Raw genomic sequence first — 144,179 nt, forward strand, 5'->3', positions numbered from 1 at the left:
GGCAGTGGAAGGGAGGGGGCTCCCCACGTCTGCCTGGAGCCACAAGTTGCACAGTTGCTGAAGTGACCCCGAGCACAGGGACTTGCCTCGTGGCCTCACCTCTCTGGCCTGGGCCCCAAATGTGACTCCTGGTGTCGAGAGGTGCATACAAGGCCTGCCCTCCCTGGGCACTGCCAGGGCACTCATGGCCGCTCAGAGGGAGGTTCCCGAATGCACGCTCCCATCTAAAGCCCAACCTCTGCTGGAACAGCTGAGAGGGAAATGACACTGCGCTGAATCTGTTCCAGGGTGTACGATCCTGGCGCCAAAAGTCTTCTTTCCTCAGACTCCGTTAACCCCATTCCTTCCCTCTAGACAGACTTACGCAGGCCTTCAAGGAGGGCTTTCAACCCAAGACTCCAAAATTTGTTGTTGGAAAGAAGGAGGGAATCAGGAAATCGTTTGTTCTGTAAAAACCCCAGGGCTCCGGGACTAGAGCTCATTTAATGATCAAATCCTCATGTGGCTGCTCTGGCAGTGGGACCTGGAGATGGGGGTGGGCAGCAGGAGTGAGCCCAGTGCAGGAGCCAGGAGTCCTCGGTTCTAGTCACCCCACTGGTGTCACAGTGCCTGCCTTCCAGGCTTAAAAAGAGATCTACTAATTCCACAAATGCTTCCCTAGTGCCCAAGATGAAAGTCAGAGTAGGCTGGCTGCCGCCCTGGGGGGCAAGTGCAAGGGCAAGCTGGGCAGGTTTCAGCCAGCCTCGCAGGCCGGGCTTCATGGGGGAGACTGGCCAATCCTGCAGTTTCCTCATGCCAGACACATAGGCACACACATATGTACAAATTCTGGTGCTTCCACGTTGTCCCCTTGGAGGGGCTCGCCCCTGCCGGCCTCATCCACAAAATGGGGACAATGACATACATGGTAAAGGTTTGGGGTAAAGATGAAATAAGGATGCAGGAAAGTATGGAGCACTCAATAGTAGGCATTCAGTTAAAGGTGACCCTAATTCGATCAACAGCTAACTTTTCTCTGGCGCCCTCCTTACCAAACACTTTCACACCTTCATTATGAAATGAATACGCAAACGACAGAATGAGGACAGGGAGAACAGGTCTGATGTCCGCTTGACACAGGATGTCAAGACTTGGAAGCAAAGTGACTCGCCTGAGATTACGTGGTAAATTAGTGGCAGAGCAGAGACCAATCCCAGGGCTCGACTTCATCCAAAGCTGGGTGCAGTGCGATGTGTGCACTATCACCCAAGTGAAATATGATGAGAAAATGGCGACAGGACCCAAGCTTAGGACAAGGGCCCTTGTCAATCAGGATTTATAGCGAGTTAGCCTTGCCAGTTACCTGTGACAGGCAAGTCACCACAACTCATGGTCAGGTGCTTCCCCCAGAGGTCACTGACACCTATTCAACAAGGGAGTCCATAAGCACCTCCCTTGACAGCCTCTTTGTTATCTAGGGTACTATCAGGCATACTACAGAGTCCCAGCTGGGGCCATGAAGGCACAAAATCCACATTATCACAGATCATGAACATTACTTACAGGTGAGACCCTTACTCAGTGCCAAAAACTGTCTTAGAAATAATTCGAGCAAATCTGTCTAGTTTCTTAGTACTGCTGGAGAAAAGTGCCAATTAGAACTGAACTGAAAAGCCACTTGCTACGCCTAGGCCCACTTTTGGCTGCCATCAGACAGGGATAGAAGAGGAGAAAGAGAAACCAGAATTCCAAATGTACCACCATGGGGGCACCAGGCCCAAGGATAAAGTATGCTCAGAGCTCAATAAACCCAGGAGACAAATGCCATAACCTAACTTGGTGACAGCTGTGAGGACCCTGGCATCCAGAGATTAAACTATGCCTAGTATTCTTTTGTTAATAAAGTAAGGGAAATAAATATTTCAGAGTCCTGCCCAAAGTAAGAATACTTGTGGGGGTAATATGGATTCTTAGCTTACTGAAAAAAACCTGGCTACCAAGGATATTTCATTGTCAAGGGATTTCAGAATCCAAAATTCTCCTTCAATAAACGATTCCTATATAAAGTTATCCAAAATTCAAGCTCTTCATTAATTCTTTCCAGGCTCCTCTCTTTTCTTATCCCTCTCCCCAACAATCTGGGTTAATGAGGTTTTATTGGAACCCACCACGAGCCACAGGTAGAGACTTAAACCAGCCCCACCCTCCCCAAGGAACCAAAGCCAGGAGTGACATCACCTCAAGAAGGCTCTGAGCCCAGGCGGACGGAGGCAGTTAGAGCCTTCCCCAGCCCCCACCCACTCTGCCAGGCCGTCGGGAAATGTCTCTACTAGCCCCCATAATTAAGGCAAAAAGGGATTTTATGCCTTTCAAGAAAGAGAAGAGAGGAAGAAAGGAAAACAGCAAATAACTTCCCAGAACAAGCAATTTTTCTTGCATGGCAGAAACAAAAGACCACGGGAATCTCTCATATACACACAACCACACACAGAAAGCTTTTTAGACAAACTTGTTCTCGTCTCTTGGGAGTGGTTTTGAGCAACCTCCTGCCGGAGCAGCCTTCCCTTGTCCAAATCAGGCACCCAGGATCATACCCTACCTCACTGGTCCCCAGGGGGTTCTGACCTGCTTCCCACTGAGGCCAAAGTGAAACCTGGGAGAGGCCAGGTCTCTGCAACCAGTGGACATCTCCTATTTCGACAAATCCCGCTGCCTTATTTCTTTTAGGAAGAATGCAGAAGAGGGCTCTGGGAAGGTACTTTATGCCCCTACTGTTAACCAAATACGGACATCCACTGTAAAAGGGAGAAGATAGAGCTGGGAAAGAGAAAACAAACTAAACTTTATAAAAGAAGACTTAAGCTCTGAGCCAAAGTCTGATCCCAAAGTTTAGTGTTTTCAGGCTCAGCTCAACCACCTCCTCCAGGAAGCCTCCCACCACTGCAGCTCTAATGAGCCTCCCCTGCCCCAGACTTGAAACTCAACTGTCTCTCAGCCCTGTATCTCCATAATGGATCAAAGTTTCTAGGCCCGGGGTGGGGGAGGGGGTGACAAATGCAGCATCTGCTCCTTCCCAGCACAGAAAAAGTCTGGGAAACATGGTCCCATCTGCCTCTCCACGTTAAGGGTGCTCTGGGATCCCAGCTCAGAGGATTGCCAGCCTACCTAGGGCAGGCAAAAGAACCAACACCACTCCTCGCGATTCTGGCTAGAAAAAGGTGGAGTACCGCTGAGGCCCCATCTTGAGCCTGGAGAGAGTAGGGCAGCCAGTTAATGCCAGGTGGGCCAGGGAGGTAAGCCAAACTCCTCCACCTCCTTCTCCAGAGTATTAATTATTGATTCAAGGGGCAGTCTGAATCCCACAGAAGCCACGACCTTCAAGAGTGAAGGAGAAGCCAGATGCCAACTTCTGGGACCTGAAAGCCAGAAGTGCTCTGGAGACCCAGCTCAGAAATCCTGTCTGTCCCCATGGCTTAGGGGAGCCATGGGCACCCCATATGCACACACTCCCAACTCATCAGCAGTTCAAGAGCAGGAGGGACTCTTTCCTGGACTCCAAAATTCTTCCAAGCACAACAGTCACCTGGTAAGCATGGAGTGCACTTTACAGATCAGCCTGGAAAGCACCTCGCCTGAGCCAGACCCTGTGAAATACCGCAAGGCTCTCAATAACTGGGAGCTACTATTATTACGGAAGGACCCGCTGGGAGGGTTGGCGCTGCTGAGAGATAATACATTGTAAGTGTTGGACTGGGATACCCACCCCCGGCAGACGTTCCTTCCCCTCCCACGTGCCTCCTTTTGCCAGAGCTAGGGAAGTCCAGCTGTCCAGATGTTGTGGCGAGAGACCGCCACTTCCGGAAGGGGAAGAGCCCCTCGGTCCGCATCTCCCCTTTCCATCCCTGGGGATGGCCGACCCGCCCGCAGGGAGGACCCCGGTACTCTAGCACTGGGCGTAGGGGCTGGACGGTGGACGTGGGCACCCAGCGGCCAGCGCTGACACCTGGCGGCAGCCCAGGCCCCAGCCCACGTCAGGGCCGGCGCTGCGGGGCGGTTCCCAGGAAAGCGTTACAGGGGCCGAGAACAAAGCGCCCCCTTTGGGGAAGGCGGGCCAGCCGACGGCGGCTGGGGCGGGAGATCACTTTCTGGGGACCCTCGGGATGCTCTTTGTCGGGTAGGTCCCTCTTTAGAGGGGACCCACCCCTCGCCAAAGGTGGATGCTGGAGTCCTACCCAAAGGCCTCCCCACAGCCTCGGGCTCCACATTTGTCCCCCTTTTCCTCCAGCTCCACTGCGCGGGCCAAGTGACCCGCCTTCCCTCCGCGCGGCTCCAGCACAAAGCCAGGCCGGGGGAGGGGAAGAGCCATTCCCGGGTCCACTCGCGTGGAAGCCGCCTGGGCGCCCGGGCCGTGCCCAGCGCCGGCTCGCGCCCCTCTGCGGGCAGCACAACTTCAGCAGCCCAGAAGTTGGGTTACAGCGGGTCTTTAGCGTTCCAGAGCCAACTTCCCAGAACCTCACGCTACCAGCTCGGCCCGGCTCCTCTAGGGCAGTCAGCGGACAGCCTAGGACCCCACCTCCACCGGCCCGCCCCGTCCCCTCGCAGTCCTGGCTGGGGCTCCTTGGCGAATACGCCCGCCTGCTCCCGCGCCGACTCCGCTGCGCCCAAACTTGCCTCCGCCAGAGGGGCCAGGCGCCCCGGCTCGGCTGGTCTGGTTTGAATTAGGGTTCGCGGGCGGGGCGTAGTTGCCGTGATCACAGCATCCACCCGGGTTACCGGCGGGAACCCGGCCGCCGCGGTGCAGGGGGTGGCCGGATGATAGCCGGTGACCCCAGGCGCAGCCGCAGGCTGGCGGGCCCCTTCTCATGTGGAGCCGTTTTATATAATTGAGCGCGGGACCCCGGCACAGGCTCCGCTCCGCTGGGCGCCCCAGGCCCCGGCCCGGAGCAGCAAAAGCTGCACGGCGCCCCCCGACGGCGGAGGCAATTGGGGTGGGAGCCCTGATTTCCGGGCTCCAGGTCCCTGGGCCCGCTGGGCTAGCGCGGGAAGAAGGGAAGTCCCCGCTTCCCCTCCCCCTCCACGTGCCGCCGCCGGCATCGGCGGGTCTGCCAGCCCCAGCTTCCCGCCGCCTCCCAGCCCTGTCCCGGGCTACACTCACCGGGAGGGCTGGCTGCAGGCGCAGCGCCAGCGCGCAAAGACAGAGCCAGAGCGCCGCGTGCCTCATGCTGCCCGGACCGGTGGTGCAAGAGCGGCGGACTGCGCGGGTCGGAGCTGCGCGGCGCTGCGCGGACTGAGCGGAGCTCTGGGTCGGCTCCACGGTTTGCGCTCGAGTGATGCCCAGTGCTCGGCTGTCCTAGGCGAGAGCTGTGGGTTCCGCCGGCTACAGTCCGCTCTCTACTGCTGGATTCCTCTCTGGTCAGCTCGGCTCGCGCCTGCACCTCTCCCGCCGAGCTCCGCCTTTTAATAAACCCGCAGGCCCTTAGCCGTTGCAAAAACTAGCCCCCCACCCCCAGCTCGCCAGGTCCCGGGGCCAGCCCCAGTCCCCACCCCCTAGGACCCCGCCCCCTGAGCCACCCAGCCCGGCCCCAAGGAACGCTCCACCCTCGGAGCCCCAGCCCCGCCCCTGTCCCACACCGCGGTGGCAGAGCCTTGCCTATCTCCAGAGCCAAGGTCCCCGAAAGCCGTGGTTCCCGGAGTTTCACCTTCGCTGCTCCCAGATTCCCAGGTTGTGGGGGCCAGACGCACCCACTTCCCCCCTTGGCCCAGGGTGTTGAGGCTCTGCCCGGCGGAGGGGCGGGAGGGGCAGTAGTTGGTCCTTGACTGTCGGCACCAGTCTGCAGCGCCCTCTGGGCGTGGACACGGAGCGGCCTCCAGGTGCACTGGACTCCCAGATGCGGGCAGGAAACACTTTCTGAGCCTTTGCAGGGCCCCCTAGGGATGGGGCCTTAAACAGATGGACCCTTCCCTGGCTGCAGATGGGGTTCTCTGCGCCCTCCCTCTCTCCCCACTTCCCAGCACAGGTTCCTACTTGCGCTCGCCTTCTGCCTATGCTGGAAACTCGGGGCCTTACTTTAAACAGCAGGCCATGCTCAGGAAGGGCTGTTAAAAAATTAAAAAGTTTAAAAAGGACCTCTCAGTGTCTTTCTACAGAGAACAATGCCCTCTCTCTTCATCCTCTGAGTTAAAAGGAAAAATAAACGGCTCTGTGCCCAGGTGACCTAGCCTGCAGATCTGAGAACCACCACTGACGTTTCTGCTCCTACATGATTCCCTGAGAAGCTTCAATATTCCCATCATCAATCCGGAACCTCGGTGCAAAAAACTATGAAAGGCCTGAGGGTGTAGTGCAAACGGCCTTGAAAGAGAAGGGGAAGAACCGGCCTGCAATCTGGTAGGCAGGAGAGATGGTGCCAAATGACCTTGGACCTGGAGACCAAAGATGGCATCTCCCCCCCCCCCCATCCTCCTCAGGCAGAGGACAAGTCCCGCCCCAGTGGCCAAAACTGGGAACCAAATAGATCTCCTGAGGCTTCTTGGCCTCTCAGTCAGTCTCCCGTGTTTCTCTTTAAATGGATTAAACATTCCCAGGTCCTGTGTTACGTAGGCAGGGACAATTGGCTGCAGTCCCTCTGATTCTCCTCTACCAACTCTGCAGGTTTGCTCTGAGCTAAGCAGCCTCCTGGTCCCCATCTTAGCCATGCCCCTCCACCAGACACTTAAAGTTGTTGCCCCTCCCTCCCCAACAGCACTCAGGCCTAGTTTTGCCCCTGTTCCTGTATACCTGTTTGAACTCAGGCAGCTCCCCATTTTGGGGTCTCAGTGTCCCCTGGTCTATCTATAGTGGATAACAAATTCTCATCCGGGTTCTCAGGGCCTGATGTGGGATTCCCTTAGTGCCTTGGTTTCGAGGATCATCCAACAGCATGACACCAGGCAGGGCCCCTCCAAGGAGCTCAGGAAGTGCTGGTGGGTTAAAAGGCCTTTTCAGTAGAAGGCCATGAGTGGGTCAGCCAGGGACTGGCTCACGATCTGAGGTCAGCTCTCTAGCCCTTAAAAGTAGATTCGTTTGGAACCTTGCCTTTCTCTACGACACAAAATAAAGACAATTGGGGTCAGGGAGCATTTGATCGAGTCTTTTTATGTGATAAAAAAAATGACCAATTTCGTGTTTCTTTCAAACAGAATAAATTTGCCCCAGATCAATGTATATTTCTTTGGACAGGTTAGGAAGAGGAGTCACCCTAAGGTGGGCTGTATACATATACAGAGAAAGGAAGTAAAGGGTCAGGGCTTACCTTGACCTCCTGATCCCTGACTTGCTTGCTTTTCCTCCCAGTCCAAATTCTGCAAGAAAGTCTCTTCTTCCCAGAAGCTTTCTTGGTATCCCATAGGACCTGGGCCCTCTCAGATACTCTGTGGCCCCTTGGAATGCCATGGGATGTCAGCTCATATACACTGGTATGACCACCCTGTCTGCACTCATCAGCCCCTTCCTTGGGATCCTCCAGACCTTAGTACATCTGACAACTAAAGGGTTAATGTCTGGCTGAGCAGGGAGCTTATAGCCTCCCATCAGGAGGTAGTAAGGCAAGACCTCTGTCCTAATTTGCGTTCCTAACATAAGTTTTAAATATTTTTAATATCATCCCTGTTGAATCATTAACTGCCTTGATTGTTGCTTCCTTTACCCGTAAGACAAAGAAAGTTCCTGGAAGGCAAGGCCAGTGTCTCCTCCCCTCATTTCTCTCATTCTTCCCTTGGACTTGGGGCTTCACTCTGGGAGAAAAGCATGCTGTTGCCACTGGGGTGGCAGCTGGAGGAGACTGGGTTGGAAGAGGCCAGCAGCTGTGGGGAGGGGGACCCTTGGCACCGGGCTGCCCTTTGATGCATTAGGCGCCTAAACTCCCAAACTGTCACATGCACTCTCTGGGCAAGCCGACATCAAAACTGAAAGTGCACTTATCCATTGACTCCGGAATTCTGCTTCAGTGAATTTACTCTTCATAAGTATTTTCACCAGCACCCAAAGAGGCATGTCTAAATGTTCACTAATAAAGGGAAAGTGAAATAGATGTGAGTATTCCCACACCATGGAATAGAACACAACATTTTTTAAATGAAGTAGATGGTTAAGTCCTGGCATGGAACATTTTTCAAAACCCATTTGTAGGTAAAAAGAGCAATTTAAAGAATGATCTGTATATAGTATGACCAGAATTTTCTTAAAACAAAAACATGTGTGTAATGTAAGTAGACTGTACATGTATGCAATAAAAAAAAAAGTCTAAGGGAGAGAAAGGGGATGGGGAAAGTGAAGGAGAACTTTTAAGTTTACTTTGTATTCTTAAGTGTCTGTAATGAGAATATATGACTTGTTTAATTTTTTTAAATTAGAAATTATTAACGTAATCAGTGAAGATGCTTTCAGCCTTCACGAATAGCTTCCCCTCAAGCAGCTTGAATAATAGGGTATTTATTGAATCTACCTGGACCTGCGCTACCCACCCAACAACAACAAACTCCGCATCACTGGAACGTAAGCCCTTGCCACCCTCTGGTTCTGTCGCCTCCGCTGTGGCTCCACCACAAGATGGTGGCAAGATGGAGGCATTGTTTCTAGCCATCGATACTAATACAGCCACACCCAGGAACAAGGCCACCTTCTCCTGTTGTCTTTCTTAGGAGTAAGGAATTGGTTCTTTGAAGTTCCTCTCACTCCCCCAACACACGCATCCTTCTTTTTCCATCTCACTGGCTGGAAGTGTGTCCCATGCCTTCATGAAGCCATCACTGGCAAGGGGAGCTTGAGTACCAGTGTGGATATAGATTAACCTTCTAGGGGCTTGGATTTGGGGAAGCTAATGCCAAGTCCACTAAATATTTTGACTTCTTAAAGAGTATCAGATGTATGTAAGGGCATTCTTACTTCAATACTATATAACATTTTTTACAGTAATTTCTACCCACCATGAAGCATTTTAAAAGACCTTTAATTATTTTATTGTGAAGCATTTCAAACACATAATAAAAATAATGTTCCTAAGAAAAGTAAAAATAGAATTATCATGTGATCTAGCAATTCCACTTCTGAATGTATACCCAGAAGAATTAAAAGCACAGACTCGAACTGCTTTTTGAACACAAATTTGAAGGTATTTGTATACATGTATTCATGGCAGCATTATTCACAATAGCCAAAAGGTGGAAGGAAGAAGCCCAAGTGTCCATTGACAGATGAATGGACAAACAAAATGTGGCACAAGCATACAATGGGATATCATTCGGCCCTAAAAGGGAAGGAGATTCTGACACATGCTAGGACACTGATGAACCTTGAAGACTTTCTGCTCAGTTAAATAAACCAGTCACAAAAGGAGAAACATTGCATGATTCCACTTATATGAGGTTCCTAGACTAGCCAAACTCACAGAGACAGAAAGTAGAATGGTGGTTGCTAAGGATGGAGGGAGGGGACAATGAGGCATTATTGTTTAATGGATACAGACTTTTATCTTGGGGAGACGAAAGAAGTTCTGTAGATGGATGGTGATAATTGTTGCAAAACAGTGTGAATGGACTCAATGCCAGTGAACTGTACACTTAAAATGATTAAAATGGTAAATTTTGTTATGGATATTTTACAATTAAAAAAGTGCAAAAAAAAAAAAAAAACAACCCTTCAGTGGCAATCCTGAAAAAAAAGAATAATATAATGAACACCTATGCAAATACCACCCCGTTTATCAAATCTTCACATCTTTTTTCTTTTCTTTTTTCTATGAAATGAAACATTACAGATTCAACCGAGTCTCCTCAGTTTATGTTTTGAGATTTATCCATGTTGATACACTTGGCTTTGGGTCATTTATCTTAATTGCTGTATTATAATTCGTTGGCGTACTTATGCCACAATTTATTTATCCACGGACGTTTGGTTGTTTCCGGTTTTTCAATATTACACACAATACTACAGTCAGTTCGAGTAACTGTGTCCTCAAGTGTGTGCGAGTCTTCCTCTAGAAGTAGATACAGCTCCTGGGTTATAGGTATAAATATTTTTAGCTTTCTTAGGAATAGCTCTAAGCAATTTCTCTAAACAAATTGCTCTCCAAGGGGCTTACAGCAATTTACACTTTCAGCAGCAATTATGAGAGTTCAAATTTTTCTACAATCTATATGACTTGGCATTTGTTGGACCTTTTGTGCTGTGCTAGTCTGATGCAGGTAAAACGATATCTCATTGTCATTTTGATTTTGAATGGCCCTCCAGTTATGAAACATTGTACTGAAGCCTTTTGTTACTGGATGCTTGGGCAGATGCTACTGGTTGCTTTCCACATCTGTTTTCCTCTGCTTTTTCAGTAAAAGAACCCCTAGATTTCAGCTGGGCTCACGGCCACTTGAACGTGGGAACGAAAGTATGCACCGCAGAGGAATAGGTTAGAAGGAGTGTGGGTATCTGACCCATGAAGTACCATACCAGCCCTGGACTGCCACCCCGACGTACTCATGATGGAGAAATAGACTTCTGCTTTGCTTCAGACACTCATATTTTTTATATATGCCTCACCAACAAATCTAATCCTAAAAATGCACTGATCAATTCCGTCTTCTACACCTGACCCAAGGGAGTGTGGGGAGGACAGTTGTTCCTGGGGAGGATGGAGATAGGAATGGCTCTGAAGATGCTGCTAATAAGCACCTATAAGCACCAACCAGTGTCCTGGTCCTGCACTGTGCATTAAATTCTGAATTTGACTCAAGTTACCTAACAACCTCTGTCCCAAAAAGAAGTACAGAAAAGAAAGGTCTTAACCTGAGTGAGGGCATGTTTTCAGTTTGAAGCCCAGGCAGGCCCTTTGCCTCTCTCGAGCTCCTGGGGGCTGCTCTCACGGGCTGGTAGGCAGGCATGCCCCCAATCTCCACGCGAACTCTGCAAGAAGCCCCTCTCCCTCACCTTCTAAGTTGCCTCTAATATTTGATAGAATGTCAGCAGGGGAGAGAGAATAAACACATCCTTCGTAAATATCATTAGAATTTACCTGTCCAAAGCAGAGTGTTACTTCCCCAAAGTGGTCCCCTTGGGGGACCGTGCTTATCACCTAATGCCTCTGCCATCACCCTAGGGAGGCCTAAGGACACTTTGTGTATGAGAGTAGTTTCTTTCTTTCTTTCTTTCTTTCTTTCTTTCTTTCTTTCTTTCTTTCTTTCTTTCTTTCTTTCTTTCTTTCTTTCTTTCTTTCTTTCTTTCTTCCTTCCTTCCTTCCTTCCTTCCTTCCTTCCTTCCTTCCTTCCTCCCTTCCTTCTTTTTCTTTCTCCCTCCCTCCCTCTTCCTTCCTTCCTTTCTTTTCTTCCTTCCTTCCTTCCTTTTCTTTCTCTTTCTTTCTTTCTTTCTTTCTTTCTTTCTTTCTTTCTTTCTTTCTTTCTTTCTTTCTTTCTTTCTTTCTTTCTTTCTTTCCTTCTTTCCTTCCTTCCTTCCTTCCTTCCTTCCTTCCTTCCTTCCTTCCTTCCTTCCTTCCTTCATGGAGTATAGTAGTTCATTCATTTGACAAATGTGTCCAAAGCTGCCCAGCTCCTGGAAGCACCATCTCCAGCACCTTCCAGCTGAAGATCTCTTGGAATTCTACTCTTAAGGATTCACATCCCACAGCACTCAGCCTGAATGCGCCCCTGGATTTGGGCAATGCTGCAGTGACAGCTGCAGTAGTAGCTGCTGGGATCAGCCCCCGACTGGATGCTAGAGGTACAAAATAAAAACAGAAGGTTCTCAGGTTCGAGGAGCTCACAGTTTGAAGAGAGAAACAGATGTAAACAATCCTTATAAAACAAAGAAGTGCCTGTCACATCAGCCTGTTTCTTGATAGCTGGACGGAACAATGGATTCAGAATGCAGAGAAAAGTTTCCCAAAAGTTTCATTGATGAGGCCATGGCTCTGGGTTGGAGGAGCCATTAGAGTCTTTTCTTAGATGAAAAGAGGGTTTTGCAGTGTATCCGTTTCCTGCGGCTGGTGTAACAAATTACGACAAATTTGGCTGCTTAAAATAACACATATTTTTTCCTTTACATTTCTGGGAGCCAGAAGCCCCAAATCAGTTTCACTGGGCTGAAATTATGGTGCTGGCAAGCCCGCACTCCCTGCAGAGGCTCTGGGGGAGAATGTCCCTTCTGACTGGTGGTTGCCAGCATTGCTTGGCTTGTGTCTGCCGCACTCCAATATTCCAGTCTCTCTGCTCTGTCTTCACATTTCATCTTTGTGTCATAAAATCTCCCTCTGCCTTCCTCTTATAAGGATGTAGGTGATTGATTTCCTCTAGAAGCCACCTGGATAATCCAAGATAATCTCCCCATCTCAAAATGCTTAACTGAATCATATCTGCATATCTACAAAAGACCCCTCCCTCTGATGGTCCCCCCAAAGTAAAGTAACTTTTACCAGATCCAGGGATTAGGACATGGCTATTTGGGGATCATTATTCAGCCAACTATAGGCAGGGAGAGTGGTGAAAGGCTATTCCCCACCAGGTTCCAGATGGGGAATCCTGCACAGAACAGGCAGGGAAGCAAGAAATAGCTCAGAATGTCCTGGAACTGGAAGGAGTCTGCATTGGCCTGGATTGGCCAGAGCACAAGAGGCCTCTGGAGAGCTGGATCAGAGAGAGCGAGCCTCCACTGCCGGGCCACGCCCTGGGCAGAAGCACCACTGAGCAGAGGAGGGACTCGATTGGGGTTTTGTGATAGAAAGATACTTCAGCCACTGGGTGGAGGACAGGCTGCAGGGATGGAGACCACCGGTGGGGACACAGAGAAAGCCAGCAGAGAGAGCGGACCAGCTTGCCTAGAGGGGATGGCAGTGAAGATGGGGGAGGGGGCAGGATGGAAGACTGTGGAGGAGGTAGAATGTGATGAGGCTTGGAGTTGGATGAGGGAGAGGAAGCATGCAATTCTGAAAATCAGTGGTGGCATCTTTCCACCTGGTTTATGTAAATAGCTCACATCAGTGTGTGAAGTGGCCGCCCAGGCTGGGGCATCGCTGGGCGCTGAAGTCATGAGGCGAACCCTTCTGTGGCCCGTGACTCAGTTCTCGGGAGCAGCCTTTGTTGGAAACTTGGACAGGAAGCTCTCCCGCAGGCAGGTGTGCCGATGCCAGCCACACCTGCCCAGGTGCAGCCAGGCCCATTCATCCTGAGCCACTTCCTGGGGTGGGGCCCGCTTGCCCCTGGCCCACACCAGCCCGTCCCCACGTGGCTATCACCAATGACCTGGTGTCTGAGAAGCCGCCTGGCTCTCTGACTCAGCCCGGTATTGGGAAGGGGCACTGATGCTGCTGTGCATAGGGCCGGGGAGCAGAGAAGCTGGAGGCCAAGGCTGTCCCCTCCCCTCCCCGACCCTCCCAGCTGACAACTATATGCAATTTCCTCCCACAAATTCTTAGCACTACTTTAGCTGTGTGACCTTGAGCAAGGAATTTAACCTCTCTGTGCTTTAATATGCTCCTCTGTGAACTGAGGAAATACTAGTACCTACCTCAGAGTTGTTGAGATGATTAAATGAGATAAGCACTGTGCAGGAGTCTGCAGGTTGCCTGGCACACACATAAGTGCTCCCTGCAGGTTAGTGATGCTGGAGATGTGACAGTGGGACTGGGGGAGGCAGAGAGACTGGAGTTTGAACTTGAGCTTTACTGCCTGCTCCCCATGTGACCTGAGGCAGGTTCCTTAAGCATTCTGAACTCCAACTGTTGTGAAGATTGAATGAGAAAACACATATACACCACTTAGCACCTTCGTTGGCACCAGGCCAGATAAATAGAAACAATAGAGAAGTTAAGCTTTCTAAAGCCCCCCAGGGGAGATCCTGAGCTGGCTCCAGTTGGGCTGTAGAAGCCAAGGTGTTATGGGGGTGCAGATTCCTGTGTACACACACACACACACACACACACACACACACACACACACACACACACACACACACACACGAGCCTCAACGTCTAGCCCCAGGATACATATGCAGATTCCACAGACTCCACAGAAAGTAACTTTGAATTCAATTTGTCAACTGGGAAAAAAAAAGAAAAAGCACAACCTGAAACTCGTGAGTTCATTCATTCAGCAGAGTTACTGAGGACTTAAACCCGGGACAAGATGGCTCTGAGGGACTGTTCCTAAGAGGCAAGGGAAGAGTCAGGATAGTTTTTGCTGGAAAAAAAAATGTAGTTGGAAATCAAAAGATTACCGCTAATCACAAAAAACAGACATCTCAAGTTAACACATTTAGTGTTTTTCTATGTTTGCGAAGATGCAAGAATCTGGGTTCACTGAGATTATTCCTTTGATATGCACCTTAACTACCTAGGGCCTGAGTTCCCCTCAGGGCACTGTGGGGGCTGGGGGGCTGCAGTGGCTGATGGCTTGGTGGCCACATCTTTTGTTTACTGAGATGGCAGGCAACATTCTTTGTCCACACACTACAGAGGCTGTGTTAGGCAAAAGTTATAAACTGATAGCTCCTAAGATAGTGTTTTGCCCTCACAGTGTTTTTAAAAAGGAGATTTCCATGACGTGAGTGCACATGAGAATGCAGATTTCTATGTTCTAGAAGAATCAGAAGAGCTAGTAATGCCGGACCCACATCTCTTCATGGCAAAGACCAGCTGAAGCTACGAGTCGTGAAGTGTGCGCAATTCTAGCTCATCCACCAGCTCCTGGGCCCGGCGAGGGTCCAGTTCCAAACTCTGGCATCAGACTGGATTTGAACTCTCGCCCTGCCTCCCTGGACAAGTCCTACAACCTTTCTAAGTCTCAGTTTCTTCATCTGTAAGATGGGTATAATAATAGTACCTTCCTGATACGGTTGTGATGAGGGTGAAATGAGATGGTATATGTAAAGCATTTAGCCCCGGGCCCTTTAGTAACTATTCTATACTTTGCAGCTATTGATGTTAAGGTTGCTTCTGGAACCAGCCCATGATTTCAGGATCAAAGCTGACTTCTACGGAGACTAGAAGGCAATGTCTTTAATTTGGACAGCTTGTTTTCCCAGGTCTAACCCCTGCCAACTGATAATCCCTGGGGACCAGAACTCTTTCCCCAGACCTGATGTTTCCACATGTTACTTGTTGACCCCACCCCCTCCCTTGACCATACTTTTGAGGCCTAATCAGGACAGAACCCCCACGAGCTCTCATGGATACCATATTTATCTCCACACCCACCTCTTATAATCCCGTGGAATGGAGCGTTGGTGAAGCTGGAAAGGAATTCCTTTAAGTAAGTGTCAGGACTAAGCTGTGGGGTCACTGGAGAAGGAGATGGTGTTTGCTCTCAGACACATGGAAATACAGGCAGACAGACAGATAACTCATCCGATAGGAGCCAGGCAGTCAGGCCAGGTGAGTTCAGAGGAGGCCCCTGAGAAGGTGGGAGCTTCTAATGACAAGTAGGACTTGTCTCACAGAGCAGAAAGGGAAGGGCCCCCCAGGCAGAGGGCACTGCATGAGCAAAGTGGCCCCGGACCACGGGGGAGGGAGCGGCAGGCGGGGGTGCCAAGGTAGGGACTGTGAATGTGGCCTGAGGCTGCCACGGAGGGTGTTAGGCAGGGATTGACTTTTCTCTCTCTCTCTCTCTCTCACACACACACACACACACACACACACACACACACACACACACACACACACACACACACACACACACACACAGTGACCGTCTGATCCAGGGAGAAGGGAAGGAGGACAGGCGCCCTCGGGCAGAGGCAGGGAACTCCCGTCTGCTAAGAGCCCACCATGAAGCAGGCCTTCTGTGAAGAGGGATTTTCTTTTGCCCCCTCCCTTCTGTCCTGCCCTCCTTCCTTTGTTCTTTCTAATTAACAGACTTTTTAAGAGCAGCTTTTGGTTTACAGAGAAACTGAGAGGAAAGCACAGAGAGTTCCCATGTACTAGCCCCCACCCAGGTTCCCCATCATTAACATCTTGCGTTGGAGGAGGGGGTGCATCTGTTGCAACTGATGAACCAAGGCCAATACAGGATTATTACTAAAGCCCGCAGTTTACGTTAGGGTTCTCTGCGGCGTTGTGCATTCTGTGAGCCCTGACAAGCGTATACTGTCATATGTCCACCCTGTAACATCACACAGAGTTTCACCGCCCTAAAAATCCCCTCTGCCCCACCTATTCATGACTCTGACCTCTGGTAACCCTTGGCTTTATAGTTTCTCCACAGGTTTGCCTTTTCCAGAATGCCCCATAGTTTGAGTTGCACAGCATGTGGCCTTTCCAGATTTTGGCTTCTTTCACTTAATAACGTGGTTTTCAGGTTCTCCGTGTCTTTTCATAACTCGACAGCTCATTTCTTTTTTTATCTCTGAATAATATTCCTGTGTCTGGATGCAGCAATTTCTTTATCCACTCACCTACTGAAGGACATCTTGGTTGCCTCCAAGTTTTGGCAATTATGAGTAACGCCGCTATCAACATGTGTGTGCAGTTTTTCGCATGGACATAAGATTTCAACCCATTTGGGTAAATACCTAGGAGCACAACTGCTGGGTCATCTGGTAAGACTCTCTTTCAGTTTCATGATAGATGAATACAATCACATCATAAAAATACCAAATGATGCTGTATAAAACACCAAGGTTGCACCTTGGCCCTGGTCCTCATCTTGTGCTTCCCTTTTTTATTTTCTTCACAAATGAGGAAAGCGTGTCCCTGAGATGTGACTTGTAGAATTCACACCAGGCAGCTGTGGAACACTTGCCTTAGAGGTCCTTGGAAGAGAGTCAAGGGTACTGTGCCTGGCTGCAAGTGTGAGGGTGATTGGTAGTGGTGGTGGGGGAGGCTGACCCCGCCCACCTCCCTTCCCCTCCCCCTGCCCTCGATGCTCCCTTTAGAACCCAGTCATCACAAAGTGAGAGAACCCAGGCTACAGGGAGAGGCCGTGTGTGGGTGTCCTGGCTGACAGCTGATAGCCACATCAACTGCTAGACATGTGAGTGAACTCAGCGTCAGATGACTGGCCCCCAGCCTTCAAGCTGCCCCAGCTGACCCCGAATGGAGCTGCCTGGATCCTTGCCCACATCGCTAATCTACCGAGTTCAAAAAAAAAAAAAAGAAAAGAAATTGCTGTTGTTATAAGTCCTTGGATGGCGGGTAGTTGATTTCATAGCAAAAGATAAGTAAAACACATTAGAATATGACAAAATGTTCCAGGCCCATCTTGTACATTTCCTACCCTAAACCTTTAATTAGCCAATGAGAAATGACACTTGAAGACCACAGTTTGAACTCTTTGGGTGAACAGACTTTACAGATTAATTTAGGGAGAAAGAATAAAATTACTGAATCTTCCTATCCTAGAATATGTGGTCACTATTTAATCTGTTCTTTTCCATCTTTCAGTGAAAATTATTTTCTTCACATTGCAAATTGCTTATTTGCTTTTTCTTTATGGTTGTTTATTTCAAAGCTTTTGTTACTATCATGAATTAAAAAAATGTTGCTGTAACTATTACTAGTTTTTGTATATTAATCATATATCTTGAACTCTTAGTTCTAAAACTTTGGGTTGATTCTCTCAGATTTTTTAGGTAAACCATCCTATCATTTTTTCCCCTTTCTAATACTCATACGTCTCTGCTTTTCCTAGCGCATGTCCTCCTGCTAAATGCTGAATAGTGGTGGCGACTGTGAACCTTCTTATTTGCTTCTGTCTTTAATGGGATTGCTTCTAATGTTTCAACATTAAGTTTGCTGTTTGCTCTAAGTTTTTGATAGGTACAGTTTTTTAGATTAAGGAAGTTTCTCAACATTGTTAGCTTGTACGAGTTTTTATCAGAAAAGGGTATTGAAATGTATTCATTGCTTGTCTTACTATTCAGTATGGTTAGTTTTCCTTGTTTATGCATTAATGCAATAAATTATATTAATAAAATTTCTAGTGTTCCACTACCCTGAATTCCTGCGATAAATTCTGCTTGGTCATGAACTATCACTCCTCTGGATTTGATTGGTTATGTGTTACTTAGGAGTTTTGTATCTATACACATAAATGAAAATAGCCCATGGTGACTTGTGTGTGAGCTATCATTCTGTTTAGCTTCCAAAGTTATCATAGTTTTGTAGAATAACTTGGGAAACCTTTCATTGTTTTCCATGCTCTGCAAAATTTTGTATAAACTATGAATTATATGCTCCTTGAAGATTTATTGTGGAACTTGCCCAGTCTGGGCTTGTGCCTTTATTTTAAGGGTGTATTTTTGATAGCTTCTTTTTTCTTCCTTCCTTCCTTCCTTCATTCATTCCTTCCTCCCTCCATCCATCCCTTCCTTCCTTCCTTACCCATTTTAAGTGTACAGTTCAGCAGTGTTAAGTATACTCACATTGCTGTGCAACGAGATCTCTAGAATTTTTTCATCTTGCAAACTAAAACTCTAAATCCATTAAAGAGTAACTGTCCATTTCCCTCTACCCCTTGTCCCTGCAACCACCATTCTGTTTCTATGAATTTAACTATTTTAAATTTATTTTATAAGTGAAATAATACAGTATGTCTTTTTGTGACTAGCTTATCTCACTTAGTATAATATCCTCAAGGTTTATTCATGTTGTAGCATGTGTCAGGTTTTCCTTTTCTAAGGCTGAATAATATTCCATTGTATATAGATACCACATTTTAAAAAATCTATTCATTCATTGATGGACACCGATTGTCCACCTTTTGGCTATTGTGAAAAATGCTGCTATAAACATAGGTATGCAAATATCTCTTTGAGATCCTACTTTCAATTCTTTTAGGTATATACCCAGAAGTGGGAAGTGGGATTTTAGGATCATACGGTAGTTCTTTTTTTCATTTTTTGAGGAACTGCCACAGCGTTTTCCATAGCAGCTATACCCCTTTACATTACCAATAACAGTGCACAGGGCTCTGGTTTCTGTACATCCTGACACTTGCTATTTTCTGTTTGATAGTAGCCATCCTCATGGGCAAGAGGTACAAATCTCATTGTGGTTTTGATTTCCAGCTAACATAACAGTTAGTGATGTTGAGCATCTTTTCATATGCTTGTTGGCCATTCTTTTGTCATCTTTGGAGAAATGTCTCTTTATGTCCTTCACCCATTTTTTAATAGGATTGTATTTTTTCTTCTTCTTGAGTTGTAATTCTTTATATATTCTGGATATTAATCCCTTATCAGATACATAGTTTGAAAATATTTTCTCACATTCTGTAGGTTGCCTTTTCACTCTGCTGATTGTTCCCTTTGATGCATAGACATTTTAAAGTTTGATATATAGTCCCATTTCTCTATTTTTACTTTTGTTGCATGTGCTTTAGGTGTTATGTGCAAGAAATCAATGCCAATGTCATGAAGTTTTTCCCATATATTTCCTTCTAGGAGTTCTATGGTTGTAGGTCTTGCATTCGGGTCTTTAATCCATTTTGAGTTAATTTTTATATATGCTGTAAGGGAAGTGTCCAACTTCATTATTTAGCATGAGGATATCCTGTTTCCCCAACACCATTTGTTGAAAAGATTGTTCTTTCCCCCACTGAATGTTCTTGGCACTTGTGTTGAAGATAATTTGCCATATACGCGATGGTTTATTTCTGGACTCTCTACTCTATTCTGCTGGTTCATATGTTTGTCTTTATCCTTGTCCCACATTGTTTTTATTATTCCTGTTTTGGCTTTTTCTTGAGGTATAATTGACATATAACATATTAGTTTCAGGTGTACAACATATGATTCACTATTTGTATATAATGCAAAATGATCACCACATTACGTCTAGCTAACACCCACACTGTTTTGACTACTGTAGCTTTGTAAAAAGTTTTGAAATCAGGACATGTGAGACCTTTCTTTACTTTGTTCTTTTGACCACCTTCTTAACTTCTTGTATGGTTATTGGTCTATTTAAGCTTTCTGTTCTTCTTGAATCAGTTCTTTTGTTGTTATCGTTATTGTTGAGTAAAGGAAGATTTATTCAGAGAGAGATACATACTCCATAGACAAGAGTGCAGGCTGTTGCAGAAAGCCAGAGAAAGGCCACGAGGTGTAGGGGTTGGGTGCTCAGTTTAAAGTAAAAGTAGATATACACTCCATAGAGTGCTGTCTCACTCAGAAGGGGGAGTGGCCGAATCAGGTCTTTTTTTTTAAGTGAAGTATAGCTGATTTACAATATTGTGTTAGGAAAGCAATTTGGTTATATAGATGTATTTTTTCCTATTGTTTTCCATTACAAGTTATTATAACATATGGAATATAGTTTCCTGTGCTATACAGGTAAATTCATGTTATTTATCTATTTTATGCATAGTAGTTTGTATCTGTTAATACCATACTCCTAATTTATGCCCTCCCTCCTCCTTTTTCCCTTTGGTAACCATCAGTTTGTTTCTCTATCTGAGTTTGCCTGTTTTGAATCTAGATTCATTTGCATTATTTTTAGATTCCACATCTAATTGATATCATGTGATATTTGTCTTTCTCTTGAATAAATTCTTCATACTTTCCTAGAAAATTATACATTTCACTTGATTTTTAAGTTACAGGTAGGCTTTTTATATAATGGTCTCCTGTAATTAAAAAAGTCATTTTACATCCCCTTACTGATGTTTGTATCTTCCATCTTTTTTCAAAATTCAGATTTGCCAAAAGCATGTCTAATTCATTGTTGTTTCTAACTGGATTGAGTTTGTTCTTTCTGTGAAGTTTATTAATTCCTTCTACTTTTTTTTTTTTGTAATTACTTTGTTATTTTACTAAATAAATTATTAAATTATCTTCAGATTTTCTTGGCTAACCATTTTTCTACGAACAGCCTTTGGCTCAAATCCCCCAGGTTTCGCATAGCACTCACTGTAATTAATTTTGAAGGCAGCCCACGCAGTTTATTCCAGGTTACAATTGTTCTTTTACCTAGGAGTTATTAAGAATGGTATTTTAAAGATTTCTAAGATATATTTCTAGTAATAGATAATATTTCTAAGACAAATTTTTGGCTTTATGCTGTGAATCCTATTGTATTCAGTTCAATGAATGTGCCCTGTATAGTTTCAGAACTGATTTTCAAAGAAGTAGGGTGGGGGGGGGGGCTCCCAAACATCCCTCCTCCCCTCTGGGTGATCCTCCTAACCTTTGGTGTAAGATGGGCCCACCAGGTGTTCAGAGTTCCTGACTTTTCAAGGCTCCTTCCCATGAAAGTCCTGGGCGAGACCGAGGTGAGATGGGAGTTGGCAGCTCTAACAGGGATTTCTTAACTCTGTAACTCTCAGGGCTGCCTTCGCCTCCCTCCAGTTTCTCTTTACTTCTGCTGCTTTGCCCACCATGTAGGAGGGTCCTTTACAGCACCGTACTTGTCACTCCCTGCTCAAGAATTTATGATGACTCTCTATTGTTAACCACCGCATTTCTCCAAGGACCTCATTCTTTGGCGGTAATTCTTAGAGGTGCTCATTAAATACAACTGTAAGAAAACATAGTGACTGATGCCATGGCCTCAACCCCAACCTCCCAGGTCCTCCTGCCCACCCGTAGTGCAAGCCTGTTCATTTCTCCTTTCCCTTTCCAGCCCAAGGCACTGCATCCAGTGCCATGCTTCTCACTAGTAGTTATTTTTGAAATCTTGATTTCTGTGTAGATTTAGAGCTTTTGAGGTAGAAACTACTTTTTTTCAGGCTCTTTCCAAACATAAATGGGACATAATGCTTTCTCAGCACAATCTTATTTGATCATGGAATGATTTGTGGTGGACTTTTCTTCACTCTTAACCATTCTTTCCATAAACTCTTGTCTGGCCACAGCCTAGGTCCTGGGTACACAGTAAAGACTTGGTCCTGAACTTGAAGGAACCGTTCTATCCAACTGCATGGGTACCAGCACTGCTCCTAAAATGTCTGCTGAGGTGGGAAAATCAATCTTCTCAAGCAGCCCTTGACTTGCCTACAAGTCAGGTGGTCATGTCTGTTAGGAGTTATTGGGGAGACTCTGAAGGCTGAATCCTGTGATTGGTATGGAGTTGGGTGAGACCCTCTGGGTTTCTGATTTCTAAATACCTCCTGCGTAGGGGAGACTTCAACTGGTCTTAACTTTGCTGTCCAGGCAGATGCTGGGGGGGACGGTTCATAGGGCCAGCAGGCATAGTTTTCTCAATTCAATGCTTTGTTTGTTATAGTAAGTCTAACTGGCAGAAATTACTAAGGAGTGTTACTGTGGCTTCCTCCTTTCAGGTCACATCAGTTGCATGGACACTTACAAAAGGCTCTTCCTCACTTGACCATCACTGGCTTAAGTCTCAAAGCACAGATACTTATAAATTATCCAAAATGACTCAGAGGTACTCAGCAAAACAACAATATATTGGCAGACCTCTCCTTCTATTGAAGCATACTCAAACTGCTCAGTGAAAATGATGCAACGGATGTGTGTGAGGAATGGCCGAGACCAAAAACCTGTTTGAGTCTCATATGCTTTCCAAGGGTGTGTGTGTGAGGAGGGACGGAGGCAGGAGAGAGGAAGGATAGAGATTTCTCCAGCACATTGCCTTTGATTTCCTCCCCTTGTCTCCATCCTGGCAGCCATACACTTCAGGGCAAAGCTACTATTACTTGTACCAAGAGAAAAAAAAAAAAAAAGATTAAAGCAAGAACAAGAATTAAAATGTTGTAAAGTTCCTTAATCACATCATCAACAGTTTTCCCGCTAACTTAGTTATTTATCTGCAACTTGAATCAAGAACTCCTTTGCAGAAACATGAGCTCCAAGAGAAATGTTCTGAGCTCCTGTATGTAGGCAAACTGGAAAACAACAAAGAATAAAACCTTAACTCTAACAGGAGGCACTGAGTACTCACTGTCCCTGCACGTTACATATTCTCATTTAATCCTCACGATTTTAAAAGGTGGGAAACTAAGGCTTAAAAGATTAAACTGCTGTCCTAACAGGGAAAAACTAAAGGGTTTGGAACCTGGGCAATGTAGTTCCAGAGCCTAAACTCTGAACCATAACCCTCGGAAGCCCAAGAAAATTTGGTTCTTAATGTAACCAATTTCTTTCTTAAATTATCAAATACAATACAGGATTATTTAAGTTCCTGGTAAATACTTAGAAAAAAAAGGTTATGACTAGAATATTACACAAGTATCTACAGGATGTGGAGGTAAGAAAGTTAAATATTCCACCTAATTTTGAGCTCCCTATAGGACCCAGCCTGTGGTTGTTAGGTTCTTAGTATCAAGTACCCTTAGATCTGAGGTTCTGTGGGCAGGCAGGATATTATTCCTACTTTACAGATAGATAACTTAGAGGCCTAGAGGGTTACTACACAGCCTACACGCCTCTGCCCAGCCTAGGCCTGACTCCCCTTCCCTCTGCAGGGCCCTTCCAGAGGCACACTGCTGCCTCTGCCAAGTGAGCACCATTACTTCTCACCTGTGTCCAGAGATGAATTTACTGAGTCTGCAGCATTCAAATTCCATCAGATGCTACTCTGGTCCTTTCAAGTTAAGCGGGGCAAAGTACAGTGAATACTGTTCCCTGAGCGGTTTCTCTGCCTTCCCCCACTCGCCCACCTCCTTCAAACCAGAGACACCACTGTCAGTAGGGCAGATACTACCAGGTCACCTTAGGAAACTGCTTTTCTGAAGTTGATAAGCAATGGTGGGAGGATATGATACTTCCTTTTTAGGATCTTCAATTTCATTACTCTAAGTGGGGGAGGTCAACAATTCCAGAAGGGCTGTTTTCAGTTTGGAATAGAACCAAACAATGATCAAATTAAAATGGAGGCTAAACAATGTGTGTGATAAAAATCCCCTTTCCTATTTAGCTTTATGTAGATCTCCATTTTGGATTCTATCAAATTATCTTACAGATTAAAAAAAAATACAGGTATAGAAGGGACAGGAAATGGAAATAGCATTAGCACTGGTTGAGAATTAGGTTCAAGGTTATCTTTATATATATATATATATTCTCAATTCTTAAAACCAATGAGGATTTAATAGTTCCATGTCTTTAAAGATGAAGGCACTGAGGCTGAGATGAGTTAACACATCCAAATTCACAAGGTTTCTAAACAAAGAGGTTAACTTTAAATCCATGCCTGAACTCAAACTATACTTTTGGATAACAGTCTCCTTAAGTGCATGTGGAAAGTAAACAAACACCTGTGGGTGTTTCAATATGTGATTTAATTTAATCCTCAAAAACAACTCTGAAGAAGCATCATTGCATCAGTAAGGAAACAGGCTTAAAGTTTCATCATATGAGGTGTGTAATCACTCTATGTAATTAGACAGATCATGACTATTAAAAAGATAAGATAAACACCATCAGCATAATCAGTGGCCCCAGACTAGCATCCATGTGATAGACATTTTTGTTTTCCTTAAATCAGAGAAAACTTGAATGATCAATGTAAATTGTAATTGAGGTACAGAGGGGTATTTTATCTAGAGAAAAACACGAGACGAGGTTTATTTCATACAATGTTATTCACACATTTTTCATTTCCTAATTTATACATAATATACAAAGAAGTGAAGATAACATTATTTCATATGAACCAATAAGAGCCAGGACTTAGACAAACTGGTCCAGAAACAATCCATATCAAAAGGAGACACCCAAGAGTAAAGCCCAAGTGGCTCCGCCTAATTGTTTCTTTATTCTTAAATGTTATTTTCAGATTTTACCAAAACTCCACGCCAACATACTAAAAGGTGGAATCAGAGAGATGGGCACCAAAAATGGCAGACCATAAAGTTTCTAGAACAAACATTCTTCTAGAACAGGCCCCAAAGCATTGAGAAGATTGGGTTGTCAACATTGGGATACATGGGAAGATCAGAACCCCAAGACGATGGTTCCGTTTCCCAAGGTGCTGATCTCTAGGACTTCCTAATTTGCAGAAATAACTGCCTGTGTGAACAGACAACAGGGATAAAGGAAAACCCGGAATTCAACTGTGCAAATCCAGGAAAGTCACTACCAATCTCCAAGAAGGACAACTTTGATCCTGAAACCATGAGCTGATACTGGGAACAAAAGTTCAACACAGGGCTAAGACACTCTGAGGCTGGTGACACAAAGTGGGAAAGCGTGAAAGGGAGCAGCTCTGTATGGAGAGAAAAAAGCACTGTCACTGTGACTGGGACATGCTGATGAACCAGCGTGACTATGAGAAGGGATAGTGACAAGTGGTTGAATTTAATGGCCTCAACATGGAATGTTGGGTTAGAAAACTAGAATAACTCAACATCAAACATGAAAAACTATGCCTGGCACCCCAAACTTCATGCCGTTATTTTTAGGTTCATGATATGAACAGCTAAGTGAAAAAAACCTTTATATTCAATATTGTGCTCAGAAGATTGCTTTTCTTCTGCAGACTTCTAATAAAAATTCCCTTACATGTTCAATTGAGAGAGACAGCATGGTTCATTAGTTTTCAGCACTAAACATAAGTGGGTCAACATAAATGTTTTATACAAAATACTGACTTCAACAAAATACAAAGCACTTTCTTTATCTTTCAGAAACTGAATATACAAAGCAAGTTTTTTTCCAAAATATTTTCATAGGCAAAGGATTAAAAACGATTTTAATTATACACATATGGTCACAATTTTGCCTTAAAAAGATTGTTGGGAAATGTACATAAGGCCGCTTGTAAATGTACATCATGTTACTGTTATGTCTTATGTCCAGAGAAAAAAATGTTATCATACAGATTTGCTATTACTTGGGAGTAGGCTATTCAAAAATACAGTACTCTTCTGTACAAAGAAAAAAGTTACATCACATTTAATAAGATGGAAAAAGCATTGGCCTCCATGGTAACCAAATATCTCAGTCCAATACTTTCTATTATGCACAATACCCTGACTTCTTGAAAGTGATCCAAATCCTAGCATGTCCATATTAACAGAGTCAACAACTATGTTATAAAACAAAATTTTTCACAATAATAAAAAGAAAGCTGGTTCATACTTCTGAAACCATATAAAGATAAAAAATTTTTTAAAAAATCACTCTCAATTTGGAGAAATAAATTTACATTATACAACACTTTATGCCAGGTCAGAGGGCAGGGACATAAATGTACACTAAAATGCAAATGTTTCCCAAAGAGATAAAACAAATTTCATTTACAGCATGAAGGTTTACAAATGTACACCTGTACAACCAAAGAAAGCATCACTACTAAATTAGCAAAGCTTTTATAATAAACATTGAAACAGATTTGCTTTCAAAGTGTAAACTTACATCTATCACTACACACACAATGCATATATTTATAGGAAGCAAAAAAAGCTATCTGAATATGTAATCATGCTTAAATGTTGAGCTATCAAATTCACTTTTCAGTGGCCCCCTTTCACCTCTATCTGGTTCCTACTTACTGAATCTACTATGAAAAAGCAAAATAAAGCTCAACACTTCCTCAACACGTCCTTGTAATTCTATAAGCAAAAACAATACACAAATCTCCACTCTTTCTCACCACAAACCAAACCGAAAAGTTAAAATAGGACTTAACTTTTCGTTTAGTGCACTTAACTGGATGGAAGTGTCACCATGATTCTGTTTTTTCGACCTCTTACAACAATTACATGTGTAGATATATACAATAATTCTGTACATTGCCAGAGACGTTTTAGGGCAGTATTTGTATTAAAACCACATCCAATGTAAGTAATGTTAAGTTCTTTTCATCTCAAATCATTTGTCTTACTTGTCGAGTTTTTATTTGCATGATAATTTGTGAATTACCAAAATACAACTTAACTTTCTTTTTAAAATATTAATAATATTTATGCAGTTGATTGTTAATCTGTTATAAAAGGCTTCACACAAAGGACAAAAAAAAAATAAGGACTATATTTCTATGTACATCTCTATAAACCTGTTGTGCTATGGGGTCCGTAGACCTACCAGACTGCAAGCCAGTTTATTAAAAGAATACTGTACTTTTTCCTTTAAAAACTATTTTTGTGACTTTACAAGGTAAAAATTTACAAAATATGTGACAGCATTTTTTGATACAGTTACATCATATACAGGCATTCTGTGCTTTGCCAGCAATCCAATCTGATAGGTCTCCACTCAGGGTTGAATATAATTTATAACTCACCACCCCCACCCCCCAAATATACACAAGAACCTTAAAAAATTTACAAATGGATGAATAAAGTCAATAAATAGTTTTGCTTTAAAAAAAATTTGAAGATTCATAGCTGAGTTGTGTTTTGATAATTCACAAAAGAAACGTTCTTCTCACATGGCTACATCATCTTCTCTTCTTTTTCCTTTACAGCATTCCATTTGGTGGTCCTCCAATAGGCCCTAGATCTGGGCTATTTTTCAAATAATATTTTTCCAACTTGGCCAATATATGCTTTCCATATGTGTATTTGCGCAAAGTAGTAATGTGAGGTCGAATCTGAAAAACAAACAACCTGCTTAGAAAATCTAAGTTTAATTTTAGTTTCTGATTTCTTAAAAAAGTGCCTCGAAATCTGGGCGATTTAGGAGAATAATTGGAATTTTAAAATTCAAGTCCAAAGAAAGTTGTTTGCATAAGCAGTTCTGATCCACTCAATCTCTCCAAACTTCTACTCTCAAATTTGTTCAATGAATAAACAAACCACCACTTCTATAAGCTATTACACATGCAAATAGCAGAGGGACTCTAAACATAGGAGAGAAGTATCACCAGTGAGCATTCTTATAAAGTTTAGGAGGGCAGGATTCTATAACTCTGGACAAAAACTCAATACAAAATGGAGCAAAAGACATGAACAAGCAACCAGATGTGTGACAGCTAATATATTTAAGATGTTCAATATTTTACTAAAAGTTTTAAAAATGCAAATGAGAAGAATCATATCATTATCTTTCCATCCAGACTGGCAAAGATTTTATAAATAATAATAACTGGTATTGATGAGATAATGGTGAAACAGGCACTCTTCTAAAATACTGGATAGATAGATGTGCAAACCTGTATAAGATTTTTTGAAAGTAACTTGGCAGAATCTATTTAAATGTAACACGTTCACATACTTTGTGCCAGCAATTCCACATCTAGGGATTTATCCTACAAAACAATTATGCAAAGATACTCATATAAAGCACTGCTTATAATAGTTATTAAAAATAAATAATCCAAATGTCATAAATAATACTGGTTAAGTAAATAATGTAGTTGTTAAAAATAACACTGAAAAAATGTCATATATATTTTTAAGCAGAAATATTAAATTTTGAACAACACAGAAAATAAGGAGGCCAAAAATTCTTTTGTGATCTTGAAATTATCCTCTTCTCTATATGAAGAGAGGTCTACAGAGGTTATGTACTTAGTCCCCCGTTTCTTAAGTGAATAAATTTAGAGAAATATTAAGAATGAGAAACAAAAAGATTAAGAGTAAAGATTTCTTCCAGTGTTCTTTTTAAAATATGGAACGCTTTACGAATTTGCATGTCATCCTTGCACAGGGCTATGCTAATCTCTGTATCGTTCCAATTTTAGTATATGTGCTGCCGAAGCGAGCACCCAGTGTTCTTTTTAACAGTAAATTTTCCTATGGAAATTAATCATTTCTTAATCAATAGATTCTAGGAGGCTAGAGAGAGAAAACAGCTAAACTGATTTAAAAAAAAAAAAAAACCCAATCAAGTCAACATAAATTTTCTCTTTATTAGGTTAGTCAGAAAATCTAATTAGATTTTAAAATCAATGTTCAACCAATGTAACAATGTATTATGGCAAATCAAATATACCTAAATAATATAGTGAAGGGAAAAACAATGCTAAAGGTAGGTAAACAGATGAGATACTAATGTGACTTTACTGAGTACATTACCTTAAGAATTTAATAAAAGGGTATACTGTATCTATATATCTGCCAAAGGTTTTCCACTGATTTTAGACTTTTTTCTCCAGTTGTAACATATATGAGGAAATTAAAGCCTAGGGAAGTTAAGCAGCCTAAAGTCACACAAATTGAATCATTAATTTTAACTACTATAAACTGTATTACCTTGTGCATGATTATCTTTCTCTGAGCAGGTTCAGCCATGTCGATCATCTTCTGAACTACATAATTGGCATACTGGTCCTTCATCATGGTGTATAAGGCACTGTGAGGACCATCATTCTGGCAGCAAACTTCATCAATCAATAAAGCTCTCTCAGCACGGGAGGCATGAGTAACACACTTTTCTACTACATTGCTAAAAAATTGAAGTACATACATAAAAATATTTTTTGTTATTTTTTACAGCAAAATTTCCTTGGCTTTTAAAAGAACTTGATCAATGAGTAAGACAGAAGAGTCAAAATAGCATTCTCTTTAAAAATTACTTTGAAAACAGAAATTAGTATCATGGAAGAACTCATATTGGACATCTACAAGTTTAATTATAGGCCTCTTAAAATTATAATTAAAACTAAACTATAATTCAAAAGGGGAAACTAAGTCACTAATAAGGCCTGAGGTTTTCATGAACATGAAATAAGTAAATTACATTTGCATTTACTCACAGATCTTGGGGACAAATAATTTTCCAAATACAGATTTCAAAATTTATGTGGGCAAACCAGTTTGTCATGTAGATTCTTTAAGAACAAAAGCAAAATTTTTTATGTACTTTCTGCCTTTACTAAAAAAGAAAAAGACCAATTATATTCCAGTGCTGTATTGTATTCATTTCTGTGCTAATAAAAGCCAGACATTTAAAAGAACTGACCCTTGGAATTAGAAAATAATGCAATACCTGGCAAATTTGTGTTGACTCAGGGCTAGGACCTTTCCTCTGATTTCAGAAACAATTTTGCTCTTGTCTTCAGGTCGACCGTGTTCCAATACATGCTGAATAACATAATTGCCATACTGATCCTAAGTGTAGATATTTAAAAATTATTTTCCTTAAGTCATTCCTTAAGAATAATAATTCTTTAAGATGTTAATCATTTTTCTAAAAATCCAACAGTAGAGTCAGGAGAATATAACAGGCTTTTGTTTCACTGTGTTTCTATAGTGTGTTAATAATAAACTGTATTTCCTTGAAAAAAACAGAACCATTTTCAAAAATATATAAACATTTAAAAATATTAGGGAGTTTATACCTGTACCAACTGCTCTGTATGTTGGTGAAGTTCTTCTAAGATAGGTAAGGTCTGTTCTGCAGTGCAATGCTCTAGGATGCGCTGGATTACTCTACAGCCATAAGGATGTGTTGAAAGTACAAACACCTTAAAACAATTAGAAGAAATAAATTTCCATTCTGTGACATTTCTGGAATATTCTAAGAAGCAGACAGGTTTTTGATAACATATTGAATTAATTTAAAATAGAAGTAGAAGGATGAAGAATTCACATTTAATATGACAACCATCATGTTGGAAAGACTGGGAAGTATTCAATTTAGAAGCTAACAGATATTTGATCAAAAGGAACCTAATCAGAACGTGAGGGCATGTAATAATGGGAAGGAATGGACTGCGGGGTAGTACATGATGTAATCAGAAGCTATTAATTATTATGTAGTAGTTATTAATTGATATTTACTTTCTGTCTTTTATTATACAGTCTTAAGTCTTCCCTCTTCTCCCTCTCCCAGGAAGTTTGGAAAACACCGTTGAGTTTACAATTCTAATAGTGGTTATCTTTTCTTCTTAAAGTAATATAATTAAACTCATATTTTTACATCTTTTCAGCTGCAAAAAATGAAGCTATCTATTGACTCACTCTACGAAAACAACAGATATTTAATGCACATTATTTTGTCTCCTATTTTTGCATAAGACTATTAATTATCTTGTGACTTATGAATTTTAATAAGAAGACAAAAACCAGTCTTACTTGTCCTTTGAAAGCATCAATGATGAACTGGAGAGACTGTGGCTGAACACATTCAATACATTTTTGTACAACATGGTTTCCATTCTGATCTTTCACACATTTGAGTACATGACCATCTAGCTCCTTTACCATTTCACTCTGCAAAGAAGAAGACATTTAAACTACCTCACCAAACAACATAAAAGAAAAATCCTCAGATGGGAATGAAAGTATACCCAAAATTTTGTTTGCAATTTTTTATATATCAAAGTTTAAAATTCGCACCCCACCTCTCAATGTAATAAGCAGAAACCACTGAAGGTGAGAATTATTAAAACATTTTACATGCTTATAATGTAAAGGATACCTGCTGAAATATAACCTAGTGATGCTCAATTTGCCATATTTAAACTACTATCTTCATTGTGTACATCTTCCAGGAATCTTTCACAGCTGACAACTAATACAATGATTTCAGAATTCTACATTTTTTCTCTACTTAGCATATTCCTCCCCTCAAATAATCATTTTGGACGGCTGCCTGAATTTATCAAGTGTACGAAAAAGAGTAAGGAATTGAGCACTTATGGACTATGTGATAATATCTCAGTTTTAAGGAGAAATTATTGTTGAGCATTTTTACTTCTTCTTTTTAATAATCTTATGACAAAGTAAAGCTATATTGAATCAAGTTCTTTATCATCTGATAACCTTCTTCAGGGAGATTCTCAGGAGATTTTGCTCACTTGATGGGCAAAAATCACCTTCTTTCAATTTATATTTGATAACTAATAAGGTTAAACTTATTTACAGTAAGGTTTATATACTAACTGCATTTTCTTTTAACTAACAATCTTAGTATTTTATTCTCATAAATTTGTAAGACTTCATTAAATAAATATTTTAGTCTTTAGGGAAAAATATAGGTAACCACACAATAATGTGTGCCTTATCAATGCAATAGGAAATAGAAGAAATGGAGTACACACAGTGTAAAGTCTCTTACAATCTCTTAAAATCTTAAAATCTCTCTCACTCAAAGAACCCACAACTATATTCTGACATAACTGTAGAGGAATCCTTTATGTCAAGATATTGTACAGATGTTTAGTTATAAACTAAATATGGACTAAATTACAAAATCAAATGTACTTAAGAGTCTAAACAGAGAATGTAATACTGTTATCCATGAACTGGTTCATCTAAAACTTACTCCCAATGCTTTATATTTTCAAATATTAAAGACATTTAAAATATCTTTAAAGTGTTTACACCGGTTTGAGACTTCAGAGCAGAGAAGTTCTAAGCATCTATATAATCAAATTGTTGATCTTTCTCCACTGTGACATATCTTCAATTACTCTAAAACCCAGAGGAATAATGCAATTTTCTCACAGATGTCCACTGCTGTGATTAATGCATACACATACACACATAAATATCCATCCATCCATATACATTGTTTTTAATTCTGGAATTTATTTTATTGAATGTATATAGGGTGAGAGTCAAAACCATTCTCTTTCCAAACTTACTAATTACCAACACATTTTAAGAAATAATTATTTTCTTTACTGTTATTATATTTCATTGTAATACATAAACCAGTTATATACAAAATAGTATCTATTTGGGGTTAAGAATTTCATTTTGAGAGACTTTTTATCTCATACATGAACCATACTAACTAATCAGTGATACTTCACAGTTCATTATAAAAAAATCTAGTGGATTAGCATTTATCCTCATGCCCTACTCTCCTTAATATTCTTCTCTATTCAAAATACTTAAAAAAATCTATTTTGATCATTTACAAGAATACTCTCATCATAACTGGAATTGCATTAATCCTTTTAAAATTTAAAATATTTAGAACTTTCCATCCAGGAACATGGTCTATTTCCCATTTAATTTATATGTACTCTCTTTCCTCTTAGAATTGTAAATCTTGTTAAGAGGATTTTTAGGCTACTTTACCTGTTGACTGAAAATTTTAAAACTTTATATACATTTTTAAGTGACACACAGGAATACAATTCATTTTTAAAATTTCATTCTCAGAACAGAACTGTAAGTACAATCAAAATAAACACTGGAAATAGTAAAGTATATTCCTGATACTACAGAAAATCAAGTAAGTAAAAGTGACAGCAGAAACACTCACCATCGAGTACTACTCTGCTTGACACACAGTAGGTACTCAAATATTTTCATGTAAAGATAAAAAGTTGAAGAAAATGAATAGAGGACAGATCAAAGATCTGGTGTATAACTTTCAATTAACAATATACGGTTTAAGACACCTAAAAAAAATTTCAGTCTAACTGTGGAAGCATTTAACATTTTACTCCAAGATTATTACTGTAAGATAAAGTAATAATTCAAAAACTGAATAAAATAATACAAAAATTTTGTCTTAACTTACAATTACCTGCTGGTCAGATGAAATAGACTCAAGTGCTTTCTGAATCACTCGGCAACCATACATCTGCAACGCTAAGGGCAGAACATGACCACGAATGCGAGTAGCCAGGGCTAATTTTTGATCCAAACTCCCAAACTGACAGAAAAAAAATTAATAAAAAGTGACCATAACATTACTTTGTTAAACCTGAATAACCCACTGTTTGCAGTCTACTGAATCTATTTTTAAAATACCACATCTGGCAAGCATGTAGGAAGGAGGCATTTAGGTAAAAGCTGATTAAGACAGACGACCCAGAGATGCTTGAAATAACTGCATTACTTTTTTGGGGGTAAGTCATTCTACCTACTATTTCCTATTTGCTAATATATTAACCACTTGTTACTCTTCTAAAGTAAACATCTTCATTTCAAACAACCCCCCCTTCATCTTTGATACAATGAATTTCTGAGCCATACATTCAGACCAGATAATTCTCAGCTATGCTCTGATTGTGGAATAAACCTTCGTTAAGTCAAGCTACAAAACAGATGTTTAGCTATAAACAATTGGCTAAATTATAAAACAAATGACACCTAAACAAATCCAAATGACTGTACTACTATTCATTAATTGCTTCACATAAGATGTACCTCCAAAGTTTTATATTTTCAAATATATTTCAAATATTAATCAGGATTAACATTAAACTTCTCATTTAAAGAAGGCCCATATATTAAAAAATATAATAAAATATGTCATTTTAATCATGTCAATTAACCATTTTTTTTCAGTGACACTCACTATATTCACATGATGTGCAATTATCACCACAATCTGATTCCAAATCTTTTCCACTGTCCCAAAGAGAAACACTATATGCATTAAGCAATAACTAACTCCCTATTCCTTCTCTTACCCTAACCAGTCTACTGTAAGCCCTAGTCTACTTATGTCCCTATGAATTTGCCTATTCTAGACATTTCATATAAATGGAACTCTATAATGTTCATCCTTTTGTATCTGGCTTATTTCACTTCGCTTCATCCATGTGCAGCATGCATCAAAGCTTCATTCTTTCTTATGGCTGAACAATATCTATTTTACGTATATACCACATTTTGTTTATCCATTCATCTATTGAGTATTTGGGTGGTTTCCCCCTTTTGGCTATTGTGAATAACGCTGAAACAAACATAATGTATAAGTCCTTGTCTTCAATCTTTTTGGGTACATACCTAGAGTGGAACTGTTAGATTATACAGTAATTTTGTTTAGTTTTTTGAGGAACTACCAAACGTTTTCCACAGTGGTTGCATTTTACACTCCCACCAACAATGTACAAGGGTTCCAATTTCTCCAACCCTCCATCTTTATTTTCTATTTTAAAAATTATAGCCATCCTAATAGATGTAAAGTAGAATCTCATTGTGGTTTTGATTTGCATTCCCTAATGACTGAGGGTGTTGACCTTTCTGTGTGCTTACTGCACATTTGGATATCTTGTATGGAGAAATGTCTACTTGAGTCCTTTGTCCATTTTTTCTTTGACATTTTGTTGTTGAGTTTTAGGAGTTCTTCATATATTCTGGATATAAAAATCTTTTATCAGATATATAATCTGTAAATATTTTCTTCCAAGCTCATACATTTTTATACAAAAATTACTCACTCAAGTTTCATAGCTTTTTCTAAGCAATTAAGCATATAGTTGAATGAATATACAAACATGTCCGTGTGCTTACCTCAAAAAACTTCTGTATAACATAGTTGCCAAAAACATCCGTCATTAATTGATAGGCTGCTTGTAGAATTTCATTAAATACCATCTGTCGCTCAGCTGGAGTAGCTCTCTCTAACTTCTGCTGTATAAATCTATGTGGGAAAAATTGTAATGCCATGACAATATATTCAAAACAAGCTCCTGCAAAATCTGTATCTGACTTGAGTATTAGACACCTTTACATATAGACACACAGATAAAATCATTTCCAGAAATAGTACTAACACATTTTATACTATAAACAGCCAATTTAAAATAAAAAGAACAAAAGTTATGAAGTATTTCTTTGTTAACACCTTAATTTAAAATAACTCCTAGTTAGACTGGCAAAAAAATCTGGATATAAAGACGGCTTAACCCTTTTTAAGTTAGTTCTGGTTGCACTAACTTAAAAAAACCTACAAAGATATTACTGGTTATTTATTTTCCTAATTACATTATTATTAAGTATATATTTTTAGAACATAAAAGAAATCCTTAGAAATAAAATTCATCAAACACAACTTAATTCTTAGCTATGCTAGTCACTGTAAATGATAAAAAGTTTCATTTGCTACCCTTAAGGAACTTGCAACTATAGGGAGATAAAATTTGTACATAGCTATCTAATAAAAAACTATTAAAAAAAATTTTAAATTTACCTTAAAACTATAAAAAGGCACCTCAAATTTAATAAATGTGTTAGAATTTTACTATTTTCCTTTCAGTGCTATCTTGAAAACATCAATTCACATGTACCTCAAGAAGTATTACAGTACACATAATTATGTTTAATGTAAAAAGGCACTAAATTCTCCTATAACAAAAGTCAAACGTTTTAAGTCAAGTCACACTGAATATAAATCTACAGAGAATACAAAGCATTTAACTTTGTATAAAAATAATCCAGTAAAGAGGCACTGCTACATTTTTGTTACAGAAAACTGAAGAACCATAAAAATAAATCCAAAACCTGTATTTTTATAATTTATCCTAATATGAAAGAAAAGTCCATATTGGGTATTTATTTTTTAAGACTCCAACTCTTACATCGTTTAAATAATTCCAGTCAAGAAAAATTTTAGCTCTTTCAAAGCAAAAATGCAGTGGAAAGTATCATAAATCATAATCACCTACCTAGAACCATGCTGGTCTTGAGAAAACTCAACTATGTGTCCAATCAAGTCTCTAAGTTGAAGGTTTGGGAAGCGGTTGTTTCTGAAATCTTCCAATAATCTACTTCGGCCAGAAGGCATAATATCAGACCTATTATACCGAAGCCGAGAAGGAGGAAAGAGCTGGCTGCTGGAGCTAAATAGACTGGAAGTGCTTGAAGCACTTCGATATTTTGCTTCTGCTCCAGGTGCTGCAGAGATATATCGACCACTACCATTTGTCAGTCCTCCTACAACAAAGCAGCTGTGGTCAGCAAATATTTTTCACAAAGTCATTCTTCAGATTAAAGTCACTTAAAAACTAAAAAGTCAGTCAATAAAGAAATATTCACCCCAATAATTCCTACGTGGTATAACAGGAAATTAAAGTTGAAGAGCAAATCTCACACATTTACTTATTTAATGTGTGTGATTATAATATATGGGGAGCTGAGACAAGAAAATATGAGAAAAATAAACCTGTATTTGTTCCCGACAGTTTAAAAACATCTAATGTCATACACAACCTGTATTTGTTCTTGGAAGCTTAGTTTAAAGCATAATTATAACAACTAATGTCATACATACTAGTATCAATACCAGAATACTTAAACCACCAACAAAATTTTCAGTTACATTAACAAGCAAGTTACAAATAGCTAGCAAACTCAGATTTTAAGTCACTAAATTAAGTCTGACTGAAACATTACTCATAGTGTTAATGAAACATCAAGGGCTAAATCTGTACTTTTTCAGAATATATAAAAATTCATTAAGTCATATATACTTCTATATAAAGAAAAATAATTTCTTAGTTAATCCACTAATTAAATTCCACACTCAAAAACCCCACAATATCAGATAATAAATCCAAATTACACACTATTTTAAAAAAATTTTATTTACAAAATATTCTCCATAAAAATACTGTTTTACAGACATGAAATAGCAGCAGTAAACATTATCTATTACTCCTAGAGCTTTAATATTGATCACTTAAAACAAATAAAAAGTCTCTAACATATCCCATGTCAAAGGAAGAAAACTAAAGGGCAGTTGATAAAAATAAATACGAGTAGGTAATTGTTCTTATTACAAATAACTGTTTAAAAGTACTTGACAGTGTCCTTTTAAAAAAGAAAAAGATATAGAAAACTGTAAATTGCAGATTTAGCAGTTCAGATAAACAAAACCCACCATCAGCTTTATATACTGTATACTGTATATCACATCTATTTAGAGTAGTGCTGTATGTACAGTCCAGGCCACAGGGTAGAGATGATGCCAAGGACACACTGTCAGTGCATAGTTACAGAGAGGCATTAAAGGCCAAAAAGAGATACAGGGACAAAGGCCAAAAAGAGTTACAGGGACAAGGAGCAATAAAAGAGTTATAATCCTGGAGAGTGAAGTGGATTAGAATATTCCTCTTTTACTTTCAGTCCCCACTGCCCTAGCTTTATTTTTCTTCATTGAATTTCCCATCATTCAACTATATTATACATATTTATTATTTATTTGAATCCTCAGCCCCATTTGTAATGTAAGTACCATAAAATTACATTCACCTACATGCTAGATACCTAGTGTCTAAAACAATGTCTGTCTGACAAACTTTGGGTATTCATTAAGTATTCATAAATATTTTATGTAGTATCAACTGCCTAAGGTCCAGTTCTATAAATCTGCCTTAAAAGTGTGTAATTTTAATATGCTATTTTATACACCAAAGTCATGAACATCAAATTTTCATGTTCATTCCAGGTCTACATAACTATCTCTCTTCTCATATGAAAAAATCTAAAAAGTAAACGAATTCAGTATTTTAATACTGTCTCAATCTCATCACTACTATTAACTCTTCTAGTTCCCTATTTTTGTTTGTATTTATAGTTCCATGAACTGTTCACAACAATAATCATTAGCCCATTCCAGTTAACAGTTCTTTAAGCTTTTTGTAGGATAGGGGCGCTCTGCTTATCATTCCAATCTGTTTTTACAAACAATTATAGCTTCCCATTCAAACATCACTTTGATGATGTCACTTTACACTAAAAAAACGATATCCTGCTAGAGTACCGCCTCTATATTCTTCAGCCTAGTTTTCAAGTCATTATTCCAAACCCATTTTTCACACAAATTTCCTAGTAGTATCCTAACTGTTCACTTCTTCCTCTCTTATTACTACCTCTGTACCACTGTTTTATCATTCCCTGAAACACAAGGCCTAATTCTACCTCATTATCCTTAATGCACTAAAAATTTCCACACAAAATTCAAAATACATATTTACCCCAGAAAATGACTATGTCAGTTTTACTTGGTAACTTACAAGTAGTCTTATTAATATCCAACAGGAATTTCTCCCCTGTCTAGGTACTTTTTGATTATATTCTATCAGCTCCTAATACACCAAATTCCTGATGCACTCTGTGACAATTTAAACATGCTAAACTGCCTTGAGTTTTAAAAATCTTGGAATTTCAGTTCTAGAAGACCAATTATAATTAGTGCTTCCATTTATAAAGTTGAAAATTTAATTTCACAAAGGATCAGGATATCTTCATTTTCTTACAAACTAATAAACATTTAACCCAATTTAAAACATACATTAAACATTTTAAATTTGGTTGTTTTTAAATACTGAAAGCATGTCATCCAAAACCTCCCTGGAATTGAGGGATTATTTTTACAAAATTGGCCCATATCCTTCAAAACTGTTGAGGTCATAAAAGACTGAGAAATAGTTTAAAATTAAAGAGTAAAGAGTCATGACAAATCAATGTCACGTTTGAGCCCTCAAATCAATCAGTTTCCTTCCCAATCTCCCTCTCTGCCCACCAGCCTCCCCTGTCCCACCTTTCTTATAAAGGAGGTCAGTGAGACAACTGGCAAAATTTGAATACAGTTGGTTGATTTGATAGTACTGTATCATTGTTAATTTCCTGACTTCACTAATTGCTGCTATATAAAAGAACATCCTTATTTTCAGGAAAAACACACACTGATATATTTTTGAGTAAGAAACATTATGCCTGCAACTTCCTTTTAAAAATATCAAAGAAAAAATGGGTGAGGGGGCAAGCAAATGCAGAGAGGGGGAGGAAGGAGAAAGAATTATAAAGTAAATTCAGTAAAATAATATTTGAAGAATTTGGGTGAGGGATAAGCTGAATTTTTGTTTGTTTTGGTGTTAATGACTTCTTCATAAGTCTGAAATTATTCCAAAATTAGTTAAAAGCAAACATACAGATAGGTCATCTATATTCATACCACTGCTACTGGTTGTCTAAAAGCAGATGTGTTCTGTACCAAATGTGTTAAAGGGATAACAATCCCTTCAATTTATCACTGCCATCCGCCCTACCATTTATCACTTTTTAATCAGCTGAATAAGAATAAATGGGACATGGAGATCTGTACTGTAACTTCACAGATGAAGTCACTATGGTTCAAAAGTGATGTGGCATGCAGCTAGTCAGTCAGGACTATTAGACCACAGCCTATTACACAGTAGCGTGTTGTCCCTTATATGTTATTTGCAATAGTTATCTGTTGTTAAGTTCATTCATGACAACTGAATGAAGGCAAACACCTAGTAATTATCTTAGCAGAAATAATACGATTTTTTGTTTTCATTAATTTCCTTGAGAAGTCTATTGTTTTAGAATCCTTCCCTATTAAATACCAGATATCAAAACAATTTAAAAATAATGGGAAAGACACAGGGGAGAAATAAAAATAACAATCAAAAGTATAAAATAAACCTGGCAAGTTTTCACTTTTCATTATTTTCCACCTCCCTGTGATCTGGAATGGCAGCTCCTCAACCTGTCTATTCTTTCATTTACTTTAAAATACATAAAAGTAATTCTCAAGCCTTTCTCAAGACCTACTGAATTACCCTGAGTGGACAGTTTTTATTAAAACAACAATTATCTGGTTATTCTGATAGAAGTTTGGAGGCTGATGAATTAGAATCAACATCATTTATGGTTTCATTTTAGAGCAGGTTGTCAACTACTAATTTTAAAATTGGTAATCCAAGTAGATTCTGGGTCCTGAAAAGGGTACAACTACATATAGGTTACTAGGCAGAGACTGTTTCAGAAGTCAAGGCTCTGGAAAGTTCAAGAAATAGTAAGATGATAATGAAAGATGACAAGTTACCTAGAGTAGGCAAAGAACCAACGATATAGAATACATAGCTGGAAAAAGTCTAACAGGATGGCCTATTTTACTTTAAGGTATTACCTTTAGTTACTTCCAGCCCATAAACTGATCCACTTAGTACTTAACAGTTGATTATTTTTTTTCTGATTGCTTTTCAAAAGAAGTATATGCAACATTCAGAGTAGACTGTAATAGCCATGGATAATCTGAACTTACTAGTACATTTATCTTCTAGCTTTCAGAACTGCGAGACAATAAATTTGTTTTAAGCCATTTAGCTGTAGTAATTTGTAACAGAAGTCCTACAACTCTAATATACATAAGGCTATCTTAATTACTCTATGAGACGAAGATATTATCTCCATTTTACTTGTGACACAACAGCTTTAGAAAAGCTAAATACCTTATTCAAGGATGCACAGCTAATAACTTGACTGAGTTGGGTTTTAAAAAACTACTACATGTGAATAATTCACTTAAAGCTTTCAGTTATACTCTGCTATACCTCAGTGAAGAACGTTTAATACCATACACTATTCTGAAGTCTGGGATATGCTTGAGGTTACATGGGGAATAAACCATATAAATTTTAAACTACAAAATGTTTTACTATATATTTGCCACATAAAGACACAAAAATTTTACTGGGAAAAGACCAAAGCATCAATAGATGTAAAAACTAATATAATTCAAGTGAAAAGTATAATCTTTGACATCATTTTAACAGGCTAATATAAAAGCAAATGCATAAATATGTCAAGTGTGCTACTTTAAATCTGTACATTTTATGACAATGTGTAAGCAAATATTAGATGAAAGCTACAAACCAAAATAAAAATCTGTTGTTTCCATTTCTATTGCTTGTAAATTTTTTTCTAAAAGCAATTAAGTAATTAACATTAATTTTTAGCATCTAGTGCTTAAACTTTAAAAAGATACAACGGTAAAAGGGAAATCTTCACAGAAGATACATAACAATCTTCCCTCATTCATTACATTACAGTTTTTAAACACACTGAGTTTTTAACATATGAACTATGTAGTTCAGACTAGTATTATATCTCATTCCTGTCTCTACTCATTGTAGAACTTCAATGTCAATTTCCATTATTTCATCAAAAAGGCTTGTTATGATTTCAAAATCTGCATGAATCTTTTATCTTTAGTGCAAAATAACTGTGATTACCGAACACGAGGACACTCTAAAAACCTATCCCTATCCCAAATCAAAACACACACACGCAAAAATAAAAACTCCCCAACTGCCATAAAACTTTCAAAGTGCAGTATTCGACAAAGTATGATCCTAACACATTGATCAGAGAACGCACTGACTGAACACAGCAAAAAAATGCTTTAATGTAGAAATCAATGTAGGATATAAAATAATTTTTTAAACAAGAAAGTAGCCGGTATTCAAAAAGTAGATTCATCAATAAAACAGAAAGAAATAAAACTACTCAAATTCAATTACACAAACTTTCTTTTGAGTTCTGAACACACTTGACCCTTGAACAATGCAGGAGGTTAGGGGCACTGATCCCACCAAAAAGATGTCCAACTTCTGACCCCTCCCCCCAAACTTTACTACTAATAGCCTACTGGTAACATAAATAGTCAATTAATAAATTTTTTTGATTAATACATTTTATATGCTATATGTGTATCTAAATATAATTTTACACATTCATGATATACCTAACTTTTTTCAGTATTTCTACATAATTCGCCCAAGTTTTTTCAAGCTGTCACAAATCTCCAAAATATTTTCCAATTTTTTGAAAACAATACACATATAAATGGAACCCATTCAGTTCAAACCTGAGTTCAAGGGTCAACTCTAAGGTTGTGCAGAAACGTCTGGGCTTTCTTGTTTCTAATCTAGTGGGGAAAATAAACCCAGAAGCAACTCTTAATATAATCCAGTCTGTGGTAAGTTTGGTTAAAAAAAAAAAAGGAAGAAGAAGAAGAAAAAATAATTCTAATCAAATCACTGTTTCGATAAAATCAAATTATTAAATAAAGTGCAATAAAGCAATAGCATTACAATCATTATATTGAAATTGCTGGTTTACTTGTCTGTATTCTCCACAACAATGCAAACTTGATGGTGGTAAGGATGATTTTTTTTCAACAGTGTCTCTCCAGTCAAGAAGAGTCTGATATTAGGTATTTGACATTGGCTGAATAAGTTAGTAAGTAAAAAATCTGGTCAGATCCCCAAATTCTTAAATGGAGGCCAAGAAAACTGTACAGAGATAAGCAAAATAGGGATTAATTTCAGTATAAATTAAGCTTATTACTATTCTTTTTAAAGAATACCCTATCTGATCAGTTATCTGATCAATTTTAATTTAAAAATCAGTAATAAAATATTTTAAGAGTAAGTATTGAAGTAAAAAGTGTTTAATTTAGATTAAAAGTCAAAAGTCAAGTGAAAAATGCCAATATATTAACAACCAACCTCACCTTTCCCACCAAGTCACCAAAGACTACATTATATTTTGCTACAATTTTATGGAAATTCACAAAAATTCTAAACTTAGGGAACAGGAAAAGATTCTCTATTCAGAAAGACAGTACACAGAAATAAAACCACTCTTTGAGAAGCAGTGTGACATCGTGGAATGAACCAGGTAAACCTGCGCTCAAAAGTTTTGTTCCTCACCAACTTCATGACTAAAAGCAAGTTACTTAATTTGACAATGAAATTTTGTGTATGTGTGTGTAGTATGAAAGAGGAGTCAAAGTTCATTTCTCCCCACTTGGATATTTAATTGCTCCAGCCCAACTTAGTTCTGAAAAGACCATCCTTCCCAAATATACCAGAGTGGCACCATGGCCACAAATCAGGTAACCAAAGGAGCAGGTCTATTTCTGGATCCTCTATTCTACCAATCTATTTCTCTATCCCTGTGCTAATACCACAATTTTAGTTATGGTAGTTTTACAGTAAGTTTGACATCTGGCAAAGTTATTAAGTTCTCTAATTTTGTTTTTCAAGATTGTCTCAATTGTTCTTGGCTCTATTTTTCCATTTACATTAAATAAATCGGCTTGTCAATTTCTTTAAGTTTGAAAAGTTCTTACTGAGAGTGTGCTAAGTCTATACAACAATTAGAAGACAGCTGGTATCTTTATAATATTCAGTCTTTCAAACCACAAACATGACATGTACTTACTTTCATTTATTTGCCTTCTTTAACTTTGGTCAGTGCTTTATAGTTTACATACAGCCCTTCTTCCCACAGACTGATTCCTGGTTAAGGAAACAGTGTCATGCAAAAATATTCTCAACATATACTATATAATTCAATTTTCAATGTCACCCATGAGACCCATGCTGCCTTCATTTTTAAAGGTTATTTGGATCTCTCATAAAGCACAGGTCTCTCATGAAGCACATCTGCCTACATTCTAGGAGTTATTTTTTAGATAAAAAATTTCTGCTGTATAGCACAGGGAATTATGTTCAATATCTTGCAATAACCGTTAATGAAAAAGAATATGAAAATGAATATATGTATATATATGCATGACTGGGACATTACGCTGTACACCAGAAACTGACACACTATAACTGACTATACTTCAATTAAAAAAATAAAATAATTTTTAAGGCACATGAAGACTTATTTGCTATCAGTAAGAAGGAAAAGGCAGAAATAATTGGGTGAGGAGATGAAATGTAAATGTAAAGGAAAGGTAGGCCAATGAATAGAAAGGAAAACAAAGAAATGACGGTAAATAATGATATACTGAATTATAGTCAGCAAAATTAAAGACATAAAAGACTCCAAAAAGGGGGGAAGGGACGGAGAGAGGGACAGGGGATAGGAGGGAGGAAGGGCAGGCACCAATTTGCAAAATACATATCAAGGGGAAAAGGCATTTAAAAACATATACAATAAGAGACCAGGCTTTTCTATTTTCTCTCATCCCTTAAGATTTTTTTCAAAAATTTAAAATACGCAATATTTTGATGGAGGTACTGGGGATTGAACCCATGACCTAGTGCATGCTAAGCACGTGCTCTACCACTTGAGCTGAAATATGCGATATTTTAAAGCAGACTTCAGGTCAATGGAAGGAAAGGAGGTAGGTAGTAAAAAATGTTATTAGGGAGATGATAGGGGACAGATGAAAGGTTCATATAACATACTAGGGATCCAGGAATTATGAGTTAAAAATTAGTGTGAACTGGAGTAACACCGTATGTAAAGTATGAATTGTTTCAAGGTGTCTCTCCATCTGAGCGCCACTAGAAATTTTCAGTGGGATAATTGGTTTTTTATTATGAAAAGTTTATCATCTGGCTGCTGGGTACTTAATCTCAAAAGAATCCCCACAATCTTTGTGACAAACAAACTGTTGTCATATATTTCCAAATTATTCACCTCCTCATTCTAGGTATCTTGAACAACCACTCCAAGTAATTCTAACTTGCTGAACCACTGAATCGAATCATCAAGTATTTTCTAGTCTTAAATCTGAGATTATCGTCACTGAATTAACTGGTGAAAACATTCTCAGTCATTAGAACCACAAAGTCACAGATAATGTTATTAAAGGATAATGAATAAAACATAAGGGCAAAAAATTAATCATCGTGACCCCAAATCAGAATGAAGACTAATAAATTTCTATACAGAAATGAAATATAAATAATTCTTCCATAAGTAATCATTTTAGAATTTTGTCACAACATATTTCATACTCATCAACAAATAAATGACTTTAGACACACTAAAAGGTTGAAGCAGTGCTTTCATTTATACCATGCAAACCTGCTAATTACTGTGTTGAGATCTGAATGTTGTTCTTACCTGCCTTATAAGTAATACATATTCTTACTTCATAGAGTAGATAATATATGTGGACTTTAAAAACGTCTAGATAACAGCCTTTCTATAAATCTCACAATTGAGAAAGAAAGGAATCTAGAAGTCTAGTAATCTCATACACACATTTAAAAAAACACATAACCTATACCAGTGTGAGTTAGTTTCTGAAAGGCCGATTAGAACATTGTTATTGATATACTTCATAAAATCGTTCAGTTCATTACAGACTAGCACTAACAGAAAAGGCAAGGATAGTATCAGGAGTGAGAACAGTGCTCTAGCCTCAGTTCTGATTGGTTTGGGCAAGCCTCCTGGGCTCATGCTTTATTTTTCTCACCTTTAATGAGCATATCACCGCCAGTCTATGTTAGCAACTAGGATGAAATGAAACAATGAATATGAAGGTGCTATAAATACTATCAAATGCTACTCAATTATAGGGAACTTACTACTTAAAAGATAATGACACTTTCAATGAAAACCTCGAAATAATTTATATTGTTTTCTGCTTTAAGGACCATATAGAGACTCAGAAAAATTGCACATAGCCTTACAACCATTTTGGCCATGCTTGTTTTAATTCTTAAACATTTCATTCTAAGAGAAGCACATGACCAAATCTGCCAGAGGTCAGCAATTTCAACGGCTGTAGCTATTAAACAGGAAAAATAATCCTAAAAGTGAGTATTACCCAGTCTACATTGCATGTAACATTTTCTACAATTAGGAGAGAGGATAGGTTATAAAATTTTTTAATCCACTGCAAATTAAAGTGCTATTTGATTGCTGAATACATGATATTAATGACTCTTCAAAACTAAGTCAACTATGAATCAACTAAATTCACTGAATTCAAAGCTTACATTAGATTTTTCAGCACCTCTTTCTTAAGAAAAAGTAAAGCCAATTCAAAAATGAAGAGGTACAAGGGAAGAAGCCATTAGTTTGTCAAACTATTAGTTTAATAAAAATGCAAAATACTGCTTTATACCTAAGAAGTTCTGTATCAATCTAATTACCATAAGCGTAAAGATTAGAGTAAATCAGAAGTCACTAACGTATTTTAAAAGTTTACTCAAAGAAGAGAAAGAAAGGAAACAAGGAAGGAAAGAACTAGTTAGACAGTTCCAGGTAGATGAATAAAATAATCCTAAACATACTTAATATTCTTTCACACAGGGAGTGAAGTACCTCAAAATAAGACACTGACTTCTAGCACAGAGAATCATAAAAACAAACAAACAAAAAACATCTTACAACTACAGGTAGAAGATTTTCCCCCATCTCTATAAATCAGTAACATGAGAAAAAAATTCACTTAATATTCAATGCTGAACCTGAAGCCCAGAATTTGACATATAGCTGTTTCCATTTCAACATAAAAACCACTAATAAAGTCATTCTCTTTCCTTATTCTTTTCCACTTGTTTCTCTGATCAGTATTTTAAGCACCACTTTAAAAAAAAAAATCCATCAATTTACAGGTAACAATGAAGATTTAAAAACAAAAGCAAAAAACTCCACGAGTCACCTTTAGAAGCTGCTGGGGCATTAATCAACTCACAAAGTTAGAAAAGAATAGAAAAGAAATCAAGCATTATCCTGACTCCAATAGGAACTACATATCTCAGGGTAATCTCACAATTGATCAAAGTTCTTTTTCACAGAAATATTCCAGCTAATAAATGCAGAAGGAATGACAGAATTAGAGCATCACCATTCTGCAATTTCTGAAGAATTATTTAGGTGATGACTGAAGGCTGCTAAGCTGTTAGGTGGATCTGGCTGACAACCTCACAATGGAAATAACCAGACACATGTTTTCTGATATAGTGCAACAGAAATATAGAACCATATCCTACCAAAAATAAAAAAGCAAACAACCAGATCAAACCCCTAAACTTAATTCCATTTTATAGGAAATTCAGCAAATAGATAAGCATTTTAAATACCACCATAGGGAAGCAATCAGGAAAGTCAGGAATATGGGATATTCAACAGGACAAAATTTCTTCAACAAATAAATGGAAAGGGGTGGGGAAGAGGATGGGAAATGGTTCCACATTAAAAATATGTCTAACAAATGTTGGACCTTATTTGGGCCCTGATTCAAAAAACACAACTGTAAAAATGACATTTAAGTCAATTAGGGAAATTCCAGTAATGAGAAATTATAAATTTTAAAAGTTATGATAATGATATTGTAGCCGTAATTGTTTTTTTAAAGATGACTATTTAATAAAATGAAACATCTTTGCTGGAAAGCCAGAAGCACACAATGTTGTTATTAATTTTTTCTGTGAATCAAGCAGCAAGCATGACCAAAGGCTGAGGTGGTTTAAAAAAAAAAAAAACACAAAACTATCTGCTTCACCCAGTATTTTAAGAATGTAGATATCCAGACTGATCAATAACTATAATGGTTACTTGTCCTAAAAATCTCGTAAGAAAATAATCTGGAACTAATGAATTCCAATGAATTCTAATAAAACTGAGAATTTATCTCTATTTTATGGTATATTCTTAATACGTGAGCTGAGAAAAATTATTTTTAAATGGCTACACAAATTCATTTTCATAGGTATTATAAATCAGCAGCCCTGATAACTTGATTCATGAAGAAATCCTCTGCAAGGATATACAATTTAAAATATTTTTTTTAGACCAGAGAGCATGTAAGTCTTACATTGTAATTCAATTATATGATAGCGAAGCAGAGGTAATTTTCATGAACACTACACAAAGAGGAAATTTATAAAATCTACTGAATTATTTTCAATTTGACAGGGTCTATTCCTTGTTAACATTCCCAGTCATACTACAACTAAAGCTAAAAGAAATGGGGATCACAAAAGAAAAAAATTTACCAATAATTTCAATCAGAGAAGTATTAAAATATCAGATTTCAAACTGAATCTAAACTGAGGAATTTAATTATGGGTACCAAAGCATCAGGCTATATAATGTAGAACTGCTGATCTACGTGATGATTACTTCTCATAACTGACTAGAATTCCTTCTGTAAGCATCTATATGCTGGATTCTTTATAGTCTAAAGAAAAATGTCTAGATTGCTGTTTAATTAGAGACATCTAAAAAGTCACTTTTAATCCAATTTCTAAGCAAACTGTGCAGAGTAATTAATGCCATTTATAGAGGCACTAAAGTACAACATAAGCAGTAACAGCTGACAGAAATCTGATCTGAAACTTACCTATGAAAAAAATGACAGGACATGACAAATATAACCTTAACAAATAAAACACAAAACTATTATGAAAGGTCTACTCTTAGGTTTGTTCTGTTACAATTTTTTGTGTCTATTTCAAAGTCTCAAAGGCATGTTTTATAGAGGGGTGGTAGGAATGGGTCTGAACAGAAATAACAGAAATCAGGAATTGAGTAGCTTCTGTGACTAAGATGATAAATAAAAGAAAGTAGTAGGCTAGAAACTGTTGTGTTTATACAAATAGTGCTGCAAAGTGGATCTTAGGACCTCACCCAAATAAATGAATTGGCTGTATATATTCAATATCCCCAAAAGAGTACGGGCCCAGAATTTTGGGGGGGAGGGAGAACCAGACTTTAATAAAGAAATCTAGCCCACTTTGTAACAACATAAATCTAAATGATGATCACTGTAAAAGATATCTTTGTTAAATGGGCATTATTATTACTGAGCTTTAGGAATAAACAGCTATACCTTTATGATGGGGGGGGTCACACATAATCACTAACTTATAATATACCTGCTTACAAAAGCAATACTGTTTTTAAAATCACAAGCTGATTCAATCTTTCCAAGCATATAAAAATTAGCAATAGAATCCCTCAATTTTAGTGGAAATGACTAGAATCACAAAAACTGAAAATCTAAATTTTAATAAAATACTTTCTTTGGAGTTAGGGATTCATACACAGCCTCTGATATCCAAAAACCCTTTAAAATATACTGTTAACTACATGGATAAATACTTTCTGCAGTGGGAAAATGGTAACCACCAATTCAATAATCTTGGGGTGTGGGTAATTTTAATATACAGATATAAATCAAAGTTCTAAATGTTCCAACTTTGAGGGTACAACAAGCCTAGAACATTTTTTTTCTTAAACAACATATCCAAAGGTAAGAGAAGTAAATGGACCAGACCCATACATAATAAGATTCTCTAACTCACAAACATACTCAATTCATATATTCTGACATAACCCTTTGGAAAAATGGCCAGGCATTCAATGGCCAAAGCAAAAACCATTGTACTAAACTAAATTATTTAAAGTTCAATAACTAAGTGACTAATATTTTTCTTTTGGTGTGCAAAAACTTTTGATTGTGGAATTTTCTTCACTATCACATATAAATAATTGACTCTTCAGATGATCTAAAACACACAAATCAAAAGCACAGACAAGAAAAAACACACCACTGTATTTCATAAAAGGAACATAAGATACAAAGGGGTCTTTACCTTATTGTACATTAGACCCTCACTTTGAATTTTCACAAAAGTAGAACTTTTTCAAAAGGCTAATATCTAAAAGCAAAAGCAATTTGGCATGTTTTATCCAACATTAAATATTTTACACATATTATAAAACACACACACAAACACACTTACATGTATACATACAAATAAAAAGGGTTTTGGTTTTTTTTTTTACCTAAATGCAAACTGGATGAGGATCCATGTGATGAAAGTGATGGCGGTGGCGTAAGTGAATGTCCTGGAGTTTGGCTTGGCAGAGGCATGCCTATTGGACTTGGAGAGGAGGAAAATCCCAGACTATTGTAAAATGGTTGCCCTATGGGTGCTAGGCTGCTACTAGATCTTTTGTACAAGTCAGAGCTAGTAGATAGAGACTCTCTCCTTGTGGCACTACTACTTGCAGAACTGCCAACTGAAGAAGAAATAAAAAAAACCCTAATTACATACAGTGTTAACTGAATAAAACCTATCCCCAACTCTTGCTGGGAAATAACAGAAGTGATCACAATAATTATTTTTAGAAACATTATAGAGAAGATAATTACTGTGATAACTATATATACTAACTTATTAATCATAAAAGGGTATAAATGCACCCCAATAAAGTAACCAAATACTTAACAGAGCAGTCATATGTTCATTATTTCACACATATTTACCACTGACGCGTATGATTATTGTGCTTTAATACCCTGGTATGATTTATAAACCCTGAAATTGTAAGTTGTCTGCTAGGATATGCTAGAGATTAAACTTCAATCAGGTTAAATTTTGCTACTGTCCTAATCTCTGGAACCAGGTTCTTATACTTCAACTCAATGCCAAGAAAAGATTATACTGATAAATAGAATATTAATACATTTCCCTCACCATTCACATTTGATTTGGCTTCCAGCTTGTGTTCAAACCATAGTCCTTTATGTCCATATTGGCCCGAATATTAGTCAGTTGTGAAATACAGATGGCAGCTTACTCCTTGGTACTTTTTACACTACAAATTCTCCCTATCTTTCAACAACTAAATTACAAAATATGTATGAAAACATAAAACTTCCTCTTAGAAAATTAATGGTTCTCATTACCATTATCACACTACAGATATGTATTCACTTACCCTTCAGGATCTTCTATTTCTAAGATTCTACTACTGGCCTCAGGAGCCCCTTACTTAGGTAAAGACTGATCATTTTTCTTTTCTTATATAGCATATAATTATCTTACATCCCTTACTGTACCTTCTTTTTCCTTTGTACTCCTCCACAAAATCATAAAAGAATGGTCGATTCACATTACCATGTAGCGATGCATGCTCATAAGAGCAACCCGAGATATGGTTGTTAATCAACATATATTTGGGTAATCAAATTCTTTACCAAGTATTTATTTTAAAAAGGGCTGTTCAAAACTTCCAATTCATTAAGTCTCACTTAAAGCCCATGTTTTCAAGTACGCTCTTTATTGTTTCTAAGCCTTTTTAAACTGAAGTCTTTTTACATCTAAGGTAATTTCACATTACATTTCTTAAACTTTTTCAAGTTTTTTAAGGATAAGCTCTATATTCGGACCAATATGGTAATTCTTTTCAAGATAAATTTTAAAGTTTCTATTAGGTCTTGGTTTTCTAATTGCAAGTCAATTATATAAACAGGTCATAAGGGTACAGATTAAAGAGAAAAATTAAGTAGAGCACATGATGGGTAGACCAAGTTAAGCTTCTAATACGGATAGGAGACTTAATTACATTGGTTTTTACCAAATTCAAAATTCTATAAAGGAAAAATACCAGGTTCACACTACTGTAAGTAAGCAAAATGTTATATAAACACTATTCAACCTTTTAAATCAGTCGGTGTGGTTTCTGAAAAACTGATCATGTTTTATTAAATTTTTACTTTTTAAGATATCATGTTATAGGGAAATACTAAGTAACTATATGCATTATTTAAGCAAAAAATAAAATAAGCACTATTGTAAGAAATCACTCTTCTTAAGTTTGTTTTGGCAAAATTGTCAATGTATGCTACATTAACTATGCTAATTTAAAAGGACACTGTCAAAGTGATTTTTCTAAAACATGGCTACATTTTAAATTCCTATTTATTTAAGAAAACAATTTAACTGGCAATGAAAAGGACAACAGCTCTCTAATGAGAGAAGCAGTATTATCATTCCCCTGGCAAATAACCAAAGAAACCATAGTTTTGACACATGCAATATCATTTTCCTCTAGAAAGGGAAAGCCAAGCCAAACATTTACAAGTAATTCAGAAATAGCTTTACTTTAAACATAAACAAGCTGGCTCCTTAAATTATACTATTATGCCTAAATTATCTGCAACAGTATGACTATGAAATAGAAAATGAAGTATATCTAAAACATCTAAGAGGCTAGACAGGCAATGGAGTCACTAATCATTTATCAACTGTGTATAAAATGTTAAATTACCAACTTTCAATTGTAACAGAACATTCTATATAATGGGTCATAGGATGATTTAATTACTATGTTACAATGGATAAGTTTTCTGGCAAACTGCATTATATAAGCTGGGGTGTTTAACACTGTTAAGCATGAATAATTTCATCATATAGGTAAAAGAATGACTGTATATGTTTTGTGTGTGCACATAAACATATTATATTTTAGATTTCATTTAGGTATGGAATTGCTGTTATGAAACTGCAATGGGTGGACTTGTACGAGTACATAAGTGTAGCACTTGAAAGAACTCTCAAGAAATGTCCAAGAGGAGGGAGATGGTAAATTATTTACTGTTTTTAGGAGTGGCCATCGTTAATGTCCTCTGAAGCAAGGTAAAACAGAGGTACCCCAGATTGGAAATCAGAAGGGAGTAAGCAATACTTACAAACAAAAGAGGAATGAAGATGATCAGTTTTTGGGAAAGTGGCATTTTGCAGGGGACAACTGTAGAGAACAAAATGCTCATGGCCAACCAGTTCCTGAATGCAGGGGGAAGGGTCTTAACAACTAAGAGACAAATGTGAATTTGGAAGAACCGGATAAGGCAAAGGGGGGGTGTGGCAGGCAGGCTTCAAATCTATACCAGACCGTCAGTGACATTTTTATTAGAAAAGGGAACAAAGATTTATCAAATCCCTTCTCTACTTTTCCTGGATTATTTAGGGCCTACAATTTACTACTTAGAAATTAGTTATTTCCACAAAGCTTTTTTTTAAAAAAAGTTGTATGTTCTTTTATCTTTCTTCAGCAATTTAGGATTATATGGGGAAATTGCTTGTCAGTTGTCAGAAACAAAAAATGAGTTTATGGGAGTGCTTGGGCTGGAGATTAAAATACTAAACTCCAAAAGGAATGAAAAACTCAAACAGGAAGACTGAAAGACTGAATAATCTCCATGTTCACTAGAAGTTCCTGTGCCTATTCTTTAGGTAATTTTTTGTTAGACAAACATGGTATCACCCTATATTTCATTACAACAAAAAAGCATTCTGAACCTAAGTTTACAGCTGTTTTAGACCATCTCTTTTATAAATATGAGTGTTAAAAAATGTTCAGGAGGTATTTCCTTAGAAAATTGGCAAATATAGTTAATATTGATTGGTATGTGTTAGTTTTGCCATTTTTCACACCAGAAAAGAATATAATTTAATGTGGTGGGGAAACAGATAAGGAGTAGGTTTTAAGACTCCAAAATGCTAGACAAATTTTAAAAAGCCTCTTGAGGTCTGAATAAATGGCCCCGCCCCTCATAAAGAAAAGGCTGTCAATTGTACCAAGAGAACTAGGGTAAGCTGTTTTTTCCCAGATGTTTCCTGAATACTCTGGTAACTTGAGACTGGTAATACAATGTGTGTCAACAGGATGGCAATGTGGGCCTCTTCTGATTCAGTTCTTCCTCAGCTACAAAACCGGTTTTTGTGGGTAAATTATTTTGTGAAGCTATTTAAAATTTGCATTTCTTAAGTATTATATATGAAACTAGGATATGAGGGAGGAGTCTTTTAAATGAATTTTTAGTGATAAAGGCTAAGCTGTTTAAAATAAAGAGAAGCATACTAATAGTTTCTTAGGGGCTTCTATTTAGAACATTCCATTATATTTCACTTTTACATATTATACCAAATAAAGACTATAAACAACCACTAGCATTTAATAAGAATAAATCATCTGATGAGCACACAAAGATAACTGGTATTTTAAAACACCATTAACTTAACATAGCAAAATATTTACTTCCTCAGACATTAATATTATACAGGAAAAAAGGAAGCACTAGTAAATAGAATATACTGTCCCAAACAAACCTTACTAAAACAAATTACAGTAATGTAATTCTTAAAGCCAGGGGAAAATGTATTATATTTGAGTAAAGGATGGGCTGCTTGAAATGAGTTAGACATTGATAAATGTTGCAGGGGGGTAGTTTTCTTCTACAAAATTAAATCAATAAAACAGCAACTTATTCCTGTCCTTTCTACACTACAAGCTATTATTGCTTATCTTAATATGAAAACCAAATACATATACCTCATGTCCACTTAGCAGAGTACACTCATCTTAAAAAGAAACTTACCTGACGAACCAAATCCACTGAGGGCGGAGCCTATAGCAGCACCCAAAGAGCTACTGCTTCCAAAGCCAAGAGATGTACTTCCAGGCTGGCCAGGTCCGTGAGAAAATAAAGAACTGCTCTGGGAGCTATTAGTCAAAGAAGTGCTCCCATAAAATGAATTAGACTGTAGATTAGTGCTTGGCTGCTGCTGCTGCTGCTGCGGTGGTGGCTGAGTGCCAATTGGCCGGAATAGACCATTTGTGCTGCCTGTGAGACTATTTGCAGTTCCTCCAGCTGCTGCTGCTGCTGCTGTAAAATAAATTTCAGACACTTCTTAAAACTACCCAGAAACCCATTTTCTATTTTTAAAATATCTCAAACACCACCAGAAAAACATTATCCCTGAAAACATCAGTTATACTTACCAGCTTGTGCTGCTGCTGAACTAATTAAAACAGGTGTTGGAGCCATTAATCGAACTGGAGCTCCAAGGCCAGTTCTTGCTCCAGGGCCAACCACTAAAGCACCAGTCTGATCATAATAGGCAGTTGGAGCTAGTACTTGATAGCCTAGATAATATTAAAATAATGTTCACAATGAAAACATTTACTATAGAAAACATGTATTTATTTCCCCCCCATTTGTGTTTTTAATCAACCAGAAAACACAGCTATTTAAACTTTTAATATAATATCCTTAAATAGTTACCATATAAAAGGCAAACACATCTGAGAAGGTATTACTAAATATATGAAAATGCAATAGAGCATAAGTAAATTTTTTTCTGTAAATTTTAACAGAGATGCCTTTTGCTTATAGACCACAAAATAATGAGGTATATTCCTTGATATAGAAACTACAGGCAATCAAGAGCTGATAGCTGAAAATTATTACCAATTAGTCAGTTCTCCTTGGAGGAGAATGAATAGAAAGACTTGGGGAAGTGAGGAAGAACACTAAGATTTATGATGCAGTTGTAGTAAATTTCTAAACCAAGTGCCTCATTACCAACATTCCCTCAGATTTTCATTTGTAAGCATCTCTTTAAAAACTTAAATCATGATAGAAGCAGATACCTTAAAACTATAAAGTAACAGTCAATTTGTAAAGGTTCTTAAACTAGAGTTTGAATAAAATCATGTAGGCATTAGTTTTCTAACAGCCTTGAGCACAAGGGAGGTGACAATTTGCATTATTCAGAACTGCAGGAGTGACGTTTACCTCTTAGTAGCCTTTCTCAGTAGGAATTCCTCATCTGAACCACAGAACAGAAAACGACCATTTTGAACAGAAAATTGACTATTTTGCCAGTTTTCTCAAGGATGGTCCTAACAAGAATCACTCTAGATGCATGGGAGAACAGTTAACTATACAGTGGACACCACAGGGCAACAGGCTTATTCTCTCCCAGAACTCAGGCTGAGAAAGGCTGTCTTAGTAACAAGGACTCAGGCTCAAAAATCTGATGACTATTTGCAAATATGTACTGGCACCCTCAAATACTTTTAAGTTTAAACTCTATCTTTACCACCAAGACCAAAACTTTCACCTGCAGTTATTTTAATTAAATGCAGCAATTCTCTTTCACAATTACAGTTTTATTATAATGGATATGAATTAGAAGGACCAGCCATGTTGAGATTTTAAGCCCTCACCTCCTGGAAAGAACATGATAAATTTCAGAAGATTATTAGATATCTGACTATAAATGTCCAACAGGATATACAAGTCTAGAATTTAGGAGAGAAGTCCAGGCTAGAGTTATAAATCTGAGAGGTCAACATAAGGATAGCATAAACTAAAAAGGATTAAATCACCAAGAAAATAAAAAAAGGGGCCTAGGGACTGAGGGTATTTCACATAAAGAGGCTGAAGAGATGAGGAACCAGGGAAGAGACTGAGAGGGAATAGCCAGCAAGGAAGAAAGAAAATGGAACAATGTGGTCTGCTGAAGGCCGAACAAAAAAGAATTTGAACGAAGACTGTTCAACTATGTCAAATGTTGCCAAGAGCCATTAAGAGTTGAGAACCTGATCAATGGATTTAGCAACATGGAAGTCATTCTGGTAAGGATGAAAATCAAACTTTGGTGAGTTCAGTAAAGAATGGAAGAACCACAAACAAGTACAGAAATACTTTTGAAGAGTTTTGCTGTAAAAAAGACTGGAAGGGATCTAGAGAAAGGGGGCTGAGAGTAATTTTTTTCTTAACCAGAAAATGTAGTTGATTAGCACAGCATGATACTTAAGTGTTTAAAAATTTGTTATTGTGAAATAAAGCATAAGTACAGCATAATGACTATAACAAGAAAAAGTGTAACCACCATTAAAGTCAAGAATAGAAAACTGCACAGCACCCCACCTCTGGCATGTCCCAGCTCTACCACATCTTCTCTGTCCCTTTGAACTGTACATCATTCTGTTTTCCATAAATGCTTCTAATCATTTGGTTTGAATTATTTAAAAAATTTTATGTATGATTCATCTATGTGGTTACATATAGACTTTCCTAGTTTCCAATTTCACTACTGCATAGCACCTCATTGGGCAAAAAGCACAATGAATTTATCCATTCTGCATTTACACTATTCCTAGTTTAGGGCCACTGCCAAAAGTACTGCCATAAACATTTTTGTACATGTATCCTGGTACATGTATGTATTTCTTTATTCTAAGGTATATATTTAGTAGTAGATACCCTGAGTCACAGGGTATGTATATTTTCAAACTTGTAAATGATGCCAAACTGCCTCCAAAGTGGCTGTGCAAATTTACACTTTTATTACCTTGGTATTAGAGTTCCCACTGCTCTATGACTTTAATGATACTGTCAGACTTTAAAAAACTGGCTAATATGGAAGATATGCAAAAGTATTCTCGTGGTTTTGATCTTTCCCCATTACTAAGGAGGCTGAGCATCTTTTCATATGCTAACTGGGCATCTGGATTTCCTTTTGGGAAACAGCTGTTCAAGTCTTTCACCCATTTTCCAGTTGGGCTGTCTTTTCTTACTGATTCAAAATTTTTTATGTATGCTAAACCCAAGTTTTCCACTGTTTTAATATACTGCATGTATCTGCTTCCATTCCTAGCCTGACCTTCCATTCTCTTTATGATGACTTTTTAATCAGTGGATTTAAATTTATTATTTCCTTTATTTTCATAACTTTTTCCTGTATTACCTTGTAACAGCTTTAAAATTCCACTTTTCCCCATTTACATCTAAAATCCAAATGGAGTCAATTACTGGATATACGGTAAGGCAGGGGTTCAATCTGTTGCCCAAATATATCAATTTTCTTTATTTCATCTTATTTATAAAACAAGTCATTTCTCCCTACAATTTCGTGCTGTTTTCTTTGCTATTAATTAGGTGCCCATTTCTTTCAGGATCTCACTTCTGAGGTATCTATTCTGTTACATTGGTCTGTTTCTCTCTTCATATAATTCAACTATAGCTTTAGAGTAAATCTTACCTTAGGGTGTAAGTCAGAATAGAGTAAGTCCTCCTACTTTTATGTTTTTAAGAGTGTTTTGGTTAATCTTGATTCTTTGCATTTTCATTAAATTTTAATATCAGTTTTCAAAAAGAACCACAGAAAGAATCCATTAGAATTTTTGATTGGGAATACACTGAAACTATAGGTTAATACGGGGAGAACTGGCATGTTTAATAATCTTCAAAATTTTTCATTTCAAAACATTACGTTGTTGACTAACAGAAAAAAAATTTAACTTGGTTTTTATACCCCAAAACCTGAACAAAAAAAATTAATCCTATTACTTTATACGCAGATTCAGTTAATACACAACTATATTTTCTGCAAATGACAGTACTGTTTCTTCCTTTATAGAACTTTTTCATTTTATTAGAATTTCCTTCATGTTATAGCACTGGCTAGGATCTTTAATATAATGTTGAAGAGAAATAACATTAGTAGAAATGCTTGTTTTATTCCTAGTGTTAAAGGGAAAACTTTCAGTATTTCCTATGGAAGCTTGTCATCATTTGTTTGAGGTGGTGGTGAGGGGGGTAATCTCCCCCTAGCATATTTAAGAAGTTCTTCTGGTTCATATTTGTTAAAGAGAGCTTTGTTCAAAAAGTCAACATATAAATTTATTATGCTTTTCTTGCATCTTTTGGTAAGTTCTCATGATTATTCTCTTTTATTTTTTTAATGTAGCAAATTATGCTGTGTGACTTACTAATGTTCACCTTGCGTTCTTGGGATAAAATCAACTTGTATGTTATATATTATCTTGCTTTATATTGCTAGATCTGGTTTGCTAATATTTAACTCAGTATTTCTAAATCCAATTTTCTTTTCTCTCTTTGATGGCTTTTAATATCAAGATTGTGCTTGCAGCATGAAATGACTTGGAGTACACCCTCCTTTTCTATTCTCTAGAATTTTAAAAACTGGAATTGTTAGAATTAGTTCTTTCTTAAATGACCAGTATCATTCACCACTGAAGTTGTGTTAGCGCGGAATTTTCTTAGAAGATTTTTGATTACTCAGTTGATTTAATGGTAATGGACTTCAGATTTTCTAAATATCCCTGAGTCTATTTGGTAACATTTTCCTAGTCATTTTCCACTTTCTTAAAATGAGGCTGGTTCCTAATATCCTATTATGATTATTTTATTTTTTCTGATATTGGTATTTATGTCTTATCCCTTTATCTTTTTTTGGATGAGCCTCTCAGAGGTTTATCAATCTCATTAGCCTTTTCAAAGAAGTAACTTATGGGATAATTTGACCTTTTCACTGTATGTTTGTTGTCTACTTCATCCACATCAGTTCTATCTTTACTATTTGGCTTCTTGCTACAATTCTTTGGGCTTATTATCTTCCTTTTACAGTTCCCATATAGAAACTTATTTTCTAGTGTATGCATTCAAGCTTATGTATTTCTCATCTATGTTTGTTTTAGGTGTAGTCCTCAAGTTTAAATATATAGCATTTTCATAATCATTCAGTTTAAAAGTTTCTAATTTCTATTGTATACTTACTGTATACTTCTACTGTATATCTTTATACTTAGAGAACTTGACAAGATACGAGGGATTAAAAAAGAAGACAGTCCCCACACTCAAGAATTATATAATTTATAGAGAAGGTAATGAAATATATTCTTAATTCTAAGACGCCATTTATTTTTAGACATGACATTAATGTAATAACTTTCCTTAGGGAAAGATACAAAATTCTTCCACTTTAAGATACTTCTCACCTCCAAATATGGTAAAATAAGTAAACTGAGAAAACAAACCAAAAAATTGATAAATGAAATGCAAGGCAGACAAAAGTACTTAAAAAAAAAAAAGTTGCAAATTATGTGCCATAAGAATGGCAGGAGAAATAATTATTAATGAACAAGCAATGGGAAATATTAGGGAAGGCTTCATGGAAAGGATGCTGTGAGAAGGAAAGTTAATCATGAAGTATTTATAAAGCGAGGCCTTAAAAAGGAAAATGTAAAATTATATACCCTAGTTTTGCTGAAAATTTATAAAAAGGTATTCTAAGCTAAAAACATTAGCTAGGGCCAGAGGCATAGAAGTGCAAGTATGTTAGTGGAAAAGTATGTGATCTAGTGTGTTAAAGCACACAACTGCGGGACACTGATTAGATTAAAAGGTAGCTTGGAGCTAGATTAATGAAAATGTTAAGAACTGAAATGGTATAAACTAACCTGTATTTCTGAAAGGCAACTGAAAGGAGAATAAAAAGAGGAAATAAACAAGAGTTTTGAGGCAGACACAGTTGTAGAAGGATATGGGAGAATCTTAACAAGAAAAGCAGAGATGAAAAGAAATGAATAAAAGTTTAAGATGACTCTGAGAGTGAAGCCAAAAATTTCTAGTTCAAGGGGACAGCGGAGTTAATAGTGAAATAGGGTAAATGACAAGATAAGCAAATTTGGGAGAGATGAGTTCATTTTTGGACATTTGCAGTTTAAGGAGTAGCTGGATCATATAAATAATATCCTGTACAAAGGTAGAAATGTGTTAGGTGTTCAGAAAAGAACCCAAGATGCAGATGGAAACTCACTGGTTTACTGGCACAAGGATGATAGGTGAAAAGATCAAAATAGGTAAGACTCTCCCACAGCAAAAGTGTAAAGTACTTCTATTTTTTCCAATATTGCAAGTGAAGTTCAGAGAGGTCACACAACTAAGTGGTAGAGCAATAATGGCAGCTCTGACTCCAAGGCATCTAGTCACTAAGCCACATTTGTCTTTTACGTTAAAATGATATAAAGAAGAAAGGGAGATTGACAAAAAGCAGTAAGATGGGAAAGTGAGGAGAGTAAAATATCACATAAATGGAGCAGAGAGGAGGGGCAGAAAGCTGACATACTCACTATGGTGTAATGCAACAAAGAATTGAGAAAAATAAGGATGGAGGAGAGGAAGTCATACTTTGGCAATTGCTCCTGAGTTACATTAGAGCTACTGAAAAGGAATCATGGAGGCAGGGCTTAAAACAAGTATGGAGAACATAAAATATGAAAGGTAGTCCAGAAGGAGAGTATAAGACAGAGAAAGCTTTTTAGAATGAAGAGGCAGACTAGCACAGTACTTGTAGGAAATGAGGTGGCTGAGGGACAAAGGCTAATAAAAATATGAGACCAAAAAAAACCAGATGGCATATATGATCAAGCAGAAGGACTAAAAGTCTATAATCAATATAGTATGAGGACCAGGGATTTGATGGATGAAAAGTGAAGAAAGACAGAAGGTGGACAAGCAAAAGACCGTATGAGTCTTGAAGAAACAAACATCAATTTTCTTAACTGAGGCTCTTGTATTAGCACACTAAGCTTTATAACTATGTAACTATTTGAATAAGGAATTATTTCGTAATAGTCCTAGGCAGAATTAAGTACAGAAGGTATGAGAGAAAAGTTTTACAATGAGGGAATCATATGAACAGTTAAAAAGTCACTTAGGGATATAAATATTAATACCAGGAAAGCCCCTTTTATGAGAATGATTTTTATATTTATATTTGTAAAGAGACTAGAGTTGTGGCTGAGGTGAGATAAAATAATCCGTTCTTTTTTCCTGAAAGTTTTACCTGTTTTTAATTTTCTCATCACTCCAATGATAGTCAATTGTTTTTAGACAAATATAGTGTAAAAAGTAGTTTTCTTTTAGGATTACCAACATAAAGTTCACTAATGAACAAAACAAACAAAAATAAAGAACTTTCTCAGAGAATGGAGAGACATGAACATAAAAATAAACTTTGAGAAGACCAGAGTTGATAAAAATCAATAGCAAAATACCTCAATATCTTTAGTAAGTAAGAACATGAGCTGAATGTGAAGAAACGACAAGGGCATTTAGGAAATGAGTAACAGAACCAGCGCCAAGAGCCTGGAAAGATAAGTAATAGTGACAGGGAATAGCAAATATATACAGTAGCAATGTCCTACTTAGAATCTAGTGAGACAGGACTGTTATATGCCGTGACTGTTTGCCCTTTTCTGCTTATAGCTAAACCCCAAAAGGGACCCAGAGTAGTCTCAGAGGTGGCTTTCATAAGCTCCCAGCTCAATTCATTTTAGCCCTGTTTCATGTCCCTCCATGTGTCTACAACTTCAACTTTATAGTCCATTTCTCAAAGGGCTGCTTTTGCCAGGGTCTCTAATCTATAGCTGCTGTTGGACTGTAGCTTCCATGAAGCAAGTATATAGCTGGGGTGAAAAAAAAAAAATAATGAGAATGACTCCATCCTACCATCATCCATACTTTGGGGATGGCAATATTAACATCTTTTCATTCAGCAGGCTAGAAAAGATGATAAACCCAGACCTTAGAATTTCAGAGAACAGAATGAGTGTAATTGATAGAGAAATCCTCCAATTAACACACAGAAATATTCAGCAGCATGTAAAGAAACCCTCAGTCATGTAAGTCAGGACCTTTTCTAATACATCAAACAAATTTCCTAAATGATCTGAATAGAAAATTTAACTACAGTACAATTAAGTGGAAACTACAGCACATATTTCATTAATAAGCACAGCCGACTCTGGAACAATGCAGGAGTTAGGGGCACTGACCCTCTGTGCAGTCTACTGAAAATCTGCATATTACTTTACAGTCAACCCTCCATATCCGCTATTCTGCATCTGCCAAATTGAACCAACCACAGATTTTGTTGTATTTACTGAAAAAGATCTGCACGTAAGTGGATCCATGCAGTTCAAATCGGTGGGTCAGCTGTAATCTATATAGTTACAGCAGTAACTACTCATACACTAAAAGTGAAAAAATAGCATATTTAAAAGAAAAGGTGAACCTTCAGGAGTGGAGAGAACTAGGAACAGAATGGGAAGAGATGCATTACCTACTGATATTCAAATGTAGCCTTTAAATCTCACTTTTAAAACATAACAAGTGCTGCTTTATTAGCTTAAGAAAACACCTTCCTTCCACCTTCCACTACTGTTAAAGTAGTAAGTTTGTATTTAGTTTCACACAAATTTACTTCACAAAAAATGTATTCTGTTGGTCTTTTCTAAAAGTTGTAATGTGGCAACGGGCCAAAAATTTTTGTAAACACTGATGCCATTAGGTTACAAACACCAATATCTTAAGATACTATAAATGTGCTAAACAAGACTAAACAATGTTCTAAGTGGAAAATGTTAGCTGCACATTTTTCAGTGTTAATTAAATGACTGTTCTTATATGGCAGAAACGGCAAATAGTTTTTATCCTACAAGCCACCAAGTGGTTTTATTTCTTGAAGCACTGCATTAAGAATTCTGGGGTACATTCCACTGTAAAGATGCTATGATTTATGTCATAAACAGACTAAGAAAAAATGGTTTTGAGAATTCTAATACATATCCGCCATCCCTGTCAAGTCTCACAAACGGATTCCAACTACTGGCATCTGAGTTCTAAACAATTTATTGGAATATATTTTAAAGACATTTCTTGATTTTTCTCCCTCTTCAGTGTGAAAATCTACATTAAACATTGAAGTTTAAAATCTATTCAAATTTCCACAACTAACCAACTGTATACCTGGCATGCCGGTAGCAAGACCCTGACCAAAAGCCAAAGTTGGATTTGCTGCTGCAAGTGATTCAGCTTGCTGCCCTTGCTGGCCCTGACTGGGAGTAAGAGGGCGCTGACCTGCTCCAGCACGGAGAACCTACAAAGAACAAATGATTTCCTTAATGAAATTATAAAATAAAAGATAAATAATTATCTTGGATAACTTTGTATATATCACAAATCGCCTGTGGATATTCTCTGAACATATTTACATCCAACGAAACATCAGTCTAGCATAAAAAAAGACAAAATACTTAACATCAGAAATACAATCACTGGCTCTTGACACCTAGAACAATCTATTCAAACACATGGAGATTCTAAAAGGTCTCTGGAAAAATTTCTAGTATTTGTACTCTTTAACTTTAACTTACCAAAGTAGAATTAAAATGAGAGATTTATTTGAGGGAGAGGGTGGTATTGAAAATCTTAGATGAAGACAACAATTTTTAATTTTATTATTTTCTAAAACTGAAACACGGGGAGCTTAAGGGAGTATATCAAGTATGATTATTTGATTAGTCTGTTATGAGACTGTGATGCAGAATGAAAACTTCAAATTGAACCAAAATTTCAGAATTCAGTAACTTTAATAAAAGTAACTTTAAAAGCTACTCTTTACTGTAAAACCTCAGGGTGAAAAAAGGAACACAAAATTTTATTTAAAAAAAGTGAAAACTCTTACAGGCTGGTCTAATTTTACTTCTTTGTAATACATGGCTATTGTAGTGATTATACACAAGCATGATACACATTAATTTCACAAAGGAAAATATTTAAACAATTCAGGACAAGGGGCATTCATTTTAAGTCCATCTATGTAAGCATCACACAGAGGTATGTGTAATGTTCAGGTAGTGTGCTATTTTTGTTTGCCTAGAAGGTACAGACTAGAAAAGAATTTATTAAATGATGCTGTGGTATAATCTACAAGCACTGAGTCAAAGGACAGCTTTAACAGACATCAGTATAGTTTAGAAGAAAATCAACTGCCAAGTAACAAAACACTATACTTGTCATTAAGTTGCTTCTTTGGTATAAATATGATAAATCTGACAATCAGAATTAATTTTTCTTTTAAATTTATTTTTAAAAATAGTTTCAGGAAAGTGGCTGGAATTTAAAGTATTCAGTAATCTTTTTGGGGGTCAGAAATATATTAATATTTAAAATAGTAATTTAAACACCCAGAAGAAAATGAAGAGACAATTACTGTAACAGGAACATTATTAGCACATTTTAAGAAGTGATGAAAAGAAAGTTAATAATCTGTTAGAGATTTCAGTAACAGAAATGTAGAAGTGGAATACAACCAAATCTTTAAGTTCATATAGCTACAATTAGAAAAATAACCAAACCATGTAAACAATTCTTGTGTACCAACTAAATGACAGGTACTGTATTACATACTGAGGAAAATGAAAACCAAAAACCGAAACCAAAACCAAAACCAAAACCAGCCCACAGATCTTGAATGCAAGGAGCTCACACAATTTCAAAGACTCTCCAGGTATTATTTAATGAAGGCAGGCCTATACCTGTTGCTGTCCAGGCTGAGCTTGTGATGCTGCTTGCTGATTTGCTGTGTTGTTTGCCGCAGCTGCAGCTTGCTGCTGAAATAAATTGGCTGGATACACCCCCCACGGAACACCGTAATACTGAGGTGGAACCACTGCCGGACCTAAACCCCACACCACACCCCACCCCCCCAAAAAAAGAAAAAAGTCACTACATCTTACAGATAAAGTCAGTTACCACTAGATTATAAAAAGGGAAAGACATAAGACTTAGAGCAGATGTCCTTATAATCCTCTATCCACATACAACTGCTTTCCCCTTTCTCTTTGTTTTATTAGGGAGAAAGTTTCATTCATATATATATTATTAAAAGAGAAAGAATTCAGGAATGACAGCAGTGGCCTTAACGGAGAGATGTGAAGCTAAACTCAAGAGGATCAATGAACTGACAGGACACTTAACCATCTACTCAGCACTTACTGAACGCTAGTGTATAGGTTTGATACTGGCAAACAGGAACATAAGACACCATAAAACTGTACGATTTCCTACACTCGATTCATCACTTTCTTTAAAAAGGGTATTTTCTTATTGAAAATGAAACACTTTAAGCTTTTAATCTGTAATCTATATAACATAACTAGGGAACATTCTGGTACCAAGCTTGCTACAACTATTTCTGAATGGTAAACCTTAATTTAAAAATATTCTTCATATCTGAAATAGTTATAATTCTCACATAGCAACTGAGAATCACATGAAAACAAATAACACATCAATGTTTGTGTGGTTAGGAAAATGGGACTAGTGAGTTAAGACAAGAAAAAACTGTAATATAATCACAGAGAGACACAGACATAAAAATGCGAACCAGGAAAAACAGCATGAATTCTTGCTCAATTCCACCTTATTCAAGATAAAGTTTGATTCCTGGACAGTATGTAACATCATGCAAAATAAGCCTCACCATTAAACTAATGATTAAGATGTTATGATTCCAGACTGATATAACAAAAACTTCCTAAATTCCACTTATATGATTTAGTGTATCTAATTTGAAAAATCAAACTCTTTTGGTTTCACTTTGTTTTGGAAGAAAATAAAGGCCAATATAATTGACTAAATGACTAAAATGAAAAGCTCTAAAAAATTGAAAGGTAAAATATATTTCTAAAGACAGTTTAAGTACAATCTACAATGAGGACTGTTAAAATACAGAAAAGGATTTATGACGAAAGAATACACTGTCAAAATAAGACAAAATAAAAGAATCAGACATCTATCTCGTAGTCCTAAACAGTAGCCAGAAGTCACTTGTGGCTAAACAATTAAAAGTTGGACAGCCTGAATTGAGATATGCTGTTATGTATGTAATTCACCCAGAATTCTGAATACTTAGCATTAAAAAAAAATCTAAAATACCAATTAATAATTTAAAAAAAATACTGACTACATTATATACTGGGCTAAATCAAACATAATGTTAAATTAATTTCATCTGTTTTTTTACTTTTATAATGTGGTTACTAGAAAAATCTAAATTACATTATCTGGCTCACGTTCTATTTCTACTGGACAGTGATGATCTTAGAAAGCCTCAGTAAGTCCAGAATGCCTAGAATGCTTATCTCAAAACTAATGACCCCTTAAAGTTGCTTCTTTCAGTTCCAGACGTTAATGACTTTCCATATGCATGTATGGTATATCAGCATTTTACATATTAACATCCAGTTAAACGGTACCAGGAAAGCTCACACCTTATGTAATCACATGCAGATCTATACCAAAAACGACTGAATGTGACAGGTTAGTTTTAGTCTGCTAAGATATCAAATAAGAATTTGAAATTAATGTTTTTTTCACTTCTTAAAATAACGTCTTGAGTACAAAACACACACACACACCCCCACACACAAATGCCTAAGACTAATTCTTCTGCAGTCATGATAATAGTGGATTTAAAATCATCTAATAGATCAGTGATAAATCAGTGAACTTATTTCTGAAAGTAAAAAAATCAATGGAAGCTTAAAGTTATGAAAGTCAATCAGCCATCAATCCAGTGAACATACTTCTGTGATTGACATCTCCCTGTTCCTGCCTTGGTAACCAACATGAACTATGTTTAAGACTAATTCATTCTTGTCTCTGTAACTAACTCAATCTAAAACAACCTTCCCTCAACATCCTATAGAAGATGAGCAAATCACTTCACTCATTACGACTCTGCCTAACCAGTACACAACTCTCCCTTACATAAGAAATAAATACAGCTTTGGTTTAAAAAAAAATTTTTTTTCCAGCTTCACTGTGACACAATTAACATGTGACACTGTATACATTTGGTTTTTATTTCAGATTTTGGATGGTGGTGTCAGGCTTTGACAGTTATTAGTAAGTTCTTTCCAACGCCATCCCACCTTTTTATCCCTCAGCTTGCTTGTACATTTTAACATTGTTAATTAAATTTTACTTTTTAGATACTCATTCTCTCAAGATTTGCTGAATCTCTTTACCTTGTACTATCCCTGGCCTGGGTATTTATAGCACCTACCCCCAGTTTATTTACTGAGAAATAACTTTACTTTGCATTGTCTCTGTGGGTAATGGGATTGATCCCAAGAATAAAGATTTGTGGTTGGTAATGTAAGATTTCTGAAACTACAAAACTGAAATGTAAACCAACTATGTGCAGGAGGGATAAAAGTGTTATCAGACTTAGGTTTTCTCCTGTAGCATTATAGTTAAAAAATAAACTAGCTCTCTGGAAACTTCAGCTCATTCTGGATAAATGTTTCCATTTTCTGTAGGAACTTCAACCTGCCCAATTAGACAAAAATAAAGTTTATCCCCAAACTAAAACTAAATCCATAACAAGCAACAAGGATGAACAGTAAGTTACCTGCTAATGTTGCTGCTGCAGCCAATCCTGCTGCAGTATATGGATCAGTCCCTGGAGGAGCAGCACTAATAATGTATGGATTTGGCACAAATGCAGCTGGAGCAAGGCCTGCTGAGAATACACCAGCTGTGTTTTAAAAGGGGAGAAATAATAAATAAAAACATATGTATGATTTTCTTGATAAGGTTAAAATAAAAAAACCAAAAACATTTATATTCTAAAACTGGGGGTAGGGGAAGGGGAAAGTGTGTATCATGGTTCAAATTCTTATTAACTAACTGACCTGGGGCATGTAACACAACCTGACTCTAAGATTCTTCATTTATGAAACAGGTGTATCACCAATGACTTCTGTTAGAATTAAATGTAAATGACTGTACAGCACTAGCACATAACAGGCACACAATAAATGTTCAGAGCTAGTACTACTATTGTTCAGTAGTAATTTTTCATTCAATCTTTATTGAAGTACACTATGAGCAAGGGATTCAAGTGAGGAAGACAGATATAACCTACCCTCATAAATCATTCCACCTAGTCAGAAAAACAAGTAAAACTGGCAATCAGAATATAGTATAAGGGCTATGAGCACAGAGAGGAGGGGCATCCAACGAGCTTTGGAAGTGGTGGGTAGGATGGAGTGGGGTTGTAGTGTATAAGATAAAATTGGAGCTATAATCAGAATGAAGACTCATGAAGAGCTTCTTGAGTCATGCTAAGTGGTTTGGACTTTACCCTGAAAGTAAAACAATGAAGAGTTTTAAGCAGAAGAGTAAGTCCACTTGTGAGCCTAACATATGACAATATAGATTTAGTAAAGGCTAAGAAATTTTTTTAAATATTCATTTGCAGTACTTATTAAAAAGAGAGGAAAACTGCTAGTATTGAGCAAGAATCAGTATGTATACCTTTTACTCTAAGGTACTAAAAAATTACTTTGAAAGTGTACTGCCAGAATTTCCTCTTCTGGAAAATAACTGTGATAAGTACAATGCAAGGAAATAACTAAAATGTGTTTAAAGTTAAAGGAGCTCAAAAATACTCAGGTTTAAAAGATGATGGTGGGGGGTTTTGGGCATAAAAGCAGGTGGACATACAGCAACTTTTGAAAAAAGTATTCAAAAGGAGCATTTATCTTAAAGTCTAGGCCTTAAAATCAAGACATAGAAACTTATTTCTAACTATATTATGTCGGCTTTCATATTTTTTGACTGTGAGCCACAATGTGAAATGTATTTCATATGAACCTAGTATCCATATACACACATAAGCCACAAACAAAAATCTCAAAATATTTATCCTTACAAAGTTTCAATGCACTCCATTTTCTACTTAATTTTTCTCTTCATTAATTTCTAAATTATTGGGGGGAAGGTGTGGCTCAGAGGTAGAGCACGTGCTTATTTAGCACGCACGAGGTCCTGGGGGTTCAATCCCCAGCACCTCCATTAAAAAATAAATAAACCTAATCACCCCACCACCACCAAAAAAGAAAATAAAAAATTTAAATAAATAAATAAACAAATTTCTGAATTATTCTAAAAAATACTGGCCACAACTCACAACAATGATTTCATGCCCAGGCACAACAAAACCATTGAAAAAATCTGCTTTTTTAATAAAAAAAGTAAGAACTAAAGAGGGTTCCAATAAAATCCTTGCACTACTTAAAAATCCATTTGCGCAAAGCTGCATTCTTAGCTATGCCCTACGTCAAAGGTTTCAAGATTTCCCTCCGTTTCCTCTATCATGATTATCTCTAAGACAAGAATAGAGAAAGATGTATTGATACCCATGTTCTACTCCTATCACTACAAAATCGAAAAGTCAGGACCTAGTTTTATATTCTATATTTTTATGATGAAAAATGACTGCTTTTAAAAACACAAATACTATTGAAGTATATAAAGTGGAAAGCCAAAGTTCTCATATAATCTTTACTGACAGTAGGCTTACATATAACCTTTTAACTTTTTTTCAATTTTAGAAAAGATCTTAACATAGCTCTCTCCATATTTACATTACAAATCAGATAAAACGTAGCAAGGTTTCAAATACTTGAAATACAAGGAATTAGTCTGAGCTAATGGATATATATTAAACCTTCTATCGAAAAAAATGAAGAAAAACTTACTTAAGCCCACGTTTCACTCAGAAATATTTACAACAGATTAGACACCAAACAATATGTTAGTGTGTATATGCATAAATAAGTGTATTTTGCATGTATATACACGTTTGAATTTACATGTTTATATATGTACATATGTATAAATACATCTTCTAAATTAAAAAAATATTTTTTAATATATATACACAAACACACACTCATACATTTTACATTCTAGGGTATAAAGGTACTTTAATATGCTTTTTTCACTTGTCAATTAACCAGAGATTCCTTTCTATGTCAATAGCTACCTATCTAGTTCATTCTTTTTAATAGCTGCACAGTATGCATTCTACTATACAAAAGGAACATGATTTAACCAGTCTACTACAGATACATATTTAGATGATTCACAACCTTTTGCTATAAGTAAATAATGCTATTATTCCTTAAGTACACAGATCCCTGCATTATCATCATACCCTTATGAAAATTCATTTGAGTGACAAATACATACATATAAATTCTTGACCCACATTTCCAGATTACCCTCCAGGAAAAGTTGTACCAATTTATATTCTCATTATGAGTATATGAGAATACCATTCACATTCCTACCAAGGTAGGACATTATCATTTTATATAGTTGTCAATGTGAGGTAAAATAAAGCACTAACAAATTTTTTACTTTAATCTATGGTTTTCTGGCTATCAAAGAGACAAAACATATCAAGTATTTTCTACCTTTATTTTTCTCATTAAAATTTTTAATCCACCAGGAATAGAACCCAATTATCTCCAACCTATTTTCCAAAGATATTCTTTTACAATTAATTTGATTAATCACTAATTTGATCAAGATTAAAATCATCCTACCACTGCACCCCAAGCAATGACCACCCACTTCAGACTGTTTTTGTCTACAGATCTATCTGTATATTTTGACACCAGTGCCACACTATTTTCAGCACTTAAACAGTTGTTTTAAAATACAGTTGGGTAAATCCCTCTCTCACTTTAGTGTTCTGTTTTCTGGTTTCACCTTTCTGAGACAAAGATCAAAAACAAACTTTCAAATTCCACCCCCTCCCAAAAAAATCTGTTGGGATTCTAATCAATACATTAAGTCCATAATGTAATTCAGGAAAAACTTGACATCTTTATAATATTGAGTTTCCCCCAAACCCAAAAGGTATGTGTCCTCATTTACATAAATCTTCAGAAAAAGTTTAGTAGTTTTCTTTATATATGCCTCGCACATCTTTATTAACTCCTTACTCCACAGCTTCTAATACATCCTGATTACTGTGAGTATATTTCTGTGTTACGAGAGTTCCAGTTTTATCTTCCAGTTCATTATATCTAGGTAATAGCTAGTTAATTATGCAGCCCACCTATGTCTTTTTATTTATAAGATTCTGAAATGATCTGTTTTCACACTGTTTTGTTGTTCTAAAACCTCTGATCTTTGATGGCTTTAGTCCTTTATCTGTTAATATTCTAAACATACATTTTAAAGTTCTCAGAGCTTCAAAGTTCTCTTATTTCTACATCTTGAGCATAAACTCTATTTGTTATAAGAATGTCTTTTGATTGCTTTTTGTTTGCACTGTAATTTGTTTAAAACACTATCTTATATGAGAGATTCTCTTACACTTACTCATTACAACTACCACTACACACCATAAGGTCAAGTCTCTAAACCAAGTCTTTATCAGTGGCCTGGGGGTCTAACCCTCCAACCCCAATCCCAGCAATGTGCAGGTCCTCTATTTATCCCTCTTGCAGCCCTCTGCAGGCCACGTGGTTCATTTCTAATTTACTCCTATGGATCACCTCTCAATTTCCCGTGCTACTAAAATTCCCCACCCATCAAAACAATCCTGCCTTTTCCTTTTCTCTCTCTCCCCATTTTGAAAGTGGATGTGTATTTCAAAACACAAATCATAGTATCTGTCTATAATCTCTTTCTGGCCCAGCCCATGGACCAAGTCTAGCCTACTACCTATTTTTGTATGAACTAGCTAAGAACAATTTAAACATTTTAAATGGTTGAAAATAATAATAACTTGTAACAAATGAAAATTATACAAAATTAAATTACAGTGTCCCCCAGTAAAGCTTTATAGGACACAGTCATATCCACGTATGTACTGCCTAAGACCACTGTGTGGTATAACAGCAGGGTTGAATAGTTGTAACTGAAACCATACAGCTTGCAAAAATTTAAAACATTTGCCATTTGGGACTTTACAGAAAAAGTTTGTCAACCCCCATTCCAGAATATGTACTATCCACTATGGTAATTACTACCACATATAACTCCTGAGCATTTAAAATGTGACTAGTCTAAACTGAAATCTGCTGAAAGTGGGAAAATGCACATCTGATTTCAAAGACTTTATATGAACATAATGTAAAATTTCTTATTAGTAAGTTTTATATTGGTTATATTTGAAATGATATTTTGGATATAACTGGTTAAATAAAGTATGTGGCTACTAAAGAATTTAAAATTCTATGCTGCACAATTATATTGCAATTGGACAGTGATCTTCTAACTGAACTATCAGCCAGTCAAGAGGTGACTCGGCAAACTTGGATAAAAGGACTGATAATCAATCATAAGTATGTTTAATTGTGGAACAAAGATGAAAAGATGGGATCAATTTTGGTAAACTGCGCTTTCTAAGAAATACTTTCATTTTATTCAGGTTTTCAAAATTTAGTTGTGTAATTTTCCAGATGGCTTCACAAAGAAGTTCTGAGTTCTGCCAAATCTTTAAAGATCATGTAAGTCCAATGTAATTTAAAATACTTCTAAGGCATTAAAAAAGGGAACATTTCTAAATTATTTTTATGAAGTATATTGGTATCAAAATCTGACAAAAAATGCAAAAATGAACACACACAAACATAAAGACTAATTTCACTTATACGTAGGTGAAAAATCCTAAATAAAACATCAGCAAATTAAGAGCTCATTAAATAATTATACACAATTCTTTTAAATTCTAAGAATGCAAGTATGATTCGATTATTTAGAAAATCATTCATAAAATTTAGTAAATACTAATAAAGGGCTTTCATAGGTACCAATTTAAAGACATAAAGATAGGAAGGCATTTACAATGACTGCAAAAGATAAAATACCAAAGAACAAACTTACCAAGAAATATGCAAACTTACGAGAAAAACTTTAAAGCACTTACAAACAACACAAAGCAGACTTGAACAAAAGTAAAGATACATGAGGTCCTGAATAAGAATACTTAATGTCATAAAGATGTCAATTTTCCTGAGTTAATTTAAAATTTTAACCTGATCTGTGAATAAGAGGATTCTAAAGTTCATATGAAAAAGCAACTAAGAACAAAAGATTTAAAACTCCCAAAAGAAGAGTAATAATGGATATCCTAGTCTTCCACATATAAAACATACCGTAAGAGCTCAAAAAATAAAAGGTATTATACTGGCCCATGGGTAGAGAGATATCTGTACATCTCTAACAATGAGAAAGAAGGACTATGTCTAGGGATAAAGGTTGGGGGAAAGAGGAAAAAAAAGATCCACAGTGCATGCTGCTATTAGAAGTCATCTAGAAATGTTGTGGTCATCTTTGATTAAAACTGAAAATTTGGGACCTAGGAAGCTTCTTGGATTGAGAAAAAACAACACAAAGTTAAAAGAATAGAACCAACTTAGTATATTTTTCCAGTGCCACAATCCCCACCCTGATGTTGAGAGTATTCACAACTTCTCCAACTAGGAAATCAAGGTCAGCCAAAATCAGGTGTAAAAATGGTTACTATGAATTTACACACATGATAAAATGACATAAATCTATACACATTTATCAATGTCACAGACCTGGCTTTAGTACCATACAATAACTATGTAAGATATAGCCACTGAGGGAAAACTGAGCGGGGAAATCTCTTTGTACTCTCCTTGCAACTTCATGTAGTATCAGTATTTTTCAAAATAACAAGTTAAAAAACAAACAAAATACCCCAACCTCGGACACACAGTACTAATGCCTGAGCTCTAGCAGTAACAAATAGGTAATTGTAATAATTCACATTATAGTAAAGACTAAAAGTCAAAGACCAAATAGCTTAATGAAATAAGGAAGAAAATATTTAAATACATTTTCTTGGGATTCCTATTTACAAACCATTTTAAAAATAAACTTCCTGACTTGATAATGAACACCCATAACTACATTTAAATTTCCAAGTGTGTGACTCTCTTAACTTCCTCACAGTGAGGAAAAAAAACTTATGTGCTGACAGCTTTCAAAAAGTTATGGATTTTTATTTCACCAAAGATACAAGAAAAATTAAACAGTTCTTCCCTAGTTAATCTTTACTCTTGCCATGTAATCTACCACTATTTGATCTTAATGAGATGTTTCAAAACGTAATGAAATAACACCATTCAGTAAATGAAAATGAAACATTCTAAATACTGTAACAAGATTTTCTAACAATGTAATTAAAATGGTAACTTATAAAGACTCACCTATATGTGGCTGCTGAGCTGTGGCTAATGCATATTGCTGCTGTTGAGCTGCAGTTAACTGCTGAACTGTTAGTGCATTAGTCCTCTGAAAGAGCTATTAAGAAAAATATTCAACACAAAGATTAGTCTCAAAGCATTTCATTTCTGTTTAGAAAGCTGAGAAAAGAATATTTCAAATATTTATTTCAATCACTTTTCTCAAATACAAGGACGTTTTATTCAATGAAGCAGCAGGTGTTCAAGAATACCCCTATGATTCATGTCAATGCCTTAACAGCACTTTAGGCTAACCAGTACACACTTAAGAGGAACTTCTTTAAAGGATGGACATGCTTTACCTGCTGTTGGGAACTGTAGTCAAAAAGGCCTACAGTAGCTCCTGAAGAGTCCATTGGTACCTGATTACCAGGATAGTCAAACTGTAAGGAATCTAGACCAACTTGTTCCATGGCATCCAGATTCTGAGTTTCCGGATTTGAAAATTCTTCAACAAGTGGTTTATTAGCTGTAGGATTAGGAAGAGGCCCCAATCCTTCTGGGGGATTAGCTGGGCCCAAGCGCTCAACTACTTCAGTTGGAGAGGCTTGACGACTTCCAGGAGTACGACTATATAAAGAAAACAGAAAGGCATGGTGAATAAAAGCACCAAGTCAGTCAAGGTGAAATGGGAAAATAGGAAAATCACGGAAAACAAATGGTTGTAAAATATAAAGGGCAAATCAGGTACCCAAGGTCCCTAATCATTTCACTTTATCATTTTTTTTTCTGTCTAATCTAGCTTCCTCTTAAGAACATAGTTTCACTTTTTAAAAATATTATTAGTGACCACTGCCGCCAATTTGAATAGTATAATTCAATTTTACAGATAAGAAAATTGGTCAATATCACAATTTAGGCTTAGACTACCTGAAACTTTTTTCTCAAATCAGACAATATGAATGGTAGGTATGACTAGCAAAATACCAAGAGACAAATATGGGAAGGCTCAAAATCAAAACCCATCTACCATACTCCCATCTTGCCCACCAGCAAATAATTGCTCTAACATCTTGCTGAATATTTCAGGAAAAAAAGTGACCACGAACAATCATTAAGGGCATAAAATATAGGATGTAACAGAAAAGGGTGGTAAACCAAGATAAAAAGTTGACTCCTGACTCTATCTTTTCAGTGAAAAGTATAATTATACACGTAAAGAAAGCAACTTTCTCTACTGACTAGCCTTCTTAATTTTCCCAAGAAATTTATTAACATTAGACTAAATTTAAACATTCACTCTTCTCTTTTATCAACACCCTTCATGGTCTATATTTTATTTTCACCTTATTTCTAGACATAATTGATCCTCATTTACATTCTCTTTTCTTCTACAGAAATACAAGATCCTTTCCCTTACAAGAAATAAATTTGTTTTGAGGAACCATGAGTTCACAATATACTCAAATATAAGTACATTAAATAAATGGCAATAACTATGTTACCTGGTTTTCAATGCCAGCTGTTACACCTACATAACTCTGCCCGCAACTTCAGGTGCTTCACATAGGGATACATTTGCTAATATGTATAGAGCACTTTACAAAGCAATTACTTAATTATAAAAACTGTTTTCTAGATATTTAGGTGGACTTATATTTTATTTAAAAACCAATCACTGTCTTTGTAAAATCAGAACAAGTTTCAAACTCCTTTCTCCCTTTATCCATACCTAATTTTTCATGTGACTATTCCAAAGGCTTATTTTTCACTTAGAATATATGGGAAGAATAAAACTGAAGGATCTTCTTCAAAATCACCCAATTAAAAACAAAAAAAACAGTCTGATATAATTATTTCATTCCTTTTAGTTCTACTCCAGTAATGCATATATGTTGATAATGTATCAGCTAATATATGTAATAATGGTGTGCTAGCACAGTCAACCTATGACCACAGCTATTAGTTTGAAATGTTTTTATATTGTTGAAGACAACACTGTAACTAAAACAATTTAGAAACAATTTTAAAATATATACTCCAAACTTAACAATAAAATCAGAATGCTATTGAATGTAAAGTTCATATTAATATGCAGAAATACAGCCCTTCATACAAAACAATTCTAATACAGCAAAAAGTAGAGGATATAATAGAAAAGACATTATGCTATCAGTGGTGCTATTTTCTTGCTATAGTTAACGGTGTATTAACACTTCAATTATAAATGTATACACTGAAGGGTTTATAATTAACTCAGTTTTAAATGTATACTCTAAACTAAAACATAGATTAAGTAACAGCACAAAAGCAAAATCAGGATAAGGTTCTGAAACTAACTGAATAGCATTAATTTAACTTTTTTTTTTTTTAACACTCCTTAACGGAGGCACTGGGGATTGAACCCAGGACCTCTGGCACGCCAAGCATGTGCTCTACCACTGAGCTATACTTCCCACTCCCTAAATTTATTTCTTGTCAAGAGGTTTACTGGTTTTGGATGCTTTTTTGCAGTTAAAACAGATACAAATAGCACTGTTTTTTAAGAAGCACTGTTACTCTGCTTTTGATAATTAAAAGCAATAAACGTAAAAATATACTACCCATAGGTGCCTGCAACTCACTTAACTGAGATTCCATGGTTCACAATATCTCAAAGAAACAGCTCATTTTCAGGTATAGGCCCCATATGAAGAAATATGAAGAAACAACTCCCTAATGTTTAGATAAATGTGCACTGCCTAATCTAAGACCAAAGACTAGAAGAAATATGTATTTAATTGCCATAAAGAGACAGTAAAAAATCTACAACTTAAAAATTCTGAACTTAAAGCTACTTTTTGAAGTCTCTAGTATGTTCCCCCCTTTCCTAGTTTCAGGAATATTAATATTAGCACAAACTCATATATTGTAAGAAGAAAGGTCACAGTTTCTAAGCTAATTGTGTTTCTTTATTTCAAAGAATAAGAGTTAAAGTGGGGACAGGAAATACAACACAGGGGTAGTAAGAAGAAACTCTATAGAAAGGTGCTCAAGAGCAACCACAAAAAGAGTCTGCCAAGGAAGATCAGATTAAATCTAAAATTCACTAAATTTTAGTAGGGAGGAAACAGTTAAAATTTAGACTAACATATTAGCAGAAAGGTAACAGCAGCTTCTAACATTACTCCTTCAATGGAATGTACTGTTTGAGAGACTTCTGAATTAAAAAAAAAAAAAAGGTACATAATCATTAATAATCCTTACCAAAAAATCTAAATCTTCCTCCACATTAATACAAGGTACAAAGGGAAATAAAATAAACCAAAATTGGAAAAATGTCTAAATCAGGCATATCGCTAGTAGTAATAATCCCTAAAGATATATGCTTTTCTTCTTGAGAAAGTTAAAATCTTACTTAAAATCTTTGCAATCGGCATCCATTCCATTTGGCAAACCTCTGCCATTTATTTTAGAATCATCATCATCTCCTTGTTTAAGATCTCTGTTTTGGTCCTCCTCAAATGGGGAAGCCTTGCCTTTTTGATCTCCTTTCTCAGGTCCATCTGTTTCAGCATCTCTAGTGCCCTGAGGAAAAAGAATCTGTTTGATTCTGAATATTTAATAGAACACACAAAAAGGCACCATAAGGTGATCTAAAACTACACTATAGTGCATGTAGACAACAAAAGCATTGAATCTTATTTTAATTTCGTAGTCGACTAATTTATCAAAGACCAAAAATTTTGAGTACAAACCAGTGATTTATAACAGAAGGGCTAAGGCAACCTTAACTATAGCGGTGCTAGGAAAGCAGTAACACCACAAATGCGATTAAAATTCTACTTAATGCATGGATGATTTTGTTTCATTACTTTCATACCAAGCACTACCACGAATAAGCAATTTTAATCTTGCAAATTATGTTTTTTTAATTAACATTTTTTGGGGGGGGGTAACATGGTTAAAATTATAAATATTCCCAGTGGTTCTATCATTTTATGTATTTCAAAATGTGGCCAGAAGAAGAAAACAAGAGCACCAACAGCTACAAAATTTTCTTTAGCTCTAGGAAGGGTCAGAAAAAGAAACTGACTATAAAAGATAACCAAATAACCATCCAGCAATTAAAAAATATTTCTTCATTCAAAATACTTACAAAAGTTCCCTTCCTAAATCGAGAATCCAATTTATCAGCAGGAGAAGAACTTAATACATATTCTACCATGCTCACACCAAGGCCTCCACTTTCTGATCGCGGAGACAGTATTGCATTTACTTCACTGTTTCCATGAAAACCCTGTCCAGATCTTCTCTGTACCATGATAGGCTGGGACATTGAATGGTCTATTTGGAAAAAAGAACACAATTACAAATTTGTACTTTTAAGCTAACCAAAATGTATTTACAGATTAATATATCAAAGTAAAAAAACAAACAGTGTATTGTTTTATTTTGCACATTATTGTAATCTTTGTAAAAAGATCTCCATTCTGTTGAGACTCACTGGCCTGGGTACATTTCTTGAAAATACAGATAAAAAACTTATCTGGTAAAAAAGCAGGTAAAAACCTATGTGAACAATAGTCAAATCCAAGAGGTCAATGGAGATAGACATAAGTCTCCATTGCCTATAAACAACTTATTAAAAAGTTTTACAGGCAATTCAAAACAACTCAAAGCGAAAAACTTTCGGGATAAAACCTGGAATAAAAATAACTCCTCCTAAATTGGCAGAGGCACTTCTCAAGCTCATAGTTATGTGCTGAACAGATTCAAAACACACTGCTGTACTGCTATAAACACAAACAAATATGTTTGGAAAAAACGAGTAATATCACATAATTTTTATTCTTGGTGTAAAAAACTAAGTATCACTAAAAGATTATTTTAAAAAAATCCCTTCTAGTTAAAAGTTTTCCATCTATTTTTTTGTTTAAAAACAGACAAACAAAATCACTCATCTGGTACGAATACATTTTCTACATATTTCTGTGACAAAAAGAAAAGCAGTATTTAAAATCTGAGAGCAAACAAAACAGAAACATAATAAAACATTTGAGACAACACACACATAGATTTGCAGGAAAAAATTTAAAAGTGAACCATTAAGCTCATAGCTACTACTGGCTCATTTGTGAACACGTATAATACTCAGTATCAGGCACTGTTCTTAAAGGTTTGAACTATCATAGAGGTACTCAGTCATCATTTCATTAACGGCAGTAATTTTTAAATGACTGCTACTTTTGCCAAATCATATTAAAACATTTCCATGTCAGTACTTTTATCTGTAAGAGATCAGTCATTTATTTCTTTCGTTCATTTACCCATTCATTCACAATACTGATTTACTGTCTCTTATATGCTACGCAATGTGCTATGTATCCAAGAATAAACAAGACAGTCCCTGACCTCCAAGAGGTTACAGGTTTAACAGGAGGCAATCATAATAGAGTAAAAGTGCTTCAATAAAAATAACCCAGGATACTACGGGGGAACAGAAAGAAAGGGCACCACTTCTTCCCAGTCTTAAAGTGAATCTCAAAGGAAATGATATGAAGGGTGAAGAGCAAAAAACAGGTGAAAGAGGGAGTGGAAAGAGCATTTCCATTAGAGAAACCAGCATATTCAAAGGTCTAAAGTGTCAGGAGAACCCAATGAAATTAATAATCACAAGTAATTCAGTTCAGCTGAGAAGGAAATGTGTCTATGGATAAAATCTCCTGCAATCATGGAAAGAACTTTAGAATGAAAATTCCTTTAGGACAAGGAATGTGTTATTCAAATTTTTCATGCTTGCCATTCAATGTTTGTTCAGTAAACAAAATAATCCATTCATTTCTAATTTTCTCATTTCTCCTGGTAAAGACTAGTATTCATCTTCAAAGTTTTATCCATACAACTAAAAAAGTTAAGTTGGGAAACGGAGGGATACAAGGAATTAACTAAAATTATAAACTTGACACTAAAAAGACATTATCAGGAATATATAAACAGTTGCTTAAATGTTTTATTGCTGGTAGTAGTTGTCCGCCAAATATAACATACAAAAAAAAATTTCTCTACTGCCCATACTGAAAGTATCTCTCACTACCATGTTGTGCTCAAGATGCTGTGCTTTGGACTGCTTTAAAAAATATTTGGTTCTGGTAAAGAAATTAACCACTTAACCTTCAAAACAGAAATCAAAACACGTGTATCAACTAAGTTTTCAAGCACATGTTATTTTGGCAAAGAAAGTGTTGTGGGAAAAATGGAACCTACTCCAAATAACTGAGTAATTTAAATTATAAGTCCACTCTAATATAGGTTACATCTAATCGAGAAAAAAAAATTGAGTGTAAGGATATCTCATTTATTTTGGTATTCTCCAAACCTGGTATATTATATTACATATGGTTGAACTCAAAGAAAATTGCCACTATTTTAGTCTAACTTAGTAGTTAGCAAAGTTTTCATTCTTTTTCAATTTTCACTCCAAAAGATTATTCATCACTAAAATTTTCTAGCATTTCCTAACTTTTAAACAATTATTTTATCTTTATGAACAAAAGTTTAAAATTACAGAAGACTTAGAAACTTTTTAACATATTTTAATAATTTGGAGAATTAAAATGTACTCGGTAATTTACACACAAAATATAAGGTTAATTTCATAATTATCATCCAGAAATTTGTTTTTACGTTACTTTGATCATTTTATAGCTTTAGTAAGCTGCATTAAATTAGTTATAAAAAGAGAAAACTTATTTGCAAAATACATAATGAAAAGTTCCATGTGTACATCTCTCAAATTTTACATCTTTAAATTTTATATTTAACAATATAATCAAGTACTATTTTTTAAGAATATAATTATGCTCTGTAATTTACCAATAAATACAGTCACCTCTGTGAGTTACACTCTTTACATTCCAGTTCCTTTTCCCTTAACAGTTTCTTGAACTTAAGTTTCTCTTCACCACTTATGGATAGCAAAAACATTCAAAACCTGCTCCTTTTCTGGGAATTCTACCTTACTAAAGGGTTTACTTCCTTTGTGGGCGTGGCTAATATCTAACAGAACTCGATGGAGCTGCAATTAGATAAATCACTCACTGTCAATTAATACAATTTAAGCTTGAAAATTCCCATGGTTAAATTAATGTCCTCTATTTTAATGAAAATTCAAATAAAACTTCTCAATAAAATCTTACTGTGACAAACATTTCCATCAGTAAGTGGACCATTAGATAATGGGTTAATTTTATATATGAAAATGTGTGTTATAATGATTTACAAAATTCTTAACAAAGATATCACAAGTTTCTCCAAATACTCTCTAGGGGCAGTAGGGTAAAAAAAAAATCGAGTAAATTCGTAACTCTCACACATACACCAATAACTTACGAGAAGTTCCCCATGCAGTCTCTCTCCATTCATCATCCCCAAGAAATATGCCTTTTTGTCCATCTTTTGTTGAATCATCAGGTTCCCAAAATTTTTTGGTAGGCAAAAGCTATTTGGAAAGGAAAAAACATTATATTTAAATTTTATTATAATTACAAAGAGCTAAAACATAGGGGAAAGTAAACTTACCACTGATATGTACAAGTTAGTTTTCAATGCTAGTGAAAATTCAGAGTGACCTATTTACTAATTTGTCAAGTTAATAAAACCACTTACGTTTGAGTAGTGGCTCTAATGATTCTATATTTTTCCTTGTTTTTTTTTTAACATTTTTTATTGAGTTATAGTCTCTACATTTTTCAAATAATTTTACTCACGTGATCTTCTTTACAAATTTTTTAAAAAGACTTACTAAATTTCGTACTCAACAGATAATACAATAAAAGTAGCGACATCAATGATAAAAATTTTTTCCTCTATTTCCAAGCTTGGATCACCTCCTACCCTGTAGCTTCAATGACAGAAAATTTTCATTCTTACTTCACATATTCAATGAAAGTGAACTTCACAATTCTCCCTAGGTCCTCAATACTAGCAATCTATCGATTCCAAATCAGGAAGCTATGGATGGTGGAAGAGACACATAGGAAAGACTCCTAAATACTTTTTGAGATAATAATCTCAAAGCCCTGTGCTCTATCTTATTCTGGGACATAAGCAAGTATATAAAAACTGTTAATACAACTATTCGATTATTCAGAATGTAGCTTTGGCCAATTCCTAATAAGATTTTAATATTCATCTAGGTCTCTCCTCTCCTTCCTGACACTCAGAGGAGCTGGAGTACGGATATGTTTGTGGGCTGAAAAAAAAAAGAGACTGGTTTTCTAAAACATGCATTTGGCATTTTAAATAAGCATTTGTAAGATACTCATTTCTCTCAGGCCATAATTAGGTGCTCATTATTAAACCTATATATACTTCTATTACTACATTTATCAAACTAAATTACCTGTGTTTGCCTCCTTACAGGTATGGTGACCTTATCTTCAGAAAGCTCAACTATAAACTAACTATAATAAAATGAACTTACTGAAACCTGAATTGAGTTTGAGAGATAAGACTGTGTGTGTGTGTTGGGGGTTTAAAGTATCAATGGAAGTGGGGAGGACACAAGAAATCACAAACAAAGGCACAACTTGAGAAAATGCAGTTTGTAGAATAGGATGTGAAATGGAGGAACACAGGTGGGAAGGTCAAAACTGATGTTGTTAAAGCTATCTAGGCAGATTATGAGGAACCTTAAAGACATGCTAAAGAAACAGTATATTACATCGAAGCAAAAGGGAATGGCAAGAGTGATACCACATTTTAGAAAATAATACATGTTGTAAACTTAAGAATAATGGATATTCTTGACTAGAGGCATGGGGATCATTAAAGAGAATGACAGCAACAGGGCCAAGATGACAAGAACTGCAACAGGGTATTGGCAAAAAGAACTGAGAAAATAAAATGGATTTGAGAGACATTTAGGACAGTCAATAGAATATGAATTAAAATAAGGGGGAGGTTAATAAAAAAGGATAAAAATTTAAAATTTGGGTAATAAGGTAAATGACAGTACTACTGATCAAAACAGAAAAAAAAAGGAGAAATGGCTTTGAAGGGAGGAGGAAAATTCATTTTGAGCATATTCCTGATCCATGGATCTTTTGCTACATTAAATACTGATAATTTTAAAGGAAACTTAATTGTAAAGGAAACTAACTTCTTCTTCTTCTTTTTTTTTTTCTTTTTGCTATTTTAAGAAAGAAAAGTTTTTGCATGTTAGGATCTTCCTGGGCTGCAAAAGATTTGTATTTAAAATGTAGACATGTTAAACAATAATCTGCTCTAACAAAGATCCCAGTACAATACAACCTCTGTTGCTCTGATTTTTAAAAATCCCACTATAAAAGTTTCATGTAAATATTTAAACAAAATGTAATGCTGATAATATTAAACCAGTGCACTTGATATATTTAAATAACTAAGCATTTATTCATAGTAAAACCCAAGTTAATCCCTTTAAAATACTGAATAAATAAGCCATTTCAGGAAAAAGAAAATGGTCCCTGAGAAAATGCTTTTATCCCATACTTTATAAATTTTAGAATCAAAATAAGAGCACTAAATAAAGAATCAAACATAAAGTTACAACAACTTAATAGAAGCATTTGTTATAGACACAGAAGTGGCTGAAACAAACTGATCTTCTGAGACAGCAGAAATAACTGAATCTTTTTGAGACTATTTCAGTCCTTTGGAATAAGATTCCATTTAGTGCTGTGGCAGTAGTTCATGTATCACTGCTTTGAAATGCAAACTGCATAATTATGGAGGGAAAAGCCTATGTCAAGCACTTATCCAGTGTGCCTACTTTTCTGCCAAACGCTGTGCTATGAATATCTCTTCATTTTGCAGACATTTATAACTTATGATGGATAAGCAAACAATTTAGTAGTTAATTAAAATTAAGACTTCTCCTAACAAAAGCCTTTATCACCATTCTAAAAACAACTGTGACAATTTAGACACCAATTTCAAATACTTTTAGGAAAACTACTAGCTTGTGACCAAGAATTAGTTACAACGGACTAAATATAAGGGAAGGCAACAATTCAGGATAAAACAGTTTGAGAAAAAAAAAAAAAAGGTTAAGTGGTACACTGGTTGTAACTGCAATTAAAAATACAGATTTGCCCCTGGAGACTCTTTTACTGTAGTAGAAACGGGGAAGCGCATTACAGAAAACAAGGGCTGAGATCTTGAAGATCTGTAAATATATTATCCAATACTGCTTCATATTAGTTCCCTAATTCACAAAAGCTCTAGACCAAAGTCAAGTAAACCAGTATTTGTCAACCTACTCCTCTGTCCTTCCAACTCAGAAATGACTGAACATACAAATTCATCCCCCTACTATCCACCATTTTATTAGTTCTTCCTTCAAGAAGCATTTATGGCTTGCACTCTCCACTGTCAAAGAAATTAGTCAACACTCTAGCATACTGCCTCAAAATAAGCCACAAGGTAATTCCCTAGAACCTCAGAATGGTACTTTTCCAGACTTTAATCTTTTCTGTTAATAAAGGATATTAATACTTCTTAATTTTTTCAAACCATACTACTTCCCCAAATCTTCTCCATTCCCAATATTCCTTAATATCACGAGCAAACATTATTAAATGTCATCCCTTCCATTGGGAAGCAGTACTGTAAACAGTCAAGGCACTCATGAGTTCAAACTGCTGTTCAAGCACTGTTACACGGTATTGGGCCATTTAATTAACTGTTCTGAGCCTTAGTTTCTTCACTTGTAAAGCAAAGATAATAATAAAGCCACTGTTATACAGAGTTTCTCTGAGCCTAGAGTGAAATAACGTTAAGTAAACTGCTTCGAACAGCGTCTAGCACATAAAAGACATAAATATTAGGTGTCTTCACTACCGAAAGTATGAATCCTTTAGTATTATAAAACGTGAGTAACATGCTGGCCAGCAACACCTAATTATTTTAAAGGATTATAATATTCATTATAAGAATTTCATCTGTAGCTGTTTGCTTTCTTTTTAAGTTTGATAGCCTAGGAGGACCATGAAACTGCATTATTTACTTATAAAGAACAGTTGCCTAACATAGTCACATTTTGCATAAGAAAACCATCAGAGGTTAAATAAATTGTCCAAGATTACAAATAAGTTTACATATACGGCCAGTAAATATGACAGCATTAGGAAGTTGAACTCTAATTCTAAGGCCCACTCTCTTTACACTTAGCTGCCATAGAAGATGGTTCTTTTCATAGTCTCATTCATCAATATTTCTAAAAATATCCACTAGGCAACCAACAGCTATAATGAAAAAAGAAAACAGGTTAAGATATTATCATGATATTCAGACCATATAATGTAGCTATTCATATAATGTAGCTATTCATTATAGTGAATAAAGTTTAAGATATAATTGTTAAAATAGTGATTTATAGACAAAACTATAATCAGCTATTTCCAGTTATCCTTAACAGCTCAGATCAGAGCTAGAGCACTTGAGAGATGTGATTCACACAAAAGGCTATTCTTATTACTATCTTCAAAGAAGTGAGTCTTTCTCAAGGTCACAGTTCTAGTGACAGATCCGAGAAAACAAAAGTCTCCTTACGCCCCATCCAGAATGTTTTCCATTTCGCCATACTATCTGAGAATTTAGTAAATAAATTTTCTTCAATGTTTTCTTCAACTATTGCTATGTTAGAAAACAAAGGAGGGAGCTTTATCATACTACATTATGAAAATACTCCCCCTAAACACATTAACTCAGTGATTTAAAGTTAAATTCTGAGTTCCCTAAAGAATTTCAGGCAGGAACCTCTTTCTATTTATTTAATAGTCTCTGTGTGTGTGTATGTATATACTGCAGTGCTTTGTATGCCAACAGATTTACAATAACTTAAGACATAATAAGCAAAGCTTTATTTTTAAAGAAAAAGACAGGGCAGTATATTAGAAAAGGATGTTACATTAAAAAAAAAAAAAAAGCAATTTTAGAAAACTCAAGAGCCAGAAACTCAACGCTGCTTTTAATTCATTAAAATGAACGAATTCTGGGATAAAACAAAAAACCTCACCTGTCAGGAAAGGAGGAGAAGACTGGTGAAAGAGAGACAGGCAAAGAAGGAAATCCCAGAAGGTTCCCTGCTGCCTATGAGATGAGGAAAGATAGAAAGGCTTGTGGGAGAGAGAACCCAGAGACAGAAATCTGAGTAGGTTTGAGCTATCTCTTAGAGGTAACAGAATTTAGTTGGTAAACTGTTAAGAAAAAAACTTAATTAGTGAATAACAGCTTATTTGAAAATTTATTTTTCCTAGATGAAGGTCACAGAAATACTGACCTGCTGTTATTTGCCAAAAAAGCAGGCAGTGTAAACCCTAGCCACTTTTACTCTGCATAGCTGATATTTCTGTTAAGAAAAGCCTAGATTTAAGCTTAGATCATTTAACACAGTATTCAACCCAGTCCCTCTTTTCCAAAAACCTCAAATACCCCTCCCTCCACCCTCAACTAATTAAACTCTCTCAACTAATATTTTTGATCATGACATTTTCTTTAAACTGCAAAGATGTCTTTGAATCTACCAAATACTATTTAGAAAGGGAGGGGGGAAAAAAGAGTCAACTTGTAAATATATACACAATGCAGATGTGGGAAGTAAAGTATTGGGGGCTCTGAACAGAATTAAGGTAAAAGTGTGAGTTTACTTGGTCCTAAAAAAAAAAAAACCCATCAAGCTTGTCACAGATTAGGCTCAAAATACTGTTCAAACCTGCTTTCAAGATGTTATTTTGCTTTCTAAAGACCAAAGAAAACAAGTAAGAGGAAAAAACAAAAGCCCTTTTCAATTGCTTTTTTAAATTCACCCATAGTGTAAACAATGCCTAAGCAGCCACTGTACTGTAGTAAAGATGCAGTTTTGCTTTTTTTTTTTTTTTAATTTAACTAAAAAATTATTCCCTTTCTCAAATTTTCTTAGGGCCCAGAGTTTTACCATTAGCACTGACTGGACTAACAAGTTTACTTTGGCAATACTTATGCTTAAGCACCTTAACTCACCCTTAAATCAGTCCTCTGAAAATGACAAACTCTTTGGAAAACGCTGTTCTGAAGAAGGGGAGGGTTAGCTAGCTGCAGGGTGCCCTCTTGTGGCCCAGAGGAGTGACTGGACTCTTTTTCTGCATCTGAAGAGCACAGCATTGGATGGAGTGAGTCTCATGAAGGTCTACCAAAGTAAAATAATCTCCAGGAGCAAGCAGTTAATTATACATCTTAGGTCTGTTCATGATTATTTTTTATTATCAAAGCCCATACTATGTTAGTACTACAGAACATGACAAAAATGTGACAACAAGGGTTTTCATAATCAATAAAATTTTCTAAATACTTATTAGGTATATGGAAAAGTAAGTATTTTTGATGCCTTAAATTATGTAGTGGCGAGGTTAAATAGGGTGCCCCAATGAAAATCACAGATTAACAGGATTGATAAAACCCATTCAAAAATTTTGAATGTCCACTATGTGCTAGTCATCCAAAGCTAATAATCTACAGAGACTAATATAAAACAAACTGTAACCAGTAATATAATAAAAGTATGTATAAAGACCCATGAGATGAGGAAGTAATTAATTCTACTGCAGACAGCAATAGGACAATAGATAGTCTTTTTCAGTAGAGTCCTGCAGGGGATTACAATTTTATTAAGCAAACAATGAACAAGGAGAGATTTTGGAAGAGAGAATTAAGTGTGGCTAAAGCAAATATAGCATACATATATAAAACAGCAGGACAAAGATCAAGGAGGTTCTTTTCCTATCAAAGTGATTATGGCTCATTACCGAAATATAAGACATTATCTAACCAAGTCAATCAAATCAACTAGACACAAATAACATCACTAAAAATTACTGCTAAAGGTTAAAAAAAAAAAAACCTGAAAATCCCACAACTACAGATTTTAAAAGCCCACATCACTTGGAAGACATAACCACTATTTTTAAGAAGATATGTGATTAAAAAAACAAGTCTCAATGGATCAAATCACCAAAGTAAGGTATACAATCTAAGTATTCATAAATATTTACCTCTCCCATTCCCCGAGATTCTAATGCAAGAGCTTGAAAATCATGATTCATTTCATCCACAGATCAAACCTGTTGAATAACAAAAACAAAAGTTAGTAGAAAAATTTAAACACAGACAGCAGTAACTATTTTTATATTATATTGCTGCTACTACTGACATAATATGAACTGAAAAAACCAACAAATCAAAAAGACAACCTACAGAATGGGAGAAAATATTTGCAAGTGAAATGACTGACAAGGGGTTTATATTCAAAATATAAAAACAGCTCATACAATTCAATATAACCCCCCAAAACAAACCCAATCAAAAAGTGGGCTATCAAGAAGGCCTTAAAAGACATTTTCCCAAAGAAGACATACAGATAGCTAACAAGCACATGAAAAGATGCTTATTACTAATTATTAGAAAATGCAAATCAAAACAACAATGAGCTATCACCTCACATCTATCAGAATGGCTATCATCCAAAAGTCTACAAATAAATGCTGGAGAGGATGTGGAGAAAAGGGAACCCCTGCATAATGTTGTTGGGAATGTAATTGGTACAGCCACCAGAAAACAGTATGGAGGTTCCTCAAAAAAAGAAAAACAGAACTACCGGATCTAGCAATTTCACTCCTGGGTATCTTATGTGGAAAAAACAAAAACATTAACTTTAAGAGATACATGCACCCTAATGTTCAAAGAAGCACCATTTACAATAGCCAAGATACAGAAGCAATTCAAATGCCCATCAACAGACGAACAGATAATGAAAATGTGGTGTATACATACAATGGAATATTACTCAGCCATAAAAAGAATGAAAATTTGCCATCTACAGCAATGCGGATGGACCTAAAGAATATTATGCTTAGTAAAATAAGTCAAAGACAAATACTATATGATATCACTTGTATGTGGAATCTAAAAAATTATACAAATGAGTGTATATGCAAAAGAAACAACAGATGCAGAAAACAAACTAGTGGTTACTTAAGAGGAGAGAGAAGGGGGGACAAATTAGGGCTACGAAATTAAGAAATACAAACTACTATGTATAAAATGAAAAGCAACAAGGATATACTGTATAGCACAGGGGATTATAGCCATTATCTTGTAGTAACTTTTAATGGAGTATACTTCATAAAATTACTGAATCACTATGCTGTACACATGAAACTAATATAATACTGTAAATCAACTATACTTCAATAAACATAAAAAATAATTCCTTTCCCTTCTCCTCAAACTAAAACTAAAGCATATTTTTCTACCTCTCCATTTCTAACAGTTTAAACTGCTTTTTACATTTCATGTGACAATGTGTTCTTGAGTCAGAGGCTCTTTGCCTCCTATTGTTAAGTACTGCTGGAGAAAACCATTCAAAACTGAAGCCACTACAAATTCACAGCTTTCAAACTTCTGGACCTTATAATATAATCCCATTTATCATTCTCCCTAGTCAGTTCTTCCTCTCAACAATTCCATAGTATTTGATATTACAAAGCACTCCTCCTTTCCTGTAATACTGTTCTCTGTTGCTATGCTGTTACAGTTCTTTTTACTTTCCTATGTGTCTAGTTGCTTCATCTCAGGCTTCTCCACAGACTGCTATTTGTCTATTCAACTCTTAAATGTTAGTGTTCCTTAATATTCGATCCTTTATCCTGAGCAATCTCATCCATTCTCAGTGCTTTGAGGTCTATATAGTATATGCTTATGATCTCACTCCCACATTTGTATAGACCAAATTATCTCCTCTCCAAAATTTCCAATTGTCTCCTTCTTCCCTTTCCCTGGAGGTACAAGAAATTCCAACCTTACCCTTCTTTATTCTCCACTTGTAACTTAATTCTTTCCTTTCTTACACGAATGTCCAATCACTAAAGCCAACCTTCTACCTCTCTTAAATCTATTTTCCAGTTGTGTAGTTGGTCAATCATCTCTTACCTAAAGTGCTGCAATCCTCTTACCTAAAATAATGCAATTCTCTACCTTCGCATCCTACTATCTAACCTCCAAAAAGTAATAAGCCATTTTTCTGAATTGTACTCTAATCATATGACTCCCATATTTTAATCCTTGACTTAAAGTGCAAACTCAATGTGGCTTACAGAGGGACAGAACTAGATTCAAATTATGGTTGTGGCAACTAAGTAGTTCTATAACTCTGGACAACTAACCTAATTTTTTTTTAAATCAATTTCCTCATGGGAAGCAGCAGCAGCAACCACATGGCTTGCTATGAAATCCGAATTAGACAACATAAAATACTTAAAAACAGTGCTGGCCATGTAAGAATTCAAAGGTTGGTTAATAGAAAAAGCTCTTCTAATCTTTTCATCAAATGGTACTTGAATACGTGGATGTCCATGTGCAAAGAAATGAACCTCATCATACGCCTTGATGTAAAAATTAACTCAAAATGGATCATACACCTAAATGTAACACCTAACATTATAAAACTTCTAGAAAAGCAAAAAAGCCGTGTGACTTTGTGTCTGGTAATGAGTTTTTAGATCAACGTCAAAAGCAGAGTCCACACACACACAAAAAACCTGATCTCTAAAAATCTGACTTCAGCAATAAAAACATGCTCTACAAAAGATACTGATAAGAGAAAAAAAGAGACAAACCACAGACAGTATAAAAATATTTGCAAATCACATCAGATACAGGATTTGTATCCAGAATATATTCAAAATCTTAACAAAAAAAAAAGAGAACACAATTTAAAAATGGGCAAAAGATCTACACAGATACTACATCAAAGAAGATATATGGAAGATACATGGATAGCAAATAAGCTATTCTTTTCTCTTAACTTGCAGAAAAGCTGAATTCATTAACAGTTCTCACGAAGTGAGTATTTCATTCATCCTTCCAATAATTCAGTGAGCTTTACTGTGCATCTTCAATGTGTAAGATTTTGTAGAGGAAAAAATGGACTGAAAACTATGGTCATTATTCTTAAAGTGTTTTAATCAGTCTCACATGTTTCCTGGTAACTGGATTAGCTCCTATCAGACCAAACCCTCTGGCAGATAATCATAAACTGGGCAAAAAACAAAAAAAAACCAAAACCAAACAAACAAAAAAGACTTTCACCTCAGAAAATCCCTTTAAAAAAAAGTGAGGCTAAAGGGAAATGATATTAGATGGAAACTCAGATTATCAGGAAGGAATTAAGAGCATCAGGAATGGTAAGTATGTGCATAAGTATAAAGGACTATTTTTTCTGTTTATTTCTTCAAAATTGATTTCTTCAAAATATGCTCATTTAAAGAAAAATTCCATTATGGATTTGATAACATATGTAGATGAGCCAATTAACATGCACAACCAATACCTACTATAATAAGTATCTCTAGCTGTACTATCATGGCACTTAGGGATTTAAAGCAAACCTAGTTTGAGATCAAAATACTCTTTTATCACACAAACATATACTGTTGACCCTCTGTATCTGTGGTTTCTGATACATCTGCAGGCTTCACCAACCAGGGGTCAAAAATATTTTTTAAAAATTCCAGAAAGTTCCAAAAAGCAAAATTAAATTCCCTGAGGGCTGACAACTATTTACACAGCATTTACATTGATTGGGTATTACAGGCAATCTAGAGATGACTTAAAAGTATACACTGTTATGTGCAAAGGTTATAATGCAAATACTACACTATTTTATACAAGAGACTTGAGCATCCTCAGATTTTGCTATTGGGCTGGGGAGGAACCTGGAACCAGTTTTCTGCAGATATTGACAGACAATTGTATATAAATACACATAAATTTTATATACATACATACATATGTATATATATACATACACACACACATATATATAGGAGGGGCTCCCCAATTATCTGATTAAGTAAAGGAATCTTGGTCCAAATGTGTCCTACAATTCTCAAAGTTCTACATCTTAATATGATACAATTCATTCTAATGTCTAGTATAATCTGCTTAAACCATCTTTGATTTCTACTGTTTAAAATTCCCTAAATTTGGACGGAGTCCATTTTATTTTTCTGTAAGTACTTCACAGGATCTCCCATACTGCCCTAGACTCTATGTCTGTTTTATTTGTTTAATGATTAACATTTTTTATTTCACTTTCTCTTAATCCTTGTATAAAAGACCTTGTATTTTCTAGATCTCCTATACCATTACAGCCACAACTTCTTCCCAAACCTAATGGCCAATCATCTGAAAGCTTCAGGACATTGCTAACATGTTATCAGGAATCATGTATTTTCAATTATGTAAGAGGTGTTCTACTATCTTAAGAATGCTTCAAATCCTACCAACTTGACCATACAGCCATATAATTTTGACTTTATAATTCAATTTGTAAGTACACATTAAATGGTATCAAGCCCTGAAATCTGGGCTCAACATATAAAGATCATACCAATTACAATTATTTAAAAAAAAAAAAACTTCCATCTGACATTTACTTGTATCCTCTGAAAATAAACTGTCCTTATTGAGATAATTATCCCACTAGGGCCCAAAACATAAGATTCTTTTACTTAGGATGGAAACAGCTCTAAAATGGACTCCTTATTATTCTGCTATCCTGAAGAAAGCTTAATGGACAAATTTTATTTATGTTTAAGATAATGTGGTACAAATAGTATGTGACATAGATTCAGAATATGAGTTCGAGTTTTGACTTTTGCCAGTTGTCTAACCTCTAAATATTACTTTATTTGTTGTGAAGATCAAACGAAATAATGTATCCAAAAGTGTTTTGTGATCTATTAATTCAAAATGCTCAACAAATACTAGTTATTACTAAGAGCTTACTACTCTAGAAAGAATTGATACTTTCTGAGACTTCTGGGGTGCTCAATGTTTGTGTTTCTTGTATGCTTCTGTTAGTATTTCAGCCTCTTGCTTTGCTGTCAGGTTAAGAATCACTTGACTTGAACATAACAGCACCCACTTCTGACCTTTTAATTAGGTTGCTTTTAATTTGCAGTAATCTGTAGCCTCAGATATCCAAGTAAGGTAGACTTGTAAGAGTAAACAGGCTATAAGGAAGCTACCTCTAATAACATAAAAAACACATTCTAAAGTTACAATCCTTTCTTAGGAATGCAATTTGGCATCATATACATAGGTTCGTATCTCTTGAACCAGTTTCCCCAACTTTGAAAATCAATCCTAAGAATAAATACGAAATGTAAAAAAGCTCTATGTACAAAGATGTTTGTAGCAGAGTTGCATGCAGAGCCTGAAAGTATAAACCGCATAACTGTCTCAAAATAGTTAAGTAAATAACAGCTATGAAATAAAGTATCATGTAGCCATTAAAAATATTTTTTTAATTAAGAAAACACCGTAACAGCAATGTTAAGAGTGAAAGGAAATAAACCAGTATCTCTACAACCCTTAAGTGATCAGAGTACATCAATTTTTTTCACCTATTTATTTGTATTTTATTACCTTTCTACAATCAATCTGTATAACCTATGAATGAGAGAAGAGAGTTTATTAAGGGAAAAAAAAGAGGGGGACAAAGTAAAAGACTTAAGAAATTTTCTCAGGAGTAAAAGCATTAGAGCTTTAACAAAGGCCCTTTTTTGCTTACTTCTAAGTTTTCATCTGTGGTCCAAATAGATGAGGTCATAAGTTAAAGAAACTGAATAAATGAGAGACGTCTCTTAGCTCTATGGATCCATGTGGTGAATCACACCCTGGTGCAGAGGTCAACAAAACTTTTTCTGGAAAGAGCCAGACAGTATACATTTTAGGCTTTGTGGGCCACATGGCTTCTGCTGCTCCTCAACTATGTATGCCTTTGTAGCACAAAAGTACACACGGACAATATCTAAATGAATAAGCATGAATGTGTCCTAACAAAACTTTATTTTAGAACAGTGAAATCTGAACTCCACATTTTGTGTGTCACAAAATACTGTTCTTTTGATTTTTTTCCCCAACCATTAAAATTTCTAGAAACCAATCCTAGAAAGTAGCTCAAACAAAAACAGGTGGCGGGCCAGATCCAGCCTGTAAGCCAGTTTGCTGACCTCTGCTCTAAGTGCATTTACTTTTGAGTACTTCACAAAAAATCAAATGCAGATAATTCACTCTCAAATTTGAGCAAACTCAAAGTTAAGCATCAGGACTTTCCTTTCAACTTTCTCATTTATACTCTCCCCATGCACATTTTTTCTCTTAATAATGAAATGGAGATTTCAGATTACATTTAAATGGAGGCAATTTTATTATTTTCTTTCAATGACCAGGGTAGGCTACAGGGAGAAGATTTAAAAAACAAAACAAAACCTGCAAAACAAGACTCAAGCTCAGTTTTTCACCTTAGGGTGTTATCATTTATTTCAATCATGAGGAGAATGGAGGAGAAAGTGGACAAAACAATGGATAGGCAGAAACACTTTCAACTCTTCTGCAATAACCTCCATATTAACAATAATGAAGCTGAAGAGGTGGGGGTCCCACATATGCCACTAAGAGGGATTCTAGAATTTTTGCAAAATGCCACACCGTTTTGTCAAACTGCCATGCAGCTATAGATGTTGGTATCATCTGATGGCAAAGGAAAAATAAGACTCTGAACATAATTTAACAACTCTCCCCTGCATGGTTAGACCTTAGGGGTAAACAGAACAATCTTTTCTTCTAACAAGCAATGAAGTATTTAGCAACCAGTTATATAATATTGAGCTATGTTCATTTGAAGAAACTGTATCCAGAAATTACAGTACACAGTACTGCATGCAGGTATAAAGTCTGTCTTCCTTTTTTTTTTTTTCGGCCTGCATCATTAAGCCATGAGACTTCCCAGTATTTCCTTAAACAACTAGAGTTTGCTAATATAGAAAATATGTAAGAGAACCTTTTTTTTATGGCCAAGACCCTGTGTGATCTTGAGGTAAATTTAAATTAAAAAGTTATAGTTTGAGGTTATGATTCTTTGTTTCCTAGCAAAAGAGCTATCTTATTAAGTTCTAAAATTTAACCACATTAGCTAATTTTTCTGTAGACAGTGTTATTACTAATTACGTGGAAAAAATGGATAAAGCACCTCAAATAACAACTTGGTTAAGTTTTATGAGTTTTTATATTTACTAACGTATAATTCAAAAGTTCTACAAATAGTTTGTGTAAAGAACCAAGAATATGCATTATTTTCTCAGGCAACATCTAATCCAATTCCTTACCATATACCTACCATAAAGGATAAGCTGGGGGGCAAAAACCACTTAGTAAGAGTGACAGTAAATGGTATTAAGGCACCATATTACACTAATCACATTTTCATGATACTATATTAGTTCTATTTTTAAGCCATAGTAGAAATTAAACACTGGTGTTAAAGGGGCCAGGAACTGTGTCTCAGCCTTCAGCCATCAAAATGCTCAATATATACTGACTGTTTATAAATGCCTTCGTATCTATTAATACATGATGCTCATTTTAACAGAGAAACAATGAATAAGGCTCTTCTTCAGACTTTCTGTAAACTGAAGACATTTACCAACATAAAATGAGTGCAACTTTTCACTGGCACTTGTCCTCCAATACCTAAAGGCTGTTGCTACCTTGTTCATCAATTATAAAAACAACAAAATTACTTGAAAACTTAATTGACTGATCTAAGTCAAAACACAGAAAGAGTAACTTAAGCTGCTTATAAAATATTCTTGGTAGTCACCCTCACTGGACTGTTTTTAATGAACATAATCATTGAGCATTACTGGTTTCCACTGCAAACAGGAACTAAGTCCTTAAGAGTACCTCAATCTCTTCAGTATATTAAGTCACTTTTGCAAATTTGCCAACAAATAAATTTGCTTAGCACTGCCTTTTCTTACTCATATAACAAAGGTAAACCTAAATCCAGGTTTAAGTATTTTTAGTAGACCATTAGCCTTCACAGATTTAACATCAGAAGTCTCTCCAAATCACCACCAATACCTAATAATTTGTTATTTATCTGGGGGTACATGTTGAATCATACACTTTTCTAGCAGTATTGGAACAAGTCTCTTAGTTGGTGGTTAAGCCAAGATCCACATACATTTTTTTTTATATTTACTGCTTATTTCTCCATGTACTTCATGGGGGAATTACATACTTGTTTTACTACTTTTAAGAATAGAATTGTATTACTGACTCAACTATATTAAGGAAAAGTCCAATTTTACATTTTGAATGAAATTTGCCCCCCCAAAAAGTGTTATCAACATGTAGACTCCCAGAAACTAGAAATCTTCAAAGACCCTAGCTCAAATATTCTAATTAAGATTAGAAACTAGACTGTTCCAGCAACCAGCATTCAGACACTGAATAAAAATTTACCAAATATTTATGTGCAAGAATGCTTTAGTTCTTTGAGGATAAATCTGATATTCCAGTCTCAAGGAGGCAAAATAAGGTACATTTACATATTCGCAAATATAAGGCAAGATTTTTTTCCTTAAAGTACCCTCAAAGGAGAACCACCATATATTTGAGTCTTTACAAAGTCTCTCAAATTAACAAGGCATTCTCTCAATGAGTTTATTAGTTTGAGAAATAAAATACTGCTTAGGGAAATTCTTTTTTTTAAAAAAGACAAAACACTGCTCAGAGAAGATCTATACAATAAAACAACATCAATCAATACTAGTTTTTGATGCTTTTAGATATCACCTGAGAGAAACAGGTCAAATAACTTAGATAGAAATGAAGATAACTGTTAGATACCACAAAGTGGCTCTAAGGAATCCAAGACAGATGTGAACTGTCAAAGATATATTACGAAATAAGTCCTCCCAAAAGCTGTTATTTCTAAATTAATGTTCTTTTATGTGATTTAGTATGCCATCATTCTAAAAGTGGAACAAGCAGACATATGCCTCATGGTATAATGTAATACGAAACAGCACCATTCCCTATGAAGAATTACTGCCTCAAAAAAAACCCTACCAAATATCAATCTAATAAAGCTGCTAGATCTAAATACTGATTTATCAGAACTATGAGTGAGATAAAAGAACAAAGTCAACAGATAACACAAGGAAGTCATAGCTCAATCCAGAAAATGGAGAAAAAAAAATCACCTCGTTTTACTAATGTATCTTTGACATAAATTTTAAAAGGGGAGGAAAGAGGGAGGACTATTATATACACTACAAAGTTTAATAGTCAAATACTGTATAAACCTTGTGTGAATCTGGATTCCAACAAACCAACCATAAAAAAGACTTTCTTGGTGAAAATTAGGTAAATCTAGATATAGAATGGGCATCAGATGGTATTAAAGAATTTTGTTAACTGACATAATAGCAAGAAGGCTATTTTTCAGCAAGTCCTCATCAGTAAGAGATTTTATGCCTAAACTGGCTATTGTCTGGGATTTGCTTTGAAATACTTTTAAAAAGAAAAATATGGGTATAAGCAAGATTCCACACAATGCTGAACATGGATGACAGATACCCGAGGGTGCACTGTGCTATTCTGCTTGTGTCTGAAAACTTCCATAAAAAAGTGTAATAAAATAACAATATGACAGGCAACCACACAAAGCAGGTATCTGAGGTAGGCCTTTAAAGACAGGTACAATTTAGACACCTCCCCACTTTTTAACAAAACATTTATAAACTACAGCTTATACAGAGGGTACAAGGCTAACTGACTTAGGGTCCAAGCTGTTGTTTAACCTAACATCACTTATCACTTCCTCAACCATATTCTTGAAAAGCAGTATAAGAAAAAAATAATCTTTTAAAACTGGCTTCCAAATGAGCATTAATCTCTTTGGACTAACTTCTATTAGACACCATCCCCCAAAGATAACAGCAGAATTTATTGAGCACTCAATTTTATGCCAGAATCTCAACTAGGCACATTATCACTACACTGGATTTGCTGGAGCAAAGTAAGTACTGTATTCCTACTTTGCAAATAAGGAAATTGTGGCTAATATCCCTACCCTAATAGACAAAGCGACTAAAATGGCAGAGGATTCAATATAATCAAGACTCCAAAAGTCCCACGTTCTTTTCCATACCAACCAAGCACAAACCATCACTCACCTGATGTTAATAATTCAAGTCTGTAAAAGCTCTTCCCCCAACCTTCACCTTCCTTTTGCTTACACTATTCCAGTTCCCGGGACAGCTCTCTGCCATTTATCTCTTATGCGCAAATCCTACAAATCCCTTAACATTTGGCTCAAATGCCACTTTCTCCATTAAAACCTTCCTCCAAGTTATCTTTTTAATTCCCATGGTATTTAATTTGTATTTTTCAATGTATTAATAGCATCATCTTATCCATTAGACTTTAAAACGTCTCTGAATCAGAATTAGGGTAGGAAAAACATGTACCATATTTTTACAAACTGTTCTGATTGCCACAGTGTTCTGTGAAATGTTAAGTCATGAGGGAGGAGACCAAAAGGACAGATACTAAGGATACTGTAATAGGGAGGGAGGGAAACATAAAATTATCAACTACGCACCCATTAAAAAGCATGGATATATTTATGCCTATATGGGAAAAAATTCTAGGATACTAAGTGAAAAGGCAAGGTGAAAAAGTGTTTCAAGTATAACACTTTTGCATTTTACATTTACATTTTATAGTTCTATACTCTTTGAATATTTCCCACTTGTTACTTATATTTTAAAAATATTTAAACTATATACATGTCAAATATCACTAAACTTATTTATATAGCTATTGTTATAATCAAGTTAGCAAGTCTTACATATGGTAGAACTCAAATATACACAAACCTATACATAAGATATGTATCATGACTTATAAAAAAAAACAGAAAAACATCTTTTCAGTAAACTAGGCATCATTTAAAAGAAAAATATTCTCACCTTAGTCTTATTTGTAAACTTTTAAGGGTTTTAAAAATGATATAAAGGAATTTACATGTATACACAATAACTATAGTAAATATCTCTAGCCACCCTGCCATGACACTGTTGATTTTAAAAAAGCAAAATTCAGGGAAGAGGTTATAGCTCAGTGGTAGAATGCACACTCAGTGTGCACAAGGTCCTGGGTTTAATCCAGGACCTCCATCAATAAATAAATAAACAAACCTAATTACCAACCCCCTACCAAAGACACAAAAATAAAATAACATAGGCATATTTTATTAAAAATAAAAAAGCAAAATCCAACTTATAGATCTGCATATTCTCTCATTACTTGCCTTAAAGGAATTGTACCTGTGGTCAGCACTTAGCACTAGTTTTTTAAATCTAGGGTACTTCTACCTTACTCTTTGATATACTCCTCAAAGTGTTAAAAATGGAGCCAACGAAATCATACATTAAACTCAATATATTTGGCATTATACTATAATAAACATGATTTACATATTTCTAGCTTTCAAAATATTCCATAGTATTGTTCTTTGCTTTGTAAGTATTCTTTGACAATAGGTTGGGGAGAAGAGGTGAACTGACGGAAAAAAAATTTACCATTACTCCTATCACCCAAGACTATCACTGATCTGAAGTCAGAAAATCTCAATGAAAGCCAAAATACTCCAGTTCTAGGCTGTATTTCATTCCTAACAGCAATGTGAATAAATAAAATTAATCACTATAGGAAGCTAACTCTAAGTTTGCTGCCCTGAAGGTTAATTACCTGGGGTAAAACACACATTAAGATTTGGGATGGGTCAAAGGTGTGCCTTTCTCAGTACATATAGTGAGGACCTGTTACTTCCAGGAAACTAAATGTGCTAACATTTTGGAAGTTCTTCATGTATCCCTCAGGGATATGAGCATCCCAATTTTAAGGCCACTGGTTCTCAAACCCTCACAGTGCATCAGAATCTAGTTAGAAGATTTCAAAACTACAAATACTCAGATCCCACCTATCTAAGACTTATTTGAATTAGCTTGGGCAGGGTGACAGGCATAGATTTTTATCAGTATTTTTTAAAGTTCTTCAGGTAATGCATCCCTGTGCAGAAAGGACTGACACACACCATACTACCTACAGCTAAGGAATATATTCACAAACACTTAATAGTTTTCCAACTAAAAAATTTTGTACCATTCATCACGGTGTAACAGAAACCGAAATCAGAAGGTCTAGAATATGGTTCCATGCTTGCCTCTAACTAGCTGAATGAACTCAGACAGCTTGAACTCTGGTCCTGTTTCCCCACTCGCAAATGAGAGTAACAATGCTTCCCTCGTAGGGTTACTGTTAAGACTAAATTAGAGAATATATAAAGTTGCAATATAAGTTCTTTCTAGAGTATAACTTACCATAATGAGTGAACATTACTTCTTTATGTTTAAGACTCAACATAAAAACCTTTAACTCAGTAATTTCTCTTCTGGGAATTCACCTTACATAAACAACAACACTAGTATAAAAGAATGAATTGCATAATATTTACTGAAGCACGGCTTGTACTGGTTCAAATACAGAAAGTGAACAATCTAAACTCAACAAATAATAGTTTAGTAAAATAAAAAGCCATGAACTAAGCATTACAAGTTATTAAAATTAAAGTTATATACAATAAAATGTCCATAATATTGAATAAAAATATCAAGTTGCCTAAGGTATGTAATCTGATCCCAGTGTTAACAAAAGGGCAATATATATATATTTATTTTCATACTCCACACACACATATATATATACACATACATATATAAACACCTAACTTTGGTAGGAGAGGAGGTACTGTTGGCTACATTTTTGTATTTCTCTGTGTCATAAGGTGTGTTGATGTTAGCAAATTAAGTTGTTGTTTTTTAAAGGCCCTATATTAATACAGTTTAAATGCATTACAGCTTAGAGGCTTTAACACAGAGTAGACTAGCAGCAATATTTTCAGTTTATATTAGTACTAGGCTGATAACCAACAAAGACTTGTCTCAAATGGTTATCCAGTAATTCTCAATTGTTGCACATTCTTAAGTAGAATCAGTACAGCATTACAGAGAAATACCTTAAGAAATATTAATTAGGTTATAACAGAAAACTAAAAGAAATCATTTGAATGCATGGTCTGAGACAACTGGGGGAAAAAAAAAACCACTTTAAGCAGCAGACTTAAATGAAGTTTTAAAAAGATTTTCTTCTTTAGGCTAAAATTTTCCAAAGTGTGTTCCTTAATGACCACTCACAGTGTTTTTTGAAATAAGAGGTTCCTTGTCCAATACATTTAAGATATGCTGCTCTCTAGCACCCACATGTTCTTTTGCAAGCTGAGAACATGGTCATTCTGGAATTCGTTGTCATTAGCATAGTAAAGGCTCTAAGAAGCCCCGCAATTAAAACTGCTTAACTTTAACCCAGTTTATTATTGTAACTTTCTGTAAATATGTTAACTTAAAAGATGGTATTTTAAGAAGCAGTTATTTCTAGTCATTTCTAAGAAAAGGAAAAGTAACGAGTTATATACTTGAACTTTCTTAACTTTTGTCTAGGAAAAGTCATAACTTTTGACAGTTGAAAGTTTTAAAAATGTTTAGTTTATTATGACTATCATGAATAGTCAAAGAAAATTCATGAGCTGTACAAATCTGTAAATCATATAAATATGAGGAAATCTTTTAGGTGATGAATATGAATTGTGATTTTTAATGTTTCTCAAATATTCAAGAACAAGCCTTGAAATGGTGATCTGTTTCCCAATGACTTAAAAGTGAGATGACCAAACCACTTTCCTAATGATATACAAGTTAAAAAAATTTCTAAGTTTTTGCTCAGAAAACAACAACAAAAACCACTTAGACTGCAGTGTCTGAAAAGAGAAACCAAATCTATGTTAGTTTCAAAGAACACTGAGTTATATACCAAAAAAAGTGTCTGTGGTACAAAGTGTCCAGTATTATTTAAAGGAAATTTACTTTACATTCATTTAAATAAAATTTTTTGGAAGGCACACCAAGTAACTCATAGGAAATAAACTTAATAAAACAAGAACTTATCTTAGGAAAACAACTAAGCAAATACTAAATAACAAAAATAGTAAATAAACTCTAAGTTTAACTTCTGAAAACACAAAGGTAAAAGGGGGAACACAATAAATTACATAAAATTCTCATTATTCAATTTGTTGGAGAAAACTTTATTTCTAAACACTAAGCTTTAAAAGGAATTTCTTGTTAGGGTATTATAGAGAACACAGAATTATAGTAGGAAATATATTAATCAACTCTCTAAGCAGATACAAAGTTTCATAATCCCATTTTTTATAATCAATCCCTTAAGGAAAGTCATATTTCTAACTCCAAACACAATCCAGGGAAAGCAATTCACAGTGATTATGTTAAGGGTTCCTGGACAATATGGTCTAAATTTTCTCAAGTTACAATCTTGGATTTCCAAAGTCTTTTTCAGAATTGTCCAAATTAGAAAAGGTCCTTAAATCTGGCGGGCCACTACTTATCTCTCCAGTCATATCTTTTAAATTCTCCTACCTACCTCCACTTTAGGTTCTACCATTCTCCCATGTCTGGGTCATTACACATACTAATCCCTCTGGCTGAATGCCATTTCACACATATCTTGACTAAATTAACTTCTCTAAGTCTTTCTGGATCAACTTTACCTCTTGTGGAACTCTTCCTGACCCCAGTGTGTACCTACATGAGTCCACAGTACTTTGGGTAACACCGCCTCCACTGGTACTTAGTGTACTGAACTGTAAACAGGAGTTAAAGCATCTTCCTCTCCATTATGAACATAAGCTTACAGTTACAGTACAACTGTAAGAACAAGGATCACTGTACCACCAACATCTAAGGGCATTCTGGCACATGACAGGCCTGCAAACCTCAAAAAATGAGTGCAAATTTCTGGTTGTCAAGTTTGATGAAATGATACAACTTAGAACATCCAGAGTAACAAATGGATTGAACGTCAAATACTCCATGACTATCTTCTCAACCAGACTTATGATAAAGATTAGCAAACATTTATCTTTGGTAAGATCCTTGAGTATTCCTACTTCTGCTAGTATAGGAGCCATATAATTTAGAGATTAAATGAAGGCACCCTTGGATGAAAAGCAATCAATTTTATTTCAACTGCAAGGTGGTCCTAGAAAACATCTGTAGGAAAAATTTGGAGCTATCTATCATCCTCTCTAAACTTTAAACCTTAATTCTGTTTATGATGAATCGGTTTTACAAGATTCAGGCTTGCCATAGAAAGTGTAATGTTTTACATTTAATCATGCTAAAAGTGCTGATAAAATATTGCACAGATGTTAAATAAATGACCTGGCCACCAAAATGGAAGACACAAGTAGCTCCTATCTGTATACAATTCTATGTTGGTATTTAAGAAAATCATACAACATAGTCCATATTTTTCTCTACCTACAAATTTCCCTCATTCAACTGCTTAGCAAAGACCTATACTTAGGGTCAAGCTGCCTCTACCATTCATTTACCTTCTTTTAATGTCTGAATGAAAAAAACCATCTTATATAGTTAATTAAGATTATCTCCCACTGAGCCCTACTAAGTCTTTTATAAACAGTGCCCCAAATCAGAGATTACCATTTTAAGATCTAGAACTTGCTACTCTTGACATAAGATGTCCAGTACAATAGAAACCACAAAGATTTCTCTCAAATTAGTCTCTGTACATACCTGTCCACCTCCCCTCCAACTAAAACAAAAAACAAACAAAAATACCTTCCCCTAGCCCTCCACCCCCATACTATTTTTATGTACTCTAGTAGTCAGTTATAGGTTTTATTCTCCTAGGCAGGTATTGAATAGGTGGTTTTGTAGTGTCATTTTATGGTCAATTTCACCAAATCCCTTCCAGGAAGCAGATTTTTGGAGCTTTTTCTGGCCCAAATAAACATATCACCCTAGATAGGTGATAATCACTGCCTTCTTTCCTGTCCCATTTGCAGTCAAAGTATTCTGACATTCACAACCCACCCCCACACCCCATTTTGTATTTGGCAGCTACAGTAAAATGCCCATAAGGTGTACATATCTGGATATTTTCCACTACTCTACTCTAAAATCTTTTCTCTTTCCACAAGAGACTAGTAAGACAATAAGAAGAGAAAATTTGTGATGTGTAAACTGAAACTGGATGGGATTACAGAAGTTTTATTTGCAGAGGTGGGATACACTAAAGAAACTATCCTTTTGCCAACATGTTTGAATAACCATTCCTTTTTAATTCCTTAATGCAATTTAGAAAAATATAAAAATGAGTCAGGCAAGGGCGAAATAAAACTTTTCATTAAAAAAGTCAATATAAGAAAACTTTCTGCAATTTCATTAAGAATTAAAATGGGTCTCTGGAAGGTGAAACTTGTGTTCAATTAGGCAAGTCTTAATTTTTCATTTATAAAGTTGGAGCTTTTGAGTTACTGAAAAGAAAGTCACTAAGAAAAAAATATTAACCTCATGTCTCTAAGCAAACCGCTATGAGAAAATCTGAGAAGGAAAAGCATGTATCATGTACCTATCTATGGAATAATTCTATACAGTGTTCCACTGGGAAAGCTTGAAAATATTTTTCTGTAAATTCAATTTTTCCACTACAAAAGCAACAAGTTTAAAATTAAAAAAGTCTTATATCTATATTGCTAAATATAAAAATCACTATTAAAATATTAGCTTCTAAATGACAGGGTTTGAAGAAACCTTTCCCCACCACATCAGATTTCAGGAGTAGGAGACACAGGAGTTAGACTACTGGTAATCCAAACAGCTCCTTTTATTACTGAAAAGCTACACTGGCAAGCATAATTTAGACCTAGGCCAACAGGGCTTCCTGACACCACACCCCATAATTACCCTAACCTAGTCACAAGTAGCCCTGGACAACCATGGTCCTTCTCCAGGAGGGGCAGAGTCTACCCCTGGTGGCCTCATATAAGCAAAGTGCTTTCAGCATGGAGTGGACTCCCAAAGAGAAAGGATGGGAGCTGAGGCATTCAATCAGTTTCTTCTCACAAATTCATCAAAAGAAAGAGTGAGGAGGTGGGACAATAGGAGCAAGTCAGACTATTTTTATACCTTCTTAAAAGTAGCAAGAAATCTATTTAATATGTCACAAAACAATTTACACTGTTGTAAGTACAATTTTTATCTTAATCACATGTGTCAGTAAAATGGCCTCAAACTGTGCAAGCTAGACAAAGCCACATGAGGTACAAGAATTCAGATATTTAAAATACGTATCTATAAATTTTAAGAACATAAAAAATACAGAATATTTTCCTATTTTAGAAACCCAACAAATTCAAAGGTTGCTGAATTACAAAGTACAAGGAACTTGAGTCCAGGAGACAGAACCAATCTCCCCTGGAAATTATGAAGATCCTGACAGTATCTATAAAAAGGAGACAGTCTGGTCACTGAGAAGATTGATTCTGGATGTCACGTCTGGCCCAAACCTCTAATCATAATTACTTCTGCTAACTACGATAAGTACTTACACAGGAAGACAAATTATCTTTCAACACCAGAAAGATTTATAAACACACATGGAAGGTTTAAGGCAAACAAAATCCTAATATTAGTATCTGTGTTAAGACTGCATTATCTGGCTTACAACTTGTAATGCCCAGGAAAAACTGGTCTATTAAAGTGACAACCTTATAAGACCAATTTACATATGGCGGTAATTAATTTAGACTTTTTAGAAAGCTGAAATCTTATTAATATTGAAACATCTAAGAGAACTTTAGACTCAAATTAGGAAAACTATTATTAAAAATAAACACACTTTAAATTGTTTGAAGATGCTTAAGTTTGTTAACAAATCTAATAAAGATCAGAGTTAGACTTACGTAAATAACAAAAATGAACTTTACCCAAAAAACTGAACTTTGAAAGCTTAAGAACCAGGATTCTAAAATACAACTTTAATTTTTAAAATGTGTGTAAACCTTTACTGCATACACAAACTTCCCTCAGGGTCACCAAAAGACAATTTTAAATAACTCAATTTCACCAAAAACTGGACTTTTAAAGACATTCTTGAAATAAGGGAAATACCAACAATTATTTATGACATTTGTGCAGATAAAGCAAACCATTTTTTAAAAGATATTAAAAGAACAAGAACAGAAATTTAGCCAATTAAAACTATATATCTTTTATTTTTTTAACCAGATTCCTAGCCAGACTTCCTTAAGCCATCCTTCAATGCTCCAGGTCACATGGTGAAGAGTCACCTATTAAACACGAATCTTAGCAGTAAACAAGCTTTTAAAATCCTTAGGTAACACCCTTTATTAATATTTTCTTGATATACAATACCTTTAGAACTATTACATTTCTCTTAAGCGTTTAAGAGCATTTTTCTAATAAAGCTTTCCCTAAAAACCTTTACCCCAAAAAACTGTCACTAGTTTTAAGCTAAAATCTCATGAAGTACCAAGCCCTGATTTTAACATGACTGTCTTATCCCACCTATGTCCATATGTCCGCAATTCTCATCCCACCCCAATGTTTAAATACGTGTTAGAATGAAAAGCTAAGAAAAGTCGGTTTTCCTTAGCCATGTTCTCAGAAGTAGCACCAACTTTTACACGTGTGTCTGAGCATAAAATTTAACAATTAATTTCCCCCAAATCTGGCCCAGTTCAGATACAAATAGATTGCTAAAATATTTGAAGCCTGTAATCTTTTCTCTGGTTTAACTTACACATTTTTTCTGAACATCGAAATCTGTCCCAGTATCAAAAACACAACACGCTAATGGCACCTAACACATTGAGCACAAGTCGCCGTTTCTTTCATACCCACACCTGTCTACCGGAAGCTTTTCCTGGACACACTCGGGCCCTCGAGAACGCCCACACTTGTTTTCACAAACCCACTGCTTCCTCTTCGCCCACTTCCAACTCGCACGCTTTTCGGGATTCACCCGGCCTTTCCCCCCTTTCCGAACCCAAGGGCTGGGCGGACGAACAGCTCGGTCTCTAACCCCAAGCGCGCCGAAACCAAGGAAGAGTCGGGTGGGCCCCCCAGCGCCGCAAGGCTGAGGCGTGGGGGCGGAAAGGAAGCGGGAAAGCCGAGAGCAGCCCCCTCGCCGGGCGCACACCCCCTTCCGGCACCCCTCCCCCTGCATTGTGCGAGCGGGCCCGAGGCCGCAGCCGTCCTGGGCACCCCGCAGGCCCCGACCGCCCTCCGGCCGGCGGGCTGTCCCGCCGAGGCCGCCACACAAAGCCCAAGGAGCCAGCCCTGCGGCGCCAGAGCACGGGGAGAGGTGCAAGCGCGACTGACTTACGGGGCTGCTGCGGCCGCGCTGCCTCAGCCGGGGACACCGACCGTTGGGCACACGGCGGCGTCGCTCTTGGCCTTCTTTCCCTCCTCCGCCTTCGGTGGCGGCAATATCTTCTTTCTCCACCTACCACCCTCCCCCCCACCCCACCTCCTCCTTCTCCTCTCCCTCCTCCTCCGAACCACCGAAGTACCGAGGGTGAGACACAGAGACTCACAACAACATGGCTGCCACCGCCGCCTCCCCTCCCCTCCCCCTGCCCGCCGAGCGCGCGCAAGGCACTCCGGGAGAAAGGGGAGGGGGAGCACTCACCGAGGTGCGGCTCCTTTCAGTGGCTTCCGACGCTTCTCCCGCGCTTCAGGCGCCGGCCGGCGGGAACTCTGCGCGTGCGCACGCTCTCTGCGCTCGCGCGTTTCGGCCGTCCCTCCAGCGTGCGCTTCCCCGTCCTCACCTTGCGGGCTCGGGGCTGGTTCTGGGCTCGGCGGCGGCGCCAATCGGGAGCGCGCGCCGGCCTAGGGCGGCGCAGGCGTGGTGTTTCCGAAAGCTACTTTGGTCTCTGTTTTCCCGTGTGGGGCTTCGCCTTCCGAACTCGCTTACCCTCAGCTTCCTGCCCCGTAGCTCATTGTTCTCTCCCAACTGCCTGTGCGAGTGTCAGCGCCCCGGACCGTGATGTATTACTCGCACTTCGCTTTTGGGGTGCAGGTACCCACAAGAGCTGGACAGTAATTCAGGCCTTTAGGTTTCACCATTGCTCTCTGCAGCAAGACGATGGAGACGCATTTTGGGTGGAAATGTGAACCCCTTAAGTGGACTGTCATTCTCCCAGTGGTTACTCCATGGGCAAGTGGAGCCGGCTCAGTAAATTGCTGCCACCCCGATGCTTGACCAGGTAAACACAAAAGAACTCGGGTGGTTCTCCTGCCAGGCCACTCCTGGCTGCTTCCTAGGTCTGGATTTCTGTGACAGGCTCTTAACTAGCCTTGTGGTCAGTCTCACTACCTCCAGTCAGTTCTGGTCGTTGCTATCCAAAATGAAAATCTGACTCCTGGAACTCATGCCTTGCCTTCAGCTTCATTCTTCCTGTTACCCACACTGCATTTCCCAAGTGTGTTCTGTTCAGTGCCAAAAGATGTTCCTTTAAGAAATGTTCCATAATCAGGTAAGTATGGGAGACACTGGGATGTACGTATTTTGCTGCTTTCTCCTTTCCCCTCCATTGGGCTGATAATAGCAAAAGAGTCTTTATGTATAGTTGCTTAGTCCAGGTGAAAATAGGTGCACCCATAAGAGGCCCTCCCTCAGAATTTGGAACTGGGGCTAAGAGATCCCAATCTCTCCTTGGGAAATCTTTTAAACCTGGCCTCTCTGAGCTTACTTGAATGACCATGTGAACAGGAAACTGGTAAAGAAGAGGAGTCGAGAGAAAAGGAGATTATGACATTTCCTTTACCCTTTGTTCCTGTACCTTGTTGGCTGCCTCTTCCTTTGGATTCTGAAACACGTCCCTTGATTCGTAAAATGAATTCTACTTTTTTCGCTTAAGCTAGATAAAGAGAGTTTCTGTTACAACCAGGAATTCTAACTAAAAGCCATGTATATACCATAGTTATTTATTTAGTGCTTACGGTATGCAAGCACTAAAGCATTTTCCATGTCTCATTTTAATATCCCCATAAGCAGGGCAACTTCATGAGCCTGTGACCTGTGCCTCACACAGGCCACAGCCTTGCTGAGGCCACAAGGCCTCAAGCTTAAGAAGGCTTCTGCTGTTTGTTTAATGCTCTGATGTTGTCATCTAGAAAGTATTAATAGTTTTTGAAAAAGAGGGCCGCCTCATTTTCATTTTGCACCGGGTTCCCCAAGTTACATAGCTCATCGAGGCTTCTTGACTACCAGACTGCTTAGCACCTTTAAAATCAAAATATGCTTTGTAAATATCCAAGTGAGGGACATAGTATGCAACATTTCCCAAACAAATTTGACTCTAGAGAACTTTACTTCATGGTAAATCTCTTAGAGGTTTCATGCTGTGGAGAACACAGATCAAAGCCCAACCCTTTAGGATCAGACTCTGCCTATCTCCAGCTCCTGATTGCCTATGTATGGTGAGCCGTTTTCTTGCTTCTGTGTCTTCACATACGCTTTGCAGTCTGGCCTTGCTCATTATGCACCTTCTGATCATAGTTGGCTTCCTTTGTAGATTTACCCACAAGGAAAGAATGCACTCCTCAGCTACTATAAATATCAGGTGTGCTTGATAGTTAAGGTGGTGGACATTGTAAACATCATTGACATTGACGCCTGACAGCCATTTTAACCACCCAGGAGCTTATTAGAAATGCAGGATCTTGGCCCCACTCCAGACTTTACTGAATCAGAATCTGCATTTTAACAAGATTCCTGGGCAACTCCTCTACACAATAAAGTTTGGGAAGCATTGGTAATCCAATCACAATAATTCCATCTCACTTAGTAGGAACGGGTTCTGTAATGGGTATGTCATCTATTTTGAGCCAGCGAGACACAAAAGTGGCAACTCAGAGCATCTCGGAGGGGAAAAGCCAGTCTATCTCCCCTCCTGGATGAAAACAAGACAACAAGGAAGCATGTTGCCTTAGTTCGTGCTGTCAGGTGTCTTATGACACAAGGGAACTTAGACTGTAGCCAAGACTGCCAGTAGTATTCATTCTCCCCTCCTTTAGTAACAGACTGGTCCAGGGAACATTCCTGTGGGCTGGAGGAAGAATAGGATGGAATGAGTACCCTACACTTTCCAGCAACACTCATTGCTTCTTAGGAATGTGTCTATGTGGCCTGTTGAGACAAGTGGTTCTCAACCAGAGTTGCATATCAGAATCACCTGGACAACATTTTAAAGATATTAATTTACAGGCTCCATCCAGAGATTTTCATCTAAGAGGCCTGGACTGAAGCCTGGACACTGATATTTTTAAAAAGCTCCTTAGTGGTTGTACTGTGTAGCCATTGAGAACTGCCAGTTTAGACTGATCACATCTTACAGCGTAATGCCATTTCATTATTCCCTATGCAGATATCTCCTCTCCAGTGGAACTGCTCATGAAACCTCTTGTAAACTCTTTTGATAACTTTGTTGTTTTTATAAAAATAATTTAAGCCATTATAAAAACTTCAAGAAATAGAAGTTCAAATATCCCAATTTTACTATCACAGAAATACTACAAATATCCACAGTTGATGAGCACCATTATTACAAAGACAAATACTGATAGAAGGATGGATAGAGAGCTACATAGTGAGACAGTAACCGGAATAGGCTCAATCTGCACATGGTGTTCTTAAAGTACAGTGTTGAATTTAGTCTTACTTGAATTTAACAAAAGAAATAACTGAAGGAACTACTGGGATGCATGTTTCTTCATTGCAAGAGAAATTGACTAGTAAAAGGTTAAACACAGTGATAGAAATTGTTAATGGGACAGAGTAACTTTATCAAACTATATACTTCAGTATTGATCAGTACTGAGTTGAGTTCCCTGCTATGAAAGGTAGATCAGCACACTTTCACTTCCTTCTACCACTTCCCTGTACGTCCTAATTTTTTGATTATACTATTCTTCACTTTATCAGTTTATAATATTTACATTCTATTTTTATACATCATTTCCATATTAATTTCTCTTAGTTTCAGTATTTAAGTGTACTGTTTATATTGAAGTATAGTTGATTTACAATAATGTGTTAGTTTCTGGTGTACAGCAAAGTGATTCAGTTATATATATATCATATACATATGTATACCTTTATGATATATATATTCTTTTCCAGATTCCTTTCCATTATAGTGATTGCAGTAAGCAATTACCACCCCTGGGGGAATAGAGGAGAGAAAGGAACATTAGCTGAACTAAGAAACAAAAAATGAGCCCACAGAGTTGGGACTTGGACCTCTTTGGAGGGTGCACCCTGGTTGCTCGGACCTCAGGAGTCTAGAAAACAGGCCCCCGGGAATGGGCCTTAGACCTCTGTCTGAGGAGGGGCCCTGTCCAGCCTCTGCTTACACCTCCCAGGGGGTACTATCAGGCTAATTCTGGGAGGTTCAAAGAAGCTAGAAATTAAAACCCGCTGCACAGTTGGGCTGAAGTGCTATTTTGAGATCATTCTCACAGGAGTAACATGCAGACTGGAAGAGGCAAGAAGCTTCTCCTTTTTTGTGCCTTCTAATGTCTCTCCAGGTGCCCATAATTGGCAGTGTCCAGCTGATAAAGAAGCATCGTTTCCAGAATCCCAACATCAGCATCACAAAATTTGGAGCTGAGAGACAACAGATTAATAAGCAGTACAGATGATGATAAAGCACCAAAATGAGGTGAAAAGGATGATTGGAGGGCTAAGGAAACATGGAAACACAACACTGACTACACCATTATACAATTTGGCTGAAAACTGAATTAATAACTTAGTGAAAAGGCTTGATTTAAATATAGTGAATTTTCAAGAAAAAGACAAAAATTAAAGCGATTAGTTAGGAGATGATACATGTGAAGGACAAAGTTTTTTTTCCCCCCAAAATTCTTTTTAATAGTATCTTTACCTTAACTTTATAATAATAGTTGTATAAATGTTTCAAGTACGAATAGTCATTGTCCCTGAAGTAGAGAATCTCTCAAAGATCAGAGAAAAAAATATTCAGAGCCAATATACAGAAAAAATTGCCTGAAATGATAAAATAACTTAATGTCCAAATATCAAGGTTATATTGTAATACCAGGAAAATCTGTTCAAGACATTGATAGTGAGACATATGTGATTAAGACACTGAACTTCAAAATTAGAGAAAAAAATTCTTAAGTAGGTTAAAATCAAATCAGCCTCAGTTTCTCCATAAGACTTCCATAAGAGCAATGTTCACAAAATCCCGAGGGGAAAAAGAGCAAGACCCAAGAATAGTTGTTGCTTGAGTTTAAATAAAACAAAATGGCATTTTCAATTATGGAATAACTTAGGGAATATGAAGGTATCATGAAAGATTGCAAATGGACACAAATTCTTTGTAGATTCTCTCACCAAAAGACAGTCTGTTTCTTCATCTTTTAAATCCATGCTGGCCTTATGATTTGCTCTGGCTAGTTGTAGCAGAAGGGATACTATATAAGCTTGGAGCCTAGGCCTCACTCTCCCTCTCTGCAACCACGTGAACAGGCTTGAGCAAGCCTGCTGGAGGGGCTACAGAGGGCCTTGGCTGACTGCCAGACCGCAACCAAGCAGCCCTGCCAAGCCACCAGCTGACTGCAGTTCCATAGATGAGCCCAGGAGAGACCAGCTGAACCTCCCAGGTGAATGCAGCCCACTTGACTAATCCACAGGATTGGCATCTAGGAAATGACTTTTAGGGGGTGGTTTGTAACCCAAGTAGAAGCTGTTACATGATGAAATCCATATAACCAAATCAAAATGAAATCAGAAATAAAGAAGCAATAAACAATAAATATGTTTAACTGGAAAGGGTGTGGAGAAAAGGGAACCCTCCTACACTGTTGGTGAGAATGTAAATTGGTACAGCCACTATGGAAAACAGTATAGAGGTTCCTTAAAAAACTAAAAATAGAGTTACCATATGATCCAGCAATCCCACTCCTGGGCATATATCTGGAGAATACTAATTCAAAAAGACACATGCACCCCAGTGTTCACAGCAGCACTATTTACAATAGCCAAGACGTGGAAGCAAACTAACTGTCCAACAACAGATGAGTGGAGAAAGAAGACTGTGTATGTGCACACACAATGGAATATTAGTCAGCCATAAAAAGAATGAAATAATGCCATTTTCAGCAACATGGATGGATCTAGATTATCATGTAAGTGAAGTAAGAGAAGGACAAACACTATATGCTATCACTTATATGTAGAATCTAAAATATGACACGAATGAACTTATTTACAAAACAAACATTTACAGAGGTAGAAAACAAACTTATGGTTACCAAAGGGGAACGGGTTGGGGGAGGGATAAATTGGGAGTTTGGGATTAGCAGATACACACTGCAACATATAAAATAGATAAACACCAAGAACCTATTGTATAGCACAGGGGACTATATTCAGTATCTTGTAATACACTATAGTGTATTACATTATAGTGTAATACACTATAATGGAAAAGAATCTGGAAAAGAATATATATATTCATATATATACACACATATATATATATGAATCACTTTGCTGTACACCAGAAGCTAACACATTGTAAATCAACTATAGTTCAATTTAAAAAAAAATGGGGATTTGGATTGTGGTATGTTTTGGGTTCTGGAAACAGTTCTAGGTTGAATAAGCTGTAGGGCCTGTGGTTTGTTTGCTTGTATTCTCTGAGTGGTTGAGCATGAAGCCAGGGCTTTTGTGATCTTATATGTTCCATTGCCCCTGAGGAAGAGGCTGGCTGAATATTAGAGGGAGAGCCAGAGGCATTTTCCTGAATATAAACATGCCTAGATAGGGTGAGGTTCTCCCAGCTTTTTATGGTTTCTCAGGGGGGAAACCCTGGCCATTTGGGCATTTGAGAGTAACAGTTTCCTTGGCTTAAAATAAGAAAGGTAGGTCCTAGAGACTGGGAGATCTATGACTTCGTCCAATGTCCCTGACCAAGGCAAGGGCAGAATTGGAACAAGAGACTTTATCCTATCTCAGACATGCCACACTCCCATAATTCCCAGAGTATGACTTGCTACCCTCGGGGTGAGTTCTGAGACTATTAAGTGAGTCACAGAGTCCAATTATGCTCATAAATTCAAAAATAAATCACCATCAGTCCATGATGTCAAGGAAAATCTGCTAGTATCTTTTGCTTTATAGACTTCCAGGGATGGAGATTTTGAAAGTATATGTATTTTCTCATTCTGTCATTAAACTAGAGATGCATTCCCATAGGAAAAAAATACATACAAAATATTATTGAAAACTTCCAAGTAGTGTCACAGGCTCACTGTGAAATTGTGCTTTATAATAAAAAATATATATTTGGTCTTAGGCCCCATTCCTGGCACAAGAGCTCCTAAATCCCTTGGAATTTTCTGCATAAAGAGAGAAACAAAGCTTTCTCTTGCTATTTATAACAGGTCTCTTTCAACCACACCTGGGCTTACGAAGGCGACTTTTGGAAAACCCCTAAGGATGGGGACTGGTGGCCAGGGGAACCAACTGGGTAATTAAAGGATTGGAGCTTTTGGCCCCACCACTTGACCTCCAGCAGAGCAGGGAGGGGCTGGAGATTGAGTTCAATTACCAACAGCCAATAAATTAAACAATTATGCTTACGAATGAAGCATCCCAAACCCCTAGACAATTGAAGTTTGGAGAGCTTCTGTGTTGGTGAACGTGTGTGGGTGCTGGCAGGATGGCATACCTGGAAAGGGCAAGGAAACTCTGTACCCCTCTCCCCATTCCTTGTCCTATGCATCTCTTCCATCTGGCTGTTCTGAGTTGTATCCCTTTATAATAAACTGATAATCCAATATTTAACTATTTTCCTAAGTTCTGTGAGCCTCTCTAGCAAATTATCAAAACCAAGGAGGTTGTTATGGGAACCTGGGAAACTTTGATTTAATAGGCCAGAAGCACAGGTGACAACCTGGACTTGTCGTTGGTATCTGAAGTGGAGGAAGGTGGGGCAAGTCTTCTTTTACTGGTGGCCCTTATCCTGTGGGGTTTGCTCTAACCCCAGGGGGATAGTGTCAGGCTTGAATTGAATTTTAGGATACCCAGTTAATGTCCACAGAGAACTGGAAGATTGCTTGGTGTGGGAACCCCCACCCCCCACCCCCGCACACATGTATTTGGTGACATGAAGTGGAGTATTAAGAATAGCAGGGAAGGGGAAAGAGTTTTTTCCTTTAGTTTGTACCTTGAGGAAACAGAGTTTTTCCTATTTACTCACCCTCACTGTTCACGGTTCCCCACGGGCTATATGTGTCAAAAGGACTTTAAGATAATCCTCCCATTGCTGAAGCTCACAGAGAAGGCTGATCCCAGAAAGAAAACACAGCATGGCAGGGAAAACCAAACTGTCGCATCATGTAGTCTTCTCGGGTTGACAGGTAGAGCCAAGTTCAGCATTTTATAGAGCATATTAGAGATAAGCAAGTCCACCTTTGAAATACAGACATAAGCAAAACCTAGGATTCCTTGGCCATGACTAGTAACGAATGATTTCAAGCAAGAAGTAAACATCCAAGAGCAAACTACACCTTGTGGGACAGTCTCAGCGTGGGCCCCACAAACTCGGACGTGAAGGAATCCTCGGACAAAGGAAACCTAAGTGGAAGGAACTATTGTCTTCGCCACACTAGTTATAGATTTTCACTAGCTTCTAAGTGAGGAGATACAGGAGGCCAAGATCAGAACCTTCTGCCCAGCATTTATAATTTTTGTGGTTCTCATTCCAGGGTATGTGCTCTTCGTTCTCAACTAATCCTTTTGGTGTCTACATAAAGTCTCGAATAAAACCTCAAGATTTTGCTATAGATGATATCAGAGCTGGGTGAATCTTATTGAACTATTCAAGTCAAAAGCCTAGTGCAATTGGTCAAAACAAGATGAGTCACAGCCCTTTCAGGCTGCTGCTTTAAACAAAATTCTGTCTGGGGATACCTTATGGTCCATGCATATCATGCTGAACACCTGTCGTCACCCTCCACAGGTGCCATGTACTAGCCTGCTTCTGCATCCTTGTGCCCACCATCAGTGTCCTGTCTTCACGAGGGCCCTTGTGTACTTACATGCCCACCAGCATGCACATTCACAGGGTCACCATCTTCAATGGACTATAATTTATTAAGTCCAGATCATTGGCATGTCCCTTCCTTGATGCCTGATTTTCATTTTATTTTCAGAGAAATACAAGATCCTGGGGTTGAAAGCATTTCCTCATGGTAGCCTCATTCTTCCTGTTTGCTCAGATCAGCAGTCTGAGTCATCCCTGGAGTCATCTTTGACTTTTATCTTTCTCCCATATCACTCAATCCATCAGAAAATCTTGCTGGCTCTGCCTTTGAGCCAGATTAAATAATAAACCCAGATTCCACATGTTTCTTACTGCTTCCACCACGACCACTAACCACTGTGGTCTGGGCTACCACCATCCCTCAGCTAGATTACTGCAAAACCTTGTCTCCCTGACCCCACTCCTGCCCAGTTCCAGTCTGTTCTGCACCCAGCAGCAAGTTTGTCCGTTTTATAACTCAAGTCAGATCATGTCTGTCCTCTACTCAGAACCCTTTAGACGTTGCCCGTGTCACTTGGAATAAATTCAAAATCTTTACCAAAATCGTGATCTGGCTCCCAGCTACCTCTCAAATCCCTTCCTCTCACCCTCACTTAAGCCACACTGGACCCTGGGCTGTTCCTAAAACATACCAGACACTCTTGCTCAGGGTCTGTGTGTTTTTAATTCCTCTGCCTAGACATTTCCCCCAGATACATGCAGAGCTCACTTTCTCACTTTCTCCAGGTCTCTGTTCAAATTCTCTTTATTGGGAAGATCTTCTCTGAAAACATTGCCTCAGATAACGCACGTGTGTGCATGCTCACACACACATACACACACTCATACACTCATGTCCTTTGCAGGCATTCTGTACAAGGGGTTACTCTGACTACTTTTTCTTCTTGGCACTTAGCACCGTCCCAAGAATTATTTGTGTATTTATTATCTGTCTTCCCCACACCAGGAGGGTGGGGACTTTGTGTGTAGTGGTAAGTGCTGGACCCCAGCTCCTAGGACACTGCCTGATGTGTGGAGCGAATGAATGAACTCCTCGTGGGAGGTGTCTACTCACGCTTGCCTAAGCATCTCTGGGGGAAAAGCTTTTATAGGGATTCCCTCCAGACCCTCTGAAGAGATGCAGTCAGATGTCTGGCTCTGCTTCTGTCCTCACCACAGGGGGCTGCTGCCCAGGGAAAGTGAGGTTGAGATGTGGGAGAGCTGACACCGTGAGGTGTTTATGACACTTTTGGGGAATGCAGGCTCCATGAATTGGAGCCATCCAAACCAGTCTGACAGGAGTGAGGACAAGATTCTGCCCAGACTTGTCAAAATTCTGCCTCAACTAGAGAATCCTGGGGGCTTCCCAAGCCCTAATTCTGTCCATGCTGAGAGAGACTTGCAAAGTGGGCCCTGTGACAGTCCCGCCGAGTTCTTGCTAAGGGCCAGGGACTGAGACAGTGAGGGGGACAGGGCACTGTCCCAATGCACAAGGGGTAAGGGGGCTACAATCTGTCTTGCATGAAACCAGCAGCTACAGGTAAGCAAGCCTTACTTTCAGAGTCATATATTCATTAGACGAATATTTCTTAAGTTCATGCTATGTGCCAAGCATGATTTAGACCTTAGAGGACTGCTCTAGGAGCTGAAGATTCCGGAATGGGGACCACAGGGCCTCAGAGAGGGGCCAAAGTTGGCTCAGGAGAGCACCCAGACCCCCTTCAGCACAAGCCTCCCCTTTTTCTCCTTTAGGGGGGCAGCTGAGTTGTCAGGGGCTGCCCCTCCACCTCCAACAGGGGCTGGTGACCCAAGGAGGCACTGGGTAGCCTCTGGAAGTTCCCACAACACTGCTCACCATGAGGACCCCTAGGCCCCTCCTGCTAACTGCTGCCAACTCCCTGAGGGGTGGGGGGATGTCTCCACCACCTGCTGCCCTGTGCTCTGGACCCGGAGTTCCACCTGCTGATGGGCTCTCCCCTCACTGCCTGGAGCCTGTCCTGGGCACTGGCTTTGTGGTTTACTGGGGTCAAGGAGGACTGTGCCTGGTTCGGAAGCAGAAAATGAAACAAGTAATGTTTTTTCAGGGCAGGGAATTTGGGGGTGCTGGTCGTGGGTGAGGATGTCTTAGGAGAGACAGGAGAGGACCAAGTTACAAGGCAGTCAGTCATGTTGGGAGTTTAGGATGGAGCTCAGGCCCCAACACAGAGCCTAGGCTCTGATGCCCAGAGCCAGTCCTGAGTTAGGCAGATCCCCCTCGCCCCAGTGCCAAGGCCTGGAGGGCAATGGGAGGGCCACAGAATCCCCAGGAGGGCAGGATGACTCCTGAGGTCATCCTGTGAGGATGGCTTCACCATTCACCCTCTGGTATAGGGGCCTCAGGGACCAGCTCAGACTTCTTTAGGACTCTGGGGGTGGCAGGGCTTCTGTGATAACTGTCTTCTCCCTGACAGCTGAACGGGTGATCACCTGTAAACACCTGGGGGGACATCTGAAACAGCCGAATGAGGCTAAGAATACGCAACGACTGATGTGATCTGTTTCCCTGAATTTGGCATGGTCCATCGGACCCATCCTAAGCCCTGGTGATGACCAGCCCAGGGGAGCCGGCGCTGTCCTCACAAGCAGAATGATGGCATGACTTGGGATTGTCTCCAGGGGTGCCTCTAGCACTGCTGCTCTCTGACTGAAGGGAGGAGAGCTGTATCTCCTGGGTTTTTAGACTTTGTAAGGACACTCCAGGCTCTGAGCACAGCTCTTTGTGTCTTTCAGGGCTTATTTATACACCGTTCCTCTGAGAGACCCCAGACCTGCTGCAGGGCTGGCCAGAGGTTAGCGTTTGCAGTCTGGGCATCGTGGTTGTGCCTGAACATCAGTTGTCCAGGTTGGGGAGGCTGGTGAATGACAGGGAAGGTAAACCACAGCCAGCAAAGCATCCCCGGGGGCCTCAAAATACCTGAAGGGAGGCGCTACCGAATGGGATTCTGCCTCAGAAAGAGGGAGGTGGGAGGTAGAAGACAATCTATGATTGTTAAAAATTAGTTTTGTTTTTTGTTTTTTAAAATGACTTTAGCGGCAGCCACAGGATACTGAGGTCTGAGCATCTAGGTGAAACAAGCAGGGTTGCTCCAGGGCTGAGGCTGTAAAGTATTTTGCAAAAGTCAGAGAAATTTCTGCCTGGAACCCAGCTCCTCTGGCACCTTGGTCAGTCTTAAGTTTGTGGGTCTCAGAAGGCTCCTGAGTCTTTGAGGTAGAAAAGGGAGCGTTGGTTTTTTTTTGTTTTTTGTTTTTTTTTGTTTGTTTTTTGTTTTTTATGCATTAGTAAGTTCTCACCAGAGTGGTCTTAAAAATGGCTGGTTTGTTATCTCAGGCACCAGATAATTTCCCTTTCCTGCTGATCACATTGTACCTCATTTCTCACCTATTTTCTTTCTTCCTTTTTTTAATTGCAGTATAATTGACTTACAGTGTTATGTTAGTTTCTGGTATACAGCATAGTGATTCAGTTATCTATCTATCTGTATTCTTTTTCATTATACGTTATTACAAAATATTGAATATTTTCTGGGGCTTTCTTACCTGTGACCGTCATCCCATGCTGTCTGACCTGGAGGGAGCGCCTCTTGATATCTTTGCCGATATGCCCGTTACCCTGTGCTACACAGTAGGACCTTGTTGTTTATTCCCACCTATTTTCTTCTTTGCCCATCTTGGCTGCCTTCTCTCTGTTACTTTCCCCCCATAAGACACCACGGGTGCTGGTCTGAAGGGAACAACGCCACTTCTCCTTCTGGCCTCTGTCTGATAGGTTTTGGGGAGAAGGTTAGGTAGGGATGGAGTTCCCAGGGGCATTCTACTCCCCTGGGAAGTCTGCATGGCACTTCGCCTATTCATAAAGCTTCTTCATAACACAAGGTAGCAACTGGTCATCATTGTGATTCAACAGTGCCCATGGGGGGTACACTTTCTCGTTTGCTTCCCGCAACTGGACACCACCACCTGGGCCACAAAGGGCAGCTGAATTCACTTAACTTGTGTAAACATGACTCCAGAGCCCTACAAATTTGTCTTATACAAATTCAGAAGGATTCTTTAACTAAGAATTTTATTTACACAAAAAATACCTTTTAGGTTATCTGAGACAATTGAAAACATCCCAGATAAATCATACAGCATGCCAGCAGTCAATTATACAATGATCAAAAATTCTGTAGCGCAGCACCGACTGATGTAACCACATGTGTGCCCATTTAAATATTTTAATTAATGAAAATTAAGTAAAATTAAAAATACAGTTCCTCAGCTGCACTAGCCACATATCAGGTACTGAATATCTACATGTCAGTGCTGTATTAGCGCAGATGGACAGTATTTCCATTATCACAGATTATTTTATTACAGCTAGTACTAGAGTCATTCTGGCATTAAATCCAATCTCTTCATACTAGGGCATTGGTGAAATCCTTATCCAGATATGACTGATGAAAAGATCTCTGTCTGGTCCTGTCCATCTTTCCTCATCGTTATTTCTGGGGCTTTCTCACCTGTAACTGTCATCCCATGCTGTCTGACCTGGAGGGAGCGCCTCTTGATATCTTTGCCGATATGCCCATTACAAAGAATTCTGTCTTTCCATCTGCAATTGCTTGGAGTTTACATTTTAAGTGTAGAATCCTCTTCCACTAGTTCTACACCAATGGCTTTAGAGAGTGAATACTAGGAGCTTGCATGAAAGCCTCTCCTTTTTGGAACTTGGGTGAGTTGTCCTGGGAACATGTGTCCTGCGTTTACATAAGTCTGAGTCAGTAAGATGCCAGACACAGAGCCCAGGGCCGGAACCAAGGTCTTCAGAGTCGCCTGCTTGTCCTTCAGTTTAAACGCCCTTGGGCTGCTGTAATCATTAACTCTTGAAGGAGGCTCAGCATTTCCCTCTGATTAACTAGGGGCAGCTTCTGTTGAAATCCTGAGTTGGGGAGAAGAAATGGAAGTGAGAGAGTGGCAGGCAATATCCTGGAGGTGCGACACTGGCAGAGGAAGGGAAATTAACCTGAGCTAGTGTCCCTGATCAGCTCTGGCACCTTCATGTCTCCGCAGTTGTTTGTCCCCCTGGCAGCCCTGGGCCTCCTGGTCATGCTGGCCACTGTGTGCTCTGCTGAGCTGGGCACCATGGTTCCTGAGTCCAGAGGTGGGGAGCTGTCCTACATTTATATCTTACCTACCCATACTCCTTGTCTGCCTTTCTTGTCATCTACACATTGGTCCAGATAACCTGCTGTCTCTGAGCTTTGTTGAGTATCCATGACCCCTTTACCCTGACTGCTCCTCATGGCCCCAGACCCCAGTCAGGCTGCAACATGGGCTGGACTGCCTCCCTTCCTGTGCTGAGGCCATTCTCACACTGCTTGGGCCCAACGCCCTGGGCCGAGCTTCCCACCATACAGAAGCCCTCCTCACCCGCTCAGTGTCCAACACGGACACTCGCCTCACCCCATGCAGGCTGTGACACCCTTTACAAGCCAGTTGTCCCCATGTGGCACCCTCCTTAGGCTCCAACCTCCCAGGACAGGTCACTCTGTGTCTTAGTCCAGGCTGCTATAACGAAGTACTGGAGACTGGGTGGCGTATAAACAACAGACATGTATTTCTCACAGTTCTGGAAACTGGACAACTGAGACCAGGGTACCGGCACAGCTGGGTTCTGGTGAGGACCCTCTTCCAGGTTGCAGACTGCCAATTTCTCACTGTGTTGTCACATGGTGGAAAGAGAGTGAAGGAGCTCTCCGGGGTCCCTTTCATAATTTATGGGCACTAATCCCGTTCACCCTCATGACCTAATCATCTCCCTAAGGAGATGCCCCACCTCCTATCACATCACACTGGGGTTGGGATTTCAACATATGAATTGGGGAGGGGGACACAGTCAGTCCATTGCACTCTTCTGCCCAGATGTCCTCCTTCTTCTGCTTGGTCTCCAGCATGACTACGGCAGCAGCCCTTTCTCTCCCTCCCTTCATGCATTCCTGTTTTGCTTGGTGCCACCAAATGACTTGCACTGAATTGATTAGAAGGGGAAGGGAAAAGAAAGAGGAAGAGAAACAGGAAGAGGTATTGTTTCTTTATTTTTAACATCTAATATGTCTCAGCACTGACCATTTTGTGTCCACTTCTGCTGGTACACAGTGTGTCAAGTTGCCTTTTATTTCAAGAGTATCTCCTTGCATGATTTGTCCAGTTCCACGGTTTTGTTTTTCTTCTTTGAGGACTGCATTTCTGTGCTTGTTGCATCTCTGCTGTCTGTCTTTTCTATCAATGTCTTTATGATTTAAAGTCTGTATTTCTGTTTCATTTTCTATACTTGTTTCATTTTCTATACTTGTTTCATTTCTACCCTTAAGCTCTTTTACTCTGTTTTCTACTGTATTTATACCCACGTACACTTGTACTTTTGTTTGATTTCTGTGATTTTTTTTTCTTGCACGTTTTTTTCCTGAGTTCTGCAAGTATGTGAGATCAAGTTTTTTTCTTGTCTTCTCACCATTTCCTCTCTGGGACTACATATTTCTTTTATTGATTCTTCCATATTGAGGTTATTTCTTCATTAAGTCTTTTAATGCAGTGGCCAAATGTTTCATCAGAATGTTCATCTGTTTCATGGCAACATTTTTGGTGATTCTTCGTAGCTGGTAAGTTTAGCAGCAATGTCCTGCCTTTTTTTTTTTCCTTTGAATTAATGCTGGCTGCCTTTAAATTTCCCTGGTTGACATATTTGTTGGGGTTTGCTTCAGGGGACAAAGTTTTGCTAATGTTTTTCTCATATTGGTTCTTACTAGGTTGTTTCACTTCCCCCCGTCCTCCTTAACTATCACAGCTCTTATAGTGTGTGTAAGGGATATTCATTTATCACCTCAGCTTGAGCCTCTTACCTAAAAGAAGTCTTCGTGCTGGGGTTTCTGGGATCTGTTCCCCTTGGGCTGTTTTGCATTTCACTTCCCTACTCTACCCCAAGGGGCTTTCACAACATATTACCTTTGTAAAGATTATGAAGTGAATTTAGCAGCTTTGGGGAACCTTTATGCATTTTTGAGTTGTGGATCATATGTCTTGTAGTTTGGCTGAAAAAGTTTCTATTTATTTCCATTATTTATGCTAAAAGAAAACTCCTGTTTCTTTTGCTACAACTCATACTACTTCTGACACCAAATGTGAGAGATTTTCCACACCAAGTAATTCTCCAATTTTTGGTGGACAGCAACTGGAATTGACCTAATTCTGACACTAACTGCCTGGAATTAGCACAGTTCCGCAAGACTGTCCTCCATTTCAGATGCCAGTTGCAAGTCCCAGGTTGTCACCTGTACTTCTGACTAACGGGCTATAAACTGGGGGTTCCCACAACCCCTTCCTTGTGTTTGATAATTTGCTAGAATAGATCACAGAATGCAGGGGAACACTTATGTTTACTGGTTTATAATAAAGAATATAATAAAGGATACAGATGAACAACCAGATGAAGAGGTATATAAGGCAAGGTCTGAAGGGCTCCCCAGTATAAGAGCTTCTGTTGCTAGGGAGTTGGGGGTGTGCCCCCTGGACCAGTGTAGAAGCTACCTGAAGCTCACACCTTAGGGACATTTATGGAGGCTTTATCACATAGGCATGATGGATTATTAACTCAGTCTCTATCCCCTGTTCCCTCCCTGGAGAATAGGGTTTGGGGCTGAATGTTCCAAGCTTCTAATCATAGCTTAGTCTTTCTGGTGAGTGGCCCCCACCTGGAGCCCCTGCATTAGGACAGAAGATGCTCCTATCACCCAGGAAATTCCAAAGGATTTAGGAGCTCTGCTAAGAGGCTCTTATCACCCCCACTACTCAGGAAATTACAAGGATTTTAGGAGCTCTGTGTCAGGAATGGGATCAGAGACCAAATATTAGAACAAAGATGCTCCACGCAACTTTATCACTCAGGGAATTACAAAGGTTTAAGAAACTTTGTGTCAAGGACCAAGTATTAGCAGAAGTTGGCAGCAGAGACCAAAATATGTATTTCTTGTTATTTCACATATTCCATTCTTCTCTTGCCCTTTCAGTGGTTTTACGTGGTTGACAGTTCTTTATATTAACTTTCTCCTGTTAATAAAATTGCTGATTAGACTCTGATAGAAACATATGGCTTCTGGGTTCTGTGAATTAAAAATAAAAAATGTTCCTAATTTCTCATAGTCCTTCTGGGATTTTTGTTTTTACATTTAAATCCTTGATTCATTTGTTATTTATCTTGGTAAAAGTTATAAAATACAGATATATCTTAATATTTTTTTCCAGATGCCTACCTAGATGTTTCAACACCATTTACTGAATAACCCATCTTTTCCCCAGTTGATTTGAAATATTATTTTTATCATTAACCATATTTTCCAGTCTGCAGTTTGAAGCAGAACCAGACCAAGGGCATATCTGTTGAACCCCAACGACTTTTAGGTATGAAAGCAAAACTAAATGGATTGTTGTTTCAAGCTACTGAGTTTGAGATGATTTGTCACATAGCATTATTGTGGCAATAGATTACTGATACAATTCATGTGTTTTATAAAATGACACTTTCTAATTTTTTGATATTAGTATATTAGAATGTGATTTTGTTCTAAGCTGAACTCTCTTTTAATAATTATTGGTTCTATGCAGACAATCATATTGCCTACGAATGATGACAATTTTGTTTTTTCTTCAATTATTGTAATTTTATTTTTGCCTTGCTACACTTGTTAGACTTCCAGTACAATGCTTAATAGAAGCAGTAATGGCAATCATTCTCACCTCATTCTTTGAAAGGAATATCACTAACATTTTGTCATTAAGTGCATTGTTCACTGTAGTTTTTTTGTAGATTCACATTATGATATTAAAGCAGATCTCTTCAGCTACTTTCAATTTTTTTCATGATTAGTGTAAAACTCTAGCAAATATGTTTTCTGCAGCTGTTGAGACAATATTTTCCCTTAATGTGTTAATATGGTAAGTAAGTTATAGTAATAGGTTTTCTGAAATTTAGACATCTTTGCTTTGATGAGATAAGCCAATTTTATCATAATAAACAAAATTGTTGGATTCAATTTTCTAATGTTGTGTTCAGAAATTCTGCATGTAGATTCATAAATGGGATTGATTCAAAATTTTTTTTTCTTGACCTATTTTTATCTGGTGGTGGTAAGACTATTCAAACCTCATCAAATGATTTGGGCAATGTCTCCACTTTTTCTTTTCTCTGATAAGTTGCAGAATATTAGTATTATCCGTTCTGTAAAATTTGGCAGAGTGCTCCCATAGTCATTTGGACCTATTTTTTTTGTTTTTTCTTATAAAATTGTTAACTTCTGATTTAATTTATTTAATGGTTATACCATACAAGTCGTCTGTTTTTCCTAAGTTTCAGATTTGTTGAAAAAGTAGTACATAGTGTTCTCTGACTCTCTTTTTTTAAATTAACGTCTTTGTATTTAATTTTTTTTAAGTCAAAATATTACAGATCTGGGTTCCACTTCTTCCCATTTCTCTCTCTTCTGTCCCGGAGAGAACCGCTTTTGACTCTTGCAGCTGTGAGTTCTTCCTACTAGCATCCAGACTTCTTTTTCCTGTATGAGTATATCTTTGTCTTTTGATTCTCCCATTCTTTTATAACTTTTGCACATGGTCTTTTTAATCCATTTGGATCTTTTTAATGACATAAAGTAAGGGAATTAGCTTCTTTTTTTTATTGTGTTCAGCGAATTGTACCAGAATCATGTACTGAAAAGTCCCTTCTTCCTTGTAAATCCATCTCCGCGTGTCCACTGAGTCTGTGCTTCTCACCATTGCTCCCAACCAATTACTGAGTAAGCAGGGATACCACATCAGGCCCATTCCTGGGGGACACGGGACTCCTGGAAAGGTGACTTTGGTCTGAGACCTCCTCAACATCCTTGCTCAACTGTCCTTCTAACTGCATTGCAAACTTCCACCCAACTTTCCTTCCTTGCTTGCCTTTCTCCTTCACTCAAGGTCAACATATATCATGGGCTGACATCTCTTCCAGCCTTTCCTGACTCCCTTCCCATTTGCCTTCTCTGGGGTTTCCCCTGATACGTTTTTACACACTTAATCTTGTCTTGGTATCTGCTTCTTGGGGGACCTGCAGTAACAGATACATGCATTTATTGGGACAAGAGTTATGTAGAGACAAGAGAACCTCCAGTTATGTTCGGGGATCTGGGACAGAGGAACCTGTGCTTACTTCCAAAGGGAAGACCCAGGAAAGCACATCATGTTACAGAAGTTCCCCACGCAAGACAGCATAATGCAGCATAAAAATGTAGAAATTCTGGCACAACATGTTTAGGCAAAGTGCCTCAGGAAATCCTCTTTGGTCTCCTGTGGCTCCAGAGTGGTGCTCAGAGTATCAAAACATTCCCCATGCTCCTTACACCTGTAGCAATGCAGTTCATCCTTTAAGGTAGAGCAGACCCCAACAACGGCCATGGAGGATCTGGACAAAGTGGATCCCCCCAGTCAACAGAGCCTTTAGCAACCAAAGTGGCTCATTTGAAATTTATTAAGTAGCACTGTCCACCCTAATGAAGCTGCCACTGGTCACCATACCTAGAACTGTCACCACTCACACAGGGTTTTCTGCTTCTTCAAGTCACAATTTTCTGATTCACAAGGTAAATGCAAGGGGGAGAGAATAGCTCAGTGGTAGAGTGTATGCTTAGCATGCACAAGGTCATGGATTCAACCCCCCGCACCTCCATTAATAAATAAATAAACCTAATTTCCTCCTCCCACCAAAAAAAGGTAAATGCATCTGATTGGCAGAATCAAGGCCATGTGCCCATACCCTAGCTGGAAGGGAGTCTGAGGAAAATTTTTTAGCTTCTATGGTGGGATCTATACAGAATCTACTTCATAAGGTGACAGCCTCCTTAGACATAAAAAAAATTCAGATATGGGCAGCCAAATATAATGAAAAATGTCATCATACTAGACATTTTCCTTTTTTTTTTTCTTTTCTGAAAAGAGAATCTTTTTTTTTCTTTCCAGCATTGTTTGCCAGGTGTTTTGGAGATAGTTGAACTCCACACTTAATGTATGAGTTGCTCAATCATATCTTAAACTTTCAGAGAAGAACAGAGATCACTGAGAGGATCCTGAACTCAGCAGACTGTAGTGACTGGATATAATCCTTAGTTGTTTCCCTTTGGGAATAGGATAAGTGTATCAATTAGCTTTTGCTGTGTAACAAGTTACCGTAGTGTGCAGTGGCTTAGTGTAGTCATCATTTATTAATCAGTGATTCTGTGGTTCAGCAACTTGGGCTGGATCCAGTGGATAGTTCCTTTGGGCTTGGCTGGGCTCATGCAAGCTTCTGTGGCCTTCCTCCAGGTTGGGAAGCCTTCAAGTCAATAAACCCCCTTCACATTTTTGGCTGTTGCCTGGGAGAACAGGACAGTTGGTTTTATGTCTCTCACCATTCAGCTCATTTACCTGCCTCATTCACACGGTTGATGTCAGGGTTCCAAGTGGAGCGAGAAAGGGTAGTCTTCAACGTGCAAGCACTTTTTAAGATAGGGTTGTGTGTGTCGAGCAGTTGAGGGTTCACATCATAGTGGTCATTTACTTTTTTTTTAAGCATCTTTTCATCTTTTCCTATAACAGACCTTGCTTGAATCAAGCTAAACCTCTCCATGACATAGTGATTTATCCAAAGGACAAGCATATCAACCAGACTAATTCAGTAAGAGTTATTCTCCAGCGTTTTTTCAAATTGAAGTTACGGGAGGAAAGTCCCTCTCCTTCCTTTTAAAATTATGATAATATGAGCCAAGAGCTGCCAGCAGTCATAATGACACTTTTGTAAGAGGCAGCCAGCCTAAAGAGAGAAAAGCTAACATATAGAGATTTGCATGAAAGAGAGATAGAAAAAGAGAAAGAAAGTGAGAGAAAGAGAGCTGAGGGAGAGTGAGGCAAAGATGGATCCATCCCAGCCCTTCTTGTTGTCTGGTTGTGTCTAATACAATATATGTATATTTTTGCCTACAGTAGATGGAATTAACAGTTTCTGTCACTTGTAACCAAATAGTCCTGACTAACATGCGAACACGGATATCTTGTTGAAGAGGTGGAGAAACTAGGACAAGGAAGGGGTCAGTAAGCTGTGCAAAGACAAGATCTGGGTCATCGTGTCTTGTTCAACCTTGGAGGGTTAATTATACAAAGGGAGCATTGGTAATATCATATGAAGAGCTCCTCTGAGATTTGTAATTCTCCTTTTTACCCACTGTGTCAGTTCAAAGTGTGGTTGCAGATAATGGAAATGAGTCCAGGCAATTGCAGTAGAAAGAAGCTTAAAACAGAGAGTTAGGTGATTACAAAATTGTTGGAAGGGTAGGGGGTGTAAACTGGAGGCTGAACTTCCAGGAATGGCTCCCCTGTAACAATACCACAGGACCGTCCTGCCAAGGAAATCATTATCCCAGCTGCTGGCTTGAGGATATGCCGCCTTAACTGCAATTCACATTAAAAACATTGGATTTCTTGTCCTCTGTCTCTTTGCAACCACAAAGCTAGTCCAGCCAAGATTTCTGCTTTTGCAACCACAAAAAAAATAAATACCTTCTTGACCATAATTGTCAGCAGAAATGCCAGCAGCCACAGAACCATGTACCCACTTCCAATCTCACTCCTTAGAGGCAACAACAGCTAACATTTTCTTCTGTATCCTTCCAGAAATTTCCCAAACATATATGCTTGTGTGTGTGTGTTTGTGAGCATGTGGGTAAAACAAATGGGATCACACTCAATATTGGTCTTGTTGCTAATTGATTTATAGGACCTCTATTGGATGCCTTTTATAAATGAAGATGAAAGAACATAACTGGGTCTCTTAAGCAGATCACTCTGAGCCCTAATTTTAACATGAAACCAGAATCCTTGGGAATAAATGACATATTTAGGAACAACATTAAAAATTAAAATAAATAATGGAAGAGGCGCACAACTCCTTAAAAATCATGTCAAAATGAAGCATTCTTTTGAAAGTAAATTTTGGATTTGTATATACACACCTTTTTCATTTGAAAACAAAAAGCTTCTATAATTTATGAAGGTGAAATGTATATTTATCAATTTTTAAAAGAGCAGAATTTTATAGTTTTGTCTAAACGCCATCTCAAGAGTTACAAAGAGGAAATACATTGTTCTTTCAAAAACACAGTGTAAAGAATAAGACTAAAAACAGTTTTTAAATACCCTGCAAAGTTAGAAACTAAAGAAAACCCTAAATATAAAAAGAAAGAAAACTGTCTGAATCTAAGAGTAAATGGCATTTATGTAGAGGCTTGATTTCACATAGGAGATATTTAGATCTCAATGTCACCTAGTCAATGCCACAGAACCTGACTGTATAGAGTTCGGTGATGTAAGACAAAGGAAAGTCTAGATGATGAGAAAAGAACAAGGAAACACTTGGCAGAGAAGAGCCCGGCCTCAGCCTCCCTTCTCACTGGGTGCAGGCGTGTCCCGGGCCCTCCCACAGGCCCCAGGGATCGGGGATCTTGTGAGGCACAGATCCTGTGAGGCCGGGTGAACCCGAGTTACTGCCTTTGTCCGCTGACCCTGCTCCAGGAGCCCCAGCTCTGTCTGCGAGTCATTGATCCTGGCGCCGCTCCCGACTGTTAATCATTGCAGCCCAGAGAGGGGCCTCTTGAGTGGGAACCTCAGACAGGGAGGGATTCCACCCCGTCTCTACGGGCAACCGGGCAGTTGTACAGTCTGCATCAGCTGCTTTGTGCTCAACGCTGGGAATGTGCCCCTGGCCCACCTGCTCTGGGGGTGTGGTGGGGCCCGACTGGGCGGCCCAGGAAGTCCGTGGGGCCAAGTGAGGCTGTGAGAGCAGTTTGGCTCAGATAATGAGGGGCCCCAAGTGAGGCATCGGGGCTTGAGTTAACCTGCAGCTTTGGGGAGGAGAGTGGTGCTTTGGAAGATGAATCTAGCTCCTTGGGCTGTAAGAAATGAGGAAGAGAGTGACTGTTGAGGGGACCTAGGGTATGGGGTGGCAGTGGTTATGAGGGGTGTGAACCTGGGACACACAGCAAGGAGGATGGGCCTGATCTTGATTGTGGGCGGGGAAGAGGATATGTCATCCAGGACTCAGGGTTTGTGCCCTGTTTGCAGATTGCATTCCCTGGGCTCTGAGACAGAGATTTGAATTCCAAAGGTTGACTGGGTATTTCTCTTGGGATCAATACCTGTAGAAGGGAAGGGAAGGGAAGGGAAGGGAAGGGAAGGGAAGGGAAGGGACGGGAAGGAAAGGGAAGGAAAGGAAGAAAGCAGGATTGGGAACATGGAGAAGTTGAGCGTCAATGCAGTCTCAGCAGAGCTCAGCTGACCCTACATGGATGACCCTGCAGAGTTGTTCTATCTCGGGCAAAGGGACTGGGCTTTGTGTTCGCACATTGATCGGTGTTTTGTTGGGGGCCTCCCTGGGAAAGACGTGAGCTTAGGTGAGGTGGCTCCCTGCAGCTTAGGAAATCCCTGAGGCAGACTATCAGCTGAGGCTTTCTGCCAGCAGCACTCCTAGCAGTTGGGGGAAGACACCTGTCATTCCGGAGGGGGACCTTGGTGGCCCATCACAGGGTCTCCCACACTAAAGGAACATGGTAGGGCTCGTAGGAGGAGTGGGTCTAGGGAGGGTGATGAGTTCCGTTTTGGACATCTTGAGTTTGAGACATTTAAGGGACAGATGGGTGGGGTATCCAGTAGAGAGCTAGATGTATAGGTCTATAGCTCTGGAGGAAAGTCAAGGACAGAAATACAGGTTTAGCAAAAACATCAAAGTGAAGTGGAAGTCAGAGGGACCCACGAGGCAGTTGGAGGCAGAGAGAGATGAAATTGGAGCAGACTCATTTGGCGGCTACTCCTCCAAGGGGCCTCACAAGACGAGACATCTGGACAAGTTCAGCCAAAACCAGTGGGTTCAGGAATTTCCAACTCAGTCGGAGCTCTTGAAGTTGAGTGAGAGCCCTGGTCACACACCAGACAGAGCTCTCGGTGGCTGATGTACAAATCAAGTGGAAATACTGACCGCATGGCGAGAAAGAGAGCTGCCCAGGGGATGGGGATGCTGACATGGGAGGCCTCTTCCCTTTGGTTCACCCCATCTTCCATGCCCTCCGCCGTCCATCTCCCTCTACCCATCCTTTGCTTTGAGGCCTTTTCCTCTCCCTCTCTCCCTGCTTTCTCTTCTCTGTCCAGCTCTCTCTCCTTCCCTCCCTCTGGGCCACTAGAGGGCAGCAGCTCACAGTCCAGGCCACAGCGTCCACCCTCAGCCTTTGCTTGTGCTCTGCCTGGGGCTGGGGCTGGGGCTGGGAGGGGTGGGGCGGGGCAGGTGCAGAAGCACCAAGATTGCCCTCAGGTCCTTGGGGCTCCTCTCCCAAGAGTCAGGCCTGTACTTGTGGGGCTCTCCTGAGGTGGGAGTTGCCATGCTCAGGAGAGGGCAGGAATTGCTTCTTTGCTGTGCTTTGTCGAAGCATAGAGACACAGTGGCCAACTGTTCCGCCTTGGACAGATGGAGACTTTGAGGCTCAGAGAAGAGCCAGGACCTACTCAAGATCTCTGAGTTGACAATCCCTGCTCTCTGCTCTCTCATGAGGCTGTAGGGACACAGAGCCTTAAGAAATTGGTACTGGTTCTTCTTCCCACCGTTTGTGTCCCAGGGTGTTCTTGAAAGGGTTTTTCCTGGAAATAACAGGCTCTAATACTGTCCAGGGTGTCAGAAGTCCAGGACCGGTCCCTGGGATACTCCATTCCATCTCATCTGGAAGCCTCAGCTGGGCCTGGCTGCCTGGGTGTGTGTCTCCACTGATTCCTGCAAGACTCCTTGTGACCACGGGTCAAAAGGGCTGCATCTGAGCAGTTCGCCTGGGCCTGCCTTCCTGAAAGCATGGTCAGGCTAAGAAAAACTAAGTTTTTCCAAATGAGAGGGCAATATGGAATGATCTGGTTGAGGAGGGGGCATGATGGGAGGGAATTCATACATACAACAGCAGGTTGAGGACCAGAGTGCATACCTGGGGTCAGGCCCCAGTTACAGCCCCTGCCTTTCCCCCCAGCTCCCCCTACCATACATGCATGCATGCACATACTCATACATACATGCACAGGCTGGCTTCACAGCTTAAGGGGCAGCCTTGGTTCCTTTGGGCTCTGAGAGCAGCCCTAATCGACAGGAGTTTGAGACCCTGGCCAAGGAGTGCGGGGGCTTCAGAGGCAAGTCACGGCCCCTGACCAGGGTCCTGCAGATCTTCACACACTAGGGTTACTTTCTCTGAGCTCAACCACCATATTGTAGGACTAGTCCATCCCGCCTGCTTTGGCTGAGCTGGCACAGCTGGCTCTGTGGCCCCTGTTTCTTCTGAAAGGAGGAAGAAACCCAGGGAGTGGTGAGATCTGGATAGTGCTAAGAAACACCATTAAAGAGCAGCCCTGGCTGCAGCCGGGGAAGCCAGGAATGGAGCTGCAGGTGGCTGGCATGGGAGGTCTGTGACTGCACATGTCGGCCAGTTCAAGCCCAGGCTTTCTCATCCACAGTTCCATGACTGTCACTGGTCTCATTTCAGTAACAACTGTGAAGTCCCTGCTGGAGAGTTAGACCCAGAGTTTTGTGGATGTTTGCTTTCACGAAATTTCCTTGTTTTCATTTTTTAAAAAATTTGTTTAATTTTGGTTTTTCTTTACATTTCCCAAAATGGAAGACATGTTATTATTCTAGTAGCTGCCCTGTCCTTCATAAGACTCCCTGCCATCTTCTTCTCAGAGTAGTGCAAAATGGGACCCTTGGCCTACTGAGGTCCTGCGTGTTTGTGGGGGATGAGGGTCATACTCAGGGATCTTAGAGCAATGTCTTGGGTAACCTCTACTTTCTGGACGTCCTCTAGTTCTCATTTCAAGAGCCAAACCTGATGGACTCACCACAGAGCTTCTCCCGTAAAGAAGCATTCAGCCCGTGGCAGCCCCCACAAGGCCTCCTGCCCTAGGGAAGAAGAAGGACATGATGTAAGAAGGGTTCCACCCAGACTGGAGGTGGAAAGCTGACCTCCTTGGCCCAGAGGAATGTAGGAAGGATAACAGAGATAGGAGAAACAAGAGGCCAGATAAGTGTATTTGGACTTCCTCTTCCTGTCCCACGTCTGGTAGGGGAGCTATATAGATAAACAGATTAAACGGAAAACCAGAAGCAGAGGGGGTTTCTGCCTTGCTGTCTGTTTGGAACTATGGGAGGAGACTGGTGGGCAGGGTGACCCTGGCAAATAAGGACAGACCCTGCAGATGTCCACGTGGGAATAGTTGTTCAGGGGCAGGACCTGAGCTAGTGCTCCTCAAGTCTCCCTGTGGAACGGGAAGGATCTGGACATTACTGCGTGCTCCCTAGCAGGCTGCGCTCAGTGGTTGTGTGGAAAATCAGTGGGCTGCCCCTGGGGGGAGGCAATGTCGTGTGGCCAGAGTGGCTGGGGGCTGGCCCGCCCCACCATGAGCTCCAGGCCGGATGGAAGATGTGGCGGAGGTGTAGGCAGGCTCTACACCAGGGTTAATGCAAGTGGGTGTGAGTCAGTGAGGGGAGAACCCTAGGACCGGCCTGAGCCAGAACAGTCTCAACTCTCACAGTCATCGACCACAGAGATGGATGCCCACCTGATGCCAACATCCAGGTGGACAAAGGGCATTGTTGCTGAGTCCAGGGGACCCAAGGGCAGAACAGTGTCCTTCATGCACATTTCTAAAGCCCATTGCCCCCATTGCTATGTGGTCGCCTAAGACCTCACTTGTACCCAGATGCCATTTGGGGAAGGAATAGAGTTAGAGAGGAAATGTGGACAATGTGGTGTTTATCTGAAGAGACTGAATTCTTTAAAGAGACTGTTTTGTCTAGAAGAGGTGGAGATACCATTCATAGGCAAGTTTAAGTTTTCCCAGCCAGAGGGGTGGGGTTATCTGATATCAGCTAAAGAAAATAAAAAGGCTACATTTCCTTTGCACAACTTAGTAAAAGCCTGCAGATTTGTGACCTGCCACACAGGATGGGCAGAAGGTCCTAGTCTAGAGGGGCAATCTGTGTTTTCCCCTGGACTGCCTTCCTCTATGTATGTCCAAATGAGGGAGTGTAAGTAAGATTTTACAGAATAATCATCTGCCAGCCTGTCTCCTTATCTCTAGGTAACTGACCCTCCAAATCTTTTTTTTCTGTATATAGTTCTTTTTCAAGTGTACATTGTACATTTGAATTCTGTTGCTTTTCTCACTTTACTGCTTTTGTTAGGTTTTCAGGGAAGGAGATATGATAATCCTGTATCTTCTATTCCTAGTTCCCTTGGAATCTGCTTACAGTCTCTTTGTGATGAAAACCTTCTTTGGATCAACAGGTTGGGATAAGACCACCGAAAGGTCTCCACAGTTTACCCCATTCCACCTGATTGTCACAGCTTCTCTGGAGAGCTAGGTTCCCAACAAGTTCTGCCCTGTTGGGCAGGGGGCCTCTCAGATATTACTCCCACTTCTCCAGCATCTTCTCTGTTTATCTACCCATTAATGATCTTAATTCCTGCTTCCCAGAGTCATTGTGAGACTAAAATAAAGAAGCGGATGACATTACTATACATAAAATAGATAAACAACAAGGACCTACTGTATAGCACAGGGAACTATATTCAATCTCTTGTAATAACATACAGTGGAAAAGAATCTGAAAAGAAAAAATATATGTATGTATATGTATAACTGCATCACTTTGCTGTACACCTGAAACTAACATTGTAAATCAACTACACTTCAATAAAGTTTTTAAAATGAATTTTAAAAATTTTATTACATAACTTTATTTTTTTGTATATATATATATTTTTTTATTGAAGTATAGTCAGTTTATAATGTGTCAATTCCTGGTGTACAGCATAATGCTTCAGTCATACATGAACATACGTATATTCATTTTCATATTCTTTTGCATTATAGATTACTATAAGATATTAAATGTAATTCCCTGTGCTTACAGTATAAAGTTGTTGTTTATCTATTTTATATATAGTAGTTAGTATCTGCAAATCTCAAACTCTCAATTTATCCCTTCCCACCCCCTTTCCCCCCTGGTAACCGTAAGTTTGTTTTCTATGTCTGTGAGACTGTTTCTGTTCTTTAAATAAGTTCATTTGTGTCTTTTTTTTTTTTTTAAGATTCCACATATAAGCAATATCATATGGTATTTTTCTTCCTCTTTCTGGTTTACTTTACTTAGACTGACAATCTCCAGGTCCATCCATATTTCTGCAAATGGCATTATTTATTATTTTTTATGGCTGAGTAGCATTCCATTGTATAAATATACCACAACTGCTTTATCCATTCATCTATCAATGGACATTTAGGTGGCTTACATGTCTTGGCTATTGTAAATAGTGCTGATATGAACACTGGGGTGCATATATCTTTTCAAATTAGAGTTCCCTCTGAGTATATGCCTCATCAGTTTTTAATTGAAAACTGGACATTAAAATAATTTTTTGTTATTTTTATTACTTTTTTGTTTGTTTTGTTTTTGGGGGGGACGTAATGAAGTTTGTTTATTTATTTTAAAGGAGGTACTGGGTAGTGAACCCAGGACCTCGTGCCTGCTAAGCATGCACTCTACCACTGAGCTATACCAGCCGTCCCTGGACATATAAAATATTGTAAGGTGCCAACTCTGGAAATCAGATTTCTTCCCCTTTTCTAGGGTTTTTCGGTTGCTGCTTGTAGGAGTTGTTATTTGTTTAGTGACTTTTCTGAACTGATTTTGTAACGTCTATTTGGTTGTGTGTGGCCCCTAAGGTCTCTGTTCTATTAGCTTAATAGCCAGCTAATGATCTGACAGAGATTTCCTTCAATGCTTGATGCCAAACATCTAGTTTTTACAGATGGTCCCTCAGTACGTGCTGGGGGCAATCCTTCAATATTCAGCCAGGCAGTTCACCAAGCTCCCTGTTCTTCCCAGGACTCAGCAATCTTTCTTGTTTAAGCACTCCCCTGATTCTCGTAAACTTTTGAATTTTCCAGAATTCTGAAAAACTTGATTCTAACAGTTTTTTTGGTGGTTGTTAGTTTTTTCATTGTGTGTAGGAAAGGGCAGATTCTGGAGTTCCTTACTCCACCATTGACATTGCCGTCTCCACTGTGCCTATTTTGTATTAAAGAGGGCCCCCCAATTTTTTATGTTTCAAGCTCCACAAAACCTGGATCTACCCCTAGTTGGGGTTGTAAGAGGGGACTCAGTCAGCTTTGGGTATTATGAAAATGTGACCTTATTATGTGGTTACTCTTTAATTATTTATGGGCAAGCGAAGCTTCCAGGTTGAGATGACAGAGTTTTCATAAAGTTGGGGGAAGGGGACTTCCTCTCTTTCTGCACAGGTCCCAGCACCTCCTGGTTCCGCGTGGACTGGAAGCTTTGGAAACATTGGAGGCAGTGCCCTTGGCATTTGCACAGGAATAAGATGCCCTCACTGGAGTGTTATGAGCATAGGGCAGTGCTTGGCAAGCTGAAGCCTATGAGACAAACATGGCCTGCTGCCTATTTTTTTATGACCTATTAGCTAAGAATGGTTCTTATATTTTTAAAAGGTGGGAAAAAATTGAAAGAATAATATTTTGTGGCATGTGAAAATGATATGAAATTAAAATGTCATTCTTCATAAATAAAGTTTTATTGGAACACAGCCACACTCACTGGTTGATATGTTGACTATGGCTGCTCCCTTGCTACAGTGGTGGAGTTGAGAAACTGAGATCAGGACGGTACATCCTGCGAAGCTTCAAATACTTACTATCTGGCCCTTTATAGAAAGTTGCTGACACTTGATATCAGGTCCTGACAGGGAGCATTGGAGCAGGAGGGAGAAAGAACAGAGTGGAGACCATCTATAGACAGAGGCTGGAAGGCTGCTTTTGAGCACAGGTGAGGTTTCTGGAGAATTCCCTGAGGCTCTTGAGGAGACTTTGCAGGGGCCTGGAGATCATGCATGATCAGAGGGGGCAAGAGCAGGAAATGTGAGTTTTTGACGTTAACATAACTTCATTCATCTCCACGGGATGATGGGCTAGAAAGGGTTTGGGTTTATTCTCATGAACACTTTTGTGGGAGGGTCATCAGCCCCATTTTACTGGTGGGAAGTTGAGCCCATGAAGATCCTGTTGAAAGCACAGTGCTAGGAAACACAGATCTCTGGTTCTTGGATGCCGAATTTCTTCCTGCTGCATCCATTCTGCTGAGCCTCAGACTGGGTCACGTCAGCTGCCTTGTCCACCTGTGGTGGCAGCACAGGGATGCCATCTGAGCTTGGCTCTGCTTCAAGGGGTCCCTTCTCCCAGGCAAACCCAACCCTAGAGCTGAAGGCCACGCTGTGTCAGATTCTGGAAAGGCTGTGGGAATTGCTAATTGAAGCAGAACCTCAGAGAACCACAGAACCTCAGAGTCTCCAATCCCCCATCCAGGAAAGACCTTTCCCACTCTCCCTTCCATTTGTCTCCTCCTTCCTTCCCGTTCCCAGCTGGTCCCAGCTTCTTAGCCTGGCATTCAAAGTCCTCCTCTTTCAATACACTGCTTGAGAAGATGAGTCTTTAAAAACAATATTTATGTTCTCACAATGTTCTTCAGGTCACAGGTGTGTAGTAAAGAATTTAACATTGCCCCAAGAGAGGTCTGACCCTTGCCCTCAGCTTCTGGGAGGTAAATGCTCAGCCCTTGGAATGTCATGCTTGATCAGAGTGTCTCTTTTTGCCTGGGAGCCTTGGGCCAGCCAGATAATAACAATGTGGTTTTGGACGGGGCTGTGGTTCAAGAAACATCAGCTCGACCTCCTGAGGGGCTGGAAACTGAGATCAGCCACTTGAGCAGTCAACCATGTCTAAGTGATAGAACCCCAGGAAGAGGGGACATGAAGGTTTCCCTGGCTGGCAGTGCAATGAGTGTGTTGTCACACATTGATGCCAGAAGAATAACACTGTTCAGACTCCACGGGGAGAGGAGGGCTTGGAGCTCTGTGTTTGGACCCTCTTGGATTCTTCCTCGTGTCCTGCCTCCCATGGCTGACTTTAATCTGCATCCTTTTGATGCAGTAAAACCTAACTTGAGTATGAAAGGTTTTGGTGAGTTCTGTGAGTCCTTCAAGCAATTTTTGAAACTAAAGGTGGTCTTGGGAACTTCCAGACTACTGGTGTCAGAGGTGACCATGGTCTTGTGGACTGTTCTCAAACTCTGCAGTGGCTAACTTTCACAACATCCACCAGCAACAGCCCCTGGAGAGAAAGGAATTTGAGTGTCTTAGTTACTACTTAGCTACTACCCAGAAGGCAGCTGATTTTCTTTCCCTAGCCTCCAGCACTCCTTTCTTATCTTTCCATCCAATTCTTCTATCTACTTTTTTTTTAAAATCTACTTCTCTGCCTTCTTCCTTCTCTTCCTGCTGGGAAGGAATGTTGGAGGATCGCCTTTTGAATCTTGGAGGGCCTCTTCTCTAGGGATTTTTCTGAAGAAGATGGTCCTACATTTTCTGAGGACTGATGCCCAGTGGGCTTTAGTGTAGCAAGGGGAGGAGGCAGGATGACACCCCAGGAACAAAGCCCTTTGCGTCTGCCAGGAATTTTGTTGATTACACATGTACTTGAGATCCAAGGAGCCCATGTGGCTGGCTTGAGCTAGGCCAGTCTATTCGAGAGACTGCAAGTACCTTTCTGACCACTTTAGGTGCCAGCATCTTTACCCCAAATGCCACTGAGTCTGATGGATCCATACTAGTAAGGATTCTGTAACATAACATTTGAAAAATATAAATGAAAATCAATAAAAAAGTGATATACCATATTCTGAAATGAGTAATATCCATAAATCAATAAAACTGTGTTAAATCAAATATATGCTTCTCTCTCTCTAACCCTCTCTCTTCTTTATTTCTCTGAGCTAAAGAAACTCTTAGCCAGATAAAAATGGCTAACGTGTAAGGAAGGCTTACTACATGTCATATACTATTCTAGCTACTTCGAACGGGCTATGTGATTTAATCCTTAGCGCATCCCTGTGTGGGGGGTATTGTTAATCAGTCGACAGATGAATAGGATGAGGTTCAGAGACCTTGTGTGAGGTGACACAACCATGAGGGACTAGACCTGGGATTTGAACACATGCAGTTCCACTCTGGACCCTGTACTCTTAACCACCTGCTCCCTTCCTGCCAGGGGAACAAGTTCTGTCCTGAACTATTTGACCCTTTTCTTTGATCACCCTGGTTCTTTAGAGTAGGGCTCATGCAGTTTTAATTGGAATCCTGATAGAACAGGGATTGTGTTGCTTGGCTGATATAACTGTTGCGGAGATCTCTTAGGCTTCTGATGTGCCATTACTCAGCAGTCAGACTCTCGGCACAGAGCACTCATCCTGGTGTTACTCTACACATGTGTTGCTATGGAATTGGGCAACAGGGATGTCTGCTAAAACCCCTCTTTCCTTGACCTTTCCTGAGCTGCATCAGCAAATAACTCCTGCAACCTGCCCGTCCTGAGGTCTGATTGGAGAGGGGCTGGTAGATCATAAAGGGCTGGTCCCTTCTACATGTCATGTCTTGGCTCTCTGGCCCCTGGCTCAGACTCCCTCAGACGCTGTAATCATTAACTCTTGCAGGAAGCCCACTGAGCTTGATAGGTATCGGAGCATCTGCTTCTGCCCAGTTAGATACAGTGACTGTTGAAGTCCTGAGATGGAGGGAAGTCAGCAAAGAGATGGCGGTGAGGGGGTGGCCGGGCAGGAGCCGGGTGGTGGGGGGCTGCGGCTGGGGAGGGACATGGGCCTGTGGAGCGCCGTGTCCCTGATTGCTGGCTGTGTGATCGGCTCTGGCATCTTCATGTCTCCACAGGGGGTCTTGGTCTACATGGGCAGCCCCGGAGCCAGTCTTGTGGTCTGGGCACTCTGTGGCCTTCTGGCCACCCTGGCTGCCCTGTGCTATGCTGAACTGGGGACCCTGGTTCCCGAATCTGGAGGGGAATATGCCTACATCCTACGAACCTTTGGGTCTTTACCAGCCTTCCTGGTCATCTACACGTTTGTGCTGGTGGGCAGACCAGCTGCCATCGCTGCCATCTCTCTGAGCTTTGCCAAGTATGTCACGGTCCCCCTTTACCCGGGCTGCTCCTCACTGCCCCAGGCTGTGCTCAAGGGTGTGGCTGCCACCTGCATCCTGCTGCTGATGCTGGTCAACTGCTGGAGCTCGAGGATGGCTACCACGCTGATGAACGTGTGCACAATCACCAGGTGCTCTCCTTGCTGGTCATCATGGGTGGCGGCGCCGTGGTGCTGGGCCAGGGCCGTGGCCGTGTGCAAGCCCTTCTGTTCACCTTCCACAACACGTCGCAGCAGGCCGGGCACATTGGCATGGCCTTCTACCAGGGCCTGTGGTCCTTTGATGGCTGGAACAGCCTCAACTGTGTGATGGAGGAACTCAAAAATCCAAATGTGAGTCCATGATACTGCTTCAGGGGGTGAAATCTCTGAACAGCACCAAGTTCCAATGATTGTTATTTGAGCTAAGACCCTGAGAAATCGGCTGACGACAGGGCTCCCTTCCTGTACTCGTGGGACTTAAATGCCAGCCCACTATCTATCCTGATTAGTTTATGTAATTATATGAATAATAACTTCTCAAGTAAGCAGAGGACTTTACAGTGTCATACCTATGGTCTCATTTTGTTGCCCTGGGAGGTAGGCATTGTCATCCCATTTTTCATGTGGAAAAACCAAGGTTCATAAAGGGGAAGTGAGTTGGAGGTCATACCACTAGTAAGAGGCCACGCTTGACGACACTCAGCTTGCTCTCTCCTGGACTGCTCTCTCTGGAACACTGTGGTAGATGTAACTTAATTCACACCTGCCAAAGTGTGGGAGCCACTACAGGACATGGCATCATGGTTTGGGACAGAAGAATGGGCCAGTCTTGCCTGGCTCACCCCACCTGTGAACCTGGGGCTGGCTAGTCATTGCCCTTGGAGGTGGGGATGGATCTGCAGGGCCCCCTGGGAGGCATATGGAACGTGCAGACTCTACAGTTACTATGGACTCTTTGCTATCAATCTATTTGCCTACGATGCTATTTGTTTTCTTCTGCCCCTGCAGGAGTTTTAAATTCTCATAGAATGAAAACTGCAAGTGTTTTTCTCTTTGTCTCAGGGCTGGCTTAAGGGTCATTACCTCTCCCAGTGTCTCAGCAAAGGCTCCCTGGAGCAGGGTTTGGGAGAAGTTGGGAGGAGAGGAGGAGCTTGGAGACTAAAGTTTAAGAGCAGAGAGAGACAGGAGTCCTGGTACCTGGTTTTTATTCTTGCATGTAATTCCTTATGCCTCAATTCTTTGCCTATAAAAATGGAGCTCAAATTAGCTGGCCTGCCTACCTCACAGGGCTTTGGGGTACCGAACGGTATAATCACCTGTGGGGGATGGCTCGGTCTCCAAGTGCTGTCAACAGCTGTACAGTTGCAATGTTAGGTGAATGATAAGGTGCACTCAGGTTGGCTCTAGGGTGGAGTGGGAGTTACAGAGCTCACCTAGGTCATGGGGGCTAGGCTCCTTTCTCTCTGCCCTCAGGCCCTGGGCTCAGAGCTGTCCAGGGAAAAAGTAAGGGGCCCAAAGATGAGCACCCATGCTCTAGAGCAGGGATCGGCCAACTTTTCCTACAGAGGATCAGAGACTTGATATTTTAGGCTTTGAAGGCCACATGGTCTCTGTCACGGCTACTCAACTCAGTTGCAGCATGACAACAGCCATAAGTAAACAAATGAGTGGGGCTGTATCTGGATAAGTTTTATTTACAAAAACAAATTGGCTGGATTTGGTCCACAGGCCATAGTTTGCTGTATATTGAACATTTTGGATAAATGTGGGTTTTAAAGCAAAAACAAAACCATTCCTCTGAAGGCTAGCATTTAAAATTCTGCCTCTACCTCTGCCCTCTGAAGCACACAGTATGTGTTTCTTTGTTCGTTCCACACTCTTTTCAAGAAACTGCAGAGCCCCTGCCAAATTCAGGCCAGCCTTATGCCTACATGCCCTGGGATTCGAGTGGAGAGTTAAGGTACTTGAGAATGAAACCAGGAAATCTCACTGTTCTTATGGTGTCTTGTCCAGAAACCTGTTTGGGGCACAACTCATACCTCTGTAGCTGTTACAGCTCATTAGCTGGCAGGTGGGCTGTCCAAGCTGAGTCAAGTTCAGTGGCACACAAGGCTTCTTCCCTCTGACTTGGCGTGGGCTAGGTCATGCAGACTGCGGTGATGAGGAATTTGTTGCTATGCCCGTGCTATGATTGGGGCAATTTTCTTTGCCTTCAGATTCCCAGATTTTGGACCCAGAAGGGACCTGAGAGAACCCATCTCTATTGCTGCCCTATTTGCGTCACTATCACAACTTTGCTACGTGACCTGCTAGGTTGGGTGACCAACCATCCTGGTGGCCCAGGACTGAGGGATTCCCAGGGCTGCTGGACTTTTAGTGTTTAGAGCTGGAAAGGCCCAGGCAAGCTGGGATGAATTTATCACCCTTCCTGGCCTTTGCCCTTGGAGGACAGGACAAAATGAGACAGGACAGAGGCTTGGATAGAGTAAAGCAGGTGTGCTTGCTGGGGACACTGCTCCCACCTGCTGCTAGAGCTCAGAAAAGGGAGCTCCCATGAGGCAGAGTAGTCAGGGGGGCTTCCTGGAAGAGGAGGGCTGGGGCTGAGCCTCAAAGGACTGATGTGGTTTTTGGCAGAACAGCCATGTAGAAGCAGTAGGAACCTGAACCAGAAAGAAGAGGGCATGTTTGTGTCTCAAGAAAAAAATAAGGGAGAGGGGGTGTTTGAGGACAGACATAGCACCCAGGCTGATCACAAGGACTGGAAGCAGGCCCTGAGATTACTTCTCCATCCTCAATGCCCCTTGCCCTCCCCTGCAGATCCACCTTCAAACTTTTCTGTGGGCAGAACTCAGCCCTGGCAGAAAACTCTAGAAACTGCTTTTTATATAATATTGGAGAACAGAAGATATGCTTCTCAGGGGCAGATGCTTAAATGGGGGAGGGTCCTATCTAGTTGGTAGGGGAGGTCTGCCTGGGACTGTGGTGCAGCCTCACAGGGACCGCTCTGTGCTACGCTGAAAGCGCGCTCCCTACATCTTGGTAAGGAAGGACCTCTTCTCTGTTTTGTTTCATGTTACGTTGTAAGTGTCAGGAACAGCAGTGCCATGCTCTGGGGTAACTGTTGGTACTTAGGGGAGAGGCTCTGGTTTCATCAGCGCTTGCCAACCCTTACCAAGGTAAGCCAAAGGCATCTAGCTGTCCAGGAGACCCAGGAGTGCTGTGGACATGCTTCTTTTACTTTGAGGTATGTTCTTACTTTGAAGTCTAAAGATGTCTACCCACGGCTTGCCTGAGCCTGGGGAGTGTTGGGTAAAGTTCCAGAGGGAGGCCCCTCCCCTCTGTTTGCTCTTGGCTCCAGAATGATGTCCAGAGGTAGGGGTGCAGTGTGGGAGGGAGTATTCTACACTCTGATTTCACCCAGTTTTCATCCATTCCTCAATTTTTAAATTTAATTTAATTTTTGTATTTGTTTTTATTTTTATTTTTTAATTGAAGTATAGTCAGTTTACATTGTTGTGTCAATTTCTGGTGTACAGTGTAATGTTTCAGTCATGGATATACATACATATATTCATTTTCATACTCTTTTTCATTATAGGTTATTACAAGATATTGAATATAGTTCCCTGTGCTATACAGTAGGACCTTGTTGTTTCTCTATTTTATATA

The 144,179-nt window shown here is 38.4% G+C and overlaps 3 protein-coding genes and 1 non-coding gene across 12 annotated transcripts in view; 1 reads left to right on the forward strand and 3 right to left on the reverse strand.

Moving 5' to 3' along the window:
- The window catches only part of SDC1 (syndecan 1), a 22,897-nt gene extending 17,414 nt beyond the window's left edge, over positions 1-5,483 (reverse strand). Inside the window, exon 1 of the mRNA XM_032497088.1 lies at positions 5,135-5,483. Coding sequence (XP_032352979.1) covers positions 5,135-5,200 — 66 coding nt within the window. The 5' untranslated portion in view covers positions 5,201-5,483. The remainder of the gene's footprint in view (positions 1-5,134) is intronic.
- An 18,669-nt stretch (positions 5,484-24,152) lies between these two features.
- On the reverse strand, positions 24,153-107,935 carry PUM2 (pumilio RNA binding family member 2). 9 transcript variants are annotated; one of them, XM_032497090.1, is made up of 21 exons: positions 107,875-107,935; positions 88,353-88,421; positions 81,673-81,781; positions 78,440-78,627; positions 77,699-77,868; positions 74,664-74,931; positions 74,326-74,419; positions 67,692-67,817; positions 64,810-64,952; positions 63,239-63,368; positions 54,616-54,759; positions 54,212-54,502; positions 49,831-50,067; positions 36,135-36,402; positions 34,981-35,110; positions 33,257-33,391; positions 30,853-30,990; positions 30,117-30,242; positions 29,765-29,886; positions 29,029-29,221; positions 24,153-27,425 (listed from the first exon to the last, which is right to left on the reverse strand). In XM_032497090.1, exons 2-21 carry the CDS (start codon positions 88,401-88,403, stop codon positions 27,294-27,296), a joined length of 3,195 nt encoding a protein of 1,064 aa, XP_032352981.1. In that variant the 5' UTR covers positions 88,404-88,421; positions 107,875-107,935; the 3' UTR covers positions 24,153-27,293. The 9 variants fall into 9 exon arrangements, with proteins under 9 accessions (XP_032352981.1, XP_032352984.1, XP_032352982.1 ...); XM_032497093.1 differs by lacking the exon at positions 107,875-107,935 and adding an exon at positions 107,569-107,722 and having other exon boundaries at positions 33,263-33,391; positions 54,212-54,499; XM_032497091.1 differs by lacking the exon at positions 107,875-107,935 and adding an exon at positions 107,569-107,722 and having other exon boundaries at positions 54,212-54,499.
- LOC116669082 lies at positions 28,439-28,541 on the reverse strand. Its single transcript, XR_004326470.1, has one exon. It is a non-coding gene; the product is annotated as a U6 spliceosomal RNA (small nuclear RNA).
- Positions 107,936-140,109: 32,174 nt separating the features above from the next.
- The window catches only part of LOC102520667 (b(0,+)-type amino acid transporter 1-like), a 10,229-nt gene continuing 6,159 nt past the window's right edge, over positions 140,110-144,179 (forward strand). Inside the window, 2 exon segments of the mRNA XM_032497099.1 lie at positions 140,110-140,653; positions 140,656-140,861. Of these exon segments, the coding sequence (XP_032352990.1) occupies positions 140,110-140,653; positions 140,656-140,861 (750 nt within the window).

Source organism: Camelus ferus, chromosome 15 (assembly GCF_009834535.1).
Source record: "Camelus ferus isolate YT-003-E chromosome 15, BCGSAC_Cfer_1.0, whole genome shotgun sequence".
Lineage (NCBI taxonomy): Eukaryota > Metazoa > Chordata > Mammalia > Artiodactyla > Camelidae > Camelus > Camelus ferus.

Coding starts and splice junctions, on each gene's coding strand:
- PUM2 (XM_032497090.1), bottom strand. CDS start 88,403: ATGAATCATGATTTTCAAGCTCTTGCATTAGAATCTCGGGGAATGGGA. Junction 64,953..67,691: donor TGCAGCAGCAACATTAGCAG/GTAACTTACTGT, acceptor TGTGGGGTTTAG/GTCCGGCAGTGGTTCCACCT. Junction 29,222..29,764: donor AGTCAACACAAATTTGCCAG/GTATTGCATTAT, acceptor TCAATTTTTTAG/CAATGTAGTAGAAAAGTGTG.